Genomic DNA, 144,179 nt, shown 5'->3' with positions numbered 1-144,179 from the left:
CTAAATGATTAATATCACATTGGTAGATTTCACAGGAGAATCTGCTAAATAAAGGAAGGTTCAGTGTATATGTTAAGTTTAAATTCCGCACAATTTGTTTTAGAATCAACATACTATATTGCATATTTCATGGTTCCAAGAGGAGTGCAGCATTCATTAAGAAAATACAGATGGTCTTCAGATAGCTAACAAGATTTCACACTCATTTCATTTCTCCCTGCTGTGAAACCTAGAGAGAAAATAACAGTAACAATGAACTCACTATGGCTGAACCTCAAGGCTCATTTCTGCCAAAATATTATCAAAATCCTGAACTGATGTTAGCAGTCAAATTCCACCAAGTTAAACAGAGCCAAGCTATTTACAGCACTTTGAAATGTGTCCTTCCTCTCCATCAGTATTTTTCTCATTTTAAGAAAATCCAGCATTTTTTAAGGGTGAGATTGTCAGTTTATGACGAGCCCTGAATAGCCAGCAGCATGTAGTTGTACTGCCCCAGGAGCACAGCAGTCTGAATCTTGAGACTCAGACAATGAAAATTCAATCCTTGGTGGTTGCCTTGCTTTGGGAGAAAACAACCAAATCAGCACGTTAGTCACAGAGACTCTCCCTCCCCCTTCCATCAGCTGCCCTACACTAATACAGCGTGGAGAGAAGAGAGGTGTGAAGAGATGAGGCCTTGGGCATCAAAGAGTCTAATGCCCTCTTATGCATTTCTCTGCACAGCAAGACCTAATCGTGCCCAAAATCTGTATTCAGCATATTAATATCCTATGGCATTTGTGGCAAACAACAGATAACAAGCATGTTTTGCTGGTCTGAATCCACTCAGGAATAATTGATCTCTCTGACAGTTTTGCTTGGCTAAAGCATAAGGATTTCAGGATTTCTTCCCACATGATTTCTGCCTGCAATAAGAGAACATCTGATGAATGATGCAAGTATGAACACTGAAAAACAAACAATGGACTGTTCATCAGAATTTATATCAGGAAGTTAGCTTTACCTTCACCTGACACTCTTAAAAGCATTCTGCCTTCTGCCTCCAGTGTCTATGTTAACTTCCCCTCTGTTATTCTAATGCATTCATTATTTCTCTCCTGGAGCATCTACGAATAAGAAAAAATATCGGCACAGAGAAGTTCAAATACATGGATGCATTACATATGCACAGAAAGACAGATATATATTGATTCCATATTGCTGCCCAAAAAGACCTTCCACATTAAAACAACTGGGATGTCTAAAAAATTCAAAAATAATTCAAAAATTATGTTTGTTAAACCAAAGTCTGTTCATCATCTTCAATTATATCTACACTGTAATCACACAGTAGGATGCAGCTTTGGACCTACATACAAGCACTCTACAATTATGTGAAAATACTGGCTTAAGGTTACTGTTTCTCAAATACAGTTTGGTCTTACCCCTGCTCTCAAAACTGGGGAGTTAGCCATTATTCAAGTTTTCAGTGAAGAGCTTGCAATTTGCCTCATTTCAGTATCTGCTGGATCTTTTGGAGACAGCTCTGAGCTTGTCCTGCTTGTACTCAGAGCTGGCTGGATGCAAGCAAGTTCTCATCCAGCTTAATTAGGCAGCACTTTGCTCTGAGCAAGGCTTGCTGTATTACTCCAAGCATGGTGCCTTCACTTTAAAGCTGGCTGGTATCCTCTTGGCTTAAAGCACAGGTGGAACAAGTGTCTGTAAAAGTCTAAAAATATGTCTGTAAAAGTATATATAGAAATATTTATAGTCTAACACTGTAAGCCAGGATGTCGGGCTGCAGGCTTTTACTGATATTTTAAAATCTTACCTGGGGCTCAAGTTTAGGGCTATAGCTGTCATATGGAGCCTTACTCATGCAAATGCAGAACTTGTATTGCAGACAAGGTTCCCCACAAAACCAAAAACAAAATCAGTGTCTACTTAGTATGTATTCTATCTGAGTACAATGGCTGTCTCTACGTTGCCAGGCTGATGGCCACATTTGCATTCATCCATATTTCTTGCCTACAGTGGTTTTGCAGGAGGTATCTCAGGAGGCAGGAGACTTTCCAAAATGTGGCACAGATTTATTTAGCATCCGCATGGACCTTGCGGCTCTGGACTCCATTGACGTAGGCCAATGGATTGGGTAGACAAATTACTGATCTGGTCAGCTATGTCAGCTTCTATGTTCTACTGTAGACTAAAATGTAAATCCTGTATTCTTACCACGTATTTTTATTTCACTATGATATATCCAGACTGAAAGACCTAAGGGCTACTGCAGACTTTCTTATAACTTGCTATACATTAATTATGGTTCTTATGAAGTTTCTATAGACATACAAAATCCTGTCTTGAAAACAATCTGCTGCAGTATTAATGGAAAATTTCATATATAACACATGCATATATTCATGATATGGTTCAAAAATTTAGTGGAATTTTATAATATATCTTTACCTTTAAAGCTTTCTACTAAAATGAAAGCAACTGTATTAGACTGGCAGGAAGACAGAAAAAACAAACTTACAATAACCTCTAGATCTAAATATTCGGAGAATTCTTCATTGGTTACAGTGAATCACATTTCCTGGCTCTTTTGCTCGCTCTCACTCTCTAATATACACATGCAAGAATACTTAAAAAAAATTATTAAAACTTCATTGATGAAACATGCAAGGTTAATATATGTCTAAGTGTGTAAGTACTGCATTTGATAATTTTCCTCTTTTTTTTTGCAGTTTCTTTTTCAATTATTAGTTTGGAGGCTGGAATGTGAAGATAGCTGTAAAAATGACACCCATAAGTCTTCTTAGAACTCCTAAAAATCTTTGAAGCTTTCTTTTCTTTGTCTGGTGTGTCAAACACAGCGTGACCTGAATGATTGACTTCTAGTCTGATTACTCGCGTGGGCTTACAACACTAATGTCCCTAAAACCTTTAGACCTCATCATGCTACAGTATAGTCTCCTTACGCACTTTGTTCTGATAGATGTAAGAAAAAACCTTTCAAAGAATAAAATATCCCATCATTCGTAGCCATGTCAAGCAGTCATGTTGTTAAAACTTTTTCTTTTCTCATCAAGCCGTGGCAGGTATTGTGCCTTTTTTAAAAGGGAATTGAGACCCAGAATGAAGCCAGAACTGCCATCAGAGATCTGGTGTTTTAAAGTGAATCTGTCACGAATTCTAACTGTGGCTAAATGAAATCACCCTCAGCCTCTCCTGCTTATGAAGCGCTCCACTTACCTAGCAAAATATCTAACTATGCTCAACAGGTATAACAAGATTTTTCAGCCATTTTTCTTTCCGCTCAAAATACACAGTCATCTTGTTATTGCAGTAAACATTCTTCTGAAATCAACCAAAATTCTAAAAAGAAAGTAGTTTAATCTTAGTAAATCCAGATGAAGCAGAGTATCCCCACTTCCAGCCCAACCTTAACTCAACTTTTGGAAATTACCTTATGAATAATGGCTTAGAAGTGGCCAGGAATAAAGCAAGTAAAGTCAACAGATTTTTTAAGAGGAACTTTACATTACTGTAATTTCCACTAATCTTAACAAAAAATAGTAACAGACATTGTATCTTATCAAACTTTTTAATCTAGCTGTGATGTGTTTGGCTAGCTCAATGAGTTCATCTAATATTAGATTTATTAATATTCACTATTCAACTAATAGGGCTTGCACAATTCATTATTAGAAAACCTGAAATAATTACCATACAAAATGATTACATAAATATGTTCCTTTTTTTTGCAGCTTTTTAACACAAAAAGTGTCTTGAAGTGCAGGATACATTGACCATGTTCTGGAAAGACAATGAGGTTAAAGATCATGCATATATGTATCAATAAATAATAAAGCAAGCTATTAACCTCTTTTGTAGGAGTCAGTTTTTCTGCTGTGATATCATCTGTGCATTTTTATTAGGGCAGTAATCATGTTACTGGCACTAGATTTAAAATGCTATATGCCTCATATGACTAATTATTTTTAATTATAATTGACTAAATAAATATGAAGTTAAAATTAACAGTTTGTACAACCACAGCACTAAACATCTGGATTAAATAATAACATTGTGAGTATGAAATGTTAAGCTTCTGATAAAGAACAAATAATTTACATATCTAATTCATTCTCCCTCAGTTTTACATGTGCATGAATGTCACATGCTACATGTGCTGCCCTACCTTCTCAGGTTTTTGTATACACATAACTCACATTGTCCAATGTAAATAGACTGTAGCTTGAAATAGTTATGTTTGAGAGGCTGTAATATTAGTCTGTTCATCACTACGTTATTTTTGTCAAGAGCACAGAAACTGAAACTGAGCAGTCCTGAAATTGCTCAGAATGACTCATGACAGTGTGAAAGTAAATTATACTCTCCTCATCTATAGAAATGGGAGTAGTGATATTTACAGTGTCTGTTATTGTTTATGAAGTGTTTTGGAGATGAAAGATGCAGTCTCATGCTGACTCCTTCTGCTATGCCATGAAAGTGTTTTACATTTTCTTTCTGTGGAGCAGTATGTCCCGTAAGGACAAAGCTCTGAGTGTCAAAGTGCTCTGCTGATACAGTCCTTTATATTATTATTAGGTTAATAAATGTGTGATGCTGTTGTTACAAATGAGAACACAATCTTTGGCAACAATATCATCCTTTTCCCTAGTATGAATATTACCTTCCCATGTGATTTAATTCTCTTGCTGTGTTTTTGTCTAAATTTTTAAGAAGTGTCAAAATAAGGGTACATAAAATCAGTGTCAAGAACATATAATAAATGTAATTCTGATGTCTTTCAGCTCCAGAAACAGAAGTCTCCAAAACCACTTTAAGTCAAAAACTTTCTGTAATTGTATGTAAACGCTGTCACCCTCTCTGTGGAAAAGCCACCAGAAGGCTATATAGCATTTTCAAGAACATATCCTGAATTGCAACACATTACATAGTGTAAGACACAGTTGCAGTACTGGCAGTAGCTGCACCATCTTCTCAGAAATTATGTAGGCTGTCTCTTTGTCCCAGCAGATGGTATTTTTATGACCCGCAGCTCCTATGTTCAGGAAGCCTAGATGAGAAAATAGAAACCAAGCAAAATCTGGAATATAATTCTCGATCTGAAGAATTCCAAAAGACTATAACCAAAGTTTTTCAATCTTAATATTAGCCTTAACATTAAGAATTATGGAACTATCTAAGTGTCCTGGTTTTCAGAGATACTCAGTAATAGTAATTGCCCTTAAAGTCCAGCTCCATCTGGAAATCCTGCCAGTTTATGTATATGCCTTAGTGAGTATTAGAGAACACAGGCAAAAGAAATTGAAGGGAAAAAGTGTTGTGTGTTACTGCAAAACAAAAGCCTGTATAAGAGCCTGAAAAAGCACATTACTTCCTGCTGTTCATTTTTTATAAGGCTGGGTTCCAGCAAGTGTTTTTCGCATCCCATGTCAATTCCATATAGTATGGTCATTTTAACGAATGAATAACAGATCATACCAGATTGTTTCACCTTCACAAGTATGGATTTAATCAATCAACAATACCAAAATATATGCCTGCATTCATTTTTAACTTGTCTCAACCTATATGCTTAATCACGGGTTTTTTTTAACTGATAATTTGAAAATGGGATGTATGCTTCAAAATTATTCTTTTTTCGAATATTCAAAGATAAGCAACTGAGCTGAGCTGTGATAAACAGCAAAAAGACTTAAAAGTAGCAAGAGCTCCACGTCTGTTAGTTCATTATCTGTGTGTGAATATGCCAGTTCATGCTGTACACCATTTGGTAAATGTCTTCCCCTAGACATACAAATACAGATGCACCATCCTACCCTCAGTTCTGCTCTTTGTACTGCTGTAAATCTACTGTAACTCCTCAATCAGCAATCCCTTTGGATTTGTATCAGTACAACTAAGGGACAAATAAGGCCACCCTAACTGAATATTTGATATGGTCCTCCAAAACTTGTCAGAAAACAAAACTGTGGACAGCTTCTACCCCTTGATCAGCCTGTGATAAATAGAACAAAGTGAACAAATAAATTCCCAAGCGCAAGGACTCCTAAAGAAACTGTCATTCTGATTAATCCCAAAGTACTTTTTGAGTAAACAAGTGTTTAGATCTAAAAGTCACAATAAGATTTCCAAGAATTCTTTCTATCCCACTCATTGCTCATGGTTAGAGGTAATTAGAAGCCACTTTCTCACTCTATTGATGATTAATGAGTGGCGTGTTAGTTTTTTAAACATAACATTCTTTAATCCAATGTAGAAAGGCAGTAGAAATTAGTGGCTTAATAACTTAAATTTTCAGAGCACAGAATAATAAAATGGTGAAAGGCAAAGGAGAGGGCACACAACAAGCCTTATTTAAACAAATCCCCCACTGAGAGCTAGGAGAGTTTGGGACCACAAGCAGTAAGTAAAATCAATTAATTTTGGTCTAACTTGAGTAAAGTTATTGATTTTATATAAGGATTTGATCCACCACACTTGTTAGTTGCCAGCATGAAAAATGAATCTCATTTGACAGGAGAGCGTTGAATGTGGAGATTGCAAGACTCTGGGTTGAAAAAGTAAGGGGTGAAAGACACTCTGTATTCATACATTCAGAATAGCTTGGGGGGGTGCCTTTCATTCTTTCTTTTTTTAAAAAATATGAAACCATGAATATCCATACAAAGTTTAGCTTTCTTGCCCAGCACTGTACCTCCTTTCATGCTGTCAGCACAAAAAAGATGACCTACCCATGTGTTTGAATAGATGTCTTCATAAGCTACTCAAAGGATAATGAATAATACCATTCACGTAGCTACTTCCATATACTACAACCAAACTGGAAAAAATGCTCAAAAAATGTGCCCAAGAAAAAGAGACAATTAAGAATAATACAAATTAAAAACAGCAAAATGTGAAGTGAGCTATACTAAGGTAGAGCTTCAGGAATGATATCACTTCTAGCTGGCTCTGGAAAATGAAGTCCTCTCTAGCCTTTGATTTTGCAGTTATTGAAAGTAGAAGATTTCAGATCAAGACCTGGAATTTCAGTTCCCAAAGATCAAGAGAGTTTAGGAGTAGCCAGCCATATCACACAGACCCAGGTTTGGATTTTCTGTGCAACTCATACTTGCCCTACAGTAGCTCTGGGTGATGCAGATTTCAAAGAGAGGTCAGCAAAAATATCTTGCCTTAAAGGAACAACCAGTAATGAAGATCTTTGCATTTTTGCCTCAGGATTCTGGAAAGGCAGCCTCCTCATTCTCTGCTGCCTTGCATTGTGTGCAGTCATCCAAATTTCACCTGTCCAGAGCATTATGCAAGTGTCAATACGCAAAGCACTGATGGAACGTACTACTTGTAACTACATATTAAAAAAAAGTCAGGGAGCAAGAGGAAGTCTTACAAAGTTGCAGACACTGTGTTATAGACTTTTCCACTTTAGTTCATTAGTATTTATTTTATCCAATTCAGTGATTTGCTCTGTGCTGCTATTGTATTAATTTTCAAGGTTTTTTCCAGGGCAGGCAAAGTCTTCCTATCCTATCACCCAAAGCATTGATGAATGATTGGAAAATATCACCTTGCAAATATCACTGATAGCAAATGGTCTCAAAGAAATTAATATAGGGCAGATATTCTTATCATAAACGTGTTCCCACAGCAATTAAATTTCAGTGACAATTGAGAACAACAGAGACTAGTTTTCCTTCTCAACCCTAAAAGCAACCTTTGGTTTCTAATGCCAAGACAGTGTAACACCCAGGATCTCCTGTACAGAGCAACTATACGGTACCAATGTGAAGCAAAAATACCTCTCACTTTAAGAAAATGGAGCAGACCCAAGGCACAGGCAAAGCAGGCAGATGCCCTGGGCAGGACAATGCTGAGGAGAATGAGCTGGATATGGCTCACTGCTCACGATAACTATTTCAGAGCCCTGAAAAATCAGCTTGCTTTGCTGCTGCCACCCAAGAGAGGCTGAAAGGTGAAGGCCACTGCTTGGTGCTCCGACCCCCATAAAAGCTTCAAACCCTGTGCTCTGACATTGCCATCCCTCTTGTTGCAACTAAAACAGCAAGCCGGTTTCCCCAGGATTTCTCCCTTAGCTCCTCATCCATCTCTGTCCCCTTTCTTCTGTTCCTCCCATTCCTCTGGCAGCAGTAACCCGGGGTCGATCAAAACCTGAACTGCCTTTTTAGAGCAGCATATTAAATTTTGCCAGCACTGCTGAAAATTGCTGTGCTACCTCTGAGAAAACGTAAGTGCAGAGCCATGACTTATTCCTGTGCATGCAGCACTGAATCCTGCCCTGACCTTAAAGTGTATTCTGAACCTCCTGTCTTCAAGCAGATTGGCTCGCTTAATTGCTGTCTTGAACTAGACTAGATTAAACCTCTAGGTCTGTCACAGCAGAAATATTTTAAAGAACACATGAAAAAATAATCCAAAAGAGGGACACTCAGTGAAATTCCATCAGCCAGAATGTTTTTTTTTCCTTGTGCATGTAGAAAGTGAACTGGGTCATTCAGCATTCAGTGACTTTTTTTCTTACATGCTTTACCACACACAGTGATTACTACTCTAGATTTAGACCACAGTCACAGGAGGTTTAGTATTTAATATTTTAAAATTAAAGTGGGACTTCAAATTAAAGGGGTACAAATACTATTTGAATATGGTAAATAGTGATCATATAATTACATGGTAATAAATTTTCATGTGGTATCCGTGTGATTATGGGATGAATATATGACTTTTCTGTCTTCTAAGCAGCCCTGCAGCTTACTGGTTAATTACTTTTAGATCTGTTTAGTGTAATTACACTGTAATCCACAAAAGTTTGTACATATTCTGTCATCACTTCATGTTTACTAATAACAGCACCAAACTGCCTTAGGTCAGATCTTGTCCTTTCCTCTTCAGCATCCTGACACTTTGGCATAGGTGCATTTCTTTTACGGAGGAAAAGGAGGGCAGGAATTTATGAGGATTTCTTGGAGGCTCCACATCTTACATACAATGTACAGTGTACTCCAGTTTTACCAGGATTTCTTGCTCTGCAATGTAATGAGATCTCCAAGCTCATTGTCAGAATCTGAATTTTCTCATTTTGGACGTAGGACGAAGAGAGGGGCTGAATAGTTTTGCATCCATCCAAATACAGTTTTTGTCTGAGTTGCTTATGTTTAAATCGAACAATACTTAACATCCTCTGTGCTTCCTCCAGGCTTCACATACCACCAGTTCATGAAAGTATCTCAGTGACTCAGACAAAGAAGTAGTTAAGTTGAAGAAAAAGAATCCAGATCTTATCAGGCAACATCTCCGTATCCAAGAGAAAGATCCTCCCACCTGCAGCTGGAAGAGGAGTGAGGGAAGGGCAAGAATGTGCCCTTCTCTGTTCTCACTGGTGTTAAAAATTAGCAGGCTGCTGTTCCAGTATGAGAGATGACAATGATGGGCATTATCCCACATATGATATAAATGGAGAAAAGACATAATAAAACTATAGTAGCTGTATATAACACTTGTGCCCTGTGGATTGAATAGTTGCTTAGGGCTCAGTCTGTGTGTATTGTTCTTACTGTGCAAATGCAACATATTTCAGGGGGAAAGAAAATGCTGCAAGGCATTTATATTTATATTTGTTTACTGGATCCTCTACTTCACACTCATGCTCAGATATGTAACTTAAACTCCTCTCAGTTATCTACATCTTATCTAGGTCATTGTGTGTTACCATGTTTTGGCAATATTGCTTGAACTTGGTATGAAAAAAAATGGGCTAAAAGAAAGCATAACTAACCCCTTTATGTCCAAATCAATGGGAAAATTATTTTTTTATTAAATCAAAGGGATGGGATTTAGGAGGTTCTAGATCAAAGTTTTGAGGGCCATGAGATACTCTTCTTGATGAAAGCAAATGCCAAGGGAACTGACTTCCAACAAGCTATGTGAGAGAAATTATTTCCTCTAGAGTCATGATTCATAAATCATCTTCAAGGCAAATCATCGTGACTTGTCTGTGATGGCAGTTTCAGCATCATAAACCATACATCATTCTAAAACAAATGGCAGTTTGCAATGTCCTTGTTAATAGCACACTAATACTAGATTTTTCCTCAGATAATGAATTTTCAACATACCCAAACTTACGGCATCAGACTTCAGCAAATGCCTGCTATTATGTTTCACTCGCTAAAGTCAACAGTGTTTTAAAAAGACTTTTAAAATGTTAATTTATGCACTGGAAATGAGATATGATTCACCATCTGTCACAGAAGGTCACTGGCTATATTTGGATCCATTAATAAATTCATAGGTTGCAAACAAGTAGAGGTGAGCCACCCCCTGCAGTAGAAGAAGCTGGCCCAAATCTTTGCCTTGTTTCTGGGCCAAACTCATAAAGTTCATTCTGACTCAGATAAATTACATAGGAATGGAAAAGATAAGTTAGTCACTCTGCCTGCAAAACAACCCACCCATATGGATCGCTGTCAGATTTCAGGTCTGGCAGAGACGTGCCAAGTAAGCAGGATGACACCTGACCTCTGCCTGTGAAGTTCAGCATGAACTTCAGGAGACCCTCAGAATTTAAAACCTTCTGAGGGCCATTGTGCGCATCTCTTCACTTTTTAAGTTTGAAGTCTGAGCTAAAAGGTTCGAAGGTGGCAGCAGTTCTGACCTTTAGCAAGGAATAGACACCACTTATGGTTCTCCCTGCCGTTACCTGATCGCATCGTTGTTAAGTATTTCTGCTTCCTTCTGTGGTTTCTAATTGGTCTGCCTGTTGGAGATATTTACACCAAAGGGAACTGCTTTTCAGCCTAACATTGTCTGGGCAGCACAAGATGTCTCAGAGATTGCATTAGTATGATTTAAGCATCAGTTTGCTGGGTGCTTTTCTATGGTATTTCTGAAGTTCGAATAATAGAGGTAATCTGCTGATGAGAGAAGCTAGAGAATCTGTTCAAAGCCTTACCCATTCTCCTCCATGAGGAAATTGCCAGAGATAAAACTCTGGTGGGAGAAAGCTAAAGAGGGATTTTGTGTGGCCTACTTCAGCATTTTAGTTTAGATCAAGAGTGTATTTTTGAAGTAAATCTCGAGATTGTCCCCACTTACCATGCTCTGGTTCACAATGCAAAGCGGACTCAGAACACAGGAAGGGGTCTTCTTTCAGATGACATTGAATTGGGAGATGAGCTGCATAAATGCAGGGCATGCTTTAGCCACCAAAGCACAGTCAGTCCACACAGCCAGACTACACCTAGTCTGATGTGAAACCACCTGGTACATAAACAGTTTGGGCATTGGGTTCTGGGCACCAGCTCTATAGATCTGATCCTAACAGGCTGCACAGTCTTCTAACATAGACCCAGGGGAGATGTATCCCTTGCCCACAGGCCCAGGAGCCCCATTCCTGCTCAGCCTGGAGTTGTCAGCCCCTGCCCCAGCAATGCCACAGGAGTACCAGCCTCCATCCCTGTGTCTGTCCCAGCCCTCTGGAGGAACCCAGGCCCTATGTTGTAGGTAACTTGCTTCTGGGTTGGACCCTCAGCTGTATGTTGTAGCTGTGTCACCAGTCCTGACTCCGGCCCTGACTCCTTCTGTTCCTCGTTGGACTTCCTGGCTGGACCCTGGACCTGGTTCACTGCTTGCCATGTTGGGGACTCTCGATGGACCCTGTTACCAGCACCCAGCCCTGCCCTACCATGCTCACAGCCTGTGAGACAGAGCCCCATCGATGCGGACACTGCCTGCACTGGTGTCACCTTCAGCTCCCTGTTCTTTAGGGACCAGCTGTTCCTCATTGCACCCTGACACCAACAAGACAAAACAGAAGTTTATGTATGCATTCCTTCTTTTTATATAAACATTTACTTTGGGTTTATTCATTGTATGTCAGAAACAGGGACTTCTAAGTTTAAAGACACAAGCTGACATTAGTCTAAGAAGGACTCAATACACTAACAGAGCACAAAAGCACAAAAGAGTATTTAGATATATTTCAAATTATGCTTTTTTCCCCTCTTGGAAAAGAAAGTTCACAATTTGCTACAAGCAGGAATAGATCCTCAGCTGCACAGTAGTCCACTATTTTGGAGGAATTGTGCTCCAAAGCCAAGGACCCTGAGAGCTGGAGTCCATCACGTAAGTAAACTGGCAAAAACTCTGGCAAATTTCCATCTGAAGGCTATCTGTCAAGAAGGGCTCATTGGATCTATCCCACAGTTTCATTAGAACGTCAATAAAAAGAACTATTTTTGAGAAATATTTAGATTTCACCAAACCAGCATGTAATGTAAAAAAATTTCCATCTGATCCTTATCTTGAATTGGCTCTTTCTTCAACTGTTTACCATAAATACAAGAGGCAAACATCACACTAAACCCATAATCTGGCAATAAAGCATAGCTTCTGGGTCAGAATTGGAAAGAAGAGAGACTGAATTAGATGCCAAGGAGGAACAATCTTACTGTCCGAAGGAAAAGAAAGAAAGAAAACAGACAGAGAGGGAGTGAGACAGTGTCCGGGTAGTGCTAATGATTCCATATGAAGAACAAAGTGTGCTAACCTTGTATGGAAAATGTTAAGTGCATCTTTCTAGTTTATATTAAACTATCACATTATGAAGCTTTAAAAATTTGACTTTTCTGTCCCTGGAGTTACAGATACTCATCTGTTTAAACATCTGGAAAGCTGTTTTCGAGGAAACTTAAACAGAATCCAGATGAAGGCATATAACTTGAGGTGAATATATTAGGCATAAAGATTCTTCTCACCATTCTGCTTCCTGTGATCATGAATAGCAAATCAAATTTGGTTCTTCAGTGCTAATTTCACGTGGTTGGACATACCTTAAAAATAAGATTCTTTAGTTCATACCATGCTTGACACTATAGTGAGAATATCACTAGGATATCTTATTAAATATATACCTGAAAACTGTATTAATTTAGCATTATTAGCAATGAAAAAATCAATAAAAAGACAAACTGAAAATCTGCAAAACATCAAACACTTTAGCTTAAAAGAGAATGAGCTGACATATTCTTTGTTGCTGTTAATCATCATTTTGCCTCGTCAACCTTCAATGGCAATCTGTCACTGGCAGTATTTGCCATAGAAAAATATACCACACGCTTATATGCAAGTCTGTGCACATGGATATATCAGCATGTGTGGGCAGGTATCTCTTACCCCCAAACACACACACACAGAGACATAGGTAATCTGAAGTGGTTTGAGAAGACAGTAAGCAGAGAAAGTGGCATTTTCACTTTCTTCCCAGGAAAGAAAGAGTGGGACAGATCCAGCTTCAGAAGAGTCTCTCTCACTATGCTTTGCCTTTCTGTGGAAGTCTACCAAAGAATGAAGGAAATTATACTTTCATCCGTTTCTCATTTGCCTTTTTCTCACAGCATGCTTTGCAATCTGGACTAGCCCATCCTCAGATTTCTCCCCTTTACACAGGTACTGTAAGTTCCTTCCTGTCAAAGTGCTCATGATAATCAGCACGTTGCTATTAGGATTATTCCAGTCCTAACGATCAGTCTCTAAGAGTGGGGTTTTCCTTTGCACCAAGATTCATCCATTTTTCATCTTCATTTTCAGAGGAAAAGAGGCTTATGTGATCTTGTTGCTTTGTGTTGATCTATGTATCTATCCTTGAAAGTATTTGAACTGAGAGGCTAGTTTCTACCAAACTTGACAAAGAGGTAAAAGCTCAAAGATACTGACTTCTGACATGCTTGGGGGGGCAGTGGGTGAGGACAAGCCAAGTACAGGAGACGTCTCCCATTTGTGTATCCACTGCAATGAAGTTCACCCCTTATTAGATGTCAAAACAAAGAAACAAATCCATAGGAAGTCATGACTCTGGTCTCATGAGGAAAGCTTCTTTCACCAGCAAAAGAGAACTAATTTTCTTCACTGTGGAGCAGGGGCTGTGACAATTTAGCACTAAGTACATAACAAAAGAGATATGAGAGATTATAGCCTGCCTCTTCGCAGTAATAAAACCTTTGTTTATATTTGCCAACCTCTGCAACAGGAATCTCAGAGCATGAATTCTACAAAAACCAAGGACCTAACAGTAAAATTCAAGTCCAGCCTGTTTTAGAGTAGGCAGTATTTTGTTTTATGAAGATACAGAAGACGCAAAATAAAGAAGTGGCTGGAAGATATGTATGTGTTTTCACCGCTTATTCCTTCGACAGCTGACATTTCCTGTCTGGTACTAATCAAACAATGCAAAAAACCTCATATTTGAGAGTCATGTATTTTAGAAAATAACAATAAAATTGTATATTGCATTGCATTAAAGTTCATTTTTATATACATGCAAGCAATGGCTTAGCTATGGAGTGTACAGGTCCCGTGAGAGAACTATGGGCTGGAAAAGCCTTGGCAGAAAGGCAGGGAGAGGTCAGAGGCAGTTGAAGAAAAACGAGACTTCGTTCATTCCCCACACCAGCATGCAATGACAGTTTGTAAGAAGGACTATGACTGGCTTTACATCATGTGTCAACTTCCCTGCCTGCTCCGTCTTTATTGGTGTCAAAATCTTATTGTTCAGACTGACAGACACCTGAACATGACTTTAAAGGGTTAGGCCATTGTATTCAAGTGCAGTTCCAGCTGATTTAAATCAAGGAGTTGAAGCACCCCTGAGTCCCCAACCTGTAGTCTCCTCAACCCTTACACTGGCATTCATGAAACCAAGGAGCCAGATCAGTGAGCTGATCTAACTCAGCCTATGTTTATATAGGTATATATTGTGGGGGCAAACCAGCTATACAGTCACTTTTCCACACAGCTTCCCAAGCACCAGTGGCACCAGAGGGGAACATGGGAACAACATGATTGCAGGCAGAAGATGGGACCCTGGCATCCCTACCCATGGCCAGTTTGAACTCTTCCTGAGAGCATGTTCCAACACAACTAAATGCAACAGAGGAAAATAATATACAACATGCAAGGGCAATATTAGGTACACAAGCAATTATGCCAAGCAGTGTTTATGTCCACTGATCATGCTCGGAGAATAATTGCTTTCCATCACAGATTTTTTTTCCAAGGGTCTCTTATTCTTTTCCTGTCATTAACATAGCCATGCTCCTGGTTGTACAACCAAGGTCTTTCCCTAAGAAACCCCTGCAATAGCTAATAGTTCCTTTGTGCTCTATCTGCATAGTCATAAGGTCTGGATAAAAAAGTGATACTCTTTGAGTGCCAGTCACATTCAGAGACACAGTAAAAAAGATTTTTCTTACATTTAAATGGAACCTCCTGTGTTCCAGTTTGTGCCCATTACCGCTGGTCCTGTCACTGAGCACCACTGAGAAGAGTCCGGCTGGCTTTGCCTTCTTACACTGTCCCATCAGGTATTTACACAGATCAGATCCCCCGAGCCTTCCCTTCCTCAGGCTGAACAACGTCAGCTCTCTCAGCTTCTCCCCATTGGAAAGATGTTTCAATCTCTTAATCATGTTCACAGCCCTTTGCTGGACTCTCTCCTGTCTGTCCCTTGTACTGGGGAGTCCACACCTGGACCCAGCACTCCAGATGTGTTTCACCAGTGCTGAGTAGAAGTGAAGGATTGCCTCCCTCGACCTGCTGGCAATGCAGGGGCTGTTGGCCCTCTTTGCTGCAAGGGCACATTGCTGTCTCATGTTCAAGCTGTTGTGTACCAGGACCCCTGGTCCTTCTCTGCAGAGCTGCTTTCCAGCTGGTCAGCCTCCAGCATATACTGGGGCATGGGGCTATTCCTCCCCAGGTGCAGGACTTCATATTTCCCGTCAAAGCATTAGGATGTAATAGAATATTAGACATGAAAATCACTCATAAGGCTGGATTATGTATCTTAGAATATTAAGTACTTGAGAGGTCGGACGCTGTCTGACCATGTGCAGATAATTTTCACACTGTTAAATAAGTATAGAGTTAAGTCTCTTTATGGGTCACCTCTTACACAAAATGCCAAGAAGGAGAAGAAATCAGAAGAAACTGGTAAAATAGTAAAATATTGCCTGTCCAGTCTGAGTTCTCTTGCTTCCTTAATGTAAACCTGAAGGGGGGTGGGGGGTGGGGGGAAGGGAAGAAAAATAGTACTGTGTGACAAAACCCCAGTTTACTTACACAGGTGAAAAATATGCAAATTTAAAAAAAAAAAATTCTATTTCTTGATAATTTCGATTTCCACAACTTCCCTTTTAACAGAGCTAAATTAAAAGATTATTAAGTAACTTGCCTGTTGCACTTTCCCAGAGTAAAAGGTAGAAACAGAACCAAAGACCTGATTCACTGAGATGGTGAGTGCTTTTAACCCCTACTAAAATGAGCTTCTTACACGATGGAGTCCCAATGGTTTTACATAAAATACCAGAGAAGGAAGCCTAACACACCTTGCTTTCCATATGGAAAGGCACAGGCAGGAGACTGGAAGAATGTGATATACAGGAATTCATGTGGTGGGTTGTTTTTTTTTTCAAAATGAGGATAATGCACTCGCACTCCTTACGGATATCTGCAGGCAGTTGCTTTTTTTTTTGGAGGGGAGCTTTAATTTCAACACTATTTCCATCTGTGGTGCTTGATTTAGGAAAGATATATCCACAGCTTGGTGCCATAGAGATATGTAGTGTGCAAAGACAATAGATAAGGTAATATAGATGGGATAAAACGCCTTGAAGGCTTTTCGCTTTTATGTTGATGCTTTTACAATGAGCCTTGGAAACTCAACTCTCGGCACCTGAGACCGCAGCTGCTGAGCGACTGTTATCCTCTCTGGCAGTGGGTGTGAAAGGTCTCAGGTTTAATCAGCCTTTTAAAATGACAGGCATGAGAAAGTTGTTCATAACCATGGGGACCCTCTGCAGTGTGGTGCTCTTGCCTTGAAGACCCACTCCTCCCTCCTTCCCCCAGTAATACCCAGCCACTGACCAGGACACGCTGCAAAATGCTTCCTGCCTCATTCCTCAGCCTTGGAGAACTGCAAAACAAAGTAGGATAACTTTATATAGCAAGTTTCTAAGTGCTGTGCCAGAAGCGTGAGTAAAACTTTTCCAGTTCTTTCCACATCACAACCAACCTGAAGCCAGAACGGGTAGGTCTGAGCATGATGGTTCACCTTGGCTTTATGCCCTGTCCTTGGATAAGCCAACACGTACTGAAAACATGAATTTTGGCAAAAGCTTTCCCTGCAGTTAATTCCTATGTCCTTCTCCCATGTAGATCCTTTGGTGTCTTTATTAAAGTTATTCTTTGGCTTCACCCTTTCCTTTAGAGGAGAACCACTCTGGTTCATTTCTTCTTATCTTTCTATTTCATGACAATTATAGGAAACAAATATCTTTCAAACCTCTATCTGCCTGTCAAATTTAGTTAAAACTGGCCACAGAGATTACAATTTTTTTGTGGGGGAGGCCAAGACCAGCTGACAACTAAGCATTTTCTGTATGGAATCTGGATAGAAACATCTAAAAATACGTAATACTCTCAGGAACTCTAAAGCTTTACATATGCTAGATGATGGAATTAACTAATTCCTATTTTTTTTAAATAACATTAGGGAAAAATCAAAATGCTCCAATTTCCATATGAAAATACAATTTCTTTCATTTGATGCTTGAAACTTTTGAGTGAAACCACAATGGCAGGTTCATTTCTTAACCCAAACCATAGAAAGCTACTGCTGTTAGAAATCTTCATCCTTTTTAACTTAAGGCCTGATCCAGCAGTCGAAACTGCGAATTGCAGTCCAGTTACAAAAACAGAACTGTAGACTGTGCAAGTGTTGAGCTTTTTAATCTCTGCAGTGTCACACCAGTTCATGTTACTATTCATTAAACAGGAGCTGTTAATGTTATTTGTTGACAGCAAGAGTTATCAGTATTTGACAGTCATTATCCTGCAGCAAGGCTCTTCAGACCTTTTTGGACCCTTTCTCTGTGATTATGCTGTACTAAATTTTTTGTATTTGCAGTAGCTCATTTATCATTTCAGTTGGAAATTACCACAGAAGCCCAATTTCCCACTAAGAGTTACTGGTTAGGAAGCAAAAGGGAAGTAGTAATTTTGAATTAATTTTGGTCTGTCATATCTTTCAAATAGAAAAAAAATTATATGCTCCATCTAGACTGGTAGTTTCCCTTAACAGTGTTGCAAATGTGGTTGTGTTACTTCCACTGACCAAAGCTTTTCTTGTAAAAGGAAGAAGGAAAGGAAGAAAGACATGAGTCCTGATGCCTGCAAAATTCATCACTTAAGTAGTAGGAGGAAGACAATGAAAAAAAAAAAAAAGATTCAGGGGGAAGATGGAGAAGGAGGGCATAAGATGATCTAAGGGAGTCTGTGAGTCAGGTCACCCTTTCAGTAGGATTTTGTAGCCCTTGGAGTATCATATTATACTGCAAAAGTAATATAAGCAAAAGTTTGAATTTCTAATCCTTTGGAGAAGCATCTTCTCATTCCAAATCAATGTCAAAATATTGAGGTTTTTTCTCATCAAAAAGTTCAGAAAATCTCTGATTCAGAAATAGCTAAATATTGTGTTATGAGTCAGTTTGACATTAAATTGCATTATCTGCCATCCCACATGGTCTCACAGGAGCTGTATCATCACCAGCTCATAATCTACTTCATAAGCAGTGCTCAGTGTCAGGACTTCATCTTTCACAATACACTGACACTTATGAATCTTCACATGTTTCAATCAAAAGGCTACTATATGGCATCATAAGAGCTATAATCCATCTGGGGAACATAGATTACAGACTGTCTAGAAGCATGACTCTAAGCACCTAATCTACAGATGTTATGAAATTTCAGTGACAGGAGGAAATCCAGGCTAATGTTGAACTGAAGCTAACATTTCGAATTTGGCAAAAGGTGTTTACGTATTCCTAATGGATTTTTTTTTTTAAATTACCAACATAAAAACATGGATTTATAGAAAATTTATGTTGTGTAGAAGTTGGTCTCCTCTACCTAAACGAAACAAAACAAAAATTTCCTGGCCATCTCTTGGTGTGAAGCAAGTTGATGATTTTAGACTATACAGAACAGGAGATAATCATAAAGAAGGAAAGAACTTGTTCCCTTTGATTCTTGCAGGAAATAATTGTGTAGGGTCTCTACATGAGGCACTGCCTCAGAAAGGCAAGATGGGCACTAATAGCTGGTCTATTTAAAAAAAGTCAGGTGGCAGGATGTAAGGCAACATGGCTGGAGTATTCTGATGCTTGGTAACTCTGTAACTGGGATGATCTACTTCAGGCTAGGTTACTAACTGGTTTAAAGCAGCTAATTCATCTGAGCAATCAATTTATCTGAGCTATACAGAACCACATCAGCAAAGAACTATTACATATCAAAGCATAATAAAATCAAGAGCATGTTGAGAACCAAGGGTCACTGAGGTGTTGCTTTATGCTTTATCCCTGCTTAATAAAAAAGGCAAAGAAAGATAATCTTCTAATCAGTCCAATATGAAAAATAGAGATGAGAGGTCTTTTTATGCTCTTTGATATATTTCCTACGCATTTGCTTTTTCAGTGCCAGCATTCTTTCTCAAAAATGAGATGATTCCTGTTGTTCTAATTATAAAAAAATATACTTTACAGGATATTTTTCTTGCTCATGGTTCTTTTTTGCTTTTGTTTTGGAAAATGTGGAGGAAAACATGAAAAAGTCATGTCTCTCTTGTTACACTGCATTCTGTTCTTAGCTATTATCCTCTGTTGCATCATGTTCCTTATCTGATGTAATAAAGTAACTCATCATGTCTTAATCATGCCCCTTGCCTTTACTGTTATGAAAAGGTTGCATCAAGATGCACATAAGAAAGAATTAAAGGATAAGAGTACCTTTAATATCACTTGGTGTAGCTAGAAGGAAAACAGGTCTTGTAAAACAAGTAAGATTTAATTTTGGCTGAGATTACAGGTTTGATTGATGAAGATAACTGCAGAGATATAATTGAATAGTTAAATATTGACATCTAAAATTCTGATTTAAAAATTAGCCATTTGTATGATCAGTGAATTAAGAATCATCCAACTTGCAAATCCCCAAAAGTCAGTGGAGATCATCACTTAGTGCTTCTACTGGAACAGACCACAAAAGGCTTTCCCATCTCTGACAACTGCGATGCAAAAAGCATTAGCATTTTGTGGTAGAAACTGTTACAAAATTAGACAGAACTTCTCACCAGAGAGGCCTTTGTCCCTCTCACCCAGGGAATATTTAGCCATATAAAGCAAAGAAGAGGTATTGAGACCTTTGTAAGAATGACTACAGTATGGTAAGAGATTTCACCTGGGACGTGGGTAATCTGGGTTGAAATCCAATCCTTAGGCTGAATCAAGAAAAAGATGCACTTGGACTTTCCAAATTCCTAAGAGGTGTATTTCTCATTATTCTGGAAAGGAATTCTGTTACCTTTAGTTTTCATTACACATTCCTGAATCTGAGAAATCTCTTTGTAAAATTCTCATCAAAACCAGCACAATCTATGGATTATTAATTCCAACATATTGATATAATCCCATGAAAAAGGCCTTTAAAAATACTGGCCTAGGCCTATTTTCTATGGAAATTCTGCAGGGTCTGACAATACAGCTGACACTAATTAGTATCTTCTTCAGTGGTATGGAAATAACATAAAACCACTGCTGATAAAATCATATCAAACGATGCAAAGATAAGTGGAATACTAAATAATGATGAAGAAACACCATCACACTTGGTAAATTGCTCAGTAAACTGAGTCCATTCAGGCAGGATATGTTACACTAAAATGTGTAGGAGGTGCAATACATATAGTACAGAAGGAGGAACTATTTTGTGGACACAGCAGCTGTGAACAGGGCTTAGGATTCCCACTGTCTGAGGCAACTACTGCAGTAGAGGGTGGATGCAGACCCTGTTCAGATGGCAGGTGACTATTTCAAGCTGTATTTGTATTTCTGAATGATACTGATTACTAAAGATCTCTCAAATCTAACAGAAAAAACCAGTCACATTCAAATTGGAAAAAGCCTTACATTTGTAACAATCTAAACACCAGGGAAATGGTGAAATCATCTTCCCTCACTCTCTTCAAATGAAGACTTGATGGCTTCAAGAGAAATAATGGTTCAGTCCAACAACTTCCGAAGTTTTCTTAGGTAACATTGCTTCTGTGTTCATGATGTCATCTTGGATGGCAATCCTGCAGCCTGGAAACCACTGACATAGCTAAAAACAAGTTATTAGCCTTCAACACTTCCAGCAAAATGAAATGTATTAGTTTGTAAAATACAGGTTTGATGAGGTTCAGTTCTTTGAAGTGTATCAGACATGTCAAGGATTTCAAGTACTTCAGCAGTCAGTTCAAGTGACAAATGTAGCACCTCCACAGGCTGCTCCACAGGATAGGTACCTTCCCATTACTGAAATATGTAATTCTGCCATACTCCATCATCGGTGTCAACTACATTGTGGATCAGTTGTATGACAAAGTGAAAATCACTCCAAACAAGTATGTAGTTCCACAGGTTCCAGCGCTGAGGAAGTCTGGCTTCCCATGAACTTTTAACCTCTGTCATAGACTTTGGTATGTAAAAAAATGCTAACTCCAGCTGGAAATTCAATCTCCTTCCCACATGGATTGTCCAGTGGCTCCACTGGGTGAGGTCCCAGAGGTGGTTTTGCCTCATGTGTTGCATATGCAAAGTACTTTCCCTTCACTTGTCCACCTATTTTCATGAAACTGGAAAACTAGCCTGCAGTCTAGTCAAGCAAATTCAAGCCTGTCATTTGCACCTCAGTTTTAGGTACCTAGTGATGCTGTTTAAGTGCTTTAGCTCAATAATCACTGAATGGAAAGAAGTAGGTGTTTCTGAAGGCTTTTAGAAGCACTTATTCTCCAACTAACTTTCATGCCTAAACTATGATCATCAAGATCTCTCGTCACAGACATCTCTAAAGGCACCTACTCCTCTGCCTTAACCCTACAGGGAATTTAGCCAGCTGTTTTAAGAACACTTCTTTGCTAGGAGTGAAAAGATAAACACATTGCGAGTCTTCAGTTGAGGAGATTTGACTCTGAATCCTAGTCATCATCAAATGTATAAAAAATTATCAGAGAAGAGCAGAACCCCAAAGGCCGTATTAGCACACAAACATGCATGTATTATATGATCCCAAGTCTTTTTTCCCTAGAAAGCATATTAAACATAAAATTTTTAGGTTTTAATTTTTTATTTTTATCTCTAAAAGAAAAACTTCAGCATATTTTAAGGTAGTTGACATCCAAAATTTTAGAACAAATTTCTGTTGTAAGGAAATATGAATAAAAAGGGTTTCCCAAAGTCTAGCAATTTTTTTTTTTTTGTTATGTGAGATTCTTATTGATATCTTTATTTGTCCAGAGAACAGTGCTTTATAAATATCAACACTACTTCATCGCATTTTTCTAAGCTAATATTACTATTTACCATTATTGTTGAGATGATGTTACAGCTGGCTGAACTACTCAGCAAGAATCTAACTGATCACTGGACTGGTTTTAAATACATCAGTAGAATTGCTGGCACCGAAGTCTGTGTGCTGAGAACATATAGATCTGCTAGATCTGCACTTCTGTGCATTAAAAAGCTCCACATTTTCAGTTAGTCTACATTGAGAATTGTTTATCCTTGGGCTATTGGCAGTTTAGGATTTGACTTGGATTTGTTTCCGTCCCTCCTCTGGGTGATAGTCCAAAGGACTGTCCTCCTTCCTGAATTTTTTTGTTGCTCTTTCCAGCATGCTAGCCTATGAGGGTTATTTTCTCCATTATTCTATCTTTGTCTTATTTCTTGTCTTCCTGTAGCTTGAAACATTTGTTCCAGACAGACGGTTATTTTACTTCCGTACGCTCACTGAAATTCAATAGAAGACATGTTTATAGAGATAAAGCTACCCCTCTCATAAATCTCCCTAGTAAACTGGATTCACACACTCCACAAAAGATTCAGCCTTTGATTAAGGATTCCTTTCTCTAAATTCATATGGGAATGGAAAAATTCTTAACTGTGCAAGTTTTTGGAATATCTTTTGATCTGCAGTTTTTGTCTCAGAACTTACCAAACTGCACTCTCCTGTGTTCAGACACCATTTCTAACAATGGTGTCCCATTTATTTGCTTTCTTTTTTCTCTCATCAAAATATTTAAAAGGTATTGTCTCCATTTTTTTTAAATCTTTATCACGGGAGTTCTGTATACAGATTCAGCTCTTGCATCCATTGCTTTTATGCATAAATATTTGGTGGTTCAGCCTGAAGCTGTTTAATTTTTTTCTCAGGACTATAGTGTCAGCTGTTAATCACAGTCTCTTCCTCAGCATGAATATCACAAAACTGAATATTGCTACTGTTTTTCTTGCATCACACGTTAAGTAATGTACAAGAAGATTCTTTTTTCTGATGGCTCATTGTCTGTTTATTAAGACTTAAGCATATTCTGCAACTGTAGCCAGCGATCTAGCCAGACATTGGCTTCTCAGTCTCCCTTTCAACAGCTTGCTTCTGCAAGCTGGATGGTTTCTTTCTCTAAGAATTTTCCAGAATTTTTAATTAATGGAAAGTTTACTAGAGGGTAAACAAGCAAGCAGCAGTGTTGCCAATGTTCCTTGGTTTTGGTTCTCCTTATGGACCAATAATTTAGTAATCCCCTGCACATTACCAGTACATGACTTCCCCTCTGTAGTAGCAGCTGAATAGCAGCTGATTGATAGGAAAAATTTCATTGAACATTCCTGGAAATGCCACAAACTCATTTGGAACTGTGAATCTCCAAAATGAGACATCCTTTAAATTTATGATGTGAGGGTCTACCACAAATCAGACTCTCAATATCATTTAGTGGATCTACAATTTCTCTTGCTATCTCTGCACGTGGGACACAGGTAATATGGACTGATTCATAAAACAACTCTAAATTGCAAAACTAGCAGAAGACATCAGAATACAATGAATTATGATTACAGCAAACACTTGTGAGGTTGTTATGTATAAGGTAATTAATTATTGTACGAGTGTTTGAAACTCATATGACTGAAACTGCCAACACTTTGAACCTTTGCTATTTATAGTGTTAACTAATAATTGCAAAGTACCTCAAGGCACTATAAATAAGTGCAAAGCATCTTCAGTACTTTCTCAGTCCCTGTCTCAAACTGACAAAACAAAGCATATCTCAGATACCTGAAGAAAATAAACAGTAAGCACAAATGATTAGTAGTATAAAACCACAATAGTACCAGAGGAGAGTGGAAGAAGGCAAAATACTAAGAATTGTACAGGAACAGTATTGGTTTTTCAAAGCTAAGATCTAATTTGAGCTCATAAAATTGTACTCACATTTAGGACGAATGTGGAGCTCCCATTGGCAAAATAAGTTTCATTGAATGCAACAAGCAGTCATATGTGCAAATCACTGCTTCAGCACGTCAGTACCCTTTCTCAAGCTGATGACACCCATTTGGGTGTACAGCTGTGAGACAGCAATACACATCTTTAAATTGTTCACCGAACTTTGAAAACAGTAATGCAGCAAGTCAGCTCCTCAGCTGGGATAAGCCACTGACAGTCCTTCTCTGAGATCCTGTTTTCAAACTAGTGGCTGGAAGCCCTGAAACTCTTTCGTGTCCAGAAGTTAAAAAATATTGGGCTTCTTTTCCATACCTCAACTTTACACACTTCCCTGTTTGAAGATGGGCAGACCGGAGGGAGTGGCAAGACCTTGCTCTATCTCCTTTCTTTTTGTCTTTGTTCCCTTTAGGTCTGTGCAACAATGATATTTTTTGTTCCGTAAGTGAAACCACAACAATGACCTTTGTTCAACAAGGACCACCAAGCTTATTAGCACTGGTGACAGAAATAGACCCTGAGATATAGATTTCAGAAAAAAATCAAGATGTGTTGTTTGTTCTGTTTCTCTTCACTCCATTTTTTATCATAAAACTGTCACATCATATGCCTCTCCTTAAAATTATTGCTTTTTGCCTCCAGCAACCCACAAATCACAAACATAGATTGCTAATGATGTTTCTGTCTTCCTTTCTTCCCCTCAGAAGTAAGCTTTTTGTCTGATATTCTCTCTCCAAGAGAAATGACCTTTTAACAAGTGTGGTATGTATCTATTCTGAGATAGTCTTATCCTATCATGCACCTCTCCCATGACTGATTTTCCACTTTGTTGACTGTGGTTTTTATGTCTTTTAGGACTTCTGAAAGCTTACAGTAGGCATTGGGACCTTTGCATGAGTACAGATTCTGGTGGCATAAATTACATTCAAATCCTCCCGCCCAGCATTTTCTGTTCCCAGCTGGTAGGTCCTCAGAGATGAGTGGCTAATGGGAAGCACTATACAATGAGACTGAAGTGAAATTCAGGTTGTCAGAACCTGCATCTTTATCCTTACAAACCTGAAGTCTTGAGGAGACTCTTTCTTCTGTCTGAATTGAGGGGGCTTTGTACCGTAATATAATAGGTAGCACCTTTCAGAGTTACCTTTAAATGAGTTAGTAACCTTTGTTAAATTATATGCCTTTCCAGGTTTCTCAGGGCACATTAGCAAGGAGTACTAGACAGTTGGCTGTCTTCCGTAACATCAGTAACGCATCAAAGGACAGTTCCATTACCACCAGATATGGCTGTGTGGAGCACGCTGAACCCTTATGATCAAGCAGACATTTTGCATTCATTCATTTAGCAATGTAAAATATGAACGTGGTGCAAGTGAGGCAGGAGTACAATTTTTTATTTACTGTTCTTCTGCTCCTGGTAAGAATTGCTCCAACTTACGCAAAGAAGAACAGGAATCCAGCCATATTTTTGGTTATAAAATCATCCATAGTAGTCGGACAATTAATTGCCTGCAAGGGCTGTCAGCAAACCAGTTTCTTTTACAACATACTGGGTTTAAAGGATATCGACTCACTGCAGCTGTTAAAGTCATTGAATTGGATGGAATTTGCAGCTCAGGAAGCTTGGAGTGCTAGTGACTGAGAGAAGGCATGAAAAAGGAACAGTCTCTAGTAATTTCTTTCTTTAGTCATACACCACTGGATAGCAGAAACAGGACTCCAGCCAGTTGGTCCTTTGTTTTGGCCGCTATGTGCATTCTTGTTGTGAGCTACCTCTATACTTGGGCATCATTTCAGCATCTTAAAGATTTCAACATATGAACAGTGAAAAAGCTATTCTGGTATGAACTGATTTAGTCTGATATGAACTGGTTTAGTTTGGCTACTGACTACTATATGAATGTTCTGGGCAGGATTTACAAAGAAAGAGAAACAAGGGGCAAATCTTAATAGAAGAGTGCAACTTCTATCAGCTGGACACAGTGGGTCATTGAATCTATTTTTAATAGAAAGCAGGTGGCCTGTTGTTGGGATTTTTACATTTCATTCCTTGGTTGGTGAAACAGAAGAAAGTAAACAGAAGGCTTTCAATTAATGAGACGACATAGCATAAATTAATACTTGTGGTAAAATTCATGAAATGACTGGGATCTGCAAGCCTTTTCACACATACTGGAAATTTCTCATTTCTTGCAAATATTTAACATACAAAGCCACACCTAACATTTTATTCTTTGAAGTATTTGTGACTTTCTTTTTAGATGAGCAGAAAGCATATACCATATCCCATTAGAGGAATTTCAGCATGTATTTTTATCATTTCTGGGTAAAAGGCTGTTGTAATTCTTCTGAAATCCCATCCTCACAAATACCACTCTAAGCTTAACCACAGAATCCCAGAATGGCTGAGGTTGGAAGGGACCTCTGGCGGTCATCTTGTCCAACCCCTCTGCTCAAGCAGGGACACCTAGAGTCAGTTGCCCAGGACCATGCCTAGATAGCTTTTGAGTATCTCTAAGAAGTGAGACTCCACAACCTCTCTGGGCAACCTGTGCCAATGCTCCATCACCCTCACAGTGGAAGAAAGTGTTTCCTGATGTTCAGGGGGAACTTCCTGTGTTTCAGTTTGTGCCCATCGCCTTTGGTCCTGTCACTGGGCACCACTGAAAATCGCCTGGCTCTGTCATCTGTGTACCCTCCCTTCAGCTATTTCTGTACAGTTGATAAGATTCCCCCTGATCCTTCTCTGAACAGTCCTTGCTCTCTCAGGTCTTCCTCATAGGAGAGATGCTCCAGTCCCATGATCGTGTTTGTAGCCTGTCACTGTAGTATGTCCATGTCTCTCTTCTAATGGGAAGCCCAGAATTGAAGGCAATACTCCAGGTGTGGCCTCACCAGTGCTGAGTAGAGGGGAAGGATCACCTCCCTCAACCTGCTGGCAATGCTCTGCCTACTGCAGCACAGGATGCCGTTAGCCTTCTTTCATGCCCCTATTGAATAATACAAGAAGGGAATAAAGTCCTTGTGTTTTCTCCATGGAATACAAAGTGTTAGGTACTTAAATCTTCTTATAAAAAAGGAAGCATTAAGGAAAAACAGCTTATCAGTGGTCATTACAAGTGAATTAATCTTCTTTATTACCATCCATAAATATTGCTAATGCATTAGTGTTTCACACATTGAACTCAGAGATGAGAAAATATAAATCATTAATACATTCAGTATTTTCCAGCCACCTCATAACACAAAAGCCTGATGTATCTGTACAGTACCTTGAAAACTTGTGACTCTCCATATCCTACAGAGCTGAGAGACCTATATAAGGTTATTCGCAGCAGGCGGCTGGTTGTAGCAGGACTTCTTAGTAAATTCAGTTCCCAAAGGACAGATTCTTCAGTGTTCATAAGCCTCTTGGCATCAAACGCAGACCAGTTTGCTCCTCCTTACATGGTATGAACCTGAGAAGTATGCTCAGGTATGGTACCACACAGGTGTGAAGAGTACAATTGTACTGTGTTTAAGGGGGACACATGTCTCAATCCCCCAGCAATGCCACACAGCTATCCATTTTTTACTTTCATCTGAGGTCTCTCTCTGCTTCTGCCTATCACACACCTTTGATTTTCTTCCTATTCCCTTCCAAAACATATCCTAATGGAGAATTGCCCTCTCCCTGGGAATTGTCAACTACTCTTTTTCGGTGCCCTTTTGTCGGCTTTGTGCAGCCGATGAATGAGACAGATGCAGCAATCAAAGATCTGGCTCTCCATTTTGGCTATAAGCAACATGCCAAAGGTCTGGAATTTATAAGAAATGAAACTTATCCAGGAACTCCTGCATGTATTTCATATGTATTGATAATAACAGAGCTCACAGCAGACTTTTTCACTTGGTCAGCCACCCTGACAGTGGTTGCTATGGATGTTTTGATGGTTTCTTTCTGACTACTTAGCAATTAAAAGGTTTTGTAGAAACTGATTTCTTTGACAGTATATAATTTCCCTGAGGTGAATTTCACATTTGACTACATGCTATTCTGGCATTCCTCTAAGTACCGCTGTAATCATTACGCATACACACATACATAGGCACAAATCAAATAGCAGAAGATGCTTATTTCAGTCAGGATGTTTCCAGCGCGTAGTTAATGAAAACGCTCCACATGCAGATAATAACCAAAAGTGAATATGGGCAATCTAGTTCAATGTAATTGCGACCCATCTTCACTATAATCACTGTCTGCATGGCAACACGGCATCACACAGCTTTGCAGCAGGTCAGAACCCAAACCATTCCTCTAAAGATGAGATAAAAAAAAAAACAAAAAAAGAAAAAAAGGAATTGCTTATAGCATCTGATATCATTTCCACATTATTGTATAGCACAATGGGACATTTTGTAGCTTTTCATTCCAGCGCAGGAATTAAACTGGAAAATGCTAGTACCAAGTGATGTGTTGCGGATTTGAAGAACTTACAGATGGAAAACAGCCTATATGGCTTTTGGATAAAATTAATAACTGCAAAGCTGCAGAATACGATCATGAAAAAGTTGGTACACTAACAGATTAATTAAAATTTGACTTTACAGGACAGATACCTTTTATTAGTTCAAATCTCACCTGATTTTATTCACCTCTTTCTATGTATCCAATTAAAATAATATGAGCAATTAATATTAATCAGATAAATTATTTGAATTATTCAATCAAATAAATCTTCCACATTTTTCCTCCTTCTAATAAGTTCTTTATATTGTAGGTGTTCCAGCTGAAGAGCACAAGAATCATTTTGCATTCAACCTTTGTCTCACTTAAATGTCAGGAAAAAATGAATTTTTAATAATAAATAAAAACCATTACCATTCATAGATACACCAAAAACAACAATCAGTCATTCATGTTATTATGCAAATCAGATTATTTCCTCCCCTTTTATGTTTTAATCATCCAGGAATAACTACAAACTTATAGCATAACGGATGCTCTGGACAGAGAAGGTATTTTAATACTGCAAAACCCAGCAATTTCATCATCACTTGCAGTCATAAACTAATAATGAAGATAATAAATTCATGATTGCTAACTTCCATTTTTGGTTTCCATTGTTGTACTCATCTTACTGCTTTCAGATACATATTTGCAAACCCGGTATGGAAGCTGGAGCACATGTAAAACTCTCAGTGATGAAACTGAAATGTACTCTGAACTGTCCACAGCCCATGTTTGAAGACTCACTTAGAGGCATGCTGCTGATTTCAGCAGACAGATGTGGAATGGCTTCATTCATACTTGGAAATGAGAAAGAATATGGGGAAAAAAAAGTTAAACTGAAATTGCTTTGAAGAATCATTCAAATTGGGTAGTGTAAAAACAGTTATCATGTGGGTTAACAGATCCTAAACAGGAGTGAGAGGTAATGACCTACTGATTGGCTTTGGAGATCAGTTAGTGCTGGTTTCAGTTAGCTCTTCAGGGATGATCAGGTAGATAGAGTGAGCAGGACAGTAATTTGAAAACAGTCCTGTTGAACAGAGCTGTGAAAAGCAATGAGTTAGATGGCATGACACAGAGAGACCTGGAGAGATTAGAAATCTGTGCCAAAAGGAGCAAAATGAGTTTCCTCTTGCAAAAAAAAATGCAACCTAATATACATTAATCCAATTAAAAACGGATACAAAAATACGCAGTCTGGTGGAGAGGTCTGGGTAAGATTAATGATACAGAAGTCCCAAGGGTGAAAGTTGAAAGTGAATGAGACAGCGGTTGGCAATGTTATATGGCTGCAAAACAGATTTATACAATTTAGGGTTGTATTCACAAATACAGCACATTATGGAACAAAAAGGCACAGGATTTTGATAGCACATGGTGTAGTGCTGTAGATAGTCCATGCTCATCTCCCAGAACTTTACTAAAAGAGGTGCTGACAAACTTGAAGGAGTTCATAGAAAAGCAAGAGCATTTGAAATTAAATTAAAGATTTAAAGAGTATAAGGTGTGTTGCTGTGGAAACAGAAAACTGTAAAAGCCTTTGACAAGTTTGCGTTTAAAGGGCTGCAGTGGCCATTCTTTCATATTCAAGGAGAGGTAACAACCTAGGAGAATTACTGCAGAACTTAACACCTTTAGGAGACAGTGCTCCCACGTGCTCATGCAAGGTCCTTTTTTAGGACAGTTCTCCAGTCAGTTTTAGTAACAGAAGTAATTCATTAACTCTTCTTGTGAAATAACTCGATAATTAACAAAAAAAGACATTATCGTTGCTCAAAGGTATGTATGTTCATATGCATACATCATACAGACATACAATACATACTTCTTGTGTAACAGGAGGTATCAATTTACGCAAAAGCCTTGTGACAAAAAATTCTCTACACACACTCTTTGCAAATATAGCCCTTGAAGGGGAAGTATATTTTTAATAGATACAGATGTTTTGTTGGGCACCTATTACCTGAAACCATTTAAGAATTTGAGTCATCTTATGTGTGAACTGTAATTCTACAAATACAATCTAATTAATATTTCAGACCATGAGAAATAATAGCACAGCATATATTACTATATGAACATAATTAGTGCAATAATCATTCTCCATATTATGCTAGAAATTAAGAATCTACATCAATTTTGATTACTAACCCTTTTCTATTAACAGAAGCTGCAGAATATAGGAAATTCAAATGTATAAAGTTGTATTGACCTTTGGGAAAAGTTGAGGATCAAAATGGAATGTAGAGAAGGCTGAAATCCCCTTTTGCCACGTTACTTAAAATTATGTGTAAAAAGCAAGTTTTTCTGAGTGCATCCCTTGGTAATCAAAAGCAGCTTAAGTTTTCATCTCCAGACTCTGCACGAAATTCATAGTGTAAATCTTTGATATCAAGTGAATGAATGTGCTATAGTGATACGGAACTTTCATTAAAATCTTGAAACATTTTATAAGGCGAAACAATATTCAGCTGTAGTTTGCTTCCCTGAACAATAATTCAATACACAGCAAGTTTTCATTGAGTTATATCTATTTTTTGATGAAATCACAACTAATATTAAAAGTATCACAACAAAAGTTCTCTTGGTGAAAACTTCAGATTTTCCTACTTGTTTCTCAAGTGCTTGATCCAGCTTATAAATAAAGGAAATCTTAGAGACAAAAAAGTACACAAATATATGTGGTTTATGTTAAGTTAGATTTGATTTTCATTTGAGGATCCTTAAATAAGATGAGTTGGAAATGTAACATGGAGGGAAGACACACAGCATTCCCAGTTTCCAATGACAAAAGTCCAGGCTTCTTTTGTATTCCTTGAACTAGCTTTCTTCAGATAAAAGTTGAAATATTTTTCTGTATTTTCATGTACCTGCTAACAAGGAAAAATGAACTCTGCCTCTTCATAGCTGAGAAATTGCACACAGTGTATAGTACTTGCAAGGACCTACGTAATTCAGAAAAATCACCTGCTTGCTCAAAATAATCACCTCTGCCAGGAAGCTAACACCACCTGGGAGGAATAACATGCATGAAAATATGCAGGCATCTGAACAAGTTATGCAAGCTTAAGCATGGGTGAAATGACAATTTACCGTTTAGAAGTCACCTCACTGTTGCTGAAATGCTGACTTCCTTATGACTATGGCAGTTGACTACTGCACTTCCAGATAGGAAGATTATATTTTGAAGGAATCTGAAGGGATAGGGAAGAGATGGGGAAGAGGGACAGGAAAAGGGAAAATAGTCTTTGTTTAATTAGCTATATTCTCTGAAGAGTTTTGAACAAAACTCCCACTGGCACTACTGAAGACTCAAACATAGATAAAACTATATCCTTTCTTCAGTAAACTCTTAACAGAATTTTATTCTTGCCACTGACTTTACCTAATAGTTAAAAGGAAAGCTGCTTCAAATATGTCATCTAGCACTGCCAACAGCCACAGTCCAACCCATAATTCTCTCATAAGTTTCAAAATAGTCAGGGTATTTAAAAAAAATAAGACATTCTAATTAGTTATGTAGCAAAAGAATAAAAATAAAATGCAAATACTGTCAATGAGGACCCTAACCAGAGAAAAGTGCTTTGTCTAACATCATTTCTATGCAATTCAGAAGGAAAAAAAAAAATATTTGTGTGGTTCTTTACTCCATCAAAAATTCATCACCTCAAGCCAAATTGAAAATATCATAGATTCAAATTTATGGATACTTAATTTTGTTCTGTACTGACAGCCCTACAGGTCTGGACTTTCCTAGGGATGTGAATGTAACTTGCTGGGAGTTAAATGGTAAGTGCTATTAACCAGTAATCTAGCAATGGAAAACCACTCATAAGCAGATAACAAAAGAAGCAAAAAGAAAAGAACAGTTTTTTTATTGTAAGAAAAAATATTTTGCATACTTCTCTACCCATATATCAAGCAGCAAGTAGTGTGAATATTACCCAAAAAACAGCATCACTTCCCACATCTCAGAGATGGTCCTCATAACTGAGTACTGCACCATGCCGGCCTTACAACTGACTGATTTAAGGACCTGGCTGGAGCTGTTGAGGGCTCCCAAAAATCCCACATGCATGATCATCTTTCTTACAGAGTGCAGCCCATAGTGGAATTCAAAGACAGTTTTTCCCTAGAGGCAAAGATGCCAAACGCAAACAGAAATCTACACTTCTCCCTCAAATGTTTCTTTATCATTCGGTTTTATTAATGACATACAATGCTGTCATAGTGTAACAGAGGTAACATTTAAAATGGAATTAACATGTTAAAAGAACGAAATAACACCTAGAGATACAACTGTAGGATGACAGGGCTGGAGAAAGAAATTTTGAACACACAGAATCCATACCTACGAACACTGCACACTGGGACGGAGCACACACACTGGCTGGTTGGTAGGTTAGACTGGCAAATTGGTACACATTAAAGAAAGCTATAAAATACAGAGTTCCAGTAGAAGGGGTCTGGAAAGGGGCTGACAAAGAAAAGTGTGATCTGTAAAAAGATCTCTGTACCAAGAAACTTTTGTCTGGACAAGGGTTGGTTTTCCCTCCCATAAGCTCCCTGTATTCTTAGGGTTATGGTTGGAGTTGAGACAAAGAGAAAACTCAAAGCTACATTGGTAAGAAAAAGATCCTACTATGGAAAGTAAGAGCTGAGGCTAAATAGACACAATGGTCCTCAGATGAATACAGCACCTGTGATGGGACTGGTGTCTCTGTCTGTAAAAGTAAGGAAAGAAAGAAAGGGAAACCCCAGAGGTACAGCTTTAAGGGCTCTGGAAAAGTTCCAGCAAACTAAAAAGGACAGGTTGATGCAAGAATTCTGGTATGGAAATAGTTGAGTCTGGGATAGGAGTGGAAACAGTGGCAAAAAGGTCAGAACATGGTAAGGTTATGACTTGTGAGAAAGCTGATACCACCACCAAGTGCAATAGTTAGGGGTTAGGTCTAAGAAAGAGAGAAAACCTGGAGCTCTGCTTGTAACAGGGCTGCAAAATAAAGCAAAAATAAAGGGGGGGGGCGGGGGAAGGTGGGAAAGGGTGGGTAAAATAATTAGTAAATTCCCTGAAAATTGTCTCAGCTTGGTCTTGTCTGGGAATATGGATATAAACTACAGCATGTGCCTAGGTTAGGATTTGGATTAGGATTCCCTTAGGGGTAGGGAAAAGAGAAAGTCTAGAGCCCAGTTGGACTGGGGCTGCAAACAGGCTGAAAAAGTGAGGGGAAAGCTGTAAAAAGAATTGTCCCCTGAGAACTCATTCATCTGGGCCAGGGCACTGCGTCTTGGACAAAGGCTCAGCTGAGGCCGGGACCAATGTCAGGGTTTAGGGCATTGGTTAGGAAAGGGACAAAGCCTACAGCTGCGTTTAGAGAGAGGCTGCAGAAGGGTTGACGAAACAAGGCTGCCAAAAGAATTGTCTCCTCAGGACTTGCTCATCCCTGCTGTGGCACTGGGCGTTGAGCTGGAGTTCAGCCAAGGACAAGGCCTAGGCCAAGGCAGAGGGTTATGGTGAGGAAAGGGACAAGTCCTACAGCTGGAGCTGGAGTGGGGCTGCAAAGGGACTGCCCAGGAATGCACAGGTTGCAGAAGGAATTCTCCCCTCACACCTTGTTGATATGGGTCAAGGCCTAGGGTTAGGGTTAGGGTTCGGGGCAGAAAAGAGACAAAGCCTTCAGCTGTACTTGCAGTGGGTCTGCAGGTGTATGCTGCATAAAAAATTCTCCCTAGAGAACTTGTTCATCTGGGTCATGGCACTGGGTCTTGGAACAGGGTTCATCTTAACTTGGATGGTTTAGTTTTATGGTTTGTCTCTTTCCTAGCCCTAAGTCTAGTATCAGCTGAGTTTTTGCCGAAGATCCCAGATGAAAAAGTTCTCTGGGACAACTCTTTTGCCAGCCCACACCTTCCTTTGGCAGCCCCTCTGCACCACTCCAGCCGCAGCACTAGGTTTTCTCTCTTTCCTAACCATAATCCTAAGGTTCAATCTTGACCTTGGCCTTGCCTGGATCCTATCCCAACACACCGAGCCAGTGTTCAGGTGAACAGATTCCCAGACGACAATTCTGTTTGCAGCCTACACCTTCCTTGGGCAGCCCCTTTGCAGCTGCACTCCAATTGCAGCGTTCTCCCTTTGTGAACCCTTGGCCTTGGCCTTTGTCTTGGCTGAGCCCCACCCTGAGAACCAGTGCCACAGCCCAGATGAAAAAGTTTTCTAGGGGACAAGTCTTTCTGCAGCCTGCGTCTTTCTTGTGGCAGTCCCTTTGCAGCTCCACTCCAACTGGTTTCTGTGGTTATTTTCTCTTGAACTCTAAGAATCCCAAGTAATAGGCTGACCATCCTGGCCCTGGTTCCTGCTCCTATCAGAGGGTCCACATTCCTGAGAGGAAAATTCAAGTATCAGTTGTTCCTTTTCTTAGAGGATTTTCCAGACTCCTAAACACAGTTATCCCACAGTTTCTCTTTTTCTCTTAACTGTAATTGTATTCCTAAATACAATCCCAACCATAAAATATGCCTAGACGCTGCCCTCCTTCATCTTACCTTTACTCAAGGGGGAAATCTAACCTACAGGATTTTTTTTCAGACAGCCCTTCTCCTGCACCACTCAAGCTGTAGCTCTAGGCTCTTTCTCTCAATCATTAGAGAGCTGTTAAAGGAACTGAGTGGTGCAAAAATAATTGTTTCCTTAGGAATTTTTCATCTTCACCGGCATGTTTTTTCTAAGGTTCATTTTAGGGTTTGCATTAAGGTTATTTTTGACTAAAAGTCCACAGCTAAGTTTGATTGCATCTGGACAGCAGTTGACAAAGAAACCCATGGGCATACTGTAATACCCTCCTGAGAAGAACACTGAATCTTTGCATGGAGCACCATCTTTGGCATATGCATCAGACAAGCATTTGTGTTAGAGCTAGTTGAGGTTTAGAGACAAAGGGAACCCAGAGATGAAGTTCACAGAATCACAGAATCACTAAGGTCGGAAAAGACCTGTAAGATCATCAAGTCCAACCATCAACCCAACACCACCATGCCCACTAAACCATGCCACACAATGCCACGGCCACACATTCCTTGAACACCTCCAGGGAGGGTGACTCCACCACCTCCCTGGACAGCTTATTCCAGTGTCTCACCACTCTCTCAGGAAAGAAATTTTTCCTAATATCCAGCCTGAACCTCCCCTGGCACAACTTGAGGCCATTTCCTCTTGTCCTGTCACTAATCACATGGGAGAAGAGACCAACACCCACCTCTCTGCAACCCCCTTTCAGTTAATTGTAGAGAGCAATAAGGTCTCCCCTCAGCCTCCTCTTCTCCAGGCTGAACAACCCCAGTTCCCTCAGCTGCTCCTCATAAGACTTGTGCTCCAGACCCCTCACCAGCTTCGTCGCCCTTCTCTGGACACACTCCAGCACCTCAATGTCCTTCTTCTAGTGAGGGGCCCAAAACTGAACACAGTATTCGAGGTGCGGCCTCACCAGCGCCGAGTACAGGGGCACGATCACCTCCCTGCTCCTGCTGGCCACACTGTTTCTGATACAGGCCAGGATGATGTTGGCCTTCTTGGCCACCTGGGCACACTGCTGGCTCATATTCAGCCTGCTCTCCACCGACACCCCAGGTCCTTTTCTGCGGGGCAGCTTTCCAACCACTTGTCCCCAAGCCTGTAGCGTTGCATGGGGTTGTTGTGACCTCATCCAATTGGCCTCGGCCCATCCATCCAGCCTGTCCAGATCCCTCTGCAGAGCCTTCTGACCCTCGAGCAGATCAACACTCCCGCCCAACTTGGTGTCGTCTTCAAGTTGTAGTGTGGCTGCAACATAGCTTCCACTGCTAAGAGCTGGTGCTACAACTGGAGAATTGCATCATATTTATCTAAGCATATTTCTGAATGGAGAGGGTTTCCTCTCCAATGGCCCAGGCTAGGCTAAGCGTACACAGTTAAGGTTAGGTTTGTTGAGGAAGAGAAGAAGCCCAGAACTTCAGGGGGATGAGGTCTAGAAAGGGGCTGCCAAAGGGAACTGGGAGTTCCAAAACAGAATTCTTTTGGCCAATTTTCAGTATGGATAAATTCCATCTGGCCTTTTGTGACACTCAGCAGACGTGTAGGATTTGGTGTTAGGGCTTTGGTTACTGTTGTGAGAAAGAGAAATCCTAGAATGACACTTTGGAGGCATCTTTTAAAGTTAAGTAAAGACTAATGTGAAAATTCTTTTCTGGAGGATATTTATTCTTTTTGGTTGGAGTGTTAGCTCTGTCCTATAGATCAAACTAGAGTTATTGCCTAAGGCTAGGTCTGAGAGAAAGAAATTTCAGAACTGCTCTTGCAGGGGGACTGGGAATGGACTGCCAAAAGAAACTGAAATTTTCCCGTGAGGAAATTTTTGTCAAGACTGTGCTGGCATGCTTTTTTCTGAGGCTCACCTTGCATTAGGGTTTGTGTTAAAAGAAACATAATAATGTGTTTGAACAGGTAAGATGTTTCCATGAATACATTTTTACTAGCCTTAAATAACTTGCAAAGTAATGATGTATTTATGTTCTTGCATGGTACCATCAGTAAGGATTACTTGTGCTAACAACAAACTCACAGAGTAGGCATATATTCACCTAGGCTAAGTGCAAAAATTGTGGAGGAGAAAGTTAAAAGGTCCTTTGTAAAGGAATGGACTATTTTTTTTTTTCCATTTTCCAACATACAGCAGCAAATACTTTCATCTTGTTAGCATTATTTTGACAATGAAAAACCCAAATGTTGTTTTGTGTATGATACAGTTTTCCTGACCCTCTGTTCCATTATATGCATGCTCACACACACACAAGTCTGCTCCAGAATTTCCTGTTGAGGTCTGTAACAACTAAAAAGGCTTAGAACCACCACTGGTGGTTAGAAGCATCTGAATGTGTTTTCAGTGACTTTCAAGGAAATATATAAATTCTACATAATTATTCTACATAATTATTTAATTGTATAATTTTACTCATGCTCAGCATCACAGTATCTATGTGTTTATGTGTGCTATATGCTACAGCAAAGCATCAAATCAACAGCTTTAGAACTGTAAATCTAGCACACACGACATATAACTTATATTTGAGAGAACATAAATATAACTTTTTTGTTGCTTCTGGCTGCATGGATAATATTCCATAAACAAACTGAGAATGACTGTACAATGTCTATTTAGGTGGTCTTTTGTAATAAAAAGCACCTTTCTCAGAGACAGGCTTATGCCTTAGGGTCTCCTCAGTAAGAACCAGAATCTAATTTTTATAACTTGAGGGAGCTCAGATTCTGTTTTTTAGTTTAGTTCATTAAAAGCAACAGAGACCCACATCCAAATATGAGCAAACAGGTTAGTGTATTCATACTAGGACTTGATTGAGACCTGTCTCACCTTCTTGTCTAGGTATGAGCAAAGCAGTGTAAGTGAAATAAGGAGCCTCTCTGAAAGGCTCTGACATAAATAAGGATGGTTATGGCAGTAATGGTTATGGGAATAATCCTAACAGTATTGCACTGACAGCTCATATTTGGTTTGCTTCTTTGGACTAGCTTCTTCCCATGAAGCTGACCCAGTTTATGCCTATGTTTCTTACTGCTTCCTTGAGCACAGCATCCATTTATCAAGTCAGAATTCAGACCACTGTTTTGCATTCTGCGTCAGGCATCACTTGAAATCCTCTTCCACCTTCTGCATGACAATGTTTAGAGCTTGAAAGCAATATTTTGAGTAAAGTATATGAGCTCATTACTTCCCAAGAAATTACTGTTGTTAACCTCCTCATTTAACCTCTTTTCATTATTATTTAAATATATGTATATGCGTATACAAAATATTTAACATCCTTATATTCAATACTGTATATAATCAAATGAAAGTATAATGTATATGCGCTGTTCTCCATGTACAAAATAAATCCTATAAAATTGCACAGTACTGGGCATATCACTCACTAATTATTACAATGAAGATATTACAGAAAAAGAAAACGTGATACTGCAGCATTCACCTAGATGATACTGAGAAGTTCCTCAGATTGTCTGCTTATTGCATAGAGCACAAGACTGAGGCAAACGTAGGTATGTGGTATATTTTGTTTTTCTTCCTGCATCGAAATCCTGAGGATTCTAGTCTCTAAATCTATGCATACCCAGCCATGTGCTAATCACAGAAGCAAAAGTATCACAATGGAAAGTCTAAACAGATGTTAACAGCTAGGGAAAAGTATCTGCACCATTTTCAAGTCCTTGCCTGTTTGGTATTAATGAGAAGTAGAGATATCTCCTGAGACAAATGAAATTTTTAAGGACAAATATGAATTTTAGCAGATGCTATATTTCATATTTTATAGGTTACAGAGAGTAACTTTCTGTTTACATAGATGTGGCAGTAGGGGAGCAGGAGTGTTGGCTGAGGGTGATTAAAGTTTAACAGATTTTGCTCACATATCAAGCTCACTCCCTTCTCAGTGCCCATTCTGAAACATCAAGCAAGTAAATTTAATCATCTGTTTTATCTGATGTGTCTGTATGTATGTGTGTACACGTGTGGATAAGGGTTTGGACTGGTGTCCTATCTACACATTTTTTCCTTTTTTTTTTTCCTGAGTGCTAGTAGTGCTGTGTAGTATTGTAACACCAGTTGCAACATAAAAACTATTTCGGGGCTGTGCTCATTACACGGAGGGATCCAGCTGTCCAGGCCTAAGGCAGTATCTGTACAAATGCTCTAAAGAAACGATTTAATCACTATGCAGTATCACTGAAAACAGCCCAAAACAGATTTATCCAGGTAGTGAGAGTGGTCATGTTTATACTATATTAGGGCACAGACTTATCCATGTACTCACCCTACGGCAACAGGGCTATAATTAGAGCTGTAGCTGGTGGATTAAAAGAGATGCTGTTACACTCATACTCTTGTTATAGGCAAAAGGGTATAGGATATAAATGAAGCTAAGAATGTATTTTTATTCCAATTAAAGTTTTAGCAGTCTGACAGTCTGAATTAGACAATTAATTGTCATGGCCCTCAGTGCATCAACAGGTTTTAATTGCTTTGACCTCCACCCATGCCCATCGGTCCAGGAACTGCGTGCTGTAGCTGTTTGTGCTCAGTTCCGTTCCTGGTTTGTTTTGGCTTGTTGCTTTGTGTATCTCAGACGATCACTAGACTGCAAATGGTTCTTCTAATCGTCACCATCCCTACATTTGTCATGTCTATGCCTCTGTCGGAATGGATGATGCCCCTCTTTGCACTGTTGTTCCTGGCTTGTTTTCTCTTGTGGAGCAGCCCCACTCTTGTTATTCCCTGACTGTACTACATCAGTCTTTTTCATAATAGACCTAAAATTATTTTAGACAAAATAAATTTCTAGTATCTAACACTTTTCTCTGCTGTTATGCTCACCCTTCCGATGTTATCCCAGATCCTAGAGTATAGGAGTGAGTGAGTGACTGTATGAGTGCTCAGCTGCTGGCTGGGGTCAACCCACCGCAGGCAGAAAGGGAAGGTCATGTACCCCAAGCACAATACATTGCTACTGTTCCAGTTTCACCATGTGTCTTTAAAAATGTTTCTGGCCTTGTTTGTTAGCTGCTGATACCCCAGTACACTTTTTACTAGTCAGACCTGACTCTGCATCAGATTAGCCAGATATTTGGTGAGAGCTAAGAAGAAATGGAGACTTTCTTCCCATCCCAGAAAAAGCTTTGCATACTGGGAGGAAAGAATGAGCACAGAATGAGATCCCTGTTTCTATAGTGCAAATCAGCTTAATCCTTCACATATTCCCTAAGGCTCTTTCTTAGAGGAGATAAATATCCACCTGCCCAATCTGACATCAGGAAGTAACTGTGGCTTATAGTGTGCAGAAGATAGTCCACAGACATTCTCGAACCCTCCTTCACTTCCAGTACACTTAAACAGCTAGAAAAGCCCCCGAGTATTAGTTTTTGTGGTGGAACACTTGCACAGATATGCCCCCAGCCTTTTATAACCCTGACAAGGCGTCGTCTGTTACAGCATAAGCAGCTACTGAAGAGGCAAGTCACAGAGGTGCACCTTACCTTCTATGACAGAAGTAAAAATGCGCATTTCCTACCCAAGCGTTGTCCATTCTGTTCCAGACTAGGATGGCTGAGTGCCCTGTGCTGCTCTCCCTCATCTGTGCCTCAAGGTACAGTAAGGAGCAGGAATCTGCTCTGAACCATCATGAAAGCTCTCTTAACATGCTGATATGAACTCCTTCAACACTTGTACATTAAGTACATTACTAGGTTTTACAGGATGAAAATAAAGACTAAGAGGAGCAAACAGTAAGTGCTTTTAAGGAAGAGTAGTCTACAATGGTTATCGATCAAGACATGTTTGAAATCAGTAGTTTAGCACAAACATCTAATATTCACTCACAAATGCTGCCACCTGGAGTCCAACATTATGACACTATGGAAACAAGGATAATAAAATAACTTGCAAGGAAAATTACTGTATTTCTGTGCTTATTTTATGAAGCAGAGGAAGGTGGAGGTGTTTGTATTCAAGGGAGTATGTGGTAGGAAAAGGTGAAAGAGCAGACAAGCAAGCAGCAGGTGATTTTAAACTTGAATTTTGTAAGTGTCTTCCTCACAAAATCTGTAATGGACAAGTTCAGATCTTACACTGAAAGGTGGAATGGTGGAATTTAGCATGGGAAAGCAAGTCGGAACTGCTATTCTGTACGTTTATCAGAATACTTTAAAAACATATTTATTTCCAGTTCAGTTTCCAGGTTTGCAAAATAATGGTTAGCAGACTAAGAGATGTTCTAGTTGAGCAGCCTTGCCTTCAGTTTTGATGAAAAAGCCTGTCAGTCTTCAAGAAAGTCTTAAAGAAAGTATATTTAAGCTTCTCTCTCTCCACCAGTAGAATATTGCAGAAGACAAAATATCCCCATGAGGTAGCCTAACTGGAAATCCAAGGCTGCCTGGAAAATGAGTTATCCTGCTATGCTTTAGAAATTGCAAACAGCAGCAACCCAGTTTCTCAGTTAACCTGAAGGAGCTGGCAGCATTTGCTACAAGATACCTAATTCAGTGCCTGGACTCTCAAACTGTGTGTAATTTGTTTAGAAATGAGCTATGAACTTGGATCTCAATTTGCGCAACAGGATATGATTTCATTAAATGTGTCCAGATGCATTTGTAATGGGATTATAGATTTCAATTAGGAGTAAGCAATAATCATTACAAAGTAATACTTTTTCCTGCATGTTTTAACAAGCTGAATTGGGGCAAGAAATACGAATATGATGGAAAAGCCTCCTGTTTCTTTCTCCCCTCCACAACATTGTTATTGCTTCCTCACACTCAAGTACTGGTTTTTTCCATCATAAACTTATCTTTCTTTCCTTTCCCTTTGCTGGCCTGTTGTCAAAGTGATGGCTTCTAGTTCCCCTGAGCTCTGAATGTGGCCATGCTCCCGGTAACATGCTGATCTGCAACTCTTTGTCCTGCTAGTGAATGACAGTGAGTAGACCTTTACTATATTTGATTGCTGAGCCGGGAGGGTTAAGCCGATTGTTTCCAGGCTGTTTCCATGCTGGGGTACTGCTTGACTGAACTAGCCACCACTCCCTTACCTGGGCTTCTGTCTACCCTGCGAGGTGGAGAACATGCTTAAGAAAGTGTTTGTTCACTGAGCCCCATGATACTTGCAGCTGGTGGTAGCTGAAGAAGAGCCAACTCCCAATACTTCCTACTCAATAGATGATTAAGCCTCACTCGCACCTACCCTGTCAGACTGCACCTAAAAGAGTCGTTTTGCAGAACCACACACACTCGGATTCTTTCTTCACCGGGAAGCTCTAGAGCTTGGACTGGTTTGGCCCCTTAGTGTAAAACTGAGGGTTTACAGCATGGATTGTGGTTAGCTCTCTTCTAAAGAGTGGACTCAAACCTCTGTTGCCTGCACCAGCGAGAGACTACTGTCACAGAGGCATGTGCCGAAGTACAATTTGCAACCATGCAGCTAAACTTTCTTTCCACCAAACAGGATGACCTCATTCAAAATGGAAACACTCCCTGGCCTGTACTGCTCTCCGGACCGCATCCAGGAAGTCTGGGAAGCTGTTACCTGACATGGGCAAAATCATGCTAGAAAGAGTGTTAACAGTGCTGGACTTTGTTTGGATCTGTGCCCTGGTCTTGAGTAGTTTTTTGTCCTCAGAGAGCAGAAACAGTGACAGTGGTGAAAGTAGGTATACAACTGTTTCTGGATAGGATGCTGTTCCTTTGTTACAACGTATTGTTTGTTAACTGTGGTTTAAGTGCCCTGATTCCTCCTGTGAAAAAATAGGAACGTTGAAGGGAGAAGGTGAGAAGGTGAGAACAAGGCAAAGCAGATTATCCTGCCTGTTTCCTTCCAGGGGCTTTACAAATAAGCATTACTGATACAAATAATAATCACTCGTGACAGGCAAGAGAGTAAGTTTCTAACATATGTTTTACAGGCATGCTGTCAGGAAATCCATTCAGTCCCACACAATATCCGCCAGGGATTGCTAGGAATGGGACAAGGAGGGTAGGTGTTTATGTTTATAAACTGTCACCAATTTACCTGATATACTCCTTATGGGACCTGGGTGAAGATGGGATGTCAGAGATAGCAGCTATTCCTTTATCTTTCTCCATTCCTCCTAATCTCTTGAAAAATTAAGCTGCTTAAGACTACTAAATGTAAGAAATCATACAGGCTGATATATAAAAATGTATGTATATGCTTATACTCCTTACAAAACCGATACTGCCACTGCTATTTCAGACAGTCACATCTCACTTTGAGGGGTACATAAACCCTGAAGCACAACAGATGTGTCTGCTCAGTTACATCACTTACCTGAACCACTCTTCTCCTCAGTACCTGATGGTGAGCAGCTAACTGTATAATTTCCCTCCTTACGAAGTGTATAAATACACACAAGAAACTTTAAAGGACATGCCAAAGAGTCTTACTTTAGTAGACTCTTCTTTCTAAATAATGGGCACCCCAGAGAATGGAGAGGAGACAAAGCAAATAAAACCAGGTTTGACTGGGCAATGATTAATGCACATATCTGGGTGGAGTTATCTTTTTTCCTCCTATATCACTGTGGTGACTGCTGATGTTTATTATTATGTAGACACCTGGCCTGGTCATGACATAATCAGTTGATGGATTACACATGCTCAGACTCTATTCCAACCTACAGAACCAGTCTGCATCAGCTTGCACTGTACTGGAAAATGCCATTTGCATACATTGCCATTACACTGGCGCAAACAGTATGGAAACGATTCACAGGCAATGCAACTAGTTATATGTTTGCCAAATGGGGAAATGGATTGGCAATTTTGTTGCATCTGCTATAACATTGGCCAGCTTTCTCTTCTGCAAAGGAAAGCAAACAGTCTTCCAGACCAGATGAATTTAAAAGGAAATATGACAAATTCTGCCCATTCATTCCGCTCACGTATTTCTGTTCACTAGTTACAGTATGTTCATCACTATTGTATTTATAACCTGCAGAGTAAGAGAAGATCTGGTTCCTCCTTGTACTGGTGTTCTGGATAGCTATTAGCAACCCACGGAATTGAGCAGACTACTAAGATCAAACCCCCTTCTACAAGAACAGCATAAAAATATGCAGTCGCTTAGCCTGGACTGATCACCTAGTCTCTTGCTAATCCTTTATTTGATGGAGTCCTAGTCTGAGTGTACATTTCATTCTTTGAAATGTACAGAAAAACATTGGGAAAATAGTTAGAGTTTAGCATATAGATAAAGAAATGGAAAGCCAACTGAGGAAAGGACAAGAGAAAGTGAGAAACACAGGTAACACTTCCAAAGCCTCACTGCAGATTCACATGAGGAATTATCATTAATTGTGGCAGGAAGGAACTAACTATATCCCAGAGACATCTCTGAGTACTTCAGCAAATGAGAGAATGGGAGGACAAAGGACTAATGAGTTGCAGTGACAAGAGGGAGTGATGAGATTAACTTATCCTGAAACTCAGTCCATAGGGGAAATAAATTTTAAGAGGTATAGGTATGTTTCTGAAAAGCACCCACCTGTATGCCATTTTCCAGGGTCACAAAGCACATGATTTTAGAGGTACTTTAGACACCATTGTCAGAGGCCATAAGCAAAACAAATTTTAGTTAAATATAGGGTTATTAGACCAGACGATATCACTGAAGGCATTTCCTTCAGAGGGTATTTCCCTTATGTCTGAAACTGAAACCTGACCTGCAGATCCTCCATTCTGCCCAACTTCCTAACCTCCTTTGAGCCCTCTCTGCATCCTGCTGACCACTCACAGAAACCCTCCAGGAGAAGGATCTCAGAGACTCACAGATCAGAAGCAAGCCTGAGTGTCTGATAGGTAGTGTGGCCAATAAACTCAGAACAACTCAAGCAACCAGCAGACCAATAGAGAATGCCTTAAATGGACGGTGTGATTCTTCCATTCAATTTAAACTAAGCTTTCTGCCTTAGCACTGACACACCATCAGAGAAAGATGAGAGGCAGTGGAGCCAATGGAACAGTTTTGAAAGGGACCACTCTCCCACTCCCCTTCCTCTTCATCACCCCCCCCCCCAAATTCGTATTTTCTATTTAGCTTTTTCCTAAGACTTTAATTTATATTGCAATACTGTTTATAGCAGATGCTCTTGCATACTGTTTATAACAGACACCTCATACTCAATCCTTTTCTCTAGAGTTAAAACTAAGAAACAAGGAAGTATAAATATGATGGGATTCACACAATGATAGAATTAACATGTAAAATCCAAAAGGTAGCTGCCTGGGAGAATTAAATGCCAGCAGTTACAGAATCACAGAATCACTAAGGTTGGAAAAGACCTGTAAGATCATCAAGTCCAACCTTAAAAAAGAAAAAAAAAAAAAAAGTTAGAAAAAAAAGTTAGAAGCAGTGGTAAATTCTCAAAACATGCAGACAAGCTTTAGTGCTTTAAATCTGAGTACATTGAAGTTTTTTTGGGGGGGTGGAATTTGGGGGGGGTTGGGGTTTTGTTTATTTGTTTAAAGAAAATATAAAATATTTCTAAGATTGCATACTGGAAGGAATATTAGTTTCCCTTCATTTTACAGGATCAGAGAAGTAGTATTGGGTTTGTGATCCCAGTAACTCCCATCTGTTTCCACTGAGCAATGCCTGTGCCACTGTATTCCACGTAGCAGTATAATGAAGTTCTTTAGAAACTCAGCTGGCCCATATTTATTTCAGCGCATCATTTTTTAGTGCTGTTCTAGATAACAGTTTTGATCTATAATTCCCTGTGTGATAAAAGCTGCTGCTGTTCCTGCATTTTCACCAGCAGTTGAAATCTGCTAAACCAACAGCCACTGTGGTGTGTTTGCCTGGATGCATGGCTGGGGTTTATCAGCAGTTAGCCTTTGGAACTTACCCTTCATTCAATGAAGCTGAAAGACGTCTTACTTTCAGTTAATAGGGTGAGACTTTCAGTTAATAGGGTGAGGCAGAGAGCATTTTTCTTTGGATTGGAAGGCAATTTCAGTGGGATTGCAAGCATACAAAACATTGCTGTGTTTTCTTCAGAAAGATAATTAATACATTATGTGAGTGAGGACATTTCATGGACATACACTCCTTCTGCACCCGACCCTCAAGGAAAGGGCTTCACTGCCCACATGGTTAGAAAAGCAGAGGCAAATCCTGCTCTGGGTTTACAGAGCCTATTAGCTCCCCAGTAAGTCTACAACTGTACAACTGTGCTTAATGTGGGCACGCATATGTATATTTAAACTAACAACAAAAAGGGCTGTTTTCTAAATATGTCCTTATTAAAGCATTTTTAAATTGCTCTTTACCTCACATGCCAGCTACTTGCAAAGATTACAATATTTTAACACACTTATTCTTTCTTCATATTCATCTTTGTTTTGATTCTTTATTCAATGGAGAACTGAAGAACAGTAGAACAATGTTAGTGCCTTTTGGGCTTGCCATAAGGGGAACTGAGATGATCAGTATAATATTCCTGACAAGCACTTTATCAAGAACTGAAATATATAAAAAAAGATTACCAACTTTCTGCTATAGGTCAGCTGTGCCTGTTCAACACACACAACTTTACTACTGCTGACAACACAATACTAACAAGAAAAAAACAGCACTTACATGCGGAGTATCTCTTACACATTTTGGGTAACTGTAGACTGCATGATCCAGATCAATTCACTCCCACTGGGAAGCATGGACAAAATACACCATTTCAGGAATTACAAATTCTGGCTTTTGATTCAAAGGAATTTCTACGACAGATCTTGAATTTTAAAAGATTTAAGAAAATTTCCATCTGTTCTCTGGGGATGTAAACCTTTCTATCATATTAATGTACGATTTTGCCCAACGTCTGTTGTCTCAGATTTCTCTTTCTGTTCCTCTTATACAATGTCAGTCCATTTGATTTGGCAGTCATACTACTCACCTGTGAAGTCATTCTACTAAGGCAGCTGATTAGCCATGGAAAATATATAAAAAAAAAAAAAAAACAGCAAACAAAAACCCAGAAGGGAAAATGTTCACTACCTCAGGGATCTTTCATTGTATATAAATAAGCAATGCAATTTAGATTCATAGAATGTGAGAATCCAAGCTTTGGCTCCAATTTCCAGATGTTACTTCATGCAGAAAAGCAAATGTGTTTAAATGGATAACTCTTTTGATTTCAGAATTAACTTATAAATTTATAAATTTTGTCAATTTTCTTCTACTTCTAAGCAGTCTTCTATATTGTGAATTTATTTTCTATAATACCAATGTTTGAGTTTCTGAAAGGTTTGGGCATGAAAAGCTGTACTATCAGTGTTGAGCTGCAGCTACTCAAATTCCTTGGCATTTAAGTTACAGCTTTCTTCTGTGCAAAATCCAGGAGTAAAATAGTGGAACTTATTTATAAACCATCCAACCTGCTATCAGTTGGATGGTTATAAACCATGGCTTTGATTTCTGTGCACTATGCTTTCCAGTCTTTTAAAAGATTATTGCCTCAGCTACCTGCAAGCTGCATTCTTGTCATGTAACCTACACATCTCATAGCCCAATGCAGAATAATCAGTTTTATAAAAGCGTATTTAATCCATTGGCACACATATTTTTCTTCGTCATGTATTTCATACTTGACACCATGAGGGTTTTTTATTATGTCGAACTAAAGTGCCTACCTTAAAAAATGTCTGGGTCCCTGAATTCATTAAATAAACTTTGTTAGAAGGAGAGGAAAAAAGGTTTAAAGAAGTCACAGCTGATTTCTGAAATTTCAAAGCAGCAGCAAACAGATCTGCATTTGTTACGAGGCACTTGAGTGGAAATATCAGATTTTGCCTCTACAGTTAGGCTTCTGTGAAATCCACCTCACTTTTTCCTCCATTTTTTTAAATTCCATTCCCTAAGATTTCTGCCACAAGATGGTTTTTCCCTCCACATGTATTTCCTTTTCTTACACGAAAAGTTGCTACCAACACTACAGGGAATCTTATGCCATCTTTTTCTGTTACTACATGGTGAGATAGCTGAGGATAAAAAAATAGAATAAAAAAAAGAAAACAGTGAGGACCTTGCTCCCTCTCTTCACCCAAGATGGCCTATTCCAGATTTGACCAGGGCATAGAAGCCGATGAAGCGTTCTACAAGCGACTGGCAGAAGTCTCACAGTCGCAAGCCCTTGTTCTTGTGGGGGACTTCAACTTACCGGATGTCTGCTGGAAGTACAACACAGCTGAGAGGAAACAGTCCCAGAGGTTCCTCGAGTGTGTGGAAGATAACTTCCTCACGCAGCTGGTAAGGGAGCCTACAAGGGAAGGTGCCCTGCTTGACCTGCTGTTTACAAACAGTGAGGGTCTGGTGGGAGAAGTGAAGGTCGGAGGCCATCTTGGGCTTAGCGACCATGAAATGATAGAGTTCTCAATTTTTAGCCAAGTAAGGAGGGGGGTCAGCAAAACTGCTACCATGGACTTCCGAAGGGCAGACTTTGCCCTGTTCAGGACACTGGTCGGGAGGGTCCCTTGGGAGACGGTCCTGAAGGGCAAAGGGGCCCAGGAAGGCTGGACCTTCTTCAAGAAGGAAATCTTAAAGGCGCAGGAGCAGGCAGTGCCCATGTGCCGTAAGAAGAGCCGGCGGGGAAGACGGCCGGCCTGGCTGAACAAGGAGCTTATGCTGAGGCTCGGGGAAAAAAAGAGAACTTACCACCTCTGGAAGAACGGGCAGGCAAGTGAAGAAGAATACAAGGACCTCGTTAGGTCATGCAGAGAGGGAATTAGGAAGGCGAAAGCCCAGCTAGAGCTCAACCTGGCCACGGTCGTGAGGGACAACAAAAAAAGCTTCTATAAATACATTAACAACAAAAAGAGAGCCAAGGAGAATCTCCATCCTCTACTGGATGCAGCGGGGAACATTGTCACGAAGGATGAGGAAAAGGCTGAGGTACTTAATGCCTTCTTTGCCTCAGTCTTTAACAGCCACACCAGGTATCCTCAGGGTATCCATCTCCCTGAGCTGGATGACAGGGATGGAGAGCAAAATAGCCTCCCCATGATCCAGGAGGAAGCAGTTAACGACCTGCTATGCCACCTGGACACTCACAAGTCTATGGGGCCTGATGGCATCCACCCAAGGGTGCTGAGGGAGCTGGCGGAGGAGCTTGCCAAGCCGCTCTCCATCATTTATCAACAGCCCTGGTCAACGGGGGAGGTCTGACTGGAGGCTTGCCAACGTGACACCCATCTACAAGAAGGGTCGGAAGGAGGATCCGGGGAACTACAGGCCTGTCAGCCTGACCTCGGTGCCGGGGAAGGTTATGGAGAGGCTCATCTCGAGGGCGCTCACGGGACACGTGCAGGATAACCAAGGGATCAGGCCCAGCCAGCACGGGTTCATGTAAGGCAGGTCCTGCTTGACCAACCTGATCTCCTTCTATGACCAGGTGACCCGCCTAGGGGATGAGGGGAAGGCTGTGGATGTTGTCTACCTGGACTTCAGCAAAGCCTTTGACACTGTTCCCCACAGTATTCTCCTGGAGAAGCTGGCGGCCCGTGGTTTAGACAGGTACACTCTTCGCTGGGTAAAAAACTGGCTGGATGGCCGAGCCCAGAGAGTTGTAGTGAATGGGGTGAAATCCAGCTGGTGGCCAGTCACAAGCGGAGTCCCCCAGGGCTCAGTTTTGGGACCAGTCTTGTTTAATGTCTTTATTGATGATCTGGATGAGGGGATAGAGTGAGGGATCAGCAAGTTTGCAGACGACACGAAGTTGGGAGGGAGTGTTGATCTGCTTGAGGGTAGGAAGGCTCTGCAGAGGGATCTGGACAGGCTGGATCGATGGGCTGAGGCCAATTGGATGAAGTTCAATAAGGCCAAGTGCGAGGTTCTACACTTCGGCCACAACAACCCCATGCAACGCTACAGGCTTGGGGACGAGTGGCTGGAAAGCTGCCCTGCAGAAAAGGACCTGGGGGTGTTGATTGACAGCCGGCTGAATATGAGCCAGCAGTGTGCCCAGGTGGCCAAGAAGGCCAACGACATCCTGGCTTGTATCAGAAATGGTGTGGCCAGCAGGAGCAGGGAGGTGATCATGCCTCTGTACTCGGCTCTGGTGAGGCCGCACCTCGAATCCTGTGTTCCGTTTTGGGCCCCTCACTACAAGAAGGACATTGAGGTGCTGGAGCGTGTCCAGAGAAGGGCGATGAAGCTGGTGAGGGGTCTGGAACACAAGTCTTATGAGGAGAGGCTGAGGGAGCTGGGGTTGTTTAGCCTGGAGAAGAGGAGGCTGAGGGGAGACCTTATCGCTCTCTACAACTACCTGAAAGGAGGTTGCAGAGAGGTGGGTGTTGGTCTCTTCTCCCAAATGACAAGTGAAAGGACAAGAGCAAATGGCCTCAAGTTGCGCCAGGGGAGGTTCAGGCTAGATATTAGGAAAAAGTTCTTTACTGAGAGAGTAGTGAAGCATTGGAACAGGCTGCCCAGGGAGGTGGTAGAGTCACCCTCCCTGGAGGTATTCAAGGAGCGTGTGGATGTGGCATTGTGGGATGTGGCTTGATGGGCATGGAGCTGTGTGGTGTTGGGTGGGTTGGTTTTTGGTGTGTTGTGGTTGGTTTTTTTTTTTTTTTAGGTTGGACTTGATGATCTTACAGGTCTTTTCCAACCTTAGTGATTCTGTGATTCTGTGACTTGTGAAAGACAACTGTAAAATGTCACAAATGCTCCTTCTGTCTTCAAGAAAGGCAAGAAGGAAGATCTGAGGAATTACAGGCTAGTCAGCCTCACCTCAATCCCTGGGTAGGTGGTGGAGCAACTAATCCTGGAAAACAGTTCCAAACACATGAAAGACATGAAGGTGATCAGGAGTCATCAGCACAGATTTACAAAGGTGAAATCATGCTTAACCAACCTGCTAACATTCTACAACAAAGTGACTGGCTTGGTGGACAAGGGGAGAGCCGTGGATCTTGTTTATCATGACTTCAGTCTCCCATAACATCCTTATAAACAAACTGATGAAGTACAGATTAGATAAGTGGACAATGAGGTGGACTGAAAATTGGCTGAACAGCTGGACCCAGAGGGTTGTGATCTGAGCACAAACTGAAGTTGGAGGCAAATCACTAGTGGTGTACCCCAGGGGTTGACACTGGGGCCAATACTGTTCAACATCTTCATTAATGACCTGGAAGATGGGACAGAGTGCATTGCAGCAAGTTTGCAAATGACACAAAACTGGGAGGAGTTGCTGATACACCAGATGGGTGTGCTGGCACGCAGAGGGACCTTGACAGGCTGGAAAATGGGGCTGAGAGGAGTCTCATGAAGCTCAACAAGGGGAAATGAAAAGTCTTGCCTCTGGGGAGGAATAATCCCAGGCACCAGTACATGCTGGAGGCTGAATGGCTGGAAAACACCTCTGCAGAGAAGGATTTTGGGGTCCTGGTGGACAATAAATTGTCCATGAGCCAGCAATGCACCCTCATGGCAAAAAAGGCCAAGAACATCCTGGGCTGTATTAGGAAGAGTGCTGCCAACAGGCTGATGAAGGTCCCCTCTGCTCAACCTTGGTGAGGCTACACCTGAAGTACTGTGTCCAGTTCTGGGCTCCCCAGTACAAAAGATATAGAGCTGCTGGAGTGAGTCAAGTGAAGAGCCATGAAGATGATGAAGGGACAGGAGCATCTGACATATGAGGAGACGCTGAGAGAGCTGGGGTTGTTCAGCCTGGAGGAGGCTCAGGGAGGATCTAATCAGTGTATATAAATACCCGAAGGGAGGGAATGAAGAAGAGGGAGCCAGGCTCTTCTCAGTGGTGCCTACTGACAGGATAAACTGGAATACAAGGCATTCCATTTAAACAGAAGAAAAATCTTTCTACTCTGACAGTGGTCAAACTAGATGAACTCAAGAGGTCTCTTCCAACCTCCTCCATTCTGTGATTCTGTGAAGACACCTGCCACTGAGATGGAGGAAGCTGTCTTTAAAAAAAGCAGTCTGGATTTCCTCTGCTGCTTATGGTTTTAGAGCCCAGAACCACGAATTCCATGAAATCTGGCATCTTACTTAGACCTTAATTGCATGAGTTTAAATTTTTATTCTTGGAAGAACATCAACCTCCATAGCTCCAACCTCCATAGCTTCTGAAGAAACATAAGGAGTGAATCAAAAAGACTGTAAACCAAGAAGGCAAATAAAGAACTCAAAAATTATTCCTTTAATAAAAAAGAGAAAAATATAGCTAGAAAGCTAAAACTCACAATTTTGGGGCTAGGCTCGGGTTTTGCTGAACATTAGGGACCACTATTGCTTGCCCAATCACCAAGGAAATTAACTGCCAAGTCTGTGTTGGTGGCTCCTGTTTGCAGCACTCCAGGTCACTGCACTCCTTAAATGCCAATTAAAGAGTAAACAGAAGCCAGGCACAGGCATATCCCACTCTTGTGCGAGACCTTCCCTCAGCACGTTCCTTCTTGTAAAATTAAACGTGCCCCCCATGGGCCTCCTGGCCACAGCTCACTTAACTCATGAACACCATTACTACCACATGCTCCTTCTACCCATATTGACTTCACAGCAAACTCAAATAAAATAATAAGGAATTTCAAACCAACAGAGATATCAGTTACAAATTAAATGGACACTTCTCAATTTTACCTGGTGTGGTAGTCTCAGTGAGTGATGAATAATCAAACGCAATATGTATTTTCTTTTTCCAGAATGCATTTAAGCTGTTCTAAGCAGCTTTGTTATGGATTCTCATGGCTGACTAATGGACAAACTTGAATAGTTTCCTGTGATACTGCTTTGGAGGCAACACCAAAAGACCAGTAGAAACAGCTACCATCTGTAAGCTAAATCTGAGCCTTCAGAGTCAGTGCAGCTTTGATGAAAAGTCTGAGAGCTTGTTAGCACATTCTCAGCTGTGCACATTACAGTTACAAAAGGGAAGATTAATATCATCAACTTCAGTCACCTGAAAGTTAGTTGACTACTTCAAAATGAGTAACCTTAAGCCCTACATGTATCAAGGGAATGAATGAGGCACCTCCAGAGGGTAATTCATCTCATCCTAAATCTGGTGATTTAGACAAGATGAATCTCTCCTTGCAGACACTTGATTCATTTCACTGACTACAAAACCCAGAGTTTAAACTTAGACAACTTGCAAGATTGTAAGTCAGGTAGGATAAAGGTTGCATAAAACATCTATTATCTGAACTCTGTTATCAGACACCTATCTACACAGGCATTTTCATTGAGAATATATGTCCAGAAGCACCTAGAACAGCAGGTTCCATAATGACAGGCAGGTTCTCAGTACAAATCTTTCAGAATCCAGCACAGTTATTGTATAGCCAGTAGTTACTAGTATCTGAAGACATTATATAGTGCTATATAATACATATAAGCCTTCAGTAAAGAAGCACAATTTTGCAGAATTCTGCTAATGGACTTTTCAAATATCCTGTCTCAAACACTGCAAATTGAGCAAACATAAATTTCCAAGGAGAGGAGCTGTAAACAAGGCTGCAATAGTTATAAAAACTAAACAAAGCACAAACTCTAAATTTAAAGTGCCCAATTTATTTGTGGTTTTACTATTTAAAATGTATTATTCATTTTAGCATCATCATCCTTGGAATTCTGCATATACAAGATAAGACAAGGTAATTCTCCAGCTTTCTTATACAGCAAATGCCAAAAGTACTGATACCAGAAGTATGTGTCATGAGAGAGGGAATAAGCATGTAATAAAAAAAAAGAGCACAGAGGTGTTATGGAAATAGTTAGGGAGTTGGCTCCTGAATACCTCAGACTGCAGTTGTTAACTTCTCATGTTAAATTAACTGGTATTACCCTTTCTGTTAAAACGTTGACCATCCCCCCCCAGTCTTTTTGTCACTGCACACTGGCAGGAATTGGAAATTTGACTTTTGATCAGAACATTTTGGGGCTATATTAGGAAGCGTTTTTCTTCTTGTCCCTGCGTATAAAACGGAGATAATGGCTGGGATTCAGCTTGAGGTTAAGAAAACTGGAGAGTAATTCACTTGCCCAAGTGCAGACATCTAGTGCATATACAATGCTTTCAGCTATTCAAAACATCTGCATAGGGCTGGTAAATATGACACAATGCTTGAGGAAGACACATGCTTCTACAGTGGCAGCGAGACAGTAGAGGAAATATCCCACAGAGCCTAAATGACACTAGGGATCTACATATATACAACTGAATCCTTCCTAAAGGTAGGTGCCTACAAGCATGCTGCTTCCTTAAGCTCTCATTACAACCAAGAAAGATCTAATCAGCATTATCAATGAGGCCTAGCAAGCATCGTCTCACTGAGTAGATATTGACAGCTTGATTTAGTTGCCTATCTGTAGCCACCTAGTATTATTTCAGATGTCATAAGGTATTTAAGACTCATGGCTGTCAAATATGATAGAGGACTTGAGGAAGACCAGTGTCCTTCTGGACTGGTGGCTGGAGGCCAGTAGGGTAGCTCTTTAGTATCTCAAATAGCACTAAATATCTGCGCAGCCACCCCTCATAGCTGGTCACCTGAGGCTTGCTCTGGGCTCCACTGACTATATAGACTAGATGCTCATTTTAGTTGCCTAAGCTAAGAACGTAATAACATTTGAGATGTATAAACGTCTCCCATGTGTCTTCCAGAAATACTAAGGCCTCCCTTAGGCCTTTTGTCATACTCAGCAGATCGATGCAGATATTCTGGATACCTTATAGCATCTCAAACGGCTCTTCTTTCCCTTCTTTATGTAGCTGAATGAAGCCCTAGCTCTCCGTTGATTGTAGAGGTACCTTAGGCATCTAGTATACCTACAGGTACCTACACACAGATGACAAATTTAGGTACATTAATCTCAGACTGGATCCCATGCAAAGTTCCTCATCCAATACTTAAAATTAACTAACTCAAAGGTTGTTAGAAGAGAAAATAAAAAAGCACTAAGTACTCAGGGACTCTCAGTTGAGAGCATTATTCAAGAATGCTATGCTGTTACTCGTAAGAAGAGTAAAATTTGTACTTATGTTATGGAAGCCAATATTATACACAGAGCTTCAGTTGCTCATCAGTGTAATTGTTGGCTCTTCCTTAGACAACAGTGCATTCCTCCATTTCTAAAAGCTGAATAACATTGTTTTGCTTTGCATTGTCACAGCTATTAGGTACTCTTTTCCCAAACTGAGCCTCCATTTTATTATGTGATCTATATAGCCAACAAAAGGACAAACCTCTGCCCTAGGAACTTGCAATCTAATAACAAGACAGGAGATAGCAGATGGAGACTGGTTGGCCCATAGAGGAAGCACAGTGAAACCACGACAGTTTTACAACGTTAAGTGCTAACCGGCAATCTAACTGTTAAGTTCTGTAAGAAAACATAATTTCTATGAGAATTTCTTAGTTCCTAAACTGATCTAAAAGCTTTTTCCTTATTTTAAAGTAAATTTTAAAAAACCTACCTCAGAAACAAAGACACAGATTTTTTTTAAACAGATTTTTTTTTTAATTGTAGATTGTATCTAGAATGTACCAGAAAACCCACTACACTTGACATGATTTCCCACTCCAGAATAAAGGGATAGGTAAGATGAATTCATGAATTCTAAAATTTTTTTTTCCCTTTTTTTTTAGCTTTTAATCCTCCTATTACCCTCCAACAGCAGTTTCCTTTGTGCTCTTTCATTAGACTGACACTATATTAAAAGAGGGTGACTTCTGTAAGGAAAGAGTTAATCACGTAATATCCAATATACTGACAGGATGTGACATGTGGAGAAAACAGAAGAGGAAAATCTCTAGAAATTAATTTTCTGAGATTCAAAGTTTACATGAGTCCTGAAAAAAAGCAGTGCAATAATAAATATATTGTGCAGAGACCAAATTCTAAGGGATATTTTTCCTACCTAAATATCTGACTCTTTAGCTTCAGTGGTTATCATTTGAGCACTTAGGAAGAATTTTTTTCTCAAATCTAACATTTGCAGATGCAAATTTAGCAGAAGAAGGTTTGGACTTTTTTTTTTCTTTTTTTGCTGTTTTTGTTTCTAATAGAAGGATGAATTTGCTTCTCAGCATGCATCGGCACTTCATAAAGATCCATCTGAAAGATACTGGAGGTTTTCTATCCTAGCACATCTGTGCCATTTGCCTTGTGTGCAACATGAAGGCACCCTCTAAAAAAATGACACAGAATGGACTGGATTAATACGTTGAGCTAAAATAGAACACAGTTGTTCCGCTTCAGCATGCTTGTAATTTCAGAGGCTTGGTGCAGGACTGAGTTGAAACAAAAAAATCTATACTAAATTCACATTAATCCTTAGAATGCTTTCTCCACAAACACTTTTACTTCTTTGAGTCCGTTTAATTAGTTTTTTAGAAAGATGTTAAAATTAACTTTTTCAAAGAATTTTATTGTTCTGTTCATAAAAGAAAAGCCAACGTGTAGGATTGTTTATACAACTTACACATGTAAATAAATTTTGGTAAGAGCAGTCAGGAAATGGATTAGCAAATAGTATGCAAGAACACAATCAGAAGCATTTGGGCCACTGCAACTTGACAAGTTACCACACATTAGCTAAGATGTGATGATTGACCACTGTAAGCTCCTAGCTTCTCCTAATTGCAACATAAGATACAGTTGTTCCAACCCTGAGTTTACTTTCGTTCAGTTGGAGAGGGTCAGAACCAATATCCATGGATATTATCATGCTTTTTGACTGTGTGTCCACTCACAGAACCTGATTAAAATATAGCATGAAGATACGTAAATTATTAATAACATTAGATTGATTTACTAGGCAATTCAGAGTCACAATACATTTCAAATAATCATATTAGATCAGATCTTAAAACGTGTTGATCACCTTCAATTTCCTTTACTCACATTTACAAAATTATCAGATCTCTGAGTCATATGAGCTCTGAGTCATTTGTGATTCATTTTTCCTACAAAACCACTTAATGGCACGTAAGACCACATATAAGAGAGAGATCTCCTACAGTGATCCAGACCCTGGATATTTTAAACAACCGAGTCTCATAATTCTCCCTTAGAAAATTCCAACTGAAAACCAGTTCAGTTGTTTGCCTCATAACTCACATCTTGAGGTAGGTCCAGAACCTCATTGTTCTGGGGTTTTGTGCCAATCTTGTCTCTAACTTAATTATAGCTTTTCCCTATGTATCAGTTGTTCACCTTCTGATTAAAGGCTCAACCATAGTTCAGCCTTTTTAAATCAGACAAGGCAGATCCTTCTTGTAAAACACACCCTCCATTCCTCTGTCCTCATAAATTGTACCTACAGATCTTACAGGGTTTTTTTTCTTTTTAACTCGGACACTTAGACTTGCACATGATTCTGATAACCACTGTCTTTCACTGTGGCATTAACATACCAATCTTTACCAGAAATATCTTGCCCCAAGCACCCTTGCATCATACTGATCCTTTTCACAAGTATTACACATTTTTAGGCCACACTGATTCTGGGATTGACTAATTCAACTAAAGCGTTATGGTGACACAAACACTAATGCTCATGACTTAATTCAGTCTGGAAATTAGATGATTTCTAATCATCTGATAGACTGACTCCAAAACAGCTTTCCAGATGGAAGAGAGCATGAGGGAACAACCCAATTACTATGCGTACTTTGAAATGAAAAACAAAATGTGGTCACCTGTGAAGCGATATGAGAGAAGGCAAATCAGTTATCCAAAGTCCCTATTCTCATTCAGTGCTGAAAGCAGCCCAAGGAGGATGGGAGAGAAACTGCAGTCAAAAGCCTGCTCCCTTGTAAAGTGATGGAAACCACACGGTTCAAAGGAGCAATTTCAGAAGTCAAGAGGTGGCAGAGAGGCAGGCAGGCTTAAAACCTGGTTGCTTCCTTCCCATTAAAATTCCCTTCCTTATGTGAAATACAGAATTCTATACTTGTATGAAGTACTCTTCCATTTTACAGCAATGGACTTCCAGCACCTTTAATAGTTGAACCCACACTGTGCCCTGAGCTGGCACCTCTGCTGATGTTTCAGTGCCTGCCAAGCATACGCAAAACCTCAGTTCCCTGCTGGATGGGATCAGTGACACCTCAACTGCAACATAAGCTTAACACATTACAAAAAGCTATTTGAAAATATATCACTGTGAAAAAAGTATTCTGGGGATAAAAATATCTGGTTTTCTTTTTACAGAATTATTTGCATGTTTGTTAATATTGCATTTTGCAATTATATTAAAAATAAATCTGTACTTCCCTTCTATCTTTCAGTGCTTTTATTTTATTTCTCTGGTCTTAATTGCTATTCAAGTCTTTGCTTGGCATTGGATTTTGAGAATTTCCATTGACAGACCCCTTAAAGGTTTCTCTGTTGCCTTTGATAGTATAAGTGCTTGTTTATTTATGCAACAGCATATATTTTATATTGTTTACAATATTTTACAAGTGCTTCTGGTTTACTATGAATAAAAATTTTATATACTACTTCAATGCTCTGTTCCATGATAGCTCAGTATATCAGAGTAAGATAGACTTGATGTTTGCAGTCCCTCAATATGAGACTATTACTGACAAATTGGTCTTCTATTTAGCATTAATCAAAATATTCAGCTGAATGGTAAAATATGGCTATTTAGAGTGGCTTTTGTTCTTTTCAGTTTGTTGTACAAATACAGCTGTACATTTGATTTTTAACTGGCCATATGGCTGAAAACCTGAAGAAATATGTCTTTCTTCCCCTCAATATTCTGTATTATGTTTGAAGATCAGGTGTACATTCTAAACTGTAAATTACTAAATTCTGTATATTAAGTTTAACCATTCCTCAAAAAATATCAAAGGGGGTTTTGTCAAACACAGTGTGGGAATTTGCATTTAATCTTCTAATCCAAATAGAGAAAACAACCTTGCCAAACAAAGATATAAACTGGACTTAGTATTTTGAAGCTGAGAAAATTTCATTAGCTCTATACATATACTAACAAAAAGAAAAGAGGTACTTAAAACAGTAAAAAAAAATGGTATCTATATGAATATAATTTTCTGAATACTATCTGAGCCACATGCATAAAGTGTATGAACAAGGCAGCTGCTGATGCATTTAGTATTCAGTTTTACTTGTGAGATTTTCCACATGCATGTGCTGTTTCATGCCCTGTACATCTATAAGTATTTTACTCAGGGAAGGCTTTATTATTGATATGAACATTTACTGCAAAAGAAGTACCAAATGAATACCAAATTTCTCCTATCTAAAGTTAGGTAGGTAATCACACTAATTAATTGAAAGTATGGTGTTTCATAACTAAAGGTTGAACCAAGCACCCTTCCATTAGCATACAGCAGAGCCACTGTGCAACAGGACAGGAAAAGAGAAAGAGTATGGTGAAAAGCAAAACGTTATGTTATTTATAATTGTGCATTAAAGAGGGACTGTGAAAATGAAAAAAGCCAAAGCTACCCATGGCATACACAGGCAGGATGAAAGCCCTGTCCCTCTATTATATATCCAATATCCAGTTTTCATTTTAAAAAAGCTTGTGCTTTATCTCGCCAGCTCTCTCTGATAAAGGAAGAGCTTGTTAGGTACCTGTTCCTTCATCAGCATAATCCCTCTGAATCACCACATCAAAACCGTTACTTAAATTGTGTATACCAGCACAATGAAAACCAAATGAGATGTCAGGTAACTTTTCCAACTGCTAAAATCAAAGTAAGCACATTAATGAGCAAAACCTGATAGATAAACCTTTTACATTCACGAACTCATCTCTTTGGTAGGAAAAGATGACCAGCAGGTGATGAAGAGAATATCATGACATATGCGGAATGAAAGAATCATTTAATAAAATTCTAATTTATACTCCATTACATCCAGTTTACAAACTATTTTCAGACATCCTATTGGATAATCATTTACTTATTTCCACTTGCATAATTTCTACTTTTTCATCATTACAGTGGTTACACTGCTATTTCTTGTCTTTGCAGGTATCTTAAGAAAATGACCCATATCAAAAACATACAGTCTGCACACAGTCCAGTCTACCAAATAATCACACCTTTATGCTTTATTTCCCTACTAGTATCAGATCGATTCCATTCCCAGATGAACAAGGTGTGGCACTGCTCTTTCTGAGTTCAAGGAAAATATACTATGCATATTAAAATTCCTCTAATTCATTTTTTACGCAAAGTAAGAAGTTTTCTGATAAACCACACCTCTTAGGAACTTTGTTCTTCTCTATTTCACCTTACTCATTCTTTCCACACATTTTCTATACACTGCTAAAAATACTTTATGTGGTCAAAAAACCCCACCTACTATATTATCAGTTTAATTTGTTTATACATTACATTCATCATATCCTTTGCATGGTAATCTAACACTGTCGCATTGTCCTCTCATCCTGTGGATTTTCCTTTATCAATAGATTCATTTCCTAATCTATCATCTTCAGATGAACAGGAGCTATATCGAGTGACACAGAAGTCATTTAAGGTATTTTCCCTGGCTATTCAGGTTTCAATGGCATTAATAACACTTTTTCATGACAGGTTTAATATGGGAGCCCTGACTACACCTTTACATTCTCTTCTTTCCTAAAAAAATACTAACAGTTTCAGACAAATTCATCAATGTTTGAAGAGTCTGCTTTGCAGTAAAGGAGGATGTACCAGGGGCATTTTTGCCGGATCACTAATTACTTCAAACAGGCATTGTATCAATGCCTTCTTTCAATTATTTTTTATTAATTAATCTCTTTTTCAGGATAATTGCTATAAAGTAACAAACAGATACCATAAAATATGCAACCAAAGTATGTGTGTACACAGAGATCACAATGGAAAATAGAAAAGCACAGATTTTTCAGAGTTGTTGAATTCTTCCAGGAAGGCTTCTAGAGTTGAAGAGTGAGTTCTCAAAAAATTAAAGGACACTCCTATTTGGCCTTAAGATCCAGTGTTCCCGAATATGGAATTATAGGTGCCTGGAGTCTTTGGATACAACTCTGAAACAGAGCTAGGTGTTTCTACACAAATAATAATACAAGTTTGTGCATTTGAGTGTCATGTTTGTCTCCTGCTCTAAATGTTGTGATGACTGTACGAACCTTTACAGGGCTTTTAGCTAGAAGACAGTATTTCAGCCGACTAGAATGGGGAACCATTAGTTATAACTTTCTGTAACACTTGGCAGCCAGCCGTGAGTCAGTCCAGTCTTCAGGTTTTGCTCTTTTGGTGGTCAATGCACTGTGTCAGCAAGTAGGAGCAAACACAGAACTGAAAACCCATTCCTTTAACTCGCGCTCCTTCATTGGACTGGTAGAAATTCCAAGTTCCCTGAGGAGAGAGTTCAGAATAGTGCATATGAACATACATGAATATTACAAAATGAACTTTTACAATGTACTTTATGTCATACAGACAGCATTGATTTAATTTGACAGGATTAATAACCTCACCATTTGCTTTTATTGTCCCCAATTAAGACAGGGTAATTGATACTCCCAGAGCGAATCAATGCAATATCGTGCATGGCCTTCATAAGAAATTATTTGCTTTGTTTTGTGTCAATGAAATATGGCCATCAATCCATATTATAATAGTTATGGAAAGGTTTATTTAAACCTTTGCTATCATTAAAGCTACAAAAACCTTCACACTTAGTTTCTATACCTGCAACAGTGAAACAAAAACATTTCTGTTACCGTGGTGGCTCTGGAACCAGTAAACTTTGGCGTACTGTAGCAAAGTAAATGGCATCAACCTTATTTTTAAGCAACATACCTATTGCATAAAATAGATGCTAATAACATTAGAGTTCAGTTAACTGCAAGAGGTTTGTGCATGTATAGGAGAATGAATCAGTTGCTGTATTTTTAACAGAAGATTTAACTTATGACTGTCTAAAGAAAAATGATTTCTACATAAAAAAAAATCTGAATTGTTACCTGAATAACAATTAGGTATAGAAAATATCAATGCACATGTTGTGCACATGTACATGCCTCTCGAAAGAAAAGGGTCCTTATAAAATCTCTTTGACAGCAGACTCAGAACCTTCAATTCAGAAATATCAATATGCTTATAACTGTTGTGTGTTTATATGATTCATCTGCCCCTTCTTTGCATGCTGGTAAAACACAACTCTAAACTTTAAAAAAAAATAACAACCAAGCTCTATTTACAGAAGACTACTTCCACAGATCTGGCAACTGTGGCTCAAATTCAAGTCATATATACACAAATGACAGTCAAAACCATTATACTTCACTTTTGGATCTTAACTACAACGCCCAATTTGGCCAGCCCAAAGAGAGATTCAGACTTTAGATGGGATTCTCCATAGCCTGTAGACTATACTCATAATTAAAACACTTCAGGTACATTTAAGGTTAGGTAGGAGCAATCCAGTTCCAAGTTCTCAGTTCTTTTTCCTGATGTTCCCTATGATAGCCTGTTTCTATGTAATCATAAAAGTTGCCCCCACAATTGCTGTCACATTTTTTCCCTATGCTTCCAATACACTATTCATCCCACCTAAATACTGATGTCTAAATCAAGGATCTGGCTGAGGAATCTTCCTTGCTATCTTCTTTGGCAATAGAGAAAAACAGGCACCTCCGGTAAGTAATTAGTTAACTTGTCTTAGGAAGAGCTGAACAACAATTTGAGGACCTTTGCTCACTGTCTATGAAGGCTCCAAGACTAGTAGACCTCAACAGCTAACTTCAGACACTAAGCTGAATGAGTCCTGCCCCGAGTTTCTCATCACAAAAAAAAATGACCAGTAAAATTGAAGCCACATACTTATTCCACGATAACCATGCTGTTATAATTTACTGTGCCAGTATCTTGCAAAGTATTTGTTCACTCTACTTAAACTGCACCCAGCATGACACAAAACTATGCCACAGACATTTCTCCGTAACTTTTGGAAGGCAGAGAATACAGTGTCAGTGAAAACAGTGGCTATGCAGGGTCCGTATCCACAGCGAGAATTTTGCCAGCAAGAAATATGGAAGAACAATGACATAGCCTCGGCACCATGGACGACTCTCCTTGTGTTGGGCAGCTCTTCAGTCTCCTGCCGCTGTTTCATGGGGGAGGTGGCAGGCTTTGGGAACTGACGCGTCCTCTGCTCACCCTGGGGCGGGACCACTCCCGGCACAGTACTCTCAGTCATTACCACGGAGAAGTCAGCTCCAGCTAACAGCCAAAAAGGCCTTTAAAACTGTGTGGCCAACCTCTGACCTGACAGCTAAATAAATTCAGCTAAAATAAATAGCGGTGCCATTAAATGGAGACGCTATTTACCTCATACCCCACTTCTAGTCTAAATTTCATTTCAGCTTTTTAGTAAGGTCAGATTCTAATGTTGCTCACCTTTCCACAAACATGCTGAAAGCTCAGCTTACATTTCGGACCGAGTTTTAGCCCTCACCCTGTCAGCGAAGCCGCCCTCACGCTGCCCAGGCCCGAGCTCGGGACACTCGCGTCTCTGCCAGCGGTGACGGCACCGCGCCGGGCCTCGCTGCTGACAACACGGTGTGCCTGCTCTGGGGGCTACGTCCACCGGGCTCCGGCTGCTGGAGTCAGGCCCGCGTGGGGAAACTGCTTTTTGCTTTTTTCTTGGGTTTTTTTTTTAACGGCCACGGCTGCGGCGAGGCCCGGCCGCACAAGGGCGGCTCCCACCCGACAGGTGGCGCTGCGGGCGGCGGCCGCGGCCAGGAGGCGATGCGGATTGTCCCCGCTCGCTGCCCGTAGCCCGCCCGGCGGGGGCTGACGTGTAGCGGCGCGGCGGCGATGGCGGCCGCCTGGGAGGAGATTCGGCGCTTGGCGGCCGATTTTCAGCGGGCACAGTTTGCCGAGGTGGCCCACAGGTGAGCAGGGCGGCGCCGGTACCCGCTGCGGCCTCTGGAGCTCGCCGTCTGCCGCTGCGGCCCGCCTGCCGGTGCCCCCTCCCCGCGCCGGCGGCCCTCCCTTCCCCCACTCCGCCCCCGCGGCCCCCGGACCTGACACGCAGCGGCGTTCCGGGGGGTTCAACCGGACACTGCTCCTCTGCAATCGCCCCTTGATTGGCGCTGACCTGTGTGTCAGTGCTTGTGAGCCCCGAAGGGGCACTAGGGCACCCACAGAGTATTTGTAGGTCCACCGAAGTGCATGGGTATGTAATCGCCGTTAAGTTCAAGCTGCTAAACGTCGTCACGACTCCAGTGCTCTGTGTCTTCCTTATGTGTTGAGCAGCTGAGGTTGTTGGCCAGAACTTGTTTTTATTTGTTAAAAAAAACCCCACAAAACCTCCAAAACCAAATTAAAAAGCACAGAAGGATCAAAGACACAAATTCTGTACGCACAGCCATTCCTAAATTCACGGGCAGGTGCATTCTTATTGCAAAAGGGCCTGACAGCTGTTCAGGAGAAGAGTAGAAGTCATTTTAGAGAGAATACCCACATAAGTGAAGCCATATGGATGATTCGGGGGACGATAAATAAGATGCTGAAGCTAGGTTTTTGTCTTAAAAAGAATTCACACAGAACAGTAAGTAATGTTCATGGTACTTCCCGCGTTCAGTATTTTTGAAACATCAATCTAGAGGTAATTTTAGCAAGTACTTATTTAGAATAACTGATTATTCTTTATGCTGTTGATAGATTGTCAGAACGGAACTGTATAGAAATTGTCACTAAACTGATTGCGGAAAAGCAGTTGGAAGTAGTGCACACACTTGATGGAAAAGAGTATGTCACTCCAGCACAGATTAATAGGGAGATCCGGGATGAGCTTCACGTTTGTGGTGGTAAGTGTGGCATTTGCTTTCTTCCTGTGAATTTGGAAGTTAATTTTGAAGACTGCAGAAAGAATTTGAAAGTTCTTCAGTACCCTTAATCTTGCAAAAAAAGTGAACTTGCTTTCTGTTGCTTCATCGACACATGAATTCACCTATCATTATTTTATTTCCACTTCAGATCTGTATTAAGCTTTTAGGTAAGCATTTCAAGATACATTACTTGGTTCATTTTCACACATGCAGGATTTCTGAGGTAGAAGTGGTCTAAGAACCCTTTTGAAGGAAATTTGGCGTTTTAGTATCTGGACCAGGTGTTTGGCCTTGACTCAGAATTTCAAAATCATTCTCCTTTCATGTCATTAGCAATAGTAATATTTTTAAATTGCCCTTGACAGTTCTTTTATTTGACCAGTCTGAAGAGCCGTCTGCTTTGTAAGATCTGACTTAGATATATAAGGAAGCAAATACATTTCAAACTGCTTTTTGTCAATGGTTTTAATGAGAAGACAGTATATTGTACTTTTAGTTATATTTAAGGGTGAATTTCACGGCATTGTATGTTTGGAAAATTAACTTCTGTGTTATGTTCATACAGATCAGTCATTTTCTTACGATTACCACAAGTATGCCTCAGTTTGTGTTATGCCATTGTATATCGTATCAGTATGACAGCTCAAATTGAATCTTGCTGGGTTTTGTTAGTATCATCATGCAAAGGTAGAAAATTTTGGCAACCTTCATTTTTATACTCATGGACTAGTGGTCAAATCCAGATCAGCATCAAGGCAAAAACTGATTGGGAGGGAGTTTGAACAGTGATTTTTACCTCTGGAGTTTCTGTATTGAATTGTCAGCAAGGCCGTAGGGTAGAACAATATGGGATACCTTGTGCTGACCACCTGTGATTTCTGTGATTTGACAATATATAAAGCTGAAGTTGGTTTAATTGGTCTACAAAAAAGTAACATAGAAATATTTTGTAACGCTGGGCTATGGTATATTCTAAATCTGTTCAAACATGTTTTATATACTAAAAGTATATTTGTACTTTTTTTTGAAGGTCGAGTAAACATTGTTGACTTACAACAGGTAACTTTTTAGTAATAAAAAACTATGTACTTCTTGCTTTTCTTCACCATGTGTATTGTAAATACGGAGTTCATCAGTTATACTCTAGCTAAGTTATTTTTTTAAAAGTGAACAGACTTTATAAAGAGCTTGTAGCTCATGTCAGAGTACTGCATATTACTTAGTCCATCCATTTACTGCTTTATGGAAAGCTCCTCTCTGCTTAATGATAATCTAGGACCTCTGAAATCAGTACTAAAATATACAGATTTGCTTTCTGAACTCTTCCTTTGTAAACTAAGGGGGGCAAACAGAAAAGAAATACGTTTCCCATTTAAATTTAAAGCTGCAGGAGCATGCATAATTAACTTTGCATGCTTCTTTGCATCTTCCCTCTTCCTTCATTAATCTCTTGTCTCCACTAATCTTTATCCTCTAGTAGTCTTCCTCTGTGACTAATTTTCCCTTCTGGCTTGAGTAAAATTACTTGGAATAAGAAAACCTTTTTGAAAGACAATTTAGTATTTTCTATTCATAGCTTCCTGGAATTTTTTATTATATACGTTTCTTTTAACCTTGTCACAGTTACAAAGAGAGTTTTTTCCCCCTAAAGCATTGCTGCTTTATTCCAAATCACAGATTAACTACGTATATATGCAATAGTAGAAAAGAATAAAAGCAGCTTTCCTCAAGACATAGGAAAGTGTGAGTATAATAGCTCAGTGTTTGAGAATTAATTTCAATTTGAAGTTCTGATAAGAGGGTTTGTTGGGTGGGGTTTTTTTTAGGTAATAAATGTGGACCTCCTGCACATTGAAAACAGAGCTAATGACATCGTTAAATCAGAGAAAACTATTCAGCTTGTACTGGGACAGCTTATAAATGAGTGAGTACTTTCAGGAGCAACATGTGTTATTCACATTTCTTCTATTTTTTAAAATGCAGACTGAAAGTGATGGCCAGCCTTTGTTGCTTCTGAAGTGAAATACATTTTTCTTGATGGCTGCTAGGACTGCTTGGTGATCAGTGCTTCTTTTCCAAATGGCGAGTGAGGCCTGTCTCAGCAGAGCATTCAGTGAATCCATGGAGCAAAGGCCTTACTGAATGTCTCTGCCTAGTATCCTGCATTTAAGAGGCTTTATTTCTTACCCAGTGTCTTTGTGTACAGCAGCCAGATCTCATTTGCTCTGTGGCTTTGCTGTCTGCCTCAGGTATTGACAAACCCCTTCATTTTTTCCCACCTCTTTCTTTACCTCACAAGCCTAAGATGTATGAGCAAGTTCTTTCATGGCATTCAGCACACTAACAACCACTGAAGTAATACTTTTATGGGATTGTCTCTATTATTGATTGCGCTGCAGGATTTATTCTTGGCAAAGAATGTGAAGTTCCTGGCTGTCTTGAAATAATTAAGACCTATCTTGCTCACTAAAGCCCTTTTCTAAGTCTCATTGACATACAGTGTTTTCCTGTCCTGCTTTTTGATAGTTTCATACAAGCAGAGAAATGACCAATTTTAATACTAGCTACCTGGTTAGCAGGCGTTTTGAAAAACCCCACATTTTCACTGACATCGTTCTCCTTTATTCATTTAAAATAACTTTCAGTTTATTTTTGCAAAGAAGCAACAGAAAGAGATACATTGCCAGGTCAATTAAGAATTCAGTATGTGGATAACAGGTTGATCTTGAATTTCACACTTAATGTGTTGGATTTTTTTTCTTGTTTTTAAATAAGGAGTTACCTGGATCAATTAGCAGAAGAAATAAATGATAAACTACAGGAAACTGGCCAGGTGACAATATCGGAACTCTGCAAGGCATACGACCTTCCAGGAGACTTCCTGATACAGGTGATGCAAGCTACCAACCTAACAAATGTAGAATTGATTATATTCACCTTCTTCTGTCATCTTTGCAGTATCCATGGCTTTAATTGTGATGAGCTACTTGTCATTCTAAGCAGAAAAGTATTAGATACATAAAGGTTGCAGTGTAACAGCTATTCACAGATTGAGGTTGATGTTTGCCTTTTCACTTTTGGCCAAAATTTCTTCAGAATATTTATGACTGTTAGGAACAGATTAGGATTAGGAATGTTAGGAACAGGTTAGATTAGTGGCAGATCTGAAAATGTCTTTGTTTGAAATATTAGAGAGAAGATGTAGGGGTAATTTCATCAGTCTCATTAGCTACCCAGGAAACAGAAATACAATGGTAGAGACCTTTTGGTTTTTTTCAGAAAAGGTACAATAAATGTTCGTTTCTAGAAGCTGAAGCCAGACATTCAGAGTAGAAACAAAAAACTATTTACCTTTTAGTGACTATTGTAATGTTTAAAAGGATTAAGGAGAATTCTTTTACCGTTGTTGACTTCCAGTCAAGGTTGGATTTTGTTTGGAAGATATTTTTTTCAAAGGGTAATCCTGTGGCATGTGTTAGGTGAACAGTCATATTGAGTACCACAGACAACCTTGTCGACTCTTAATTTATGGACAGATTTCCTCTAATATTTGTTGTATGATCAGCTTCTACAAAACCATTTCTAACATACGAAAATAATTACATGGTTTCTGTTTGTTTCCTGGGCAATATTTCCTGGGTTTAGTTCACTTGGCAAGGATGCGTATTTATGAACTGTTTGTACCTCTTTCTTTTGTGTTTATTGCTGCTAATTTTTGTCTTGACTGTTTGAAAAAATGGATAGTGAATTCCTCTGCCATTGTTTCATACAAAATTAGTACAAAGGTTAAATCTTAGTTTTCATCGTGCGTTTCCAAACCATACTATTTCTTCTGCAAAGTTTTCTTTCATCGTTAGATACACATATATCTGATAGAAGAGGGCATTGTTAGGAAAGCTGGATTCCCTGAAGTTTGGAGTGTGGGCCATAATGGCATCAACTTACATGTAGTAAGACACATTCTCAATATACCTGAATCATAATTTCCACTTTTAGTCCTCATTTCTGAATATTTTGTCTGTCGTAGCAAATACAGATATTTTTGATTAATTTTTGTTTAACATCGTTAATATACAATTTTAGCAGTCATCCCAACTTCTATTTACAGGCATTATCCAGGCGCTTGGGTAGAATTATTCATGGACAGCTAGACCAGGAAAACCGTGGAGTGATTTTTACAGAAGCCTTTGTGTCACGGCACCGAGCACGCATTCGTGGTCTCTTCACTGCGATTACTCGGTAAATTGCAACACTTGCAACCACATATTAAAATATTTTTACCATAGGTCTTTATGGACCAAATTCACTTGTGACTGAAAAAGCAAAGAAAACAAAGACCTATGGATAGATTTCTTTACGTGTAGTTCAGTTCCTGGGGTGAAATACTTAGTTATATTAGATTCACTTTTTTGAAATGGGGACCCCCTTTTGAATGGAGAAGAAGAAAGTATAACAATATACAATATACAACACACTTAAGTTTTCTGGCTGAAGAAAATGTTGATCAGCAGTTCTTTTATTTGTTTGAAGAGTATCTATCCTCATTGTCATTCCACCACTCCCCAGTCAATTACATATTGATGTCTACCTACTACATGTGATTACAGATATTTTTTTCTGATTAAATCAATAATCTTCTGTGTCAATTTGTATGAAGAGAAAAACTTGGGACAGCAAAAGTTTCCTTACAATAATTATTGTAGCTTTGTTATTAGATATAACTTCATAGTAATTCAAAATTAAAACCTTGTAAGCTGTGTTAAACATCAGCGTAGCACCCTGGAGCTAAGATATTACATAGTTCTGTCCATCTGGAGTAACCTCTTATTTCTAGATTCTCCACATAAAATTCACAACAAATTAACTTTGTTGTTTTGTTTTTGTTTTTTCCAAGGCCTACACCTGTAAGTAACTTGATCACTCGGTATGGATTTCAAGAACATTTACTTTACTGTGAGTTTCATTCAGACTGTTTTGTGGTTTTGTTAATTCATAGATTCTTCATTACTAAAAGTATGCTTTCAAAGACGCATTTTAGTATATAGCATTAATTCTGGAATAAAGAACAGATATATTTCTCTGTAGTGTAAAAAGTGTTAAACCTTTTGTACTATCCATAACTGAAGAGATGTTCTCAGTATCTAAAGCAGTGAAAGCATATGTTGATGAAATGCCTCTGGGGGCAGAATGATGCAAGTACAGTACTCATTTTGTCATCTGTTTCGTTATTTGCCCATAGCTACTGGCAGTTTTATCAGGGAGGCACACAAAAGGGGACAGATTTTATGTAGCCAAATGGCATTAACTGCTCTGGATTTTATTTATTGAATTTTCTCTATGATAGCAGAGGCAGAGCTTTTGTTATGCTGTTAGTTAAATGTCTCTGTATGCTGAGAGATAAAGCATATGCTTAAATTGTTTTCTTTTGTTTTCCACAGTTCCTTTTTAAAATAAAAATTCATGAAGATTTCCTATCCAACCTCTGAAACTTTTAGGCAGTACTTAATTGTTTCTCTTCTAATATTGCAGCTTTTCTTTGACTGCCAGGAGTCCCCTCCCATCTTTCCAAAATGCTGCTTCAAGCGTCATTAGTCTTGTATGTTGGCTGACCAGCTGCTGCTGGTTTTCTGTCTCTTCTTATGAAAGTTAATATTTGTCTCTTGTTTGATTGGGTCTTTTTGCCTTCACGGCATTGCACACTTTAGCTCCACTATAATACCCCTCTGTTTACCTTCTTGTTCTTTGCAACAAGCTTATTCATTAAAAATGAAAATCTTAACATTTAAATAAAATCATATAAACACTGTACTTTCACATAATCAGTTTGTCATCCTCTTTTTTTTGGAATGTGGTATTCAGGTATTCATAGATTACTAATCAGGTATTCATAGATTAAAAGGAATATCTGTTGAACTGCATTGTAATAATGTTGCAGTACCCAATAAATTTCGGTATGCAATTGCAGTCCTTTTCAAACGGGTCCTGCAAGTACATGGTCATGTTTTGCTCATGTACAATGTTAATGTGAATTGAAGTTCTAGTGTTTTCCTGTCACCAGTAATCATCACAATGGCTAAGTGTATTTCTAGTACTTTCTTTTTCTTGTTTTTTTTTTTAGTGAGTTTGTTCATATTTGTCTTTAATTTTTCTTACTGTATGTCATTTCCTCTGCAGTTTTGTAATTTTCAAAGAGCTTTTTGCTCACTGCCAGAGCACATTTGATTTTATTCTATCCATTTGTTGAGATACCTTTTCAATTTCACAAATGCTGGAAACTTGAAAAATATCTTTTAATGGTGTTACTTATACTCTTCGCTTTTTATGTTTGTCATTATTAGCAACGTGTTTTAAAGTGGTCTTTGTTAGTTTTGTGTCTCTTCCAGAAAAAAAAAAGTAAGTTCAGTGTACTGTTTGTATAATTTACAAACAGCTAATTATTTAATCAACACTTGGTGTTAAACAAGGTAAACAATAGTCTTTGGTTCTATCATATAACTGTGCTGCTATTCATGTTAAGCTGTCATGAAGTTATGACAGAAAATAATTTTAGAATTGAGAAACTGTTTAAGTTAAAACACTAATTACAAAGCTTAATGAAAGCACAGATGTTCTTAATTTCTGAATATTGTCTTGCTGATGTCGGACAGGCATGGGGGGATGCTTATCGTCTTTGCCAGACTTTGACGGAGACCTAATAGGACACGATATACTACTCAATCATCTTTAAAAACAAGTGTGAGATTACAGTAGTTCTGCAAAGGTCCTGTTATTTTGTTTTAAAACAAAAGACTATCTAGGCATAATTGTAGTAGGTGCTGTGAAATCTCCTATGAAAGCACCTTCTCTGCCCTGGAGTTTTAAAACTGGCACTTGAAATAATACAAAAAATTAATTGGCATCTTCATTTCTCGTCCTGTCTCTAAAGACTCCGTTTCATTGCCGGCACTCCGCAAAATTGTTTGAAAATCTATTAAAGTTTTACCCTTTTTCCCAAAAACTTTGAATAAAAACAAGACAATATTGCAAACAGAGAACCAAACTGTATTGTCTGACAATTGCTTAAGTAGAATAGGCATGTTGACTCTATTGTCTAGGGTAACTAACCTATTAGTAAGTATAAAAATATAATTTTATTTTCAGAATCTGTCTTGTAAGCTCCATTTTTTACAAGGTAACTGAACCATGACAGAACATGATTTCTAGCTCTTGTCTTAGATTATGTAAAGCTATATAATATTTAAATCAGTTTCTTTTTCTTCTACATTTTTTCAGTGTAATTACTGTTCAGCTTTGTTAGTGGCAGTTGTGTTCAATAGCTGCTAGCTTATAGAGGCTTATCTACACTATGGGCATATCTGACAAAAAAAAAAATTATGATTTGATATGCAGTATTTCTTCTGGAACCAGGTTTTCCAGTAAATTTTCCTGTGTAGGTGAGTTAAACTTCCGTATGCTGTACTAAGCATGTTGTAATGTTGACTGCCACTCATATTTAATGAGGAAGAAGCCATACCATGTGATACCATTTAATGTTCTGTTCGAGGGTAAAATCTGTCTTTTAATGAAATAGAAATCAACACAAACTGGGGATAAAAAAGCCATCTAGCAAAGCTCTGGAAATCAGCAGAGCTTGGTAGTTGATGTTGCTGATTTTTTTAAATATATCTAGTGACTTACGAAAAGGTAAAAGCAGAACATAGGAGGCTAATCAGATATTCCTGTGCACCTTTAATCGATTGAAAATACCTTATTTAGCATTAAGAAAGGCTTACTACTTTGGTACTACCAGTTACCAATAGGTTCTTTGTCAGCAATATTTGTGCATTATCAGGAGGTTATTATTGGCAGCAGTGTGAACGTTGTAAACCATGAAGATGGTCACCAGTAGGAGGTGCTCACATTTATACGGTTCAGGTAGCAATTTTTCATGTCATTTTAGTGTGTTCAGATATCTCTTTTTTCCATCTTGGTTAACATGCAAGCAGTGAATTCAAAGAGAACATTTTTAATAAAATGCTCATATATTTTATTGTCTGGCCAGAGAAAGATTCTTTTATGACTACATTTTCTAAACTAAAAGCTCGAACTGTCCAGGTATATGTTCAATAAAAAGTGTCTTGATCCTGCCATTGTGGCTCACTGTTTTGAAACATTGTATGATTTCCAGAGCTTTTATCAATACATTCTCATAAGCGTTAAAAATAATTGATAGAACTCGGGAATGTTTCACTAGAACAAGCACAAACAATGAATGGGTGGGAAAAAAGAAGAAACAAAACAAGGAAAATAATTGCTATGTTTTGATTAATGGTTATATCGAAGTGAAAAATGTCACTTCATTTATTTTCTTCTTGTAGCTGTGCTAGAAGAACTTGTTAACACTGGTCGACTAAAAGGCACCGTGGTTGGTGGGAGACAGGATAAGGCTGTGTTTGTTCCAGACATCTATGCCAGAACGCAGAGCAACTGGGTGGATTCTTTTTTCAAGCAGAATGGTTACTTAGGTAATTAATCTATATTCTTGTAGATAAAATATCTTTCTAAAACTAGTTCAGGTAATTGGTCTTACCCTAATACAGCTAGTGTCTAGAGTGAAACCTCACAAGAATAAGTGGAAATCAATACAGTAGTTCATACTCCTTTGTTAAAAGACCATCTTATAATGATGTGTTACTTTATCACAAAGAACCATATTTCAGCAGAGAGAACCAAACAGTAACTATTTCTCACAGAGTTACAAATGCTACTTCGTTACTGTTCTGAAAACATTTCTTAAACTGCTCATTGTAGACTTTTTAGATGATCATGTTTGACCCACATGGTTGGAATTTCAGTCCCGGTGTCCAGATTACAACCAAACTTTGGCTGTTAATAGTCCAGATAGCCAAGTGTGCAGTGCACAGGAGGAACCTTTTCCAAAATAAGATTTGTAGAACTGGAGTGGGTAGCACTGGTGTCCTGATTTGAATCCAAACAAGTCTGTCTAACTTAAAGCTGAGTGATGCTGGATGATGGTGTTTTAAAACAGGAGCTATGGGAAAATGTGGACCTGAATAAACAGAGGAATGTACTCGTATGATCCCAAGGGGCCAGTCCCTAAATAACAGTTAGTCTTGCAGTTTGAAAAGGTTCAGCATAATTTACTGCTGTAGTATTAAGTGTTTCTGTAATATTGCTTGACTGACAGAGTATCTGTCAAAGTCTTCGAGTGTTTTCAGAACGTCGAAGTATAAACTGCCAAATAGTTGAAATGCTTTGCTTGTGAGGCATTGCAAGGTTCTACAAGTATGTTGGAGTAACTTCTGAAAACAAAACATTTTGACATTATATATATTGTAAATATTGTTCATGTTGTATTAGAATACTTCGTAAACATATAATTGCAAAGATAAACTTAATGGTATAAGAATCTGAAAAAAACTTTTTTTTATCCAAAACTCAGACCGAAGTCATGTCCATGATTTAATCTTCATATTTCTATTAACTATGTTTAGGTGTAGCTTGTACTGAACTAGGTTTTAGGTCAGCATCGGCTTGAGGCTGCATTTACTTGTATAAAAACTGTATGTAATTCTTCATTTCTTGCTTTCAAAAAAAATTACCACGTAAGATCCTGTATGTATATGAAGGTACTTAAATGTAACAGACATATAACTATTTTATAGAATTTGATGCGTTGTACAGACTTGGCATCCCTGACCCAGCAGGCTACATTAAAAAAAGATACAAGTCCACACAACTCTTATTTCTGAGAGCAGCTTGTGTTGGTCAAGAAATTGTGGATCAAGTTGAAGCCTCTGTAGAGGAAGCCATCAGTTCTGGAAACTGGATAGATGTAGCAGTAAGCAATCCTTTCAGTTGTTGTCGTTGGATTTACTTATTTTTCTTATTTTTGTGTCAAATGATATTTTATTGAAACTACACATGTATAATGATGATGCCATGTTGTCAAAGAATCTTCAATTTAAGTAAAATAACAAGTAAAAAGGCATTATCTGCCTTTAAGTTGGTCTGAACAAAAAAACGGGAAGGACATATCAGTATTTAGTTAATAAATAGCTAAGACTAACTTTCATTTCAAAATTAGTGCTAATGTATTCTGCTAGAGAGCAATATATTTCTGTGGGGTTTTTTGAAAAAAAATTTACACTGAACTCTTATGACAGTTTTAGTAAGCAGAGGGATATTAGCCATTTTGTTCCGGCTAAATCCTAATTTTAGGCCTTATAGCACTACTTTGTCACTTGTAAGGAGGTCTGCTGTTATTACTCTGTATCTGTGGAGCTGCATTTTGCAGAAGTTGCCATGCATTTTCCCAGAGGTAACACAAATTCTAGAGCAATGTTGATTTGGGATGTTAGAAGATTTAAAATAGTGTTTACTCTTAAATCGCTAGTTCAATTTAAAAAGCGCAATATATACTAAGTAGTTAACAGATGTCAAATGGGGTGTCTGTGGATTCTGTTTATCCACATACAAGTATGTCCATTTTAGAACAGATTATTGTATGTAAATGATTTTGATTTTCTTTACCCTAGACTCTTCTGCCCAGCTCATTGTCAGTAGAAGATGTTGGGATTTTGCTTCAGCAAGTGATGAGATCTTTAAATAAAAATTCTTCAGGTTTAGTCTTCAGTGACACCATTGTGGTCAGTGAGAAATTTCTAAGCAGCTGTGCTGATATATTTTCTGACATGATGCAACAGAAAGCTGAAAAGGTACAGGGGTTTTTATGGGTCAAGGTGCAATATACGTTGAGTGTTGGAGTATAGTTTATGTGACTTTCTATTTGCTGTTACCATCTCTTTACATCTCATCTGAAATACAGCTTGAGAAGAAGGGCAAAAATGAAGAAAAGGTTTGTATATGTAATCAGTGTAAGTTAATGTATATTCAGTTGCACTCAGGGAACACCATCACACTAACAGTATGGTCAGATGCTGAATTTTGAAGACAAGAATAAATGTCTCTTCATGTGTTGCACTTGGAAAACATGGTGTTAGATTAGCATACTTACAAATGGCCAAATGGCTTAAATGTTTCCATATGTGCCTTTTGTTGCTGCGCGTATCTTTTTGTTATTAAGTACATATTCTTCATTTTAGGAAGTGAAAAATAACCCTGTTAATTTAATCACTGAAGAAGATTTAAAACAGGCTTCTGGTTTAGAGAATTCATATGCTAATAAAAAAGACAAAAAGGATGAAAGAAGAAAGAAAGCAACAGGTAAGGCATCAATATTTAGCTTAAGCCAAAAAAAAAAAAAAAAAGAGGCTTGTTTAGCCTTGGAAATACTCAAATGTAAAGTTACTATATTTTCTAGTCCATTAGTTGCCTCCAGTCCATTGATGAAGATATTTAAAAAATAATCCAATCACTTCTCATCATTATACTGTAGGTGTAGATATATCTGAGCTATGTCTGTGAGAACTAATTTCGGATTTAGAAGTGCAGTAGAAGTACCATAAAGTTATCTTGAGTTAGTCCAATACAAGGCAGCTGGCTTTAGAAGCAAGGAATCCATGTTCATTCATTAGGGTATATGGTACAATCACGTAAGATTGAGTTGTGCAGTGAGGACTGACCAAACCAGTATTAGCTCAGGGACCTCTGTACCGTTTTTTATTACACAGTATAGATAAACTCTTACTCTCCCCTTTTCACAGATCCAGTAAAATTAAAATATTTCTTAATAGTCTTGAGAAGTTACTTCCAAAATCACTCTGTCTAAATTGAGAAATGAGGTATTAAGATGGGATTTTTTGGAGAATATTGTACATCTTTTTGAGAATCCCATGCTAGGCAATTTTCTGTTGTTTGCACGCATAACAGTTATTTGGACATTCACACAGTTTACTTTAAGGTATATTCTGGGTTAAATTAATCCCAAGCCTTACTCCGTTTGTGTGGTGGCTGTTTGGAATAGATCTTAATCTGGGGAAGAATAAAAATGCGTGGGTTTAACTCTTTCAAATCTTTCTGGTTTTTAAAACATTATTCAGACTAAAGACTGTATTTTCAGTCCCAAAATCTTTATGTGGCTCTTGTGCTGCTACAGCACATCTGAGCAATCTGTGAACTCACATGCAGAGTTTTATGTGCTACTGAAAGTAACAGAATTCAAGCACTGATGCATCTAGCTTAACGGAATATACTCATCTGAAAAATAAATTATATTCTACTCTTAAAAAGGCAATGACTGAGTTGGCATGGAATCTAAACTTATTCTTGCCACAAAAGACAGCAGATTTTTCTAGGCCAGAGCTTAAGCAGAGAAGCTTGAACTTTAATTGAACTGTCGTAAATAAAATTACTTCAGTTTCCAACCCTCTGAGGAGTGAAGCTCTACTGAGCATGTACTGCATGTCTAGACACATTCATATCCACAGGTAACATATGCTGCACCATCAGCAAGCACTACCCTGAAGTGGTTTTTTTCTATGGACTGTTAGGTATATTACTTTAAAACAATAAGCGTCACGGTTTAAGGATTAGTTGTTATTGCATAATGGCAGAATGTGGCCAGTGTCAAGTTGCCTATCTTAAGGCCTGTGCATGACTATATAAATATGTACTGTTTAAGTGTAACCTGATGTGACACAGTGTTAATGCAGTTCATTACAAATATGGATTCTGCCATGTATTGGGTTAATGAAAATTTTCAAGAGAAGTTCTCTGTTGTCTATTTGTAATACCATTTGCAACAGTCTGTTACAAACAAGTATCTGTAGAGGCGTGTACTCTTATAATCCTTTGTGTATGTTACAGTCCATGTATCCTATTGTCATAAAGTACGGCTTTTCTGGCAGTAGTCTCTCCTACTTCATCTCTCTGTGGATAAGATCTTGACTGCAGATTGAAGCTTTTTCTATATGGCTGTAAAGTGGAATACAGAATGAAGGGAGCTTGTTTCCAAAATAACTAGTATATTGCACAGTTGACAAACAGCTTGTATCTGCTCAGCTGAATGCAGTCACATTTCAAATAAGCTTTTGAAAAACACCAACTTTTTTTTTTTTTTTTTGAGAGGTCACAAACTCGGGAGGTCCCACAAGTACACCATCCACTGCTAGCTGCAAGTGAACTAGTTTGCTGTTCCTGCAAAGTAATGCTTAAAAATCCATCCATAGCACATAACAGATGCAGTTAGCTTTGTGAGTAGTAGCATCTTGTCTTTGTGTTTCCTTTTCTTAAATTATAGTACTGTTACATAATGTAGTTACATGGAATTTTGGACCTTATATTTAAATGGAAAAATACCTACTTTCTCGAGACTTTGTGCATGTATAGAACCAATTATTCTGGAGTTTAAATTTCTTTCAAGTGAAAAAAAGATGGGAACAAGCTGTGATAAAGGGAACAGACAGCAGAGCAGCTTACCTTGTGGAAAGGGACTGCATTGCAAATTGAGATCCCCTCTGCAGTCTGAACACATGGATTGCGGGACCTATGAACTAAGTAATTTGTTATGTTTGTCAGAACTGGAGTATTTCATTGCTTTATAGTCATCTAGGAATAGTTGAAAAAGAATTAGTGTTCTAGTGAATTGAGTGCACGCTTCCAAGAATATTTTGGGTAAATGCTTACTACGTAAGATTCTTTCTCAGAAAGTTAACAAAGTTACATTATCTGGAATATCTTACAAAGTTACATTATCTGGACGCTGGTATCTCCTCTGTTTTTAGCTGGGAAAAGATACTGCTCTTTTTTTTTCTTTTTAATGATATGTACATTTGATATGATTAGTATTTATGTTTATTAATGACATTAGCTTAAACAAAGCTTTGCTCAGTTGCTCTGGAATATGTATTGTATGTTACGTTTAGAATCAGGTTGTGGTTTTTTAATTCAGCATAAACAAGTAATGTAGATAAATTACCATAATATTGTAAACTTTTTAAGTGCTAGAACTTCACTGTGTACTAAGCAAATAATTCTCCACCAGAGGGCAGTGGAAGTGTGAGAGGAGGAGGAGGTGGTAACGCTAGAGAGATCAAGATTAAGAAAACCAAGAAGAAAGGAAGAAAGGATGCTGACAGCGATGAAGAGTTGCAGGCAACTAGCACAGGTTTATAATTTTATTTTGGGTGCTATCTATTCATACTGACATGTTTTCGTCACTTGCTTTTCCACATCTCTTTTTCCACACTGTATTGAAAAGCTCAGGTAAAATATCAAAGAAGATGAGAATGCTATTTAGTTAGAATTGTATCAGTGGATATGATGTTGCTATTTAAATGAAATGGACATACCGTATTCACTGAAAAGTGTAACTTAGTCTTTAAAAAAGAAATTTAAGTAAAGGAAGTGAGAGCATTTTATTTTTTTTAATTTGATTTTATGTAGGAAATGCCTTAGATTTCAGGGTGAAAATTATACTTGGTTTCTTAACACCTACTGAATAGTGTATGATAAATGGAGAAGTTCTCACCCAGTTCCAAAGCTTAATTATCTTAAATTAACAAATCATGGCAATGAAACAGTACTTAGATGTTTTTCCTCATAAGAATAAAATATGCAGTTGAAATAAAGTTTTAATATTTTAAATAAGATTCACCTTGCTTAACTGAGACTTCTACATATGAGCTAGCTACCTGTATAACTATTGACTTTGTAATGGAGAAAAGTAGGTACTTTGAAGGCCTAGTCTGTCTTGCTTGTTTTAGATGTGTATTACAGGGTGAGTTTGAATCGCTCCCTAGTAGTGCCCATTTCTCTACCTTTACTGTTAGAAGAAGGAGCATGGATGGCTTCCTCAGAAGTAAATGCCTACATTGGTAGACTTTTGGCAAGTAGTGTTTGCAAATGAAACAATCGTAATTATGTGTTATTTCTTTTACTCAATGGAGTACCAGAAACGTGTACTTCCATTTTATATATAGTATCTAGACTTCCAATACTGACTGAAAAATAGTTTTAAAAATTATATTTGAAGTTGTGAAGTACAGCATCTTAATTTTATATGATACTACTCTCATAGATTACTGTAATTCACATATAAATGAAGTTATTTTTCAAGACTGCTCAGTTACTGAGTAGAACAGTGTTAAGTCACCTTTTTTTTGATGTAGCCTTTCACGTTTTACAATTGTTGCTACTTGTATTGCTGTATTGTAATAAATAGATTGAACCAAAATCCCAAGATAAATTCAGATGTAACCATTCAAATATAAATAAGACCCTTCCAAAACCTGATTTAAGTTCCCTTTCCAACTGTTTGTACAGCCTTGTATGTTGCCAATTGCTACTGTGGCACAACTAGGAACATCACTGACTTCCATTCATTTAGTTACCTTATGTGCAGAATAAACCTGTTTTATGCTACATGTGGAACATGGAATGCGTGTCTTTTTCCGGTTCCCTGTCATCCTCCTGATCTCATTCTTACATATAAAAACTAAATTCTGCAGCATGCGGACAGACTTCATATTTTGTCCAAAACCAAAATACAGATGCACTAATTCATATGCATTTACAAGCGGCATGTAAGTTGATTTTATTACTGGAACTTCTTGTCTGGTTTAATATTCTTGGTTTATCCTGTCTCAAGTTTTATACTGTAACCTCAAGTTTAGATACTCTCTGTTACATGATTGTGTACCTTACTAAATGACGTTCAAAAAAAAAAACAACCCTGTGAAATCCTTCAAATAGGAATGTTCTAATCAGTTTTGGCATTTAAAAAAAACCCAACTATTTGGTCTTGGTGACGTCATCATTTCTAAACGAATGGATGGGACAGGCAGTTTGAGATCTCTCACCAAAAATGCATGTCCTCATATACTACTCAAGTTATGTATTACAGAAAATAACTTCTAAGTGATCAAAAGAGAAATTTTTTCAGTTTTTCATATGTGTAAAATTTAACTGTCATGTGTAGTCATCCTTTTTTTTTGCATTGTTGGTAATGCATTTCTTCTGTGGATGTTTGGACTTTGAGGCATTTCAATGTTTCATGCCCCAGAGTAACTGCAGCAAAACTAAATATGATGTTTTCTTAATAAATGTTGCTCATGGCCGCTACAGGTAGGAATAAGCAGCCGGAGTTCCCTTTCATGTCACAAGAGGAAATTCAGGATGTTTTAAAGACCCACATGCAGGATTGTCCTGAAGAGCTTATTACAGAACTTGCTGAACATCTAATAAGGTAATTTCAGTAACTCAACTGGAGTTAGAAAGTCTGTGGTTCACTTCAGATGAATCTTCTCTTCAGTCTGTTTTCTTGCTTAGAAAACAATGTTTCGCTGATGGAAGTGAACCACAATATTCTTTTTCTATACAGCTCCATGTAACATGCTTGCTTATGTATTAGAAAGTCGTGCTGACACAGTAATGAGAAATAATGCTTCTGCTTAGCAGTAAGTGGTTCTGCATACTTTGTCAGCAAGCATATTTTCAGGTTCATGGATGTATTTCCACCCTCTTATGCTCATCCATGTTGGGGTTTCACCAGTCCCATCTTCTGTACAGCCCTTGGTGTATGTTCATGTTCCCTGTCTTTTGTGGCTCTGCTGGTACCTGTGTGAACTGGGTAGTAAGCTAGGTCAGCAAACTGATCTAAGCAAAGATGAATAACTTCTTTTAAAGGATGTTTCATACAAGACAGAGGATGTGAATATGTGTGTTCAGGGCAAAAAGGACATGATAGGACTGTAACAGCCCAAGCTTAAATAACCTTGGAGTGCAGTGGTGGTAACTGCATCTTTAGAAGGGCCTGTGCTATTTTAATGCAACTTAAGTCTTCCCCTCTTACAGCTCTCATTGATCTGAAATTTGTCCACAGACCCCTGAAAGAGTTTGTGAATAGCGTTGCTTCTGGAAATCTTTTCTATCTCATATTCTTCCCATTTAGGAGTTGTTATGAGTTAAAACCTTGGCAAGCATTTACATACCATGCATACTGTAACCAGTAGTACTTCTGCAGTTACAAAAGTACATTTTAATTTCCCAGTGCTTTTTTTCTCATTTCAATTATTAGCTTTTTATTTGTCTCATCATTCTGTGGCATTCATGTCCCGTTCATTTACTGTGTAATGAGATAGCTTTCGCTATTGCTGATATATTTGGAAAAACCTTGTACAGTTTTACATTTTGCTTAGTGTTCCATTTTTCTCCTTTCTTCTTCCCTGTTCTAAGACCTTTAACAAAAACCTATCAGGAAGTTGTTCGTTCTGTTTTTACGTCTTCAACATCTTCCTCTGGAGCTAGCAGAAGACAGACTATGAAGGACTTGCAGGAGGAGTTCTCAAACTTGTACAACAACATTCGGTTATTTGAAAAGGGAATAAAGCATTTCACAGGTATAGTAAATATATGCTTTAAAAAATGAATATGCTCCTTCAAGGATGTTGAATTTATTCCTGAATCTACATTCAAGGTCAGAGAAGAGCAAGAGTTTAAAAAGGAAAAACTTAGAGATGTGTTTACACTGCCTAACACTGACCTTATGCTGGAGTGCATTGCTTTGCACGCTTACTGAAATATGTTCTCTTTATTTCATAGTCTGTTATATCTTCTGTCAAGATAATTGTCCTTCCTTCCAAAGTGTTTACATCCTTTCCCATTTTTTATTGTCGGGGGAGGGGGGCTGGGGGGGGGGTTGGAGAAAAAAATTAGTAAGCTTACTTCATTCTGTCACCTGTGCCACTAATGAAAGAACTGAATACAACCTGATTCTAAGAAGCCCCTGTTAAAACCTCTTTTAGGTTTGACAATGAAAGTAGCTGCTCCTTGAGGGTAGTTTTTCAAAAAGGTATAGATTCATTTTGCAGTGGATTACTTTGTAAGGTGTCTTCTTTAGCTATCCATATTTTGTGACAGAAAAGCAGCATGAGGAAAATATTGTAGACATTTCCAAGATTCTCTGCTGTATTCAGTTTTCTTGTAGAACTTTCCCTGCAGAAAACTTACAACAAAAGGAAACACTAGCAAAAACTCCCGATATTCCTGTATTTAGGAATAAATGGAATTATTTCCCATTAGCCTCTGTTCTTGTACAAGTGTTTTGTAGTGTCTTTTTTCTAAAATTCTACTGTTTCAGTCTTAAGTCATGTGCCTGCTCTTCTGTTTAACTGCTTGTCCTGTAGACTTTTCCTTTACTTACTTCTTACTTGTTGATGGATAGCAGTAGTTGTTCATTAGTGATTCAGGAGGATTGTACAGGGACTAGTTTGCTGCTTATACAGATACACCTTTGAAATACTAACAATGCATTAAAATGCACTTACAGACCTGAAAGCTCACATCTTTCACTGAAGACTGTTCCATAAGCAGCTGCAAAGGAGGGATGTTAGCTTTTGTATCCAGATAACTTTCTCATACTACTCATGGTTGATAGAGTCGATGTTTTGGGAAGTGCTGTGATAACTGTCATAGGAATCAGATAACTATAATAAGTCACTTTTAATCATTTTTTTTTTTAACAGATGAGACTCAGACTAACCTTGCCAAACACCTGTTGAAGTCTGTCTGTACAGACATTACAAACCTTATTTTCAACTTCCTAGCATCTGATTCAATGATGACAACAGAAAATTATTCTACAATCACAAGTGAGGTACACAGATAACAGTTCCTTTTTAATAGTCTCAAGTAGATCAGTGATGTTTATTTTATATTTATTTATCTTCTGTTTAAATATGCCCACAGCTGAAATGGTAATTAATATTACAGATTATTTCCATTCTTATCTCATGCAGGTCCGGACCAAGATTTTAGGTAAATTGCCAGAAGACACCAAAGGTCCCTTAACTAAACTGCATACTTCTCTGAATGGCAAGGTAAAGTGATCCAAAATTTTTGAGTTCAGATTTTCCATTCTGCTGATACAATGCTAATAAACAGCTGACATACATAGTGTAGTACATAACTGCTGGTGCTGTGAAGGATGAAGGCAAAGTCATCTTTTGAATCTCTGTAAGTCAGTGAGAGTAAGTACATTTTCATATCTGTGAATTTTAAGAGGTGAAAAGGTGATCTTACATTTTGATACTGATAGTCACCTAGCTCTTTGCTTCCAGATGGAAACCAGTGTATCTTTTATGTGCAGGTGAGAAAAGTAGAAGCTGAGAGAAAATCTGCAGTTTAAAGTGGTTGATATTTCTTGTATTTTGTTCCTGAAGTTCCTGATTTTTCTTCCATGTATTTCCTAACTAGTAAAATCCTCAGTATATAAAAAAAATCTCCTTTGGGTTATGGCAGTATAAGTAGAAAGGAAAGTAGTTTATTAATTCTTTTATGCAAAAGGCCATCCTGGTACGTTTCTTAAGAAAAAATGTATCTGTAAATAATTGTAGAAATGTATTCCATTTTTAATTCCATTTTTAAGACTAATGGATTATAGTTTGTTTTAGTGTTTAAGTATATGAATTAAAGTTAATTTTTACTAAATACTTTTCACTTTCTCTTTTCTGCCACAGTTTATTCCAAAACTATTCACAGTCATCTGTTCATGTGATTAATTGTGAACAGTAGTTAACCTTTTTTATAATCTGCTAACACAGATGAAATATTTGTATCATTTTTTAATAGAGTGTAGAAGATTTTCTTTCATGCCTTGATTCTGCAGTGGATATTTGTGGTATTATGGTGAAAAAAGGAGACAAAAAGAAGGAAAGGTACCTTAATTTTATTTATTCTATGCACAGTATGTGAAATGTAGCTCTGTTGCTGCACAAATGTTAGATGGTTAGTTTGGTAGCAGTCACACACAATGTGTAAGTAAGAGGCAGTCTTTCTTTCCAAACTGTTTAACTGAAAAATAAAAAGCCAAGCAGTCTTTATTCCATGGGAGAAGGAGGAAGCAAGAGTTCGTATTTAGCTAATTTGCTTGACTCACTGCTTACTACAACATAGTTTATAAATTCTCTAGGGGGCTTTCAAAAACTGAGCTACACCAGTGCTAGCTTTTTTTTTTTTTAATGTGGAATTTCACGTAAAGAAATGGTCGATCAGAAGAGAAAATTAAAATTAATTGAAGTTAGATATGTTTTAGTCTATTACCAACTACTATAAGACAGAATGAGAAACATATTTTTATATAATGTATTCCTGTTCCTTAGGCAAGTCCTGTTTCAGCACAGACAAGCTCTGATTGAACAGCTAAAAGTCACAGAAGATCCAGCTCTTGTTCTGCACCTGACATCAGTATTGTTATTTCAGTTTTCAACCCACTGTATGCTTCATGCACCAGGAAGATCAGTACCACAGATCATTAATTTCCTAAGTGGCAAGATCCCAGAGGTATTCCTTTCTAGCTTTTTAAGGGAAAAGTACCTTTTTTCTGTGACAGAACATAAAAGCTGTGCCTTATACTGTTTCTGCATAAGACTGGCACCTTTGTGTTTCGTGTCTAATCACTACTTTATGTACAGAATATACAATTTCTCTGATCTGCATTGTATTTCAAACCTATCATCTCAGGGATGTCTTCAATATTTTGTTAATAAAATTAAAAATCAATCTGTTACTAGTACTGTAGCTTTTGCCTGTATCCATAGAGACAGCTACGTATTGGGGGATGTTATAATTCTTACAACTGAAAATTTTGACACTCTCTTTCCTCCCGGCTAGAGCATGGTTGCTTTTTAATTTTTTCTAATTGAGTTTTAAAGAAAAATATACCTCTTCAAAAGTAAAATACTGAAATTCTATATTCTAAACTGCCAAAACTGGTGATATTTTCTAACTGCATTGCTTTCCTGCTTCAGTGTTAGTTGTCCTGTTTTTGCAGCATGGATGCACTTCCATTTTTCTGCCTTTTTTAATGTCTCTCAGAATTTAGGTTGCAAAATGCCTTGATGGAAATATATTTATGTACCACTAACCCTCTTTAGGCAAGAATGGGAAAATGCTTTTTAAAAAATTTAATCTTTAATTAAAGGCCTGTGTACCTTCTCTGTAACATTGACATTCGTTTGTTGTGTTCTGTTTTTTCCCCTTAGGATCAGCATTCTCTGCTAGTCAAATACCAGGGATTAGTAGTGAAACAATTGATCATCCAGACTAAGAAAACTGAACAGGGAGACAGTGACACAACAGATAATCTGGAAGAGGAGGAAGGAGCAGATACCATTCGAAAAGAGCTCCAGGAAATCACTAGCTCTATTAAGGATCTTGTTCTCAGACCTAGGAAATCTTCTGTAACAGAGGAATAAAATTATTTTTCAGTGCATCCTCATCCATGATACAGTCAGAATTTTATTTTTTTTTATCCTGAAGGGAAAGATAGCAGAAAAGGCTTGACAAACTTTAAAATTTGGCTTCTAACAATTGCAGATCACAGCCAGTTGGGTGATGGTGGCCAATGGAGTTTTGTTATGTGCTACTACAGTGTAGGTGTAACACACATTAAATGTAGGTAGATGTGACAGAGCACAACTGTGGACACTTTGGCTATGAAATTAGTAGGTTTTAATCGGCATCTTCATGTGAGGCCTAAAGAAATGGTTATTCTTCAAGTAACAGTGTATTCTGTTCCATACACAGGCTTACAGTTTTACGTCTCTGATTTGGATTTATAGTGATCTAAGGATTGCATATAAGTGTATATAAGCCTATATATCTTAATTTCAAAGACTAGTTTTGAAACATATACTGATACCTAAGAGTATATAAATGAAAGGCCATCTTTACTTTTTGGTATCATTAGTGCATGTTTTTGGCTTCTGTTGACTACACTGTAACAGTAAAAACATTGAGTAAAAGTGTATATTGTTAAACTTCAGAGAAGTGACCCAGTACTAATGTGAGTTTCTAAAGGTACTGAAACCTTATGAAAATCAGCACAGTCGTGCTATTAATGTATTCTGTTAATGTCCATAATAGTAGTTCATTTAAAACTTATAATTCAGACAGAGGAGGTGATACCCTTTTGCATTGGTATTTTGGGAGTGGATAAATACTGTTACACCTGCTATATTTTACATGCTATATGTTCATTCAGCACATTTGTTGAGTTCTTAGTCCAGTTCCCATAGCAGTTAGAAGGACTTTCTTGCATTCTGTCAGCTCCTTGAGAGAACGTGTGGTATTCCGTTTATCCTGAGTTTCTTGAAAAGAATTTAGTTTATGTTCTTTCTACGTAAACTTTATAGACCGAAATATTGGCTAAAGTGTTTCCCTCAAGTCTTTTTACCAGCCTTATTTTCACAAGAGGGTACTTTATGTATTCAGGAAAGTGGAAAAATGTGTAAAATAGAGTTCTGCCACGATTAATAACATAATTCTTGTATGTCAAATATACTTCTAACTTATTTTTAAGAGAAGATAATTTTCAAACCAGAAATATTTTCATTGTATTACTTCAGTAATGCCCATTGATTTCATGTGTGTAATTTCAGGTTTTTGCGTAAAATCAATTTTGAGTAGTAAGACAAGAAATAGAGTTCTTTGCACTAAAACTGTTATTCACCCATTCTTGCCAAAATGCTTTGACGCTGAAAGAAAGCAAATTCTGTGCTAGCCCTACTGGGTTCAAGTATTTTCCTGTTTTCCAACAGTTCACATATTCTATAAGTTTAATCATAAATACACCCAAGCCTGAAATTGCAACAAATGGAAGTTGAAGAGGCGAAGTATAGAAGCTCAGTAACAGATTAACCAAGGTTAAGTTAATTTTGGTATTGTAAAAAATTGAATTTTATACATGTTATAAAAGGCAGTAGTGTTTTAACAATGTTCACATCAATGCTGATGTTTTACCAACTGTAAGGCAAAACAGTTTGCCAGTTGTAAGGCAGAAGCAACAGTAGTTGTTTCTCTTTCCTTGGCTGGAAGCTGTCATTGCTGACAATAAAGGACGATGAGGAGTAAGAGATGAAAAATATTCAGGCTGTTTAACTTTGTTTAAGAAATAAGAGTTCACCTACAGGGCATAGGTTTGATTTCTTGTTATTTAGCAGAATAATTATTAAGTTCCTATACTGAATGTAAACAATTTTATATGACATCGAGCTATTTTGTAAATAATATGCCATATGACATTCTGTATGCAAATAGGAAATTATTTTAAACATATTAAATGATGAGGTATTTAAAATGCATTCTGTTGACATAACCAATGGTTGATCATCTTGCAACATGCAGCTTTCAAACAGCAATTGGTAATATGCACCATTTGATTTAACATGCCATTCTGAGTGTCCCTGTGTTTTTGTTTGATACTATTTTATGCTGGAATAATAATGAACTTATAAAATTTAGTATATCTTTTGTTAGACTTGCTATATTGTAGCCAGTGTTATAAGAAAGATAAAAAAATGCATATTCTTTGAAGTAGATACAAGGGAAGCACTAAAATTCAGAGGTATCTTCTGGCTACTAACAGAATTCAAGGAGACATAGGTTGGAAAACCTTCCCAGATATTTTTGTAGTCTCTTAGGTGTGGGAAATCAGTATTTAGTTTAAGATGCAGAAGTATTTTGAAAGAGAAAGAAAAGGAATAGTCACAATTTCTTCAATATCTTGCTAATTCATGGGTTTTTTCATCTCCTTAGGACGAATGTGTGCAGGAGGAAGAGTAATCTTGTCTTAGAGGTTCAGCTCACGAAACACAACCGCCCTTTGGCATATCTAGGACAGTGAAAGGCAATACAAAGTATACGAAGTAATGCTTTTACTTCAGTTTTAAGGACTTAGTGTCAGCCTCTCATTGCCCTTCACCTATGGTGTTTAAACACCACCATTATATTTTTATAGACTCATAAACCTGACATGTATATATGCATGTATGTATATAGACACAACTATTTATAAACATGCATCTCATAGCTTCATTTGCTGCTACTCTTAGCAAATTGGAATGGGTGCATTAACCATAGGTAAAATAATGTCTTTCTCAGCAACAGCCTTACCTTTCCCTGGTTTTAAGTGGCATAATGTGACTTTTATAGGTGGTTATTTGCAGGTCTGCTGGAAATAAGCAAACTGTTGCTGTTAGAACTTGCAGCCTTCTTTTGAATTCTCTTGTTTCGCAGCTTCTTAAAAAAAATAAATTGGCACAGGTTTCTAAGGAATAGCACTGGGATTTGATGTCTGCATGAACCCATCTTACAGCTTTTTCAGATAAAACTACATTACTTTGTTCTCTGTGTAGGCTAATGAGTAGGCTACTCGTCCAGTGGTTGCTCCTTGAATTTTTTTTCTAATAAGTAACAGTTACATTTTCCTTAGGCCAGGAAAATGGAAATTTCTACAAAACTGGGTAGATTTGGGGGTTTTTTTAAATAGGAAGTTTACTACTCTTGCAGAAGACAGAAGAGTGACTGTATTGGGTCAGATCAAAGGTCTGTGTCGCCCAGTATTGTGTCTCCAGCAGGGGCCAAAAGTGGATCCCTGGGGAGGAAGATAAGAACAAGGCATGTAGTGATTTCTCCCTTGAGTGCTTTTTGAGCCTCCAAATATGTGCTGCTCAAACTTTTGGAATGATGATTGTACTTCAAACATAGAAAATTGTAATTATCTGAAGCTTTTGGATAAACAGGATACTTGTGAGAGCGGAATTCCTTTCTCTGCTGACCCAAATAACAGAACATATTCAGTAAATGCCAGAGATGATTTCTCAGGAAAACAAGTTATTTATTTTTAGGTTTTTTTAGGAATTGTTATGGAATGACATATCTTTTTTTAATAAAAAATAATCTGAATTGGGAAGAGCAACTTGAGTAATTTAAAGAGAAACACCTTTTGGTTGATGAATTTCCCAAATCATCAATATGAAGAGGTAGCTAGGTCAAGATAGGTCATGGCTGGGGACAGATGAAATAAGCTGCTTTCTATTTCAGGAAGTTCAGGAGGAGATGTGAGAGCTGTAGGAGACATCGTCTAACTGATACTCTGAAGAAGCAGCAGAATTTTTGTTGATATCTTCAGTTGTACTCAATTTGCACCTGTTGGCAGAAATTCTGATTCTGTTCTAAATGCTTCTCTGGGCATGCCTTCTATTGCCATAGTTATGAGCTCTATCTACAGTTAGACAAATCTGAGGATAGTCTTTGAAGTTCAAGGAAAGTGATGTGCTGAAGGAGGTGTCTGTACTTCTCATCCTTTCTGGAAAGAATGTATTGCATTAGAAGTATTTCTAAGTGTCATTAGCTCTTTTAACAGAACTGTTTGGGTAATACTTTTGTCTTGCTCTGATTTGTGAGCTTCAAAAGGTACTTGGTCAAGAATTGTACTTTCAGTTTTCTTTTTCTGGAAGTGAAGGCAAGAGGAAGCTATTAATGATTCTCATTCTGGACTCAAATTCACACCTAACTTGTCCTCTCTCTTCTCAACCTGCAAAAATCACAGGCTTTAAAAATGCTCGGTATAAAGGTTGTAGTTCATATAAAAATAGGAGAAAAGACTTCAATCTAGTTTAAGTATATGACAAAATAAGTGTCTGCAGAGGTTTAATAAGCTGGTCAGTCACAAATAGAGGTGGTCAATTTTTGGTGATAATAATCACAGGATCAGTCTTAATTGCAAGATACTACCTAGACACTGATAACCTCCAGAACATGTCCAGATTTGGCAATTTTACCAAAGTCTTCCGATAACATAATACATCTTTAAACCATTTAGATACTTCCTTCTTTCTTCTGCCTGCGGTATAAAACAGCTTCCACCTGCTTGACATTATAGACTAAATGGTTCAGATCTATTGGCTCTTGGTTGTGGAAAAATCTGCCTGGAGGTCAGTCGTGGTTCATATCACAAGCAGCCGTCCTTTTTTTCATGCTGCTTAACTTCAGCCTGCATTTTTAAATGGACACAATATCCTTACTTTCAGCTGTGATTGATCAAAGGTCTGCATAGAGTCTTATGCAAGGTATAAGCATTTCTATATGCTCCATGCATGCAGTAGACTGTCTGTGAAAGTTAGCTGGCCCCTGTTCTGTCCAAGTGAAAAGGAAAAGAGATGACTGCAATTCAAAGGCCAGAACTGAGAAATGCTGAGAGACAACCTAGAGGAGGCCGTTGCTGCCACTCTGATAGTAATGCCATCTACCTGCCTGCTGGAAGAGTGGCAAATTGTTGCAGCCCAGAAATTGCTTTAGTAGTGTCAGAGGAGTTCTGCTGGGTCCCCGAAAGTCTCTTCTGAAATTGGAAAAGTGTTTCTCCCTGCCCCCCATTTCCTGTACACAACAGTCAGACTTTAGTAATCACATCTTTTCTATTTCTTTTCTGATTTACAAGGCCACATGAGGTCTTTTGGATTCATTATGCATGGACCAAAGTGTATCTGGGAATGAATGATGATCCATCTTTTTTTTTTTTCCCCTTTTTTCTTTTTTTTTTCTTTTTTCCTTGTACTAAACAGTTTGGGGCTTTTGGGGGTTTTGATTCTTAAGTTTTTTAACAGAAGTGCCTTTTTCCTTTTGTAACTGTCTGAAATATGTTCCTTTAAGAACCTCCCACATGGTATGTATTTGCAATTTGTACACACAATATGTCAAAGAATGATTTGATTCAGCGGTGAGGCAGCCAGCTATTTGCATGTCATGAGGTCTAAGGGAAACAAACTGACCCTCAGCCTTCTTCCATCCAGCTAAATTCTGATGGGACCCTCAAATAGCTCTGGCAAAGTGTTCTGTTTCTTTTGGACTTGATGAATGCTTGTTTCTGTGAAGACGTGTAATTATTTCTTCCTTTATTTTGCTGTACAAGTTACCAAGAGAAGCAGCTTAAAACTAAATGTGAGTATTGAGGCTCTTTTTCCATTATTCCTTTATTTGATAATGTTTAAATGGGGTAGTATACAAGGTACCTAATTTAACGTCTTGAACAAGTAAGCAGGAACTTTTTTCTTCAGACACAAAACTGCTAATTAAATTAGATGCAAAATTCTACACATATATCAAAAATTTTTGATTTTGAGTACCAAAAGAAATACCACACTTATTTTGGATGCAATTGTTTTCATTTTATTAATTGGCTCACTCGTTATTTTATGGGCAGATTGGGGTTTCCTTTGTAATGAGATGAGGATTAATTTTGTTTACTCCAAAGAACAAGCCAACAATAAAAGGGTATGCTGTTTCCTGTGACATTTGAATCACCATTTTTATCTCTTAGCAAGCTTTCATAGCTATTTGCTATTGCAAGAAAACTTTCTAGGTAGTTTCTTTGCTGATAAGGTAGGTCACTTGTTTCTAGCATAACTAATTTTAAGTCCTAACATGGATTTTTCGTGCTTTATTTTTGAAGTAAAACCAGTTTCCAAGCTGGTGTTTATAGCAATATTTTGACTTGTTACAAAAATCAAGTATCATCTCCAAATTCTCCCTCCATATGACACTTTGCTTTATCTTTTAGCTGTCACATTTTTAGGATCATAATTTTGGTTTGGAATTTGAAGGGAAAGAGTAGTATTGAAAGGATATACCACTTTTTACTGAAATGGTGCTGGAAATGTGTGCCTATATTGCAGAATTAAAAAGGAAGTATGGGGAACGGTGGAAACATTCCTTAAATTAAAGTCTATGTGTATTAATTGTACTGCTCTTTGATTTCATAATGGCAGTCTTTTTGATAATGAGGTTACAATTAAATTTCGACACAACTATCAAATATAATTTCCATTTCAATAAATTAATGTGTGAAAATATATTTAACTGTCCCTGTTTTCGAAAGATCTGGTTTCATATCTGGAGCTGGGCACAAAATCTCTTAGATTTAGAAAACAAGTTTCAGATGCCTTTTTTTTTTGTGGTTAATATTTTCACCCATATTTTTCTTCTGTTTGTGTGATGAGTTGACGTTTCTAGAGTATTTTAGCAGAACAGGCTGTAACAGATTTAATATATTAACATTATAACAGATTGCTGATGGTCTTGCCATGTAATTTTATTGCAGTGTCACAAAAGTCATTTTGATTCAAAGTTGTGTAATTGTTAGAAACTTTAGAAGGCATACTAACCTTCTTGTAAGATTAGAGCAAAATGAAATCAAAAGCTGCTTGAAAGAGATTCTGATCAGTTGCGACCTATGGTATCTCCAGGTTATTTGCAGGCAGTCATGTTTTACAAAGTGTACATTTTTGGTTGACTTGGTAAGACATATGTTCTGTGGGCTGTATACCAATAAGCCCAGCTTTCTTCATTTTTTTCCATATCTGAGTTGTATTTCTCAAAAAAAGTTAAAAACTTTCAGTATTGCGTAACCATGGACAGACAGAAAGAAATATGAAAATCTTAACCAGTGTGCTTCCAAATATTAAGCTCAAAATCAGAGGGTGAAATTCTGAGCCTGTTCGAATGAGCAGTCCTCCTGTCAACTGGACAAGCTCTAGATGCTGTTCAGGCTTTTAGATCACCTGGGGAATAAAACTGACCTGAGTTTTTCTGCATGCTTCCCTGCCAGTTAAGGGTAAGATGATGCCTTATGACTGATTCTAGGATGCTCATAAAATTAATGATTTCCAGTTCAACTGTTCTGTTAAAATCTCTAGAGCCCCAAGTTTGGAAGTCGGCAAGGTAAAATGCTGCTGATGCTCTGCTTGCGCTCCTGAAGTGGAATTTATTCTTCTGGGAACAGGGCGTGCAGCTCTAGTGAGAAAGGAGGCTGTGAACTCCTCGTTTCGTACATTTATATTTTCCTGTAAAATTTAAGAAGGATGAAATAAGGATGGTTTTGTTTATGGTTTATGCAAACATTACTCCAAAAACCCTGAACTGATGTATTAAAACTAAGTTAATAAAATCCTATAGCAAAGATACAGTGAGGGACAAGACTGTTACAAAGGCTAACTAATCTCCCTTGGTTGCCTCTATAATGATGGCTAATTTAAGTTTCTGCTGGTAATCACCCTGGAGAGGAATTTATGTCTCTCTGTTAACTATAAAAAGTGCCTTGTTCATTAGCCTCAGTAGGCTTAGGTTAGCTTTTGTGAATATCTCCATTCTTCTCTGATATTTTACAGTATACGTCAGCTGTCATCCCTTCTTGTTTCCCTTTCCTAGACTAAGAGTTTTCTTTGATGCTACTTCATTCATGCTAGTAGGTTACTTTTCTTCTCAGCCATGGTTGCCTTTGAGTTTGAATATTTCTAGGTCCATATATAAGGACTGGTAAATTCTTGCACATCTCAGCGTATTACGGATAATGGATCTGAACAGGCTGCCCTAGTTTGTTGCTGGCCTCACACTTGGATGCTTTATAACTCAAAAAAATATTCATTTTCCTATAATGTGTCTTGTGCAAAGATAGCAAAATTGATAGAAAGAATGACCTTGTGACAGAGCATGGCATAGTTGTTGACAGAGCACACATGCAGGAGACCAGAATTCAGTCCGGAGGGACCTCCAGCAAGTTGTTCTGTGCCTCAGTTCCTCATCTGTAAACTGGGTTTCTTACATTAGGGAGAAAAAAAATGAGTTCAAACCCACGTTATCCAAAACTGTCTGGATAATTAGGAACTCTCTCAACCACTGTAGCCCTGAGAGGTTTGACATAAAACTGGAAAAATTCCACCCAGAACATTTTGCATAAGAATATTAATCATAACCTCAGAGTAATTAAGGACAATTGAAAAGTTCACAACCGGAGCATTTTATTGCTTCAGCTAATTTTAGAAGTGCTTTCTACCACTAGCACTGGAGGTTGACCACCCAGCAGCTTTCGTACAGTGTTTTTAACTGTCCCCGGCCGGTGCCATGGATATAGCTTCTTTTTTTCCCAATCCTCTAGGTTTGCTCTTTGACTTGAGCAAGTCAATTACTTTGCTTTGACAAGTATTAACCTTTTCTATAGACAAGTATCTCACACCTGTGTTTTAGGATTACTTTATTATTGTTGTTAGAAAAGCATTCTGAAACCTTTGAAAAGAAGGCTGTAAAATACTTCAGAGTATTAGGTTATAATTCTATTTAACAGAAGCCCAGAAGAGTATTAGGCTGTAAATCTATTTATCAGGAGCCCAGTCTTCCTCAAGCGAGCTCTTCAAGTTTCAAATTCAGCCACATGATGATTCATTTATGTATTATAACATGCCAAATTGTGGCATAATTACAGTTCTGTGAGTCTGGGATTCTATTTGCATGAAAAAAAAAGGAAAAGATTAGAGGAAAAACTATTTCATGCTGATCTTCTAATTGTCAATCTTTGTTTAGTTTGGTGCTTGAAAATTGGAGAGCGTTGAGAAACATTTCAAATTAAAAGCTCAAAACATTTTGGTTTTTTTTAAATACAGTGGCAGAATTCTTAATTTGTTTAATCACTTGCTTAGACTTTTTACTGAAAACATTTACAAAATTTAACATAAATTAGCAAAAAGGACTTTGAACTGTATTTGTTCCTTAATACAGTTTCTGCTCGTGCTTACCACTCTCCTCCTCCTCAGGCTGACCTTATCCCCCGCAGCTGGTCAGAGTTATGGACTCTGAGCATCATCTTGTACTGAAACCAGTCAATTCCATTCTAGGTTTGCAAAGATGGTTGCTCTGCTATTGCTACGTGTCAGCCTTCATGTCATCACCTGAATAGACTTTACCAGTTTCAGTGGACTCATTGTTCCACAATAACCTTGAGTTAAATGGCATGTTCTTAAAATGTTCCTAAATGTTGGAAAGGAATGTCTTCATTCTTACCAAATTTCTTCCAGAATTCTAAGACTTTACTGATGGTTTTTATTTGTCTGAGTCAAATGTTGACTATCTTGGGTGTTCAGATAAACTTTAGCCTGAATTTTCCTTCAATCAAAATAGGGCAATGCTACACTGGAACCAGCCTTTAGATAGTGTGTATTCATAATCATAGAAAGAAATCCACTCTGAAAGTCATAGTGCCAAAACCAAAAAAAGGACCTTTTCACATGCCAGGACATTACAAAAATCCCAGCAGGGCAGCAACTGTAGGGTCAGTAACCTCACATCATAATAAAGAAAGACAGAATACCATGATCTACTCATTGCAGGGCCTAATTTTAAATCACAGCCACTTTTAGGAAGATAGACTATGTTAAAATAGAAAGAAGTATGTTTACTGTCTGGCACAGAGATTTTAAAGCTTGAGGGAAATGTTAGGATACCCAGTCACACAATTGTTCAGCAGACCTTACCTCCTAAGTAGGCAGAACAGGTAACATAAGAGGCACAAAGTTTTCAAGTACATGGCTAAGGTCACTGGCAGGGCAGGAACAGAACCCAGGGCTGAGTCTCTCTAAGGACTGGTCGATGTTGCTGCTCACAGGACATGAGGACTGAAGTTAAAACAGAGTTGATTCCATGATATACTCTATCTTGTTTGACATGACATTATCTACTCAACTGCTCAAGTTGGTCTTCAATTAACATTTTTTTTTGTGGTTAATGGAAGATGCACAAAGCCACATATTTGAAGAAAAGAAAAAAAAACCACAAACAAACAAAAAACAAAGAAAAATCCAACATTTTTTTCTATACTCAGTCCTAGTAAGACTATTTTTCCTCGCTGGTAGAGGACAAACAAGAAGCTGAAGACCTCCACTTCTTGCCATTTCTTCCATCAGCCCCACTCCTAAAGGGGTTCACTGCCTTTAAAAGTCTCCTGTTATCAGCTGTCTTCTAGAACCGAGTTTTTACATTGCAAGTCATATATCCTTTTGCTGTGTTGGAATGAATATGCTGGTTTACTATCAACAGTGAATATAGGACATGTTGTAAAATAATTTGTATATCTGAATATTTTATCTTTTTCTGCCTCCAGCCCAAAGACCTTGATGCACCTGCATAGTTAAACTAATAAGGTTTTCCAGATTTACAGTATGTTTAAAACAAATACAGGGCAGAGAATAAAAGGAAAAAGTCACTCTGCTAGAATTCCACATCTTTAGTGAATTCCACATCTTTAGTGAAATGCACACACAGCCAAATTGTACTAGTTTGTTACTGCAGCCTTGGTGCAGATGTTGAAACTTCGTAAGTGAATTGTGCCTAGCACTCCCTAATAGATATGAGAACACCAACCCTAACATGCAGAGTTAAAAACCTAATCCAGAAAATATTAAATCACCTAATTTGACATCCATCAATTGAGTGAAATTATTCAGCTGCATTAATTTACATACATATGCAAGTGTTCCTGGGGTCCTGTTCTAAGAGAAGACAAAGCAGGTGTTCATGTAACGCTTAGAGGGAAGCAAAAAGAAGTAAGTCTGCTTAAGAACACCCACGGTGTATTTTCATGTTGGTAGGTTGGTGTGCGCTTTCCTGGAAACCATTCTCACCTTCTGTCTCAGCTATATTGTATAACCAGTTCTTTACAGTAAAAGAAGCAGAATACAAAAAGAACCACATCTTTCAGGTTTTCTCCACTGGATTAGACTTTTCATGGTCTGTCCACCTAGCAGATGCAATGCATGCCCATGTATTTTAATAAGGCTGTGTTATTCTTGGATCCCTGTATTCCGAAGAGATTGCAATTGCAGAGGATTTTTCCTGCTAGGTCTCGTAGCAATGCCTATTGTGTTATCAGTAAAAAATCCAGAGTGTGTAGGTAGTCCTTGCTTTGGAATCAGGCTGTTATTTGCTCTACTCAATGTTTCTGCCCATTCCTTCTCTATTTGATCCTGCCCCTTAGGACTGCCCATCCTGAAGCCTGCTTTCCCTTGGGAAGGTCCATGGAGGCACACCATGGAGTTCCTCTCCATGAAGAGGAAGGAGACTGCCACACCAACACTCCCCCTAAACAGCTCACATACAATGTGAAGAGAGGGTATATATGCTACATTTGCAGTTGCCAGCATTTCTTAGACTCTACACAGCAGTGGCTTCACAAACTATGACTCCTGTGGGCGTAATAAGCAGTCCAGGGCTTGTCTGCAGACCCATGTCATCTCTGTTTTCAGTGAAAAGTTTGGTAAGAAGGTGGCGGCTAAGACTGATGGAGCTCTGCAAGCAGCAAAACTGTCCATTCGTTCAGCCTAAAAATCTAAATACCTGGGAACAGTAACAACTGAAGTAGGGATCTTACATACCGATACTCCTTGCAGTAGCCTTTGCTTTTCCTAAACTGTAATGCCACCTAGCTCAGGACAATCTTTGAACAGGGCTGAGATTAGAAATCTTTAGATTTGATTCATTTTGATACAGTGTCATATTTTTATTACAAAAGTGCTGCAGCTCGGTTTTATTTTTTTCCTCAGAAAACTAGGTCAGGTTGGCACAGTCCAGTTGGGAGAGGAAAGGAAAAGGCTGTGCCACTGCAGCAGATGCTTTATTACCACTTGGGGGTTTTATGTTTGGTTTTGGAGGAAGGAGGTCTTTTTTTTTAAAATAGGGTAATGAAAATCCTTTCCAATTTTAGCTTGCTGCTAACATCGCTGCTGCTGCTCATCTTTTTCATATTGTTCATTTTATTTCTTAAAGCAGTTCTAAAGTAGGTCACAGGCTTTTAAAGAACCCAGCTAGAAAAAGTTGTACTGCGTAGTCAGTTGTAGTTATTTTTTTAAAAAAGGTTTTTAATTCATGTGATGTACCCGTTCTCACAAGACACAATACTCTTCATTTGCCTTTCTGTTCCTGAAAAAAATTATAAGGGTGGGGGAAATCTAGTCTCTGCGGTTGACGCATCTGCAAAGACAAGAAACGGCCTTTTTTTGTTAAGATCTTAAAGATTGCAGTCAGCATCAGCGTTGCCTGTTGAAGCTCTGTTACCACTTGTTAGTGGCAAGGCTGTTTTGTTTCACAGCCTGTGAGCACTTCACTCCCCGCTGTATCACAGGCATCATTTCCTATTGCTGTTGTTTTCCTCAGGAAAGCTTCAGTCGCGAAGGCAAGTTTCTGTCGTTTTCAGGTAGATGTGTCCCTGCCCGGTGGTGTTGCTATAATTGCCAAGATGCTGCAGTTTCCTTGGTGGACTTCTGCTCAGCTGCGCAGGCATCTTGACTTTAGTGCATTGTATAGAGGGCAATTGGGAGGCAGATGTTTGATGCGCAGACGCTGTTGTAGCAGAGATCGCTCCGAAGTGCTGCTCTGATCTGCACACTGGGGATGAACTCACTGGTAAAAGTCTCAGATCAGGACTTCAGCACAGGTCTTCATCTGTAACTTTCATTTTCTTTTTATTTAAGCACTTTTAAATGTATTTTCCATGATTAGGGGTTTGTAGGTGAGGGTGGAGGCAGGAAAGGGGACTGGAAAGGCCAGGCAGAGAGAGTGGTGGGGAAGACTTTGTATTCGTTGCCAGAGAACAGCTGTGACCTCAGTGATCGATTCTCATCCTGACCAGTTCAGCCCCAAATAGGTAATGTTTCTTTTTCTCTTTCAAGGACGTTTAATACTTGCTGGGTTGCAGGTTGATAGAAGGAAAATACATTAATACTTCCATGCAAGTACAATATGTTATTCTCTACATTCCCACTATTTTAATTGAAGAAACTGTAACCCAAGATAAATGTCCTTTCGCTACCAAATTTCTTCTCTCAAAATGAGATCACTCTAACTCAGATTCACATCTTTTTTCCTAGAATAAAATGGTTAGCTATAAAATTGCTTCTTAAATGAAATTTCAAACTTTATATCAAAAATAAAATTTAAGTTTATACTATAAATTTTTCTGTTGAGAATTTAAGATCAATTTTTAGACCACTATTTTTCGGTCAATTTTCACTTTTTTGAATCCTGCTTTTCCAAAACAAACTGACATTTTCCATGGAGTGGGGTTTTTTTATTCACAAATATTTTCTATTAAAATACATCAAAAATTTAAAAATAAAAGCGTTAGAGCACTTTGGATCAAGCTTAGTGCAAAACTCCTTCCAAAAATACCCTGGTGCAATACATTTTCTTCTAATTTATATTAGTTTTGGAAGCTTATCAATGCTCAAGTTTCAGAGCATGAATTTAATCCTCTAAAACGGATTAGAAGACTTTCCTCATGAGAAGGTTGTTGCCTAACCATCTCTTGTAGGGTTTCTTGCGTCTTCCTTAGGATGGTTTTGCCCGCTGAACTGCAAAAACTTATGTACAGTTATAGTCATTTTCCTTCACACAGTCTTTAAGTCATCACAAAATAATTTTTAGATCTGCTTTCCCTGCTGAGCTCTGGTAAGAAGTATATTTAGCGTAGGTGTCAGTGCCCCAAACACTCCTTTATTCCTTGTTGCTCTGTACAGGGCAGTGGCTGAGCGGAGCACTGCCTACATTTCCTTCTGAGCCAAGTTATCGAAATAGTCAGGTTTACTGAAGGCATCCAGACCTTCACATCTCTTCTGTAGCCTGGTCTGTAACAATTAACAACAGCTTAAAATTTAAAATTATCAGTGAGGAAAAGGAGTTTTGACTTGCACCAGCCTGCAACAACAAAAATAACAAAATCATCTTTACTGTGGTGAACCAGATACCGCAGAAAAGCCACTAACTCCTTTCCATCAAAAAGGATCCAGCTTTTGGGCAGTATTCATATCTAAGTATCAGAATGGTTGACAAAGGACATGTTGATCGTGTTTCACACTCAGTGGTGACACAGAAGATACTATGATGTGTCTCTCAGTTTCATACATGGCTGGGACTTGAGAATGTTGGAAGTGATTTTTCCCTGTGGAAATGCTGAATCTACTGAAACTGTTTTTTTCTTTGACAGAGATTATCTAGAATCAGTAGTTTCATTTGCTTTTTCCTATGTAACCGAGTTTGTGCAATTCCACTGAATGTATTTTAATTGAGAAGGATTTAGAGACTATGTTTACCAGATTTGAAATACCAGGAAACATTGAAATTAATTGTAATTAATAACCTAATTGCTTATATGCTTTTTAAAACCCACTTTTTTATTATCTTTGAAAATATCTATCAAAATCTGTACTCCAAGGATATAGGCAGCAAAGCTCTAAAGCGTACATTCAGGTTCAAGCATGTAAATATTACAGCTGAAAGCAATAGCATTTCTGCTGTTTAGACTACGCACATGTCTAGCTTAGATGTGGAACCACAATGTCATCTACAGGACACCTGTTTGCTTGTTATGGGAATGACCCCATTCCTGCTCAAATGCGCGTAAGGGAATACTGAGGTTTTGTGGACTCTTTCACCCTCCTCTTTTATTATTCAGCAGTGATAAGCTTTCTGTGGTCCATCACAGAATCACAGAATGAGGTGGCATGGGACCTGTGGAAGTCATCTAGTCCAACCCCCTGCTTAAACAGGGTTACCTAAAGCAGATTGCCCAGGGCTATGTCCAGCTCAGTTTTGAATATCTGCAAAGACGGAGACTCCACAGCCTCTCTGGGCAACCTGTGCCAGTGTTCATCCACTCTCACAGCGAAAGGTTTTTTTCTTCTGTTTAAATAGAATCCCTTGTATTTTCCTTTGTGCCTGTTGCATTTTCTCCTGTCAGTGGGCACCACTGAAAAGAGCCTTGCTCCTTCTTCATTCCCTCCCTTCAGGTATTTGTACACATTGATAAGAACCTCTCTGAGCCTTCCTTCCTGCAGGCTGAACAGTCCCAGCTCTTTTAGCCCTTCCTCCTAGGAGAGCTGCTCCAGTCCCCTAATCACCTTTGCGGCCCTTCACTGGACTCTTTTCAGCAGCTCCATATCTCTCTTGTGCTAGGGACCCCAGAACTGGGCCCGGCACTCCAGATGTGTCTCACCAGTGCTGAGTAGAGAGGAAGGATCACCTTCCTCCAACTGCTGGCAGTGCTCTTCCTAATGCCACGCAGGATGCTGTTGGCCTTCCTACCCGCAAGGGCACGTTGTTGGCTCGTGTTCAACTTGGTGTCCACCAGGACTCCCAGGTCCTTCTCTGCAAAGCTGCTTTCCATCTGGTTGGCCCTCAGCATGTGCTGGTACCTGCAGTTATTCCTCCCCAGAGGCAGGACTTTGCATCTCCCCTTGTTGAACTTCATGAGACTCCTCTCACCCCACCTCTGGCAAGGGTGCTCTGGATGTCAGCACACCCATCTGGTGTATCAGCCACTCCTCCCAGTGCTGTGTCATCTGCTAATTTGCTGTGGGTGCACTCTGCCCTATCATCCAGGTCATTAATGAAGATGTTAAACAGTATTGGTCCCGGTGTCAACCCCTGGGGTACACCACTAATGCCATTACTTTAAATTGTTTCCTTTAATATTGTACCTAAGATTCACTAATGATTTCTCATCCACATCTTAGGCTCATGGCTGCATTGTGTTTGGAACTCGGGCAGCTGAAGCTAATCAATTTAAAACTGTCTAAATGTCTTCTAAGTATATAACTCAGCAGCTAATTTTGGGTATACTTTATCACATGTCTCTTTTGTACCACATGCAATCCTCAAACCTGTTTTATGGTTGAATATAGAGAGTATAACTGAGAATACTGCCAGGATTTTACATGAAAAGGTACACCAATGCACAGCTGAAATGTTTCATGGCTTCATTTTATTCTATAAATCTGACAGTATTGAGAAAGGAATGAGCTCCATAATGAAGGCTGGAGAAAATTATGGCTCTACCAGACTGTAAAAAAAGCCTGTAAAAAAAAATGTGGTTAAGAACAATTTCAGAAAAATAAAAGAAATTATCTAAGCCTTAGCATTAACCCTACTTTTTTTCATGTACTGCTGCTGGTGAAGTTATTGACAGCACCCAGGAAACTGAGCAGATGAAAAGGATTTGTGTTCCTGGGTAATAGCTTGCAAGAGACTTGAATCAATACCGAGCACTCCACAGACAGTTTGTCTCTACTGAAACATGGAGCTGCATGACTGACCAGCAGCACTGGTGACCAGCTGAGCTTGTTGTGTTCAAAATAATAGGGCCAGTTACTCTGGACTGGAATCTCTGAGCACCAGTGTGTTACTAGTATTAAATGATGAATTGCGCTCCCTGACTCTCACATGTTGATTAGTTTAAAAGAAAAAAAAAAGTCCAGCAAATAAATAGTCTAGGTTTAATTCTGTAGCCAGTTAGCAACTTTTCTGTCTGCGTCCTCCAAAAAACCTGCTTTCAGATACTACATTTGACATTCTTACTTCTGATCTCTAATTTCTCTGTACAGTGTGTTTATTGTGATGGTAATTCTTGAGCTTTGCTAGCAAGGCTCACAATAGAGGAAGAATATCCATTAGGACAGATGCATACAGAGCCATTAATTTGAATTTTGCCAACTAAATCTCTCAGGCTGACCTCGGAGGCAAGTACAAGTTGTATTGGACAAGCTGGATGCTGCTGGTGAAAGTTCTGTGGATGAATTAAAGGAAATACATAGCTTGCCATAGAGGCAATGGGGCTAGGCTATTCCAACCCACTCTGTAGCTAGTAAAGAGAGTTTGAGGGACATGGGCTATCAGGTCTCTCCTGCCACAGCATTTCTGTATGTCTACACCACTGTGAACACTTAGTGAGGTACTTCCACTGCTCTAATTTGTCCTAGTTTGAAGTTTAGGTAAATAGCAAATTATGCTGTACTGGGATAAAGGAAGAATTTAGATGACTACACCAATGTTTGAGTTTGCATGGTGTAAACAAAGCAGACAGCAATACCAATTAAGGCAAAACAAAATTCCTGGGATGCTCAATCCTGTAGTTAAGCCAGAGCTCTTGCCCTTTTTGCTCATGGTCATGGGGTGTGTAAACACAGTACAGCGCAGTGTGGTGCGGTTACCAGATCAGCCTCTAAATGAGCTGCTTTGCGTAGAGAGTCCACCAAAATCATATCACTTGTGGACCTTGAAGCTGCATAGTCGGATTCTTACAGCACAGTCCTGGTTGGCATCCATCCTGGATGCTTAAAGCAGAACTTCATCAGCGGGAGCTCTACACCCACTCAGGTGCCCCCATACCTGATCTATTACTGTGCTGTGCCACAGAGATAAAACAGCTTGTTCAAAGTTAACACCTGTGTCTCCACTTCCCTGTAGGTACTTGTTTTGACTTGATCTGTAATATATGCTCTTGATTCCTGTTGCTTCTCTAGCCGTTTTTAGAAGAGCAAAAATTCTAGTGTCCTTAAACACTCAGGCATAACTTAAAGGTGTCGCTGGGAAAACTGCAGTTACCCTAAGGGAGGGAAGAGACAAAGCAAGGGTATTGACAGTGTTTTGAAAATACAGCATACATTTAACTGCCTTGTGATTTTGTTTTTCTCAAAGGGTCAGGGCTTTTATTAGGTCTAGTCACAATAACAAAATAACAGATTTCTGGGGGTAGAAGGCATCCAGAGAAATCAAGAAACTGTGTCCTCTGAAATGAAGAAAAATTTCCTTGTAGAACCTTGTTAGAAACTTTTATTTATAAAATAATGATATTGTTAGAAATTTTTCTGTATAATGATATTGTTAGCTTTAAAATGCAGTTGTAATCTTGAGTGACTAATATAATTTGCAAATGTAAGTGATCAATGGTTCAGCAGCTTTCACCAAAAAAAACAAAAATAGGGAAAATTAAATCAGCAAATTCGTGCAAAACCATGTTCCAAGATAAAAAAAAGTACTTAACCGAAAATAAACAGGTGTCTGGCACGGCTTGCAGGGGTGTCCCCCTCAGAATAGATCAAGTTGTTTTTCTTATCCTTCAGTGTTGTTGCAGTGATTTATTTTGCCATCATTTTTCTTTCTTTATGCCTCCCTAATAGAGAGCCTTGTTCCATTCGTTATATGTTCATAAGGAACAAGATGATGCAGTTCAATGGCAGGCTTATTTAGATTGGGAAATAGTCCATTAGAATTGCCATAAAGCGAAAGGTACAATATTTTTACATGTATGTATATGCCTACATGCTTATGTATATTCATTCCCATCTAAGTAGGATTAATGTTTCTAGGCTTTTTATATTTATATAACCTAAGGGAGATTAACATACATTTATAGAAAATATCAAGATAAATTATTGAGAGACGTATTAACATCGTGGCTGTGCTTTTTAGCTCCAGTGAGAAAACAAGCATTCCTTTCCTGATGGTTCCACATTTATCAGGTTTCACAACTTCACAACCATTTTCTTAACAGCTTTCTTCGCTAGAAGTCTTCTAGTGATCTGCATCTTACAGGAAACCATTTGACTCTGCAGAAAGTCCCTCTCCTAATTTGTTGTAGCTGAATTCTGTCTTAATCTGCTGGAACAGTGGGCAGACTAGCCAGCTCTGTTGTTTTATTTTCATCTGCTTTATAATTCGTACCATGAGACTGCTGCATTCTCAAATTTGACCCCAAGGACTCCAGCTGCAATATCCTCCCATCTTTGGCAACATCTTCCTGCTCCCCCTTGGAATATTCTAACACTACAAATGGTATCACATATCTGTGCCTCCTAGATACATAAAAATCAATGGTATTTAGCTTTGTTCCAGTTTAGATAACAAAATGCTTTTTTCCCAAGGAATGAAGACATCACAGTCTTTCCCTGTGCCTAGGACATGAGTTAGCAGCTGGAATGCTGGAGTCAGCGTTTCATTCCATGAGAGTGAATAGCATCAGACCGCCAGAGATTTCTCAACTGACCTTCAAAACACAAAGTCTAGCTTCCAGCAAACTTAAAGTAAACATATTTCTCTAGAGATTAGGATCAAAGCACAAGAAAAACATTCTACTTAACTACATGGTGCTCGTACCTTACTTATTTATTGGAGCAAGGGTAAGTGGTGCTGGGGGAGACAAAATTCACTTTTTTTGTTGCATTGTCTAACAGTAAAAGTAGTTCACAAAGGTTACCAGCCCTTTGCCAAGAGATTTGCAAAAATCATCATTCTTTTTCATACCATCGTTGCTTCATTCTCAAATATGGTTTTATATCATCATGGTCAAACCCTGAAGACTTTTTCTGAAACAAAGCCTTTGGTGACTTGAGCACTTTACTGGAGGAGCAGCTCAAGGACAGGCCCAGGCTTTGACTCTGGTCTTGGGTGTAATCTTTTAATGTTCTCAAGCAACCACTGTCATCCGTAAAACAGGAGTAATGGCACTTTGTTCCCATATCCATATAGGTTTTTTAGGAGGATAACTACATTACAAGTTCAGAAGTTCTGGAGTATTACTATAGCAGGTCTTGTATATGTATATAAGCCAAGCTTCCTGGAACAGATTGGCTTCCTGGGAAGAAAAAAAAAAATTAAGAAACCCACTTTTTGAAGAAAATCGTAGGGTATGCAGAGTTTTCAATAACTTAAAAACCTATCACCATTCATTAGAATGAAAAAACGGAGATGTCTCTGCAAATACCTGAAGCTATTTGTTGGTAAGCTTTGTACAACAAAAAGCACTGTAAGTAACAGATAAGCTCTTCATGCATTCCCTGTTAGGATTTTCCTGTGGCCACTTTTAGGCTGAGATGAAACTGTGTTAGGAAGCTGGGGTACTGATTCAGCAGGGAGGAAATCAGAAAGGCAGTCTGCTCAGGTTTATCCTCAGAGGCAGTTCATAACTCTAACTCCTACAAAAAAAGGAATGAAAATTCCTCTGAAACCCAATTTCAAGCCTGTCCTATGACCTTGAATACAGAGCCCAGTTAACCACAAACATTCCTTGATTGTCTCCCTAGCCACCAATTTATACTGCTTCCCCAATATAGAAAATGAGCAAAACTTAACCTCAATTTTGGTGATGACTCTGTAGTGATCGTGCAGTGAATTACTGCTCTGTGTCTGGTTTTATATGTCATGTTGTGTAAATGTACAAGCTGATGGATGTCATTTTCTCATATACATTGGTTCATTCGTTTCACATTTAAATCTCTGTTTGACCTTAAGGAAATGGAAGTCCTCATTCAAGCCCTGTTATACTATTATTCCAAGGATATCACATAAAACACATCTGTAATATTTTTAAGCAAGCATGTTTCCCACTGATCCGAGTTACAGATTATTTTACTTCCTTACTACACCCTGTCTTGGCTGGCACAAAGATTTAGGGCAGTCAGAAATGCAGTAAATCAATTCAACTCAAAAGATTTTCAATTTACAGGAACAAGTTTTCCATAGCTTGTGCCAAACAATCGAGTCATTACTTTTGGTCTGAGACAAGCATTATAGCCTCTCTCCCTGATCCCTTTTCACTGTCTTACTATTGTCCCTCCAGGAACAGATTAATAAATGCCTGACCTTATGCAATGGTGCCACTGAAGACCTGTCGTAATTGTTCTTTCTCATAGTTCAAACAATCATATTGGATTATATCTCACAAAGCAGAAACCCAGAAAAAGAAGAAATGCCTTTTTAAAACTGAACGATGGGTATAAGACAGGCAGTGAGTGTATGACAACAAGTATGAGGGAGTAATTCTAAATGGACTAGATGTAAACTCTGTGGTGGCGAGTACTCCCTCCAATCTCGTTCTTCATACGCTTCTCTTCCTTACTCTCAGGCTTTGCATCTGGTTCAAATAAACTAATTTGCACTGTTATTCAAAGTGCAAAGACTTCAGCTGCCAAAAGTCACTGATATGTTAATATTTTAGGAGACCTTTACTGGCTGTTCTCAAATCCTCTAAAATTTATGACTGCTGGCACTGACTGTGGTGACACTCAATGGGTTTAATGAAGAGTGCAATCAAATGAGTCCAGCAGATGTTTCTGGGTTTGCTTCACTGGGAACTTTCTGGATTCTTCTTCCTTCATTCCCAGGAATCAAGACCCAATTTTAGCAAAGTGCTGATGATCCAACCAGCAACAAGAAGACTGAAATAAGTCTTCATCTCCGCAATCCTTAAAACGTTCAGCACTGGAGATCTATAAGCAGCTGAGGTTTGGATGCTTATCCAAGCCTCTTTAGCCTGGAAAACTGAAGGATGGGAAACTTGTACAATTGGCTCTCAATAGGTTTGTGGTATTTCCTGCACTTGTCTGGCACAGAAATATAATCTATCTCACAGTATTCTGGCACTGCCAACGTGGAACCTGGCAATACAGAAATATGTAAGAAAAGACAATCTTTTCCAATAACAACAAGGGAAACTTATTTTGAGTTATGATTTTGTTTGAGTTATGATTTAGTTTATTTCTCTTTATATTTTGCTCTTTTGCTATCCAGGGGTATTTGTGTCACCTTACATTGCTACCAAATGCTAGCAGCACAGCTGGGATTATGCAAAACCAGCCATATAGCTTGGAGTCCCTTGTCTTCCTTCTGTTCAGTCAGGTAGATGTGGGGATATTTTGAAAAGGAAGAAATGAGCAGAAAGACAGGAATGGCAAGAGAAACCCAGGAACACACTACAACGTGCTTGCCACTTCTCTTTCATCTTTTAACTCTGCAGTTAGTTTAATTTTTGAACCATAGCTTCTATCTCCATTCCCTGATTTCTGGATAAACCATGCCTCACAATCCAGTACCTAATGCTCATAATGTCAGTAGTTGTATGTAGAGAATGTGAAGACAGCTTCATTTTCAGGTACCTGACCTGTCAGTGTAAGTACCATCAGATTAAACTGAAGGGGCCTTCTTGCTGCCCATTATGTAGGTAATACAATACACAGTATATGTTGCTGAAGACTACCATTTTATTATGGAACAGCCCAGCGTTAGAAATCCAGGGCACTGCAAATGACCAGGAAATGCCTCTCCTAATTTTCACAGGTAAAGCAGCATTATTTATTATTTGGGCACGCAGTCAGCCATCCACTGAATTACATGATTTTTCCATCTTTCCAGATCACGTGGAGAACGCCACCAGCATGACCAGCAATCACACAGACTGTCATTACTGCCTGCAGTCTCTTCGTGGAAGGAAGTATGCATTAAGAGAAGAAAACGCTTATTGTGTTACATGTTATGACAGCCTGTTTGCCAACCCCTGTGAAGAGTGCAAGCAACCTATTGAGTGCGATTCCAAGGTAAAGATTTAGCTTTCACTTCTTGTTCTTTGCTAAATTACACACAAATCCCATTTCTTTAATGGCAGATTCTGTATCAGACCCTCTGCATATCCCTGTGCTGGTGAAGAGACCTAAGCATAGCCGTTGTATATCCATGCACAGCAAAGAGGAACAGTGCTGTTTTCCCTGAATAGGAAAGCTCCGGGGCCAAAGATTAGGAAATCTGCACATACGTATGCCTCAAACATACGTTGATGCTGTGGTGTATGTGTGGACCGCAACTGGACTCCATGCTTCACCTCCAGTCACTCACTAGCTGCAGAGACTGCACAGTGCTTGAGTGACAGTAGGGTGCTGGTGTAATTCAGTAGATAGGGTTGAATGAAACTTTGGAATTTCTGAGCGATCTCCATTGAAGTATTTTGAGTATTGGATAAATTATTTTTACTGTAGGTAAGCTTGACATGCAGATGTCAAGCTGAAAAGAAACCATGTTTATAATTCCTATATTTTTCTCTCTGTCTTTTGGAAATTAAGTATATTTTAATTTTAACTTAATTCCATGCTTACCTTGCTCATCATCATAGATGGCATGTTAGCAGCAGTGTTTCTGGGCTTGGCTTTCTTTTCACCTCCCCCCTTTTTTAGAATATTAATTAATAATATGAGTTCCTCTGTGGTCTTTGACAGGTCTTTGAATTTCAAGTTCAGATAAAACCTGTCAAAATGCCTTTGTTTTATTGAGTTCAGTACGTAGTGCTCACCTTCTCCCGGTGCTCGCTTTGCTTACATTTTTTTTAAATAAAAGGTCAGAAAGTTATTAAAATAAGCCTCTCAGGAGACCTCCCCAGCCAAAGAAAGAACTTCATGGTTTTCAAAGCACATTGTTTAAGTACAGCTCAGTACTCTAACGGAATCATCCAATGAAATTGCTGACTTGGATAAAGACTCTTCTCAAACTCTCATCAGCATTTTTCAAGAGCAAACTTGTACACATAGCTCCAGTGGGTCACCTGGAGAACATGTGCTCTGAGCTCACTAATTCCACTTTTAAAATTGAAAATTAAGTAAGTGGCAGGATTACCAATGTCAAAGATAATTAACAAAAAGTCATGTCTTTGGACTGAGTGGAAGGAAAAACTGGGAGAAAAAAGCAGGAGTAAGAAGAAAGGACTGCAACAGGCCAGAGTCCGCTAGAAAAGTGGTCCACAGAGATCTACAGCTGGTTGTCCCACCTCTGCCAAGGTGCTAGAGCTTGGCTCTCTTCCTCTGCTTCTTATCCAGTCTTTGCCTCAGGCTGCTCTGGGGCGATAGCCTGTTTTCTAAAATGTTCAGAGTGAGTGCTAACTAACACAGATGAAAGTGGTAAGCGCTCAGCACCTCCTGAAATGAAGCGTGCTATGTATTTCATTTTTAGCACTTTAAAGGGTAGGGATCTGACAAAGGAGAAAAATGAGATAGGATTTGTGTCCTTTTGTGCTTCTTTCTTATAAAGGAGACCTGGAAGGGTCTGGTTTATTTTTTAAGGTGGGGGACGCTTTTGGTGGTGCGTTTTCCCCCTGGTTTTTTGACATCAGAAAAATAAAATCTGCTGTTTGCTCTTTTTTTGAATTCTTAGTGGAGGTCTCATACATATACTGTTAGCTTTTTCATCCCCTAAGCCTGCTGAGTCTTAAACAAACATTTTCCTGCCAAGTTTTTAGGAGGAGTTATATTAGGTTAAACAAAAGCAATGATTTTTTAATACTCTTCCTAAGAATCATTTTGTTCTCAGTGAGATTTTAATTGCTTGTTTTCTGCAATAACATGATCTTTCTTTAGTGTTATGTAGTGTCAGCTGGAAGAAAATGTAGTAACATGAAAAAATACATGAAGTTCATTTCAAAGTCTATAGAGAATGCCCTTCTTGTCAGGTGGCCTGTGCACATTAAAAATGTTGATCACTTGTTTCCCCTTGAAGGCCAACTGTAAAATATAAAATGGTTCTTCCAATAAAAACATGTCTCTGATGTTACATAAGGAAGGACTGTTGCCTGTGCCAAAGCAGCTCCTAATGGCCTCTGCAAGAGATCTACAAAATATCCTGACACAGTGACACTGAGTACTCCTATCACCTCTGAACACATCTCCTGCCGGATACACATGTCATCTCTTCAAGTCCCCATTGCAATGCTCTCCACTTTTCACTTTATTTCTGGGAGGAGCTGAGGGATAAAAACACTGTAAAGAAATTTCATTAACATGGACTTACTTTCTCCAAGGATCTGGCCTACAAAGGCCGCCACTGGCATGAGGGATGCTTCAAGTGTGCCAAATGCAACCGCTCGCTGGTGGAGAAACCATTTGCTGCCAAGGACGAGCTCTTGCTGTGTACTGAATGCTACTCTGATGAGTACTCATCTAAGTGTTTTCACTGCCAGAAGACCATTATGCCTGGTAAGACCCTTCGGTGAAAAATGTAACTGCATTTTTAATTATAACCACATCCTTGAATATCTGAGCTACAAGGTCCTTGACTTTCAGAACAGCTATCAGGTGACTACTTCTCCTTTGTATGTAGTACCCTCCTGGCAGTGAAGAGAGGGCAAGCAGATACCTCTGGTCTAGCACTGACAGGGCTTATGAATCCTTATAAAGAATATTAGAGTTCAAGATAGGGTAAAATGTGTTCATGTTGAGTCCTTGGTTCTGTTGCAGTTCTTAGGAAGCGTATCTGCCTGTGAGTGTAGGTAGACAAACAGAGCTATCATTAGCAGGAGTGCCAGATGACAAGACATCTGCATTTTTGTCTGTCACATTGACCAGACCTTGAGCTCATATTCTTCATACCACTTCTTTCACTCAGAAATATTTTTCGTTCAAATTTTCAAAACATGACATTCTGTGTTCAAATCATTATCAGCATTTTTACTAAAAAGAAGACAAGTACATTTGTGTTTACAATAGGTTTACTTCCTACCATTAGCAGCCTTGAAAATTCTGCACTTTCCACTAAACTGCTTCTCAGCTTTTGATCGTGTCTGTTCAGGATATCCTCTAGACCTTTCATTGCTACCACACCAGTGAAGCTCATACAGCAGAGAGATTGCCTAAAAGCTGCCTCTTCAGAGGCATCTAAGAGAAGCCGCAGCACTGTATGTGGCAAAATGAAGCAGCTTGCTTAGGGAAGGGGGTGCCTAACTTTTGGAACAGTGAGCTACCCTCAATGCTTGAACCTTTTTATGGATCACATGTATAACTCCAAATACCAGCTGCAAGCTATCTGCCATGGCCTCATGACTACTAGTTTGAGAACCTTTGGCCAAGGACATCAGTAAATTTGGCAATGATGTAGGAATTTTATTTTTCAGTAGATTTAATGCCAAAAAATAAGGTCTGGCTTGTGCAGAATTATTGTCTTGGTATAAATACTACGTTACTGATGTCATGGTTCAACAAGTAGCATTGATGCAACTATGTACTTTTACAGTTTATTTCCTTTTCATTACAGGTAAAAGCTGTGTTAGTGGAAATAAATGTTGCACCAATATAGTTGTGTTCAGTTTAAGGATGATATACTGTTTAAATTTGACATAGTTTAAAAAATGTTGTTTAATAGGCTTGCCTTACTAGATGTAATGAGAACAGCACCAGAATATAGTGGGGTTTGCATTATTATCCTCTGGCATATATCCACCTTGCAGATTTTGCCCCAAAGTCTAGGAGACTAAGTCTTTGCAGCAAGTGCCAAGGTAGGAGTAACAGTGCAAATAGAGAACTGAAGTGGCATGGGGATGCCAAGCATATTCTAAATCATTAACTTCTTTGTCATCAGCTTGCTAGTTCTGTGTTGAAAAGACACAAAAGGCAAAGACAGTGAAGTCAGCCTTCTGATCACTGCGAGGAAGCTGCAAACATTTTCTGTAAAAATACAGCCAGTAGTTTCTCTCTCCACTAGCCCCACAGTTCAGGAAACAGGTATTGTGGGATTAATCGGGTATAGCAGCAATTTTCTTCATGTGGAAAGGGTGGTGAAGCACCTGGCACCTCTTTTTGCAATCTGATGCTACCAGCAGGGGGGAAAGTTATGGTGGAGTCACTGGAAAAATTGGGTTTCCGATATACGTGCGTATCTTAGGCTTACACATCTACATTAAGGTGTAGAGGGCACCTGTATAAGGAGCTAAGAGCTCTGAAACTCCTCTGGCAGACGTTTAACTGAGTTATTTTCTTTGGGGATTGCACCTGTCCTTGCGCTGCACGAAAAGCATTTAGTTAAAGATGATAAAAAGAACTGTTGATCTAGGAAGAAATGATGGGCTATAAGAGGCAGTGTAGTGTGCTTTATCACAGAAAAGATATTTACTTTAAAAAAATTTGCCAGCTTAAGCTGAATAAAATAAATAATGCATTTGTAAGTGAAGGAGCCTTAGTTTAAGGAAGACGAAAGACAGGACATTAATAGATGTACTAACCATCCAACAAATTAATTTATAGAAGTGCTGTGTACCTAACATCATCACTGAGTTGTCTGGCCTGAGAGAAACGCTGAGCAACTGAAGCGTATCACAGAGGAGTAACCCTAAAAGTTTCATGGAAGGACAGAGTCTAAAAATCAAAGTTTAGGCAACCTAGCATGTCTTTTGCCAGGTGATCATATGGCGCCGAATGTGTTCTTGAAATTTCAAGTACATACTTAGAAACTCTATTAAATTGAGAATAAGTGCTTTCTTGGGTAATACAATACTGAGATAGAAGATTAAAACCAGGAGTCTTCCCAACATTTAAAACTTAAGTTACAAGGCTATGTCTGGGGGGTTTGTTCACTTTGGGTTCTTGCAGGTTCCCGTAAAATGGAATTTAAGGGAAGTTCCTGGCATGAATCTTGTTTCGTTTGCCAGTATTGCCGGCAGCCACTGGGAACAAAACCACTGATCACCAAAGACAATGAGAATTACTGCGTGCCCTGTTTTGAGAAGCAATTTGCTCACCATTGCTACTCTTGCAAAAAGGTAATTAAACGTACAATGGAAAAATTGCCCTAATCAGGCAATATTGCTCGTGTGGGAAGGGGCTGGATTATATAAAATGTTTGGTGAACTAAGAGTAAGAGCATTTGTATTGATATTGGATGCTGAAAGCTAAATGCAACAGTGTCTGCTGTCCCCTTCTAGTTAACATTAATATAAGCCTTATTATGTTCGAAATAAATTTATTGACCAAAACAAACACTTTGGGGTTCTTTTGTTTGCACTTTTTAACAAAGATTGAAATTTCACTGAAAATTATGTAAAACCCTTCTTTCTTGGTAATATCTGATTTTGCCTTGATCAACATGCCTCCCTTTCCAACATTTTTGAGACCTATTCATAAGCATAATAAGCCACTTAAGCTGAGCAAAGCATTCACAGCCTTGCCTGTTTTTCTCTTGAAATGTATCAGGCAATAATCAGATTAAATAATATTCAGTTGTGATAATACTAGTCAAGAGTCCTACTGTTTCAATACACGATGCTTCCCCTGTGGGTACCAGAAAGATTGATTTCAAATGAGTTTTTCTTTTTTTCGCCCCTTAGTTTCTCATGTTCTAAAATTGTCTCTGTTCTCTAGGGAAATGTTTCAAGCTGCTTTTTATGGCAGAATATAACTTACTCTTTAGTACCTGTATCACTCTGGAAGCAAGATTTTTTTTTCACTTCATCAAATAGCTTAAAATTTCTAAAGTTATTTAATGTTTATCTGTAAACCTCTACCTCTAACAAAAGCTTTTAATTTAAGAAAAATCTGCTGCCTGTTTTCTTCTTCAGTAGTTAAACTTTAGAAAGTACTTTTATATATTCTCATGTGTCTACATCTAGCCTTTAATTTGCATTAAATGATCACATGGCAAATACAGTAATTCTGCTCTGTGTTTATTAGAGGCATGGAGGTTAGCAGCACTTAACGTGAAATAATCAGGATCTGCTTCTTAAAAATTCTAGGAATGCAAAGAGTGCCCCTACATAATAGCTAAAACAATTTTACTACTTAAATTCACATTAGTTCCCCTAAATAAGAATTGAGCCCAAAGAGATTAAATTGCCCAACTGGAGTCTTGAATTTTGTGCCAGAAATTTTGAGATTTTAATGGAAAAGTAAATGAGAGTTACACGTAGTCCAATACTGGAATGCTAAGGGGATCGGGAACTATTTGAATTTTTTTATTGCCTGACATGACCCAGTATTATTCTTTATTTCCCTGAAACTGTATTCCCCAGGGAAATTTGATGGTGCCACTATTTTTGCTTAATTATGTTTCTCCAACTTTTTCTCCTCATGTTCCAACAATACTCATTCATTCATTCATTCACTGTTGTGCATGTGACTTGACAGTAGAAACACTGTCTTACAGCTCATCTTTATCTCTACAGAAATTTCTCTGTACAGTCTTTCACAACTTCTGTGAAACCAGCTGTTTACCACACATATGGAAACCATAGAGCAACTGCAAATTTCCCTCTTCAGAAATAACCACTAGAAAGCTGTGAGTGAGTTGCAGGGAATGACAAGTTTGATGACACTGATAAACACCATTTTTTTCTTCTTTTGGCAGTATAGATCTCCTTTCTGTCTCACTTCTGCTTCTCTACTGTCTCTTTCTTTCTACTTAAAACACTGTTTCAGTTGTGAGACAGCAAAATGCCAGTTCCAGTTGGAGATTAGCCGTAATCTCAGCATTGGTTCTCTCATTCGCTGTCCATCACTGAGAACTGCTCTTCTGAGGGCATGCCTGATGCTAAACCTTTATCCACATGTGTAACAGAAAAAATTCATAAGCTAACCTGTTTATTACAAACCATGAGGTTATCTTATGATAGAAAACAGAGAATAACAAACCAGTGGCATGTTCAGCACAACTGCAGTTAGTCAAGTTGGTATTCCAGATGAAAAACATTTGATGTGACCACACTCTCTTGTGCATATGAGAAGAGTTAAAACAAGTGGAAGGACTTATGAAGGACTGGACAATCCTTCAAGATTCACACCTTTGTTTCATTGCTCTGTCCTTTTTGTCAATGTATTAGGTAATAACTTCTGGGGGAGTGACCTACCATGACCAGCCTTGGCATAAAGAATGCTTTGTGTGTGCTGGATGTAAAACCCAGCTGTCTGGACAAAGGTTTATTTCCAAAGATGAATATCCATACTGTGTAGACTGTTTCAGCAAATTATATGCTAAGAAGTGTGCTGCTTGCAAGAAACCTATTACAGGTGAGTCTTATCTTCTAGAAGCATCTAGACACTGATGAACCATCAGGCTTATCTCAAATCAGGCCTATGCTTTAGAAAACAGCATTAAAACCAGTCCCACCGTAATGAAAGACCGATGGAGTTAGTTAACTACTGGAGAGACCCTCTCTCTGCCACATGCAGCATGTCTTGCTAGGACATACTGATCACTCATGTTCCCTGACTGCTGAGGAGCTATTTCATGCGCCGAAAGGAGTTCCTCCATTGTTTGATTTAGTGCTTTCTGCACTAAAATTTATCCCTAAGAATAAATGAAAGGGCACTTTTTGGCTCTTCCCAGGACAACGCACACAAGTCCCTCATGTCTGTAATTTCCTCAGCTTTGTTTTTAAGTGCAAATATGATCAAATGGGACATGAATTAACTGCTTGCTGGTTAGGCACACCTGCGAAATTGGAAAGCTTGCCAAATGCAAAAAAGCTCTGTTGCATGCATCCTTGTGTACTGAGATGATTTATAGACACATAGGTCACTAGTCTATGATAGCTGAAGTTTTCTGAGAGCATTTGCTGCTGTTCTGCATTGTTATTCTATTATGTGCGAGCTTAACTGTTGAAGAGTACTGATTGTTACAGGTGCATGCTGCATATGTAAGTGGACAAATAAAATGATGAATACCTGATCAAATGGGCATGATTTTACAAAAAAAAGAAAAAAAAAAAAAACACCAAAAAACCCACAAAAACCACTGATGTTTTATTTCATATACTCATGCTAGTAACTCCATGATCTGGTGATTTCCGAAAGACTCCCTCTTGAAGAAACTTAGGTGGAAACAATTAAATTTCACTCAGTGTTGTACAGAAACTATGTATCAACACATTGCAAATAATTTTCATGAGAGTTTGTTGGGAAGATCAGCAAACCTGAATGGACATTCTGATAAACCCATTCTGTTCAGAGTTCATAATGGGATATGAAAACAAGCAAGTGACTTGTGGCTTTGCTTAAAATATTTCTTGCTGTATATAATTTTAAAGCTTTTTTCAATTCTACCAACAAAGTGTATTTCAGACTATGGATTTTTGTTCATTTTTTTGTTTGCTATATGAACGACAACCTGATCACACATCAGAAAACAATATCTGTTGCATTTCTGAACCATGTCCAGAAATACTGGATTCACATCTTCGTTCTCATAATCTCTTTCAGCTCTCGGAGGTGCCAAATTTATCTCATTCGAAGAGCGCCAGTGGCACGGGGAGTGCTTTAACTGCATGAAATGCTCTGTCTCACTGGTGGGCCAAGGATTCCTCACTCGGCAGGATGATGTCCTTTGTCATGAATGTGGCTCTGCTTCATAGTTCTGTGGAGAGCTGTACAGCTGCGTTATTCTCACCCTGTAACCATGTACTTCATTAGTCTGCAGTAAGAAAATAATCTAAAAGGTATAACAGTTATTTAGTCATTCAAGTAACTGTCCAACAGCTGTTTAATTCTATCATAGCTCTCAACTGCTTGTAAAAAAAATTTAAACAGCCCCATACCATCTAAGAAAGTAATGCAGAAAAGTTTCTTATATATTTTAAATCTAACTACAGCATGTTTCTCCTTGTAACATACTGCACTCTGCTGTTAGAAACTTAAAAATTTACATTTCATCTCCCATGAGCCGAGGATTGTGAAAAGTCTATATGGCATATGACTAATGATGAGACATTAGCACTGCTTCACAGCTGCCGACCGTGGTGTGGAAAGCTGGACACGTGCATTTTTTTCTATTGGATCATAGCATTGACGAGAACAACTTGTAAATATCAACTTCTTACAGACTTCAGGCAAAAAAGCTACTGACAAAGCAGGCAGAAAGTGGGAGAAGGGGGGTACTTTTACACAGAGGGCCACCAAGTCAGAGAGGCCCATTCCAGGGCTAGAAAAAGGGAAAAAAGATAATTTTCCTCTCCTTACTGAGATTGCACCTCAGAAATGCAGCCTGTAGTCATCAAAAAAACTGAGTGACAGGTCCTTTCCCAAAGGTGGTTAACTGTACTTAATTTTTCAGGCATAACTGCTTTAGAACATAAATAAGCCCATATTTTGAGCTACGGTAACAGGTAAGAATTGCCCAAGATTGGATAGTGCTGATGTACACCTTCCCATAGTTATTATACCTTAAGACTCTGTCTCCATTGTCTTCACTAGACCTTCAAATGCATGCATAAGATGTATTTTTTTATTAGTAGAGACAAGAGCCAACTCGTACTTGTCCCTTTAACCTTGTACTTTCCTCCCTTCAGAGCCCATTTGCCTGAAATCAAAACACTGTTAATGGCCTTACCATTTCCACCCTGCTAGGTCTTTGATCCACAGTCTACCCCTTTTCTTGTAAATGCCTGCTTGTCTATAGTGAGCTATAAGCTCTTCAGAACCAATACCCGATCCATTTTGCATGTACCACATACATTTGCCAATATTATGTCAAGAATTGGTAACATTGTCATTGCAAGCTAGGAAGTCCTTGCTTGTCATACAAGGTATTAGTCTCTAGGCAGCTGTCTTTGAGAAAGTTATATCTGCTTGTTGAGCTTCAGCGCTCAAGTGTCTATTATTGAAGGTCTTCTAGAGCTGAGTTACAAGCATTTCTCTTCTTAATTCTTCCATACTGTATGTTACAATGGCCTGATTCGTATTACAGTGTCTGTACCAGGCTGTTGCGAATGGTGCAATGATGTTAAGGGTGGTAGATTCTGCACTGCTCAGCACTGTTTTAGTCCTCATCTCGCACGTCTTTAAGTCGTACATTCTCCTTTACACTCTGACCTTAAGTGCATAGAGTTATTTGGCTGACTTGAGTGGGCTTTATTCATACTGAAGCCATCCACTACTTTAGGTAAAAAAAGAAAAAAGAGGAAAGAAAAAAAGAATATGTGTGCATAGCTAAGCCAGAGCTGAACTGCAGTGGCATAAAATCAATATGGATAATGACTGACCAACAAGTATATAGCGGTCTGTTTTCCAGTCAATAAAATATTGATCTTTTGCTCTGTGTGGTGTTCATTTTTGTTTTTCAGTTTCTTCTTTCATGGCAGCTTTTATTTTAGTCTGGAGTTTGATTAGTTTATGCCTTTTCATTTTATCCCAGCTGCCTCCTTTTCTGTTTTCACATTTCAAATGGCTGATACAGGTTCTTGGTAAGACTTGGATTCCCATAAATAGAAATATGTTTCATTGCCTTAAATATATGTATATACACACACATATAGTGGTTCACAGTTATGTATGACGTTCTAAAAATGTGCACCAAATTATCAGAAATTAGCCCATTAGTAAATGTTAATTTTCTTAAATTTTTAAATGAAAATGATGAATCACCATCATCTGTGGGGTGCACCTTTTGTTTGTGTTGTGTTAAATAACATTCAGCAAACTGCAAGAATGTGGTTTCGGCCCTTTATTCAGTCTTGTTTGAACAATCTTCCAGCTTAATTACAAACTGATGCAAAAATTACCAGACAGAGTCCTAAGACATGACAAAGTCACAGGTCAGACACACTGATCATTATAATCCCCATCTTCAAGCCTTAACATTTAGGAAAATTAAATTCTTCTCTGACTCACCAACTAATTATATTTTTAGAAATACCAACTGAATTATTTATTTCTCCTGCAGTAAATACACTACAGTCAAATCTGAAACTGAGCATTTTCACTTCAGAGTAATACTAAGAAATAAATGTGACTGCTATAAATAGTTTGAACAAAAGTTATGCTAGATATCAGATAGATATTTCCTAGTCTCAATTACCAGCTACCATCGTATAAACATAAATACAGTAATACTCTGCACAATTTGGGTCAGCTGTACTCATGTAGATGAAAGCCAACTTGAATAGGAGCAGAGAAGGGCTGCAAGAAGGAACAGTGTGTCTCTGTGGAGGACTGTAGATCATAGAGAGGATTAGATGGCTGCAATAAGCCAAGAGACAACATTTGGTTCAAGAACAAAGGCAAGTAAACTCCTCGGGACTGGAAATTGGAAATTAGAGGGCGGCGGAGGCGGCTGCTGCTGCTGCTGCTGAGCAGTCATGCTCCAGGAGAGCCTGTTTCCAGAACCAAGAGGGGAACAGCTATGCGGTCAGTTTTAAAGTGATGCTTGATCAGTGTGTTAAATGGTGTATATAACATGATTGCCTGGGATAGCAAAGCACTGGGCAAAATGAACCAGATGGTCAGCTTCAGTCTTTGTCGCTAACATTTGATTTACTGCAGGATGATCAGGGTACAGACTCCAGTGCAATTCAATTTTCTTTAATAAATTTCAGAGGATGGAAGTTTGAGATTTATTTTTAAATCAATCTTTTTTAACATCATGTGCTTTTGTTTAACATTGTACTGTTTTATTTTAAAATATAGCTAGTTCTTCCCTGTGTATTAGCTGCCCAACTTTAAGGTAAACACACTGCTTTTGTTATGGTCAAGCTCAATTATCCTAAGGTCCAGTGATATCTCTAATGCCCTGATCACATCTCCACTGCACTCACAGTTATCCCAGAGGACTGGGAGGGAGGCTGCCATTTGGGACTAACTTCTGAAGAGTGAAGTAGGTGCCCTATTACCTCCCTCAATGCCTAAGGCTAAAGTGTAAGTTCTTCAACCACTGCCTAATTGCCAGAGAACTCCTGGAGGTAACATGCTTAAAATACAAAGACAAGCCCTGCAGTATTGGTACGAAGTGACCCTTCTCTACCCATATTTCACATTTTTTGCTCTGAGACAAGTTCATATAGTGAGAGCAAGGTATCAGCCTTTTCCTGATCCAGAAATGTTTTCCTGAAATCCAGGCATGTTTTCCGTAGATGTTGTAGCAGACAACACACAGCAGCAGTAACTCAGAAACCCAGGATCAGTTCCCAGCATTTCACAGGTGGAGGCACATGTTCCAGACTCATGACTTAGGTCTAGGATGAAACCCAGACATCCTCCATTCTCTCTCCTTGTTCCCTGGTTTTCTGGAAAGAAAATCTGTGAGCCTAGGCTGGGGAAGAGCTAGGGCATAGTCTGGCCATGTCAGTGAAGTGGGTGTCACATCACAGTGTAGTTTTTCTGTAGTAACTCAGCACATGCAAGTTCAACTGGTTCTTGTACTCTGCTGGTGGATATAGTCCCAAGCTTTCCTCATGTTAGGAGTGGCTCACTGCAACCACAGGAGCATTAGGAAGGGAGTGGTAAGGTTTTGCAAGGCCTTCTGTACCTGTGGTTTCAAACACTTCATGGGCCCCATGATGAGAGGGGCCAGCACCTGGTCAAAGTTCTTAGGAATCTCACTTGATTTAATACAATGGATGTAGAGCAGTGTCTTCTATTTTAGGAAGAAAAGTAAAAACAGTGACATTTGTACAATGACAGATATCAATAGCTGAAGGAAAGTAATGTTAAATGACTGCCTGCCTATGTGGAAGCTGGGAGATCATTTCTGTAAACAAAGAAGTTGGATAGGGTTCAAGACTATAGCCAGAACAAACTTGTTTACCAATCAAGCAGGAATGCTACAATAAATCCTCTACATTCTTGTTAATAATATCTCAAAGAAAGCGTGTGTGCGTGTGTGTGCGTGCATGCTTGTTCACCCTCAAATTGCCAAAACTTGAACAAAACTTGAATGGGCTGAGTCACAGAAAACCTGGCAACTTAAACCAAACTACAAAACACCTAGCATGGTTATAGACTGCTATTTCCAAACAGAAATTTCAGTTCATCTTATTCAGAAGTAACAGGTACAAGTGCTTTGATATGAAAAGAGGGCAATAAGACCTTTGAAGGACAGATATGGCTGCAGTTTCTATAACATAAGGATGTTATCCAATTGGCAATGCACAGCTGCAGTGGAGGGTCTAGAGATATCAGATTTGACCTGAATCAGAAAGCTTTTCTTATCTTGCTAGAGAGAACATTTGTCCAATAGTGTCCATTTAAACATTTCTGTAGAATTTCATCCTGCATTTTTCACCCAGGTCCTTACTGAGGCTCTTTGAAGATGAGGCCAGACAGAGGTGCCAGACAGAGATGAGGCATCTCTGAAGCACAGTCACACAGACATCCACAATGGCTAGCGAATACAGCACATAAGAACCTGGATTTGCTCAGTGAAAACTAATTCAATGTCAGAAAAACAACCATTGTACAGCATTACATCCAAGCTAACAAACCCTCTATCTGTCTTGGCGATAATCCAGTATCTTTTTCTATCAGCTTGTGCCTCTGCTGCATGTCTTTTACTGGCCTCTCCAGTAAGATATTCAAGACTGTAGATATTCCCCTGATTCACTGCAGATTTTTTTAGCACTAACTGAATTAATAAGTTACTGCATACAAGAGACTGCATTACCACTACATCTCCAAAAAAAAGGGAACCACGAGTCCATTTCATGCGTAGTCTGTGTGAGGCTTTGAGAATGAATCACATTAAAACAACAAAGAAACATTCAGCTCCTGCCTATTGCCTTGGCACAGATATGAAGGTGTGCTGGTTTTGGCTGGGATAGAGTTAATTTTCTTCATAGTAGCTAGTATGGGGCCATGTTTTGGATTTGTGCTGGAAACAGTGTTGATACACAGGGATGTTTTAGTTACTGCTGAGCAGTGCTTACACAGCACCAAGGCCTCTTCTGCTCCTCACACCACCCCACCAGCGAGTAGGCTGGGGGTGCACAAGAAGTTGGGAGGGGACACAGCCGGGACAGATGACCCCAACTGACCAAAGGGATATCCCATACCATACGATGTCATGCTCAGTATATAAACTAGGGGGAAAGCTGGCCGGGGAACTGCTGCTTGGGCTGGGCATTGGTCGGAGGGTGGTGAGCAATTGTTTTCATTTGCATCACTTGCCTTTCTTGTTTGTTGTTATTGCTGTTGTTATTTTCCTTTTCATTACAATTTTTATTATTATTATCATTATTATTATTTTATTTCATTTCATTTTTTAAACTATTCTTATCTCAACCCATGAGCTTTCTCACTTTTACTCTTCCGATTCTCTCCGCCATCCCGTTGGGGCAGGGGGGGAGTGAGCAAGCGGCTGTGTGGTGATTAGTTGCCAGCTGGGGTTAAACCACGACAGAAGGTGACCACCAAAATACTCAGACAAGATCACTTACAGAGCAAGCAAAGGAGCACGGCCTCAGACATTTGAGGAACTGAGTCAAGCAGAAAACTACCTAGCAAAATCAAGAAACAATTGAGCAAGTTTTTGAGGGTTCAGATGTTTCGCTCCGGTATCTCAGCTCCCTCTCAAGTCACTTGTTAGCTCTTGCCTAACAGCTCATGTCCTGATAGTCCTTAGGTGCATTCCCTTAATTTCCACGTGTGACCGGGAGAGCAGTTCACTGTGAAAGGACCTCAGTTTGGCACAACAGCCCATCCTCAGGAATCTCCTGGGTGACTTACTAAATAGACGATTGGCGCAGCAGGAGGTAACAAAATCCAAACAACCTTAGACAGTTGCTCACATTTGAACCCCAGTGCTCAGCTTAGAGTACTTTTGTAGCAAAGGCTTACCTCAGGTAGCTATATCCACACTGTTCCTGGATGACGATCCTCATTTGACCATCTCTGTCTTCACCTTAGACTTTGGATTAGATTTTGCTAGACTAATTATCAAATAAATAAATAAAAATAGTCTTTTCTACCTGAACAGTTTATCCAGTTCTGCTGAATTACATTTTCTTGTTATTCTTGTTTCCCAAAAAAAAAAAAAAAAAAAAAAAAAAAAAAAAAGCACTACTTGGTTCTTGAGAATAAGCTCTTTACTTATTAAAAAAGCAAATCAAGCCCTTAGTCCAACATTTTCAGTGGAAGGACAGCAATCTGAGTAGAAATTTCTGTCTATGAAAGCGGAGGGCCATAAAAGGCTGATAATATGAGGAATAGGATTTACCTTAAATAATAGAAAAATTGATAAAAAATCTGTAATAGAAATGGTAGCCTAGCATGTACTTTGTGAGCCTGTGACAGAGGACCAACCTCAGGACACCAGTCTCCTGTTGGGGGCCAGCCTGTTCTCATACGTTCTTAGAGAAGTAACAAGTTGGGTGACCCTAACGTCACATTCCGATGTTTTTAAACATTTGGATTTCTTTAACCTTTAACTCTTTAATTTCCTGGCTTTCTCACAATAGCCATCTTATTCCTTGTTAACTTGATTTTTTTTTTAATTGCTACAAAATCCTTATTGTAATCTTAACTCTTAACTCACTGGAAAGTAAACCCACCCTGACTAATTATTTGGAAGAGGGAGACGACGATGTCTGTTATCGTTTACTGAGATCTTCGATTTAAAGCGTGTTTCCACTTGCCTGTAAAACACTATCAAAGTTAAATGCTTTGAGCCAAGCTCTGTGCCAAACTTTCTCAGGCCAGTTCCTGCTTTCCTCTTCCTCTTTTTCCTTTTCATCCCCAGAAGATTTCAGTCAAAACCATCTTACATTTCACCAAACAAAACACAGGAAAAAATATAATGTTTGTCCTATACTGAAGAACCCTGAACCTTTTCTTTGAGGGGTTCAGCTGCTTCACTTGATTTTGACTCAGGAACATAATTGACAACAAAAAGGAAAACTTTTTCTCACGGAGGTGTCGCCTGCCATCCCCACAAAAATCCACTTGTCCCAATTACATCTCTTCTCCATTAAGGAAATGCAGACACATTTCCCACAGGGCAAACGTGTGGTCCAGATACCATGTGCTCGGTGACAACCGCTTGTAAGCATTTTAGTTTGAGTACATGTTTCAGTTCCTCAGCTGTAAAATGGAGATAACTCCCCATCTTGGAGGAATCAGATAATTGTGAAAATCGATCCATCTAAAGCACCGTCATAGCAGACTGCTGGTGATCAATGTGGTGAGGCCAGCCTCCGAGTAAAGCTCCCAGTTCTGTCTTCAGAGTAGCTTTCAGCACGGAGCTGCATAGTGAGCAGTGCTGAGAGTCCCAAATGCAGGATGGTGCTTGCTGTAAGAGCATGATCCACTCTGCACGGACACGGACAGTGGGGAATGGATTCCCTAGGAAAATAATCTCGATGGGCTGTTTTGCCATAGGTTGTGCTATGCTGGAGAGGTAAGGGCGCTGCAGAGGTGGCTCTGATTCCAGTGGTTCCTCACCGGGATCAGAGGCAAGCTCTGAAAAGTCTAACCCAAATTAGCCGGGATTAGTCACTTTTTTGTTGTTTAATATTTCTGGCAACCCACCAAAGCCCACAAGGCTTTTCAAAAGCGGGCTTTAGTGGGATTTCTGCCCTCTGCCCCTGCCAAAGAGGGAGCAAAAGGCTGGCCACAGCGCCCGAGTGGCCCTTCCCACCAGCCCCCACTAGACGGCATGGCATGGTGGCCTCCTGGCCTGCAGCCACTCAAACACAAACCTGCCACCAACCACAAAACTTCATAAACCCTTACGGCTGCACGAATCCAAACAAGTTTCCCTCACTTCTGAGGCAGGGATGTGCTCCGCGGACTCAGGTTCGCTGTACATTTAGAGCATGCTGCCTCAAAAATGCAGTGATGCTTATTTTCTGCTTTTATTAACGGTCGCCTGCTCCTCCTGTTGACGTGTTGCTGTCAGACAGAAAGGGGATGTGCACTGGACCCAGCTGCTTCTCTCCCACAAAGTGACCTCCATTGATTTCCGCAGAACTGTTTCTGGAAGACAGAGATTTCTCATCAGAAAGCAAACCACAGGTCTGTGGACTACGGAGAGAAGACTCAGTCAGAACATAAAGCTGTGATACTGCCCTTTATGGGCATCGAATTGGTTCTCATTACTGAAATTAAAGTCACTCTGTGTGCTGAAAAGCAATGGTCAAGGGCGGAAATTCAGCTGCAACTACAGTCTGATAGCTAAAACAAGAGTAGCTTAGACCTGCCAGAACTATTAAAGAGGAATTCAGGCTGAACAGGATTCCCGCCTGGCTTCCCTTTTGCCCAGAGGCTTAGGTAGTCTGCTGCATTCCTGGTACAGAAATGATTGCTGTTGTTTCCTCATGGGAGGGAAGGTTAGGTCCCTGTTCTACCCTTCACACTTACTGGTTTACAAGTGGGAGCGTTCAGCAAGCTGGGATTTGCACTCTGTACCAAACAGAGAACTTACACTAAGGGAAGGTAGCTGGTCAGCACCTTACTGTCTTACACCTCTTCTTTACCACCTAAAACAAGAATATACCATCTAGCAGAACAGCACATGCTTTCTTTTCAAGCGTGATATCTAACAGTTAGTGCAATGGTAAAGACTGCTAAATAGCCTGCCGTCCGCAATGGATGTGATGAAAAACCATACCCCCCGACACCGATGTTTGTTTCCAGCCACCTTATCTAGGTTTCCAAAGTCTGTGTTGCAAGAACCACACTATCCGGAGGAATCACAATAGGCTTCCTTTTAGGAGGCATAGAGAGGCTGCGTGATCAAAAATCAGGATTCACAGAAGCCATTGGGCTGAGTGGGGGAGTGTGTCAATTATTCAAAAGAAAATATTGCTGCGAAGGTTATAGGCTAAGTCACACCACTCACTTCCAGACAATTATTTAAGGGCAGGAAAACAAGAAATGTCTCCCCCACCCTGGGATTTAAAGTTGTGAAAGCTCTACCAAGATACTTCAGCACTCTACCAAGCAAACAAGTCTTGAGAGAAGGACATTTGTGCATTACCACTCTTCTAGATGTGGGACTCAGCAGTGAGCACAGTCACCAGGAATGTGAAAAACCCAGCTTCAACTCCCTTCTTTATACAATCTGGATTAAACTTCCTCAAGAAAGTGTCCTGTCCTGAGCACTGGTTATTTGTGTATTCTGGAATTTAAAAAAATACCACATTTCTTACTGAAGAAATTTTCATATTGCATAGTATAATTAAATATTCATTGGTTCAAACATATGAGAAGAGCTCTGTCATACATAGGCATGTTGCTCAGCTGGGAAATCTGGAGCATCCATTTCCAGCTGCTGCAGCAGATGACAACAGTTGCTACATGACTACATCAACTACTCCTGAGTCAGACACTGGTTTGTTGGGATGCAGCTTTTCCAGAGGAAAGGCTGCTTCTGTAGATGTTCATACAATAGGGGAAGGGCATTTTTAGCTTCCCTCCTCTCAAGACTGCACTATGGACATCACGGTACAGTTTCAGCTGAGAGATCCCCTCCAAAAACAACATAGAACCAGTTTCAGCAGGGTTATTAATCAGTAATATTGGCTGTAATATTCTGAGCAACTAACTTTATTTTCTCAGAACTGTAAACATGGGAAGCAAGAAATTTATCTCATTCATAGGTATCACCAATAACATTATGATTTCAAACCGTCTCTCTCCTGAGAAGCAGTAGAGAAGCGGGTTTGCAGAGATGCTGCTGGACACCCAGAGCCGGGGACAATGGCAAGGCAAGGGGTGGTGGGTCCCTTGACAGGGCTGGAAGTTTGTCATGGTCTACTTCTGATCAAACGATCTGAGAGCTCCTTTTGCACCATGTTCCCATAGGTGCTCTGGAGGTGGCGATTCATACATTTTTATCAGGCAACTGGGAAACCTGTCAAACATATCTACTTTCTGCTTCTCGTTCTATGTGCCCAGATGGGAATTTTAAAATTACACAGAATGGAAACAGTCAAGAATAACTCTCAATCGGTCTATTCTGAGAGGAATTGCTGGGTTAAGAAGGATTACTTTTACTCTATTGTATGATTGGATAAAATAGAAATAGACTGTCCTTAACAATATCGCCGGTGGGTACTAAGGTGGATATAACTAGTAAGAGCTGGATGAAAACTTCCCAAATACAAAAGTGTGGTGTAAGTAATGAAAGAAGGGTGTATTAACGGAAAAATAAATCCAGTAAGAGCTAACACAATGAGACAGAAAATAAATATGTCTCTTGTAGCTAGCTCCAGCTTTATTTATCAGAATAATCCTTGTAAGTACCAAACCAAAAGCATATATGTAATTCCTCTGAATATCAAATATTAAACATGCACACCATGTTCTAAGAGTGACAAGCATAGTAACAGAAAAGTGAAAGGGAGCAAATGAAATATAGGAAAATTACATTAATGCATCAATCAGTATTAACACCAAAACTCCCTTATATTAAAATGATGTAGCAGTTTAGTCATGGAAAGATGATGTTAAATCTAAAAATTTGCCACATGAATCAGTCAGGTATTAAAATGAGTAATCTTTGGCCAAAAAAAAATGGAAATAAATTTCTAAAAAGCAAAGTCCTTTTTCCTATATAACTGTCCTATATTTCATTTTATTGTCTATTGTATTGTCACAACAGTCCCTGAGTGACATGTTAATGCCATAAAGTGCCGTAACAATTTTAAATGCATTTTTCCCTATAAATCATTGATATATTTTCAGCATACTTAGTATTTGCATCACTTAGGTCACATATAGTAGAGTCTGTGTAGATGCCTATCATTCTAATCCAGGCTAGCTAAGACTATTTTCACTTGATGAAAACATTTTGTGCTACCACACGGATTTTCTTATCTTGTTAACTGGAGAGATAGGTAAGTGTGTGTGTGCATTTATTTCTCATTGTCCCATAGCCTTCATAAACAAAGAAGTGAGTTTTCTTTGTTCCAGTGAATCTATGAAAAGCAAGTCCTTTGATTTTTTTTTAGTCCTGTGCCCAGAAGAAATAGGACAAAATTTTGAAGAGGCTTTGGCTACCCCACCTTATGGCCACACTCACAGTTACAAATTCCATCCTCAGTGACATGGAAAAAGTCAGGAGAGTTGGTTTTGCACAGTTTAGAGGAACTGGCTTCTTCGTTCACCTACAGAAGATCTCAATCAGACAGCGATAAGCCTGTCTTGCCTCACTGCATGCAAGTATGGCTAGTCAGGATGCAATCAGCTTGCACAGCTTCTCCGCAGTTATACAGCACACAGAGAAGCCTTAAAGTGACTTCTAATCCACCAGGTCACAATCCATCCTTTACTGAGTCTATAACAAATCATCTACTACTGAAGTTACAGATGTAGTCTGTCACACAGCATGCGCCAGCCACATGAGATGGCTCAGAGGTGAATGCACCCATCTTGACCTGGTCATACAAAGCTCGCAAAGCAGCCCCCCCGCTGTCCTGCACATCAAGCTGGTGCTGTACAAGCCTACCGGAGTGCATTCTCCAATGAACTCAAAAACCTGTTTTGTCAGGTCACGAAAGAGGTGGCTACTCTGACAGGTTTAATGGAAAACCAGAACAAGTGGCTTTTACGGTCTTCACATCAGCCCTCAGGAATGACCAGAAACTCACCTTTCAGCATGAAGAAGCAGAAATGCCGGTCATGTGCCATTATCCTTTACAAATTCAAAACTCACTAAAGAAAGCTGTTGAGAGAATGGTCTATTAGAGTTGGGTAAACATCACCTTCAGCGCAGTAGTTTTCTCACCTGCCACAGGAATCTGTCATTCATGTGTCAGTCAGATGAGCTATGGTACCTCTCACAAAGGGCTCTTCATAGAGCCCATCATTTACATCCAGACAACCGCACCTAACTCTCATTAAGTTCATCATTAAGTTCATCACAACAAGTATTCAACGTGACACACTTTTGCCTTTTCTCCATTTTGGGGGTTGAAAGCCAGCTCTCTTTTGAAAGAGCATTGGTTAGTGTTGCTACATGTTACTTGACAAACAGCCTGTCAGAGAAAGTCCATCACCCCAAGACCACCTATAATCTTTGGACATTGCTAGTTACCTGAAGGTTTACCACATGGCATTGTGTAAAGGAGAAAAACTACAATATTTTTCTCATTTCCCTACCAATTGTCATGCAAGCCAGTAATTCATCATAGATACCAATACTCCTTGGTAAGTAACATTCACTATGTTTAATGCCAAAATCAAATTCAAAACCATACTGAGCCAGGACCTCCTGCTTTGCATGGAGGTAAGGTCCTGCTAATACCGACTAGGAGCACATCTCTTTGAGACTCTACTCAACTCAAGCACACCTAAGCTCTGTTTGCATGTTCTGCTTGGGAAGGAAAAAATACAGTTTGAGGCTATCCTTAAAAGCTGCAGACTCGTAGCACGTCATGAGGACTACTCAGGGTCAAGAGAACTTCTACATTAGGCCTGTCAGTACTGGCTAGCTGGCCTGGGCTTGTTTTTGAAGATCATCAGGAGCAAATGCTCATGAACCAGTTTAACATCTGGGATGGGAGAGAGAATGCTTTATTAGGACCATCATAAGAGAGAAGATGATGGAGGCTTTTCTGACAACGATGCATTTAGAATTGGAGTTACGTTCATAAACACAGTTCTTTAACTGGGATTTTCCCTTTTTCATATCTGAGACATTAGGGTTTTATTTTTAAATTCCAGAAGCACAAATCTGTATTTAATGATATTTGGCAGTTTTTCAGCATAGCACTTCACAGCGCTTTGGAAACATTAACCACATGTTAAAGGTACGGAATAGCAGCTAAATAAATTGATTGATGTATTTATAGTGTCATGGGCAGTTGGGAAGAGGGGGGAATGGGCACATAGCTGTAATTCTTTACTCTGTGGTGAAACAGGAGTCTTACCTTCATAAAAAACTCAGCAGGCAACATAAACAAAAACAAAACCTTTAGAAGCACAGTGGGAATAAGACAGAACATAAAAATACAGCTCTCTTAACCATGTAGACTCATTCTGAGACAGTTACTAGAACTGGTATTGCTTAACTTTGCTAATGACCTAGGTAACGGGAGAGAATGTACTGCCAGCAAGCTGTGGACCATACCAAATCGTAGGGAGTATTTCATATGCCAGAGGGTTGAGTTGCTATTTAGAGAGCCTATATGGACTGGGGAAAGGGGCCAACAGAAACCTCATGAAAATCAACAATGGGAACAATCAACAATAGGCTAGAAGAAACCTATGCACCAGTACAGACTGGGGACCAGACTATGGCTTTATAGAAAAAGACCTGGGGCTCCTGAGCAGATAACAAGCTGAACATGAGCCAGCAATATACCCTTGCAGGGAAAGAGGCCAAGCACATCTTGGCCTGCATGAGGAAGACTGTTACTAGCAGGTCAAGGGATATCATGTTTGCCCTCTCTTCAGCGCTTGTGACACTGCGTCCAGTTTTGGGCAGTTTTTTTGTCCAGTACAAGAGACACCTTGCTAACCTGGAGCAAGTTCAGCAGGCAGAGGGCCAGCAAGTCAGGGGCTGGAGCACTTGTGCTGTGAGGAGAGGCTGGGGGAGCTGGGCTTGTGCAGCTTGGCAAAGAGACAGCCAAGAGATCTCACTGCTGTCTACAACCACCTAAAGGGAGGGCGCGCAGGAGACTGAGCCAGGCTCTTCCCAGAGTTCACAGTGTCAGGATCAGAGGCAGTGGACATGTTTCAATGAGGGAAACTCAGAGTCCCTGTAAGAACTTTGTTTGTTTGTTTGTTTACCATGAAGGTGGTCAAACCCTGGCACAGGCTTCCCCTAAGAGGCTGTGGAGCCTTCATCCCTGGAGGTGCTTAGAGCTCAACTGGGCATGGCTCTGAGCAGCCTGATCTACCTGGCCCGCACTGAGCAGGGTGTTGGACTGGGCAACTTCTGGAGAGCCCCTCCAACCAGCACAGCCTCTGTGTCTGTTAGCAACCTTATGATCCTCACAGCACCCCTTTGAGGGAAACGTATATGTACATCACACCACAGGGGCTGCGGGAAACCACATGAAACACAACAGTGGTGTATTCGGTATCAACACTGTTTCATGGTTGTTCTGAATCAGTCACAAATACGCAATTAATTCATTCTAAGTGCAGAGAAGTGTACAACATTATACAAGTAGCAACTGCAAAGGAGTTCAAGTCCTCCTACTAAAAAGTTCATGTGAACTTTAATCATGCCTCCAAAAGGAAAAAAAAAAAAGAAAAAAAGATACACAACACAGTAACAGGAGATGCACCCCCAACCGAAATGACTTGAAAAGGTTTAGCTTTCTTCTGCCCAATGATAACACTGTTATATTCTCCTAGATGATATTTATGACACTAATGTAATTAGTCTTTACAGCTGACCTCTTGACTCCAGCCATTTCAACAGTTTTAAATTACAGCCAGTTATGAAACTTCCCAAATTACACACAGTTATGGTACATTCTTTTCTCAAAAGCCCATACTTCATAACAACATGCTAAGGTGCATTCAACAAGCTGCACTAGGACAAAGAGAACTCCACTGGAAGACTTCCTTATTCACCACGTTTGGAGCATAAATTACTTTGTATAAGTTCTCATTGCCTAGCTAAAAAGACTGCAAAAGTTGAAATCCTATTCAATGTAAAACTGCTGAATAGATGTTACTGTGCCGTATAAAACTTGTGAGGATTTGGGGGAGTTCATTTCTTCACTCTTGGGCATTACACTACTGTGCAACACAACTATTTAGGCAATACTTTAGAAGTGCCATCAGAGTTTGCAATGATATATTTATTCATATATAACTGTAAATCATGCCCACAACAGAACCAACACACTTCATCATACACATGATTTATTTTTCTTTGAAATTATGATATTGCTAACACATTCCAACTTGTTGTCTTCTTTTTGTAACCCCACTCCTCAGAGGAATGTATCCTAAAATGTGCTAGGGGCAGGGCAAAGTATTAATCTTTTCTAACGAGAGTTTTTAAGCAAGTCAAGGGCAGGGGGGAATTTTAACGGCTGACTTACTGCATTGAATGCACTTACCAACTCTGAAATAAACAAAACCAAGAATCATCCTGCAATTCATCAGCTACAAAATAACTCAGTGGTGCACAGAGACAGCAGGTTGTGCCCCTGACCAAACTTTATCCGCACTTGCTATAGTATTGAGGAGACCTTTGCACAGTGAGATAGCACTCCTACATCTGTGTGGTGGGGCAAGAGATTCCTGCTGCTCTGGAGCACTATGCCTTTCTTCGTTTGGCTGGACGGAGGAGGAAGCCCAAGGTCTGGAAGGGGCCCATTATAATATCACATAATGGAATGAATAGGCTAGGATAAGATAAATAGGATAGATGAAAATGTTTCAAAAATGAGACAGAGACCTGCAGCCCAAGCCCAAAAGATTGATGGAAAAGTAATTTCCTGGGTGCAAAACAAATAATAATTTCATGTAATTATCTCATTCTTTCAAAATGAAAAGAAAAAAAACCCACAAAACTCATCCCCACTTCCTACTAACAATCTTTCAAATCCATCTAAAAGGAGAAAATACATTAAACCCTCCCAACAGCAGAGTTTGCCCTGGGAGAGGAAAGCAGAGCAGAGCCCACACCCAACAGAAGCAGTCAGTGACACTTGGCTACACCTGCATTTGTAGATGGCTTTGCAGGGGATGCTACTGAACAACTGCAACAACAGCTACTTCAAGATCAGTGAAATGGAAGCTCTTTTCTTTTCCTTATTCTCCTTCTCCTCCTACCAGACAAGTTTGCTTTTTCTTTCTCTTTCCTGAAAAGTGACAATAGCCACATAAGTAGTAAAACGGTTCGAGTACAAAGGACTTTACACGATCAGAATTGGCAGCACAAAGTGGTCAGAGCTTAGATTGCTTCATCCCAGAGTCTGTATAATCTTAATAGCTACTGAGACTCAGAAAAAGTCTGTTAGATTAGATGTCCAGTTAAGCTGTTCTCTTCTTCCCCACTTATTGATATAGGATTTACCAGAATAGTAGGTGAAAGGGAAGGGAAGAATTACTTTACTTCTTTTGGTCAGCCTGACCAAGCCAAACATGCTGTCACAGCACTGATGGTGGCAGTGCACCATTAATCTAACCCTTGAGAAGTTTCAAAACTTGTTAACAAATCTTTACTTAAAAATAAACAAGGGCTCCTGTATATGTTCCTAAAAAAGAAAGTACAAGAACTAGGATTATTTTCTGCAACGAGTATTCATCCAAATGTCAACAAGAATTAATCAAATTAATTGTAATATTCTGGTAATACTTATTTTCATTTAAAAATAGAGGGAAAATGTTTAGTTTGCTTTTCATTTGTCCCAGGCTACAACAAAAATTTTTTATATGGAAGTTCTGTATGAGAGCATTGATAGATGACGTTTTGTGTTTGAAGATATTATTACCCCTCCATTTGAATGTCCATCTTTCTGCTTGCAGTTACCACAGCTGAACTGAAAGAATCCTGGAGAGTGTAGAGAGATTTGTTCTAAAAGACCATGCTGTGACGTGCGAGCACTGGTGGTTTTGCTGGAAGAAGTACCGGCACTGATCGTAGCCGCCTTCCACTCAGACAGCAATGTTCTCCAGAACCTTCCTGTTGTATCTTCTGCTATGCCCCAAACTCATGTTACTACAAGAAAGTTTTGTCAAATCAGTGAATGTCACATAATCCTGCTTACAGACAGGATTAATCATTTCCTCCAGTAGCTCGCTCTGGACACATCTCAGAGGCAGCAGCCTCCCACCATAGACATTTAATTAGGTCAGCTTGGGGCTGATTCTTTCATGAGAAACCATTGAGAAAGGCAGGAGTACGTGACCCTCAACAAGCTGTGCACAAAGCCCAGGTTTTGAGAAATGGCTTCTGTGTGGTCAACCCAGCTGCGCTCAGTTTTCTGCCAGACAGCCTGACTCTGACCCAGATTAATCATTGTACATATGCTTTTGGTCATATACAACAACTGTGAATGTGCTAGCAGCTGTCTTATGACCCCTTTTATAGATGGTATTAGACCTCGCAGCCCGATGCATTACTTTCCCATATTTTTTTAAAATCTTTTGCTCCTATATATGTTCATGAAACTTGTCAGGTGCCGTTCAGTTCAGTCATACATTTAAAGTCACAGGGTTAAAATTGCTAGTATACCTCTAACCTCTAAACCAGACCATGAAAACTGCTTCTGTGCTAAACTTAATCTACAGTCTCTTGTCTCCAAAATACTTGCATACACACATATAGATGCATGGGCAATGCAGAGTTGCTGCGTTTTCAAGACCTGCTGCTGCTGCAAAGCTAACTCAGCCAACATTATCTAAAACCTTACTTGCACCCTTTGATAATAAAAATTTCCTTAACACCATTCATAAAGCTGAGGCTATGCCAGTTGGTGCTTATTAATATGGACATTTCTTTCTTCCATGTTTAAACTTTTCTGGTTTATTTCTGCTGATCCGTAAGGGTTAGCCTTGTCTTTTATCTGTACAGTGGAAAGCTCACCCTGAATGGGACCTCAAGCTTGTATTCCAACTTACTTAGAATAACCTTTCACAGACTGATTCAGCAAGGCAATGTAACTTTCTGGATTTATTTGATCTGTATCTTTGAAGCAAACAGTTAAGCTGCCTGTCTTAGAAAGAAAATAAAGCACTTGAACTCTTGCCTTGGTCCTAATTTAGAGTTCTGTTTGCATGTTTGTTTTAGCATCTTCTGGGAACATTCTGTCTCCTCAAGAGCTATTCTACCAACATAGAAACACAAGGTTTTTTTCATAGGCTTTGTCAACTTAATTTTCTCTTAAATATGCAAAATGCAAGGATATAAATTATGCTTGCCATTATAAATGCATATGGCCATAAATAGGAAATCTCAGCAACTGTTATGCTGCCACTATATGCGAATACAGTATTTGGCTGCTAAATGGGATGTTAGCTAGAGATTTTTTTAGAAAAGCTGAAAGAAGTCCAGTTTCCACATCCCTAATAATTTTCTGCAAACCACCTAAATACCTGTGAGACATAATAACTAAGTGTAAGATCACATTTTTATGGACTTCTCACTTCTGTATGTTTGAGTGTTAATCACGCCTCATTGAACTTCTAAAATTACTGCTACAGAAAGGCAAAGGGAGCTGTTCTTTGGGTTTTGATAGTCTGATCAGTAGGCAGAGAGTCAACTTAAAGCAAGTTCAGTGATCTGTAGCATTGTAGTCATATCAGAGTACTTTATAGCATGCAGGAAGTTTGCCCTTACTGATGTTATGGGCACAGCAAATGTCTGCCAGGACTGGAAGCATTGTTCTGCATGCATTAACATATTTGTCACATTGCAGAATCACGTAAAACCTCACTGTAGGGTGAGTCAGTTTCAGAAACATATGGGAGAAAACAATTCATTACCAAAGGCTTAAACTTCAGTCAAGAGACTGCTTGTGACAGCCAAAACGGGATGGAAGTACAATAGGATTGACTGAAGAATGGGGCAAGATATAAAGTAAATCTATTTTAGACCATGGTGGTATGTTGGCATTGGATGTTCTCAGATGTCATCCTCAGGGTAATCTCAGTGATGGCTAGTCTGTCAGTACGAGACATTTGCTTTGCAGCTATGCCAGCCTCAGAGGATGATCTTCTACACCAGCCCAGTATGTCAATACTGTATTTACACAACTGCACCAGAGCTGATGTAGCTTTAACCACTTGTTTTCTCATTCCTGAACAGCACTTACTGGTCTTTTGAATTTAATGCTAATTCTGGAGTAATAAAAAGGGGGAAAAAAAAAAAGGAGAAAGCCATTTAGCTATTTCCTTTCTATTGTGCTGGAAGAACTGGCTGAAGGGAACTCAGTACTTAGGTGACAAACAGAATACTCATGTGCAAGATAATGATAAATTGGGATGGGACAGAAAGTTGGAGTACTTCACAGGTGACAAATTGCCTTTGTGACAAAGCACAGCTGGCTCTCAGCCAGTGACACTCCGGCTTATTCCAAGCACCACAATATCACAAACCTGATCAGGTACCACATACCAAGAACCACATGACAGCTTTCCATGCAGGGGATGGCAGCTACGATGTGTACTCAAGGAAAAATGAAGTCAAAGTAGCAGCTGCCATTGTGAGTGTTGGGAGAGGAGAGGAAGGGGAGGTTTGCAACATAAACAGCTCTTTCAAACAAAGTCATCAAGATGTAAATGTAATAAAAACATACAAAGTAGAAGGACCGAGACTTGGGCACCCTGGAATACAATGCATTTTAGGACTGTGTGCACAACAATCAAAAAAAACCAATAAAAACCTATTTAGTAAATATCTTTGTGTTAAGAAATTTTTTAAAAAAATTAAATGTCCTTGACATAGGAGAAATTCTGCAGTCAGAAATCTGCTGATATACTGAGACTGCAAGGGATTTAGACCCCACACATGAACTTCAAGTTGACTTATCACCAAACAAGCTTGTCTTCCTTCCTGTCTTATTAGATGAGATGATAACCTGAGTGAAAGATCCATGCTTCTTCATCTATTTACTGTCTTGGTGGAAATAAGCCAGTCACACTTCTCTTACCTTTGTAGGTCTGAGGACTGCAACAGCTGACAGAACCAGCTGTTCTCCATTACTCTCTTCTCATAGGTTTTTCCTGGCAGAGCATCTAATTAAGTTTTGCTTGGATGCAGTTTATGTGGTACTGAGTAAACAAACCCATGTGTTTACTAAAGCAAAAGAAAAATCCCATTGTCTGGCTGGATCATACTGCTTAAATCACAGCTTGGAACCATCGCTATATCACATGTAAAACTGCAGAGAAATAAACATCTGAGGCCTGGTGGACAATGGAACTAACACTAAGAAGTACATAAACTTGGCCAAAATAAAGCAATATATTGCAAAAGTGGATGAGAAAATGGATTCTCAGTGGTTGTGAGTATTTGCTAAAGGAAAGGCTGGACTAGATCATCACCAAAACAATTTTTGAAGTCTCCTGTGGTTAACCCTTTGATTACTAGGATGGCAAGTCCAGTGTCTCTCTCATTAAGCTAATAGCCCAGATGTCTGGGAAGAAAAGCAGAAAAGCTCTAAAGCAGGCAATAGAACATGTTCTAACTGAAATCTGCCAGTTTATTGCTAATACAGTGGAAAAGGCCTTTTCTAGAGCCCACAGGACCAACTCACAATTTGGCATCTAGAGGTCTGGCATTCTCATCAAGAAGAAAGATTAAGTGAAGAAAAAAACTGCTGGCAATGCAGTAGTATATTTATGATAAAATCTGAGGTCCATGTTTTTCCCCTTCGAAGTCTGATATAATTAAGGCTTTTCTGGCATGCAGGGAGACAAGACAAAACAAAACAAAAAAACAAGTAATGGTAACAATAGGAAAATAACAACAATTGAAAAATGGTGACTATTGCCTGAAAATTAAAAAACATTTTATATGCTCAAGGAGAAAATGTGTAAGCCAAGGAAAACGACGCTTCAGGCAAGACTTACAGAGGCAATTGATGTTCCGTTCACATTAAAATTAATGAAAACTAATTTCAAGCCAGTTATTCAGAGAGTTGTATCTTTTAACCTATAATGACATTTCTCCTCATTTAACTACAGGAGTTCTATTATAAAGCTCCTAATTAAAGATGCAACAAAATGCAATAATAAAAATGTATTTCAAATACAGATGAACTAAAATGAAAAATAATTCTTCATGTTCTTTTATATATGAGAACATTTCTTCCTGCTGGTAAGTGTTTTTCCAGCTTCTTAACTGGATTCTGATTCTGGAGTGGGATAATACCATTCCTGCACATTTCCACACTCTCCAAACACTGTTAGTTTGGGCAACAAAATGAGGCTTTTGCTGTCACCACCTTTCTAGGGAAAGGCCTAAATAGAACATAAAATCTCATTTCAGGCAAATAAGCCATTCTGCACCTTATTCAGTTCTACCGAACAAATGCACACCCTTCCAGATTATATGGGCTTCCTAAAAAGTTCAGACAAATTGAAGATTAATCCAGTTCAGTTACACCAAATGCATCAGACTATACTAAATACTTTCAACTGTATATGTTCAACCTAAAGCCTTGACAGCTCTGATTATCCACTATAGTTCTCTGTCCTTTCTCCTACATCTTCCTCCAGCCTCAGCTTAATTGTTCCCAGCTGTTCTTAAGCTTCCTATAACTTTCCATAACTGACCATCCCTCATTTCTCCTGCAGCTTCTTGCAATGCTCTCCAAGCTGTAAGCAACCCAGCTTCCAAACAGGTGTTAACAAACTTCAGAGCTAGCTGATTTCAATGTCTATGTGAAGCATTCAGTGGCCAAACTGGGTTTCTTTTCTAAACAGGCTGTGCAACAAGCAGAAATCACAGTTCAGAAGATAGTTTGTAAAAGGTGCATTGGTTTTAGAGTTCAGTGTTGTGAATGATTGGATGCTTAGTAGCTGTGTCTGATTATGGAGTTCTACCTCCCCACACTTCAGCTTTTTTTTGTTCTTGGGAACAAACATACATCAGAACAGATCTAAAACTTACACTAATTTACAGCAAGTTCTTGTTGGCAATCTAAGGTTGCAATCACCTGTATTATTTGTAGGTCCCCAGCTGGCCTCTGGAGAACTTCCAAGAGGTCTCCTTCATCAATAACTTGGGGATGTTATGCATGTGCCCTAGGAGGACTGCACCACCAGGCATCTGAAATGAAGGCACAAGTTGGGCGCCAAATTTAGGCAGATGATATCCCTCCCTTAATTCCCTTCCTCCTCTTTTGCAATCATTTCTCTTGAGATGGCTCTGTTTAGCCCAGTCGCCAAACCACCCAGTGGACCTGAGCAGTTCTACCTAAATGAGCAGATTCAGGCAGCACCCTAAGCTTCTCAGTTTGGGTGAGTCCCCTAGGCACATTTGTACCCAACGCCATGTCAGGACGACATCCAGACTCATGCATCATCTTTCTTCCCACCTTCCCCTTCCCCTTTCTTCTTGCACTTTCGTCTCCACCAGAAGGGAATCCACGTGCTCAAGTCAGATAGCTCACACTCATCACTCAGCTTTTCCTGAAACACAGGACACACTGGTGTTGCTTAGTCAAGACTTGACACGGCTTTTTAGATTTCTCTAACCACAGTGCTCTTCTGTAGCAGGTCTTTCACTTCTTGAATGTATACCAAACCTTCTTCTTTTTTCCTCCCTTTCAGATTATGAGATCTAGCTACAGTTAACAGAGCTGCACAGAGTATGGCCTTTTTTACACTGTTTGTGGGTAAAGACAGATTATGAATATTATAATAAATAGCTTCTGTTACAAATTGGTTGCTACATACAGACAGACAGTATCAGAGGCAGTGTTTAACGAGTGTGAAGGGCAGTTTTATGAGTACTTTTTGTTGCTTTCTCCCCTTCCCATTTGGACCTTTTGTTCTCACTGTCCCCCCACTGCTGGCAGTAAAGTAATGCAGTTCTGCAGTAAGAGACATCAGCTGACTGATTTTTTAAAAAAAGTTCATTTCTAGCCAGATCAGCAAGATGATCTGACTCTCTCCGTCATAATACCAGCACAAGGAAGGCAGTTAAGCAGGAAATCTTCGTTAATGAAATCAGCAAACTATTAACAAAAATACTGGCTGAGCAGCATTCCAAGTGCATCTTAGTTACAGTCTTAGCATTTATTGCACATTTTCTAGAGAGTAAATTAGGTTTCTTCAAAGGCAAGTGGTCTACTTTGGGCAACATCACACTTGATTGCCAGGATGAGAGCAGGCTCTGGTAATAGGCAGTATGGACTGCAGATGTGCAATTGTTTTTAAAGAAGTAAAAAAGAAAACATCAGTTCAACTTGTGCAACTTCAGAAAACAAATGCTGAAAGGAAAACCTTTCTAATATAACCAGATTAAAGGTAAAAAGAAGTCCAAGACTGTAAACAGTGACAGTTTTAAACACAGGTACTTGTTCAGGTGAAAACATGAAAAGCATGGGGAGCAGAGGGGAGAGGTGCAGGTAGGGAACATTTTAAAATTCGCGTATTTATAATTATCTGAAAATCCTGCTAATGTGTCTGAGTTTTAGATACTGGATGTTTATCTCTGCCCTTGTTCACCCTGTGTTGCTTACCTTCTGAGACTGCTCTCAGTCCATGTAAAGCAGAAAGCACATTAGAGGATCCTGACAGAAGCACTGGGCACTCTGTAATTTGGATACCTACACAGCATATTTGATTTGATATTTGTGAAATTGTCGGACATCTAATATTTGCAAAAGCACAATTCCTCCAGTCTGGTATGAGTTTTCAGGCTTAAGTATCTTCTGGCAAGGTTTTTTAACCTAAAATTTGTACTCTAACTGACAAGGCCCCCTAAACTGGTGGTAGTTCACCCAGTTTTCTAGAATGCCGTAAGCCCATTTCACCTCAGCAAGACACTTTGGTCTGAATTGATTTACCATCCCCTTCTGCAGGAGTATGCCCTCATCAAAACAAATGGATACTCATTTTGCAAGAGGGGTCCAAAACCTAAAGCATACAAAATAAAGCTGTGCAGATAGAACATCTCAGCTTCTTCACTGCTTTGGAGCACTCACTGGGACTTGATCAACTCCTTCCAAGACATTACTTCCTTTCAGTCCGTCAAGAAACCTTTCCCACTTCAATTTGTAAGTGCTACCTAGGATGACAGGAGGTGTTTTGTACTTCACTAGCTGTTTCTAGCAACTCCCAGGTTAACAAATGCTGATCTGGAGCAGTCAGGACTATAGTCCACTTCCCAGTGCTTTATCTTATAAAAGATTTCTCTAACCCCCTTACATAGCTAGTAAGATACCCTGCATTTTACAACTCTTTATATAACTGATTTCCCATGCAATGTCTTTATCATCTTCATCAAGTGAAGAGAGTTTCTTCCATGTGACCTCTTACTTAGTTTCCTTCCTAATAGTCTTCACTCATTGATCATTTCCCTTGAGATATCCAATTGTGGAATAATTGCTGGAGGTAATTTAGGAATTAAATTTATATTAAAGGTACAGCATTGAAGAAATCTTCAGGGTGGAGTGTGGCAAATATGCAAGGAATCCATCCCACAGAAGTTCCCTAGGCAACCTTAGATGTTGGCAACACCAGGGGAGCTTGGTGCGCTGACTCTAAGAGAAACTACACGGAGGGTGGAGCGGAGTGAAGACACTGCGGCCAGGCTCTTTGATAAGACGGGAACTGGAAGGTACTATGGAACTGACAAGCTGCATATTTACTACCCTGAGCTGCATATTTACCACCCGGAGCCAACAGTCTGTCATTTTTTGACAAAATACTATCCTTTGGGTGAACTTTGCTCATTATAATCTCATTATAATACCAAAAAACACACCTCCATCCCAAAGCTACCCACCTCCAAGGTGCGACCACCCCTCACTGAGCTTGCGCTCTGAATTTTTCTTAGTCTATACCTTTAAAAGTAAACGAGAAACTTTTACACCAATTACAATAGAGGTATGTATGACTAGAGTCACTCAAGCTCCACCTGTAAGGACAAATAATATAAAAATGGCTTAAGAGAGGAGGGATGCCAGGGAAGATACCATCGCAGACCACCTTTGACACCTGGGATCAGTCGACGGGCTGAGCCTCTCTTCCCCCCGACAGGGACGCCTTTGGGTAAGATTCGAACACTTGGTTATACCAAGTGCTTCCCCGGGAAACTTAGAAATCTCTATAGAGTTGCTTTATAACTTAACGCGTTTGTAGCCAGGCTATATTACTCACATTCTTGGTATTTGCACATGCTTTGCAAGCAGTAATTTTATCACCGGCAATCCAAAAGAACTTGTGTATCTGTTGCTTCAATAAACTGCACTATTCACTAATCTAGCCGTGAGAGTTCTCATTGAACGCCACCAAATCCCTTAAGTGTGGCTGTGCTAGTTCATGGAACGCAACTAGGCTGAAAGTGTGCAGTGTTACGAGTGTATCCGTAATCGTGAGAGTTCAATACATTGAACGCGACCGGACTTGTAACATCCTGATGGTGTTACGAGTGTATCCGTAATCGTGAGAGTTCAATACATTGAACGCGACCGGACTTGTAACACAGAAAAATTGGGCATCACTCAGAATCTAAGCCTAGCCGCCCCCAGCCCCTCTGATATCTGAGGACAAGCTGGAACGCAAGGGGGTTTATTTTCTGCCAAATTGCCTTGCCCTTTAACGTGACACCAATGTAACCAGACTTTAAAGTCTGTGCTGCCCCACCAGAAAGGCCAACCCCACATTCCTGCCTTTCTTCCTTTTACCAACACTAACACCCCTTCGGTCATCGGACAGTTATATCATGGAGCATATCCACCTGAAATCATTGCAAGAGAAAAAAAAAAGATAATTTAAATTAAACTTCATAAGCTCTAACTTGCATTAATCCCTTGACTGACTACCCCTTCTGAGCAAATGAGAAAAAGGCCAGTACAATATAAACAGATCCAAAATAGAGAGATCCAAGTGGACAGGTCCAAGTTAAAGTCAGTTTTGCATTCCTGAAATCTTAGGGGTTGTCATGGTTCCTGACAAAATTTACAATCATCAGCCCACTGCTAACTTTTACATTCTTAAAACCGGTTCCCTATGCACAGAGTTACCATCAACCACACTTGAGAAAGAATGTAAACCCTACCTGAAATCCCGGGTTTCAGTTCAACTGCTCCCTAAACCTTTGGTTAGGCCCTTCATGGAGAAACCCAAAGCAATCAAAGTTTTGCCAAACTTGTAACTTTCTTACTCACTGAGCACATGCTTCTCAAAACCAAAAAAGATCTATTTGCGAATTGTCATTTGTGAATTCACAGATTCTCACCTTTTCACATGTGCAGTGCTAATTAATTCAGAGTTATAGTGCAATTATTATAAATACAGCACTCTCGAGAGATTTAGTAGGACTCCAGGCAGGTCTGTGTACACACAAAAAATATTAAAAGGGAGTGAAAGTTTTTGGGGGAAGGAGTGAACTGCAACCAACTCTGACAGCAGAGGTTTCAAAGTCCCTTTTCCTTCACTGATCTTCCTGTCAACTTGCCAAGGAACTTTAAAAAATATAAATCTAGGTAGTATGGCCAATGGCAGAGTCTCCAAAATTGTAAGACCTCAGTCATGAGATTAAAAAAAGTTAAAAACAACAGCAAGAACTAAAAGATCTTTTTTGTTACTGCTGTAGCTTTTGTTAGTATTCAGTTTTCAAAGTCTCCAGCAGCTTGATTCAAGCTGGGTGGATGATTCTTTACAGCACA

The 144,179-nt window shown here is 39.1% G+C and overlaps 2 protein-coding genes across 2 annotated transcripts; both read left to right on the top strand.

Moving 5' to 3' along the window:
* Positions 1 to 64,295: 64,295 nt before the first annotated feature.
* On the top strand, positions 64,296 to 88,443 carry UFL1 (UFM1 specific ligase 1). Its single transcript, XM_059830461.1, has 19 exons — positions 64,296 to 64,372; positions 65,145 to 65,290; positions 66,342 to 66,370; positions 67,138 to 67,235; positions 68,087 to 68,201; positions 69,420 to 69,550; positions 70,206 to 70,264; positions 73,669 to 73,815; positions 74,977 to 75,152; positions 75,850 to 76,029; positions 76,417 to 76,537; positions 79,257 to 79,379; positions 81,338 to 81,458; positions 82,448 to 82,611; positions 83,737 to 83,867; positions 84,010 to 84,090; positions 84,842 to 84,927; positions 85,372 to 85,552; positions 86,254 to 88,443. Exons 1-19 carry the CDS (start codon positions 64,296 to 64,298, stop codon positions 86,464 to 86,466), a joined length of 2,379 nt encoding a protein of 792 aa, XP_059686444.1. The 3' UTR covers positions 86,467 to 88,443.
* A 3,514-nt stretch (positions 88,444 to 91,957) lies between these two features.
* On the top strand, positions 91,958 to 117,637 carry FHL5 (four and a half LIM domains 5). Its single transcript, XM_059834533.1, has 6 exons — positions 91,958 to 91,990; positions 108,833 to 109,014; positions 111,258 to 111,432; positions 113,818 to 113,987; positions 116,040 to 116,226; positions 117,418 to 117,637. The coding sequence occupies exons 2-6, from the start codon at positions 108,856 to 108,858 to the stop codon at positions 117,567 to 117,569; spliced, it is 843 nt and encodes a 280-aa protein (XP_059690516.1). The 5' UTR covers positions 91,958 to 91,990; positions 108,833 to 108,855; the 3' UTR covers positions 117,570 to 117,637.
* The last annotated feature ends 26,542 nt before the right edge of the window (positions 117,638 to 144,179 follow it).

The sequence above is a fragment of the Gavia stellata genome, chromosome 2 (assembly GCF_030936135.1).
Source record: "Gavia stellata isolate bGavSte3 chromosome 2, bGavSte3.hap2, whole genome shotgun sequence".
Taxonomy (NCBI): Eukaryota; Metazoa; Chordata; class Aves; order Gaviiformes; family Gaviidae; genus Gavia; species Gavia stellata.
Note: the sequence above shows the minus strand (reverse complement) of the source record. Positions and strands in the feature narration are given on the sequence as shown.

What these genes read in the sequence shown, in the direction of transcription:
- UFL1 (XM_059830461.1), top strand. Translation starts at nt 64,296, where the DNA reads ATGGCGGCCGCCTGGGAGGAGATTCGGCGCTTGGCGGCCGATTTTCAG. An exon ending in GGAGACAAAAAGAAGGAAAG is followed by an intron (nt 84,928 to 85,371) that starts GTACCTTAATTT and finishes CCTGTTCCTTAG; the next exon opens with GCAAGTCCTGTTTCAGCACA. An exon ending in TAAGTGGCAAGATCCCAGAG is followed by an intron (nt 85,553 to 86,253) that starts GTATTCCTTTCT and finishes TTTTCCCCTTAG; the next exon opens with GATCAGCATTCTCTGCTAGT.
- FHL5 (XM_059834533.1), top strand. Translation starts at nt 108,856, where the DNA reads ATGACCAGCAATCACACAGACTGTCATTACTGCCTGCAGTCTCTTCGT. An exon ending in CCAGAAGACCATTATGCCTG is followed by an intron (nt 111,433 to 113,817) that starts GTAAGACCCTTC and finishes GGGTTCTTGCAG; the next exon opens with GTTCCCGTAAAATGGAATTT. An exon ending in TTGCAAGAAACCTATTACAG is followed by an intron (nt 116,227 to 117,417) that starts GTGAGTCTTATC and finishes AATCTCTTTCAG; the next exon opens with CTCTCGGAGGTGCCAAATTT.